The sequence below is a fragment of the Mya arenaria genome, chromosome 6 (assembly GCF_026914265.1).
Source record: "Mya arenaria isolate MELC-2E11 chromosome 6, ASM2691426v1".
NCBI classification, from domain to species: Eukaryota; Metazoa; Mollusca; class Bivalvia; order Myida; family Myidae; genus Mya; species Mya arenaria.
The window spans coordinates 60,471,773-60,615,951 of record NC_069127.1 but is presented as its reverse complement, the minus strand read 5'-3'; the positions used below and the strand labels follow the sequence as shown (position 1 = coordinate 60,615,951).

The 144,179-nt window shown below is 34.7% G+C and overlaps 5 protein-coding genes across 6 annotated transcripts; 2 read left to right on the top strand and 3 right to left on the bottom strand.

Annotated features, from left to right (window-relative positions):
- Positions 1 to 24,571: 24,571 nt before the first annotated feature.
- LOC128237957 (nucleolar pre-ribosomal-associated protein 1-like) lies at positions 24,572 to 34,565 on the bottom strand. Its single transcript, XM_052953532.1, has 11 exons — positions 34,562 to 34,565; positions 33,684 to 33,794; positions 32,842 to 32,905; positions 32,318 to 32,477; positions 29,376 to 29,472; positions 28,565 to 28,837; positions 27,659 to 27,765; positions 27,195 to 27,338; positions 26,928 to 27,037; positions 26,510 to 26,668; positions 24,572 to 25,930 (listed from the first exon to the last, which is right to left on the bottom strand). The coding sequence occupies exons 1-11, from the start codon at positions 34,563 to 34,565 to the stop codon at positions 25,015 to 25,017; spliced, it is 2,145 nt and encodes a 714-aa protein (XP_052809492.1). The 3' UTR covers positions 24,572 to 25,014.
- An 838-nt stretch (positions 34,566 to 35,403) lies between these two features.
- On the top strand, positions 35,404 to 38,267 carry LOC128237956 (uncharacterized). Its single transcript, XM_052953531.1, has 2 exons — positions 35,404 to 36,295; positions 37,225 to 38,267. Exons 1-2 carry the CDS (start codon positions 35,404 to 35,406, stop codon positions 38,265 to 38,267), a joined length of 1,935 nt encoding a protein of 644 aa, XP_052809491.1.
- Positions 38,268 to 43,618: 5,351 nt separating this feature from the next.
- LOC128238357 (nucleolar pre-ribosomal-associated protein 1-like) lies at positions 43,619 to 87,232 on the bottom strand. The gene is made up of 35 exons (XM_052954204.1): positions 87,068 to 87,232; positions 82,132 to 82,271; positions 80,392 to 80,540; positions 79,383 to 79,618; positions 78,268 to 78,350; positions 71,678 to 71,824; positions 71,273 to 71,409; positions 70,245 to 70,440; positions 69,504 to 69,641; positions 68,820 to 68,975; positions 68,328 to 68,424; positions 67,145 to 67,252; positions 66,365 to 66,507; positions 65,975 to 66,076; positions 65,331 to 65,583; positions 64,965 to 65,034; positions 64,621 to 64,688; positions 63,567 to 63,712; positions 62,894 to 63,049; positions 61,880 to 62,774; positions 61,455 to 61,592; positions 60,833 to 60,952; positions 59,667 to 59,788; positions 59,320 to 59,396; positions 58,700 to 58,869; positions 52,821 to 52,931; positions 51,992 to 52,055; positions 51,467 to 51,626; positions 48,328 to 48,424; positions 47,517 to 47,789; positions 46,689 to 46,795; positions 46,232 to 46,375; positions 45,966 to 46,075; positions 45,551 to 45,709; positions 43,619 to 44,977 (listed from the first exon to the last, which is right to left on the bottom strand). Exons 1-35 carry the CDS (start codon positions 87,228 to 87,230, stop codon positions 44,062 to 44,064), a joined length of 6,351 nt encoding a protein of 2,116 aa, XP_052810164.1. The 5' UTR covers positions 87,231 to 87,232; the 3' UTR covers positions 43,619 to 44,061.
- Positions 87,233 to 87,275: 43 nt separating this feature from the next.
- LOC128236474 (kynurenine formamidase-like) lies at positions 87,276 to 100,856 on the top strand. Its single transcript, XM_052951350.1, has 12 exons — positions 87,276 to 87,314; positions 89,525 to 89,583; positions 93,324 to 93,414; positions 94,152 to 94,259; positions 94,509 to 94,557; positions 94,806 to 94,891; positions 95,539 to 95,617; positions 96,022 to 96,125; positions 96,626 to 96,704; positions 97,696 to 97,831; positions 98,435 to 98,539; positions 100,720 to 100,856. Exons 2-12 carry the CDS (start codon positions 89,566 to 89,568, stop codon positions 100,792 to 100,794), a joined length of 930 nt encoding a protein of 309 aa, XP_052807310.1. The 5' UTR covers positions 87,276 to 87,314; positions 89,525 to 89,565; the 3' UTR covers positions 100,795 to 100,856.
- LOC128236473 (uncharacterized) lies at positions 98,708 to 111,350 on the bottom strand. Of its 2 annotated transcripts, XM_052951348.1 has the most exons (9): positions 111,254 to 111,341; positions 110,207 to 110,379; positions 108,769 to 109,575; positions 108,510 to 108,548; positions 108,122 to 108,319; positions 107,538 to 107,756; positions 106,215 to 106,371; positions 104,432 to 104,956; positions 98,708 to 102,847 (listed from the first exon to the last, which is right to left on the bottom strand). In XM_052951348.1, exons 3-8 carry the CDS (start codon positions 109,559 to 109,561, stop codon positions 104,653 to 104,655), a joined length of 1,710 nt encoding a protein of 569 aa, XP_052807308.1. In that variant the 5' UTR covers positions 109,562 to 109,575; positions 110,207 to 110,379; positions 111,254 to 111,341; the 3' UTR covers positions 98,708 to 102,847; positions 104,432 to 104,652. The 2 variants fall into 2 exon arrangements, with proteins under 2 accessions (XP_052807308.1, XP_052807309.1); XM_052951349.1 differs by lacking the exon at positions 110,207 to 110,379 and having other exon boundaries at positions 111,254 to 111,350.
- Between the last annotated feature and the right edge of the window lie 32,829 nt (positions 111,351 to 144,179).

Below are 144,179 nucleotides of genomic sequence, written 5' to 3'. Positions count from 1 at the left end.
GGACCAGGCAGATAAGGCGTATTTAACAGAAGGTCGAACGTACATGTACGTCTTGAACGGATTAGATTTGGCGCTTGGAGGGCTCTAGATCGTATGTTTCGCCTGATGAAGGAAATGGTGGAATTGTTTTTTGGTGACGTTATCAATGTGTTTTTTTCCAAGAGTGGTCTGAAGAAATGGTAACTCAAAGATATTACGGGCATGATCTGCGGTTTTAAGTACTTTGCTGTGGATATTGTAGGTGTGGGGGATAGGTTTCCTTTTACAGTGTGTGTATACCACGTGATAAATTGCGTCATAAATGCTACGTCGGAAGGCAATATTTTGCTTCGAACGGAGACTTAAAACAAAGATAACCTCATTATTTCTTCACCATTTAAGATGAAACATAGCGCAGTCTACGTCTCTTACTGAGCCCCGCATTCGTTCTTTTACCAGGGTTTGATTGAGAGTTTAGTTTCTCTAAACACTTCGAAAAACCTTTTCACAATACGGCCGTCTGACGGAGCACTGTCAAAACATTATTATGGAAACATGTTTGTTGAAGTGTTTTAGGAAACTAATCACCTAATCAAACTTCGGTAATAAAACGAAGGCCGGGCTCTTTAAGTGGCATAGACTGCCCTTTGTTTTATTTAAAATGGTGTAGTAAAAGAAAAGTTATCTTTGATTTAAGTCTTTATTTTAAGCAAAAAGTTGCCTTCCGACGTAGCATATATGACGTCATTTATCACGTGGTATACACACACTGTTTTATGGAGATGTGGATCACTTCGCAATTTTCAGGATTAAAAGTCATCTGCAAATCATTTTCCCAGGATTGGCGACTGTTGAGGTCATTTTGAAACTGGCGTGATTCGTCAGGGCTACATGTACGGATGATTCGGTACAGGAGGCAATCACCGGCGAAGAGATAAGCCGTAGATTGGACTTTGGAGCGTAGATCTTTGATGTAGGCCAGGAAGAGAAGAGGGCCAAGGACGTTGCCCTGAGTCCCGCTAGTGGTGACAGGCGAGGTAGCCGAGAATGAACCCTCAAGAATAACCTGTTGTGTACGAGACGAGAGAAAGTCTTCAATTCAAAAGTGTGTTGTGCCCCTTATTTCATAACGGTCCAGTTTCTGAAGTTGACGAAAGTGTTGAACTTTATCGAATACTTTGGAGAAGACGAGCAGAGCAGCGTCAATTTGATGGTTAATTGTTATCTATTCCCACGGCTAAGTCATTTATGGTGGTTTTCAGGTGTTGAGTGTCGCAGGACCGTTTTTTTCTGAACGCATGTTATAGTCAGAGAGGATGTTGTGCAAGTCAAAGTGAGACATGGTGTTACGGAAGATCTATGATGCGTTACAACACTCTGCAGGAGACTGATGTTAGAAAAAAGGTATGTATTAAGATGGCGAGGAACGATTTCCCTTTTTGAAGACAGGTGAGACGGTTTTCCAGTCAAGTGGGATTTGACCTTGGTCCAAAAACAGTTGAAAACGTTTTGCCAGGCATTGAGACAACTCTGCTGAGGCAAGTTTAAGTAGTCTAGTGAGTATCTTGTCTCGGCCCGGAGCCTTGTGTGGTTTGAGGTTCGACAGAAGGTTCTGGACGCCATTGTGTGTGACATATATTGGGTTTAGAGCTGGTGGGCGGCTTCGTGGAAGAGTAGGACGTTGAGCCATGTCATCTTTGGTAAAGACATAGTCAAACTGGTCATTCAGAAATTTAGCTTTCTGTTTACCGTCGATGTATTCCAGCCCGTCCTTCTTAAGTGAAGACACACAAAAGCAGTCTTTCTCCCTGGATTTGATAAAGTTCCAGAAGACTTTTGGGTTCTGGTTGTCTTGCTGGAGCATGTCTGATATGTAGGCATCGTGGACGGACCTGCATAGGAGCTGGGCTTTCATTTTAATGTATTCATATTTGGACCATCAAGTGGGGAATGAGGGTTCTTGGCACGCCGGAACCATCGTCGTTTCAGCCTGGTAAGTCGCCTTATATTTCGGTTAACGCATGGCTGGTTAAATCTTTGGGTGCTTTGGCGACGTGGGACTTCGTCTTCAATGATCTTTTGGCAGCCGTCCTTGAAAATAGACCAGAGGTAATTAATGTGAGGAGGGGTTGATTTTTACTAGTAAGATCCATGATAGGGCTATGTTTTTTTCTTTAATGATATTTATGTTGGCCTTCCCCAATATTTACAGGGTACGCTTTAACGGCTTAATACGCGGGACACACAATCACAACATTTTGGTGTCAACAAATATGGCATGGTGGTCTTTTATCCATGGGGTTGCTGTGCAGCGGGTGGCAAGTTGTGGTCGATTTGTGAGGAAAGGGTCAAGTATGTTGTCGATTAGTTCAAGTACTTACAAGTAATTCAAGTAACTACCAGCACAATATAAATTCAGAAAGGATGTTTTTTCCATGTATTTGTGTTTATTTTGAAAAACAATACTGTTCATGAGAATATTTTATGACATCATATAAGGTTGTTCATAGCAAAATGGTCTCGATAAAGGCATCTCTGTAAAACCAATTATACATACATGTAATAAAATAAATTGAATTTAAATGATGGGTCCAAATTAAATGATTAGTCAAAATAAAAAAGAGCAGCATAATTATATTGAATAATACTATTTTTGCTAAGACTTCATGTTACTATACAACTTGAAACGCTTTTGATTTAAACGGCGTATTCTATTATTGAAAGAAACATACAAAGTATACGAAGTTATATATACAATATTAAAATATAGGATTGGGCGGGAAGATGGTAAACAACTTATAAAAGCCATTTTCCAAACTCGTCAACATGCTGCCACAGGTAAATCGTTAAACAAATGTTTTCATCTGAGAAATTTAAATTCTGATTAAACAATACACGGTGAATATTAAGATTAATGTTAAAATTTATTTAAATTAGTAAATTAACTAAACTTATTTTAAACTTCTTCATATTCATTTATGAAGTATGGAATGCTTAAAAATACTAAGTAGCTCCTAGAAGTTATTTCATAAGTCACTCCGTAAAAGAGAATTAGAATACAACTTATATTCACAGCCAATAAAACTGCAGATAGGCAATCATTAAGTACTAGACTTAATCATTAAGAATTTCAACTGTCGCAGGTTTTCAACTTTCTTGTTGTCCGCCAACTGCCACTCATCCAATACACACTCCCTGCGTCAGATTTTGAGAAGAACGGTATAACAAACCAAATACAACAAACCAAATACAAGTACAAAAAACAAGCTGCTGTCTAGGGATTAATATTTACACATATATTATAACGGTCGACTTGATTACAATATCTAATTGCAATCGGTGCACATCGGCCTTTTCCTCGAAAAAAAACAACCTCGGATGTATGCGGATGGTCTACAATGTCAGATTTTTTTTACATTTAACTCCGCTTTAAGTAGAGCGCGTAGAAATTTCAATTTAGCAGGACTTTACTCTGAGAAATCCTAATGATTTATATAATAATACACTTCACTGGAAATCAATTTGAACTCAGTAATAACAATTACACGTTAAAACACTACAATTAATTAATAGTATTACTATTCTTTTCCGAACTACTTTTACTAATGCAACGGCATACATCCGAGGCCCGTCGTATGGCGGAGATGGCCAAGGATTTCCTAATAAGGGAATCAACCTTGGAATTGGCGAACAGTTTCCGGAAGCGAAAATGCGTCTATCCACTTTTGCGTCATTTTCACAGGCTTATGCTCGTCGTGAACGGGAACCAGTCGTCCCACGCCGTGACGTGGATGGCGAAGAGATAATGCGTACTCAGTTTCATTCTCTTTTGTTTGTAGGATAAAGTTGCACTCTCACAGAGTAATCCCTTTCTTTTTGTCTTGGAATGAGCCAAGTTTTGCGTGAATATGACAACCAGTGAAATAAGAAGGCTGACTAAAGATTAGATCAAAGTTTTTTATATTTAAGGTCGAAAATTGATGTTTTATGACTAAAAGCGTTACTTACGCTATACGAAACTTAATTTTTCGAACAAATGAGATCTGTCCTATTTGAGTTATCTAATATTACTGAATTGAGGGCATTGATGCCAAAATCAGCTGATTCTGAGACAAGAAAATAAAAAATTGTCAAAACTGTCAAATTGTGAGAGTGCACCTTTAAGGTCGAAATAAGACTGTCCAGAGGTTTGTGATTACATTTCAACAAACGATATCATAGGATGTGCCGAATCTAAACCTGATATGTTTGCTAGAATGTGTAACATATCAGACGTTAACGATGTGGATGGGTTTCTGAACGATGAAGTTAACATTGACCCGGATGATGTTTTGATAACCCTATCAGCCAAGCGCTCATATCGAATAATATGTCAGCTGCAAGGAAGTTTGAAACACTGTTGATTTTTGCAAGGATCACGAGCTTGTGATAACAAATGAAAAAACGTTTGAAAAAGGTGTAGATAAATTTTTCATTCGGAACTCCTCGGCCTTTTTTATCGAAAACAACCTCGGATGTTTATTGACGGTTTACATACTCAGAAATAGATATGTTTAAGTCCGCTGCAAGTAGATCGCGTAGTAATTTAATTTAGCAGAATCTTTATTAAGTTTGCAATAATACGCTTCATTGGCAATCAATTTAAACTTAGATCAATAAATACATGCTAAAACACTACAGTTAATAATTTATTAATAATAAATGATTTAATTAAAAAAAATACGAACTACTTCAACTGATGTACCGGAATATATCCGAGGTCGTTTCGATAAAAATGGCCAAGGAGTTTCGGATGTAAATTTAAATGTAAAATCATTAAGTTGTAGACTATATTATGATACCTAAAAGTGTCATATGTATATTTCTGAGTTTGAAGTGCTAGATTAATGTCCATTATTCTGTGATGTACAGTGTTCTTGGAGGTTTAAAGTGATTTAAAGTATTTTAAATCAATATCTGCACATGTATCACAAACATAAATTTTGAGTGATTAACCTTTAACTACTTACTAAATTAATGCATTAACGAAAAACATATTACTTTCTAATAACAAGATTGTAACCGTGTAATTAATGGAAAACGCACAAATATTAAATGACTAGTGGTTTCTTAAAATTTATAGTGATCAACTATCATCTCATAAGGTAGAAATACCGTGTTTTCTGCATCTTTCTTTCAAATGAAACACGGAACCGTTGTTTTCGATAATTATTTATCCTCTTCAGTAAATTAAAACAATTGTATTAATTGTGGCATTGCTGATTTGGGAGTAAGAGTACATCTTTAACATTAGCGGTTTATTACCTAATATCGCTTACGTAAAGGGATGCTTGTGGTGTACTTGACACCCCAAATGCAATCAAAACGTACATCTTCACATAAGCTTTAAGAAAACAAAGTTTCACTACTATACACCATTTCTAACTGAACAATAAGGTGGAAAACAATTTTCTATTTTTAGTAGCATCGACCTTAACCTTGATCACACCAATCACAAATACAATTCAAAGGTTCACATTAGCTTGCTACAAATCAAGTGTCATCAATAAACGTCGCTCCAACATTATGTTATTCTATTTTTAGTAACAATGACCTTGACCTTGACCCAACATACCCATTGTTATTTCATAGTTTTTCCACGTGCTCTTGCTACACGCCATGTTTCTTTGCAATTCGTAAGTCAAATCATGTTAGAGAGCAGACGTAAATGCTAATGAGCGGAAACCATTTTTAGATATTAAGTAACGATGACAATGGACTTGTGACAACTTTTTTCATTTATATTGCAAATAATTTTGCCGCTTTCAAACAAACAGTAAACTATAACATGTAAATACAAATGATCGTTTCTTTTTATTTTACGAGTTCTTTTAAAAGTCAGTGAGTTGAATATCGGTTTGTACATGTGCAATATTCAAATATCGTAGACAACTACTTGAATGTCTAGTTTTGAAGAGCCCTATCTTTAATTACGTGTGTTTTTTTCAGATCTGAGGTTTATATGTATGCTGATATAGTTACTGCAACTGTGGACAATGGTGGAAAATGGTGGCAAATTACACACACCCTGTGTTTGCTGAATGATTAAGGAGATATCAGACCATTGGAAAAAAGATACAGCTAAGCATATAGATATTATAAGTGTATAATATATAAAAAATTGTTGATCTAACAACCATTTAATAAGATTATTCGTCATTAATTAAAACACAATGTATTGTATAAGGCTCTCTAATCTATGAAACTATTTTGTGACGTTAATTCATTATTTTGATTTGCGATATGATAACGATATGTTTGTAAAGATATTTTGATATAATAACTAAACATGTATTATAATGTTTCTCGTGTTGTGAAAATGAACATCAAAACAATTGGTCATCTAGTAAAACACAAAAATGTAGTTGTCGGAAACTTCAGTTTATGTGAAGGTTGTACAGTGGTTGTGCTAGCTATGTGTGAGTAACGTTGTCGCAACGTTAGGAAAATCCTACATTTTAACATTGTTATTACATTGACCACAACGTCGTGGGAGTGTTGACACAACGTTGTGGCCATTCTGATAACATTAGTGATATGGATGTGACAACGTCGTAAGAATGTTATTGCACTAACTAAGAAGTGCACAACAGCCAATGATGTCCAACATAATTATATTGTTTCATATTTCACGTTGCAATACTTTTAGAGCTACCTTTGGCACGGTCATATTTTCAACCATTTTTACTAAGTGAAGGGCCATGACTATTCTTCTTACCCGAGTGAGAGTCGACACAAACAATTCGACGCGACGCAAGAATGAAACTCATGGGCATACTAAAATAAGCAATCAGTTTTTTCAGTTATCTACAAGAAACCGCGAAACCCTTTGGTAATATCGTGATTTATATGGTATATTGCAATATTTGTTGGCAATCAAGTGTAGAAAGAGCAGTTAACGTGCATGACAACTGGTAGAGTTAATAATATGATCTGGATGCTGATCGAAGATAAATATTGCAACCAAGTTTGGTAAAGATTCTATAAGAAATGATCATGTCAGAGCGCAGACAAGTAAATTTGGTCCTTATTTGAAAGTTCAAGGGCCAACACTCTGAAGTTAATAATACCATCAGACTGCTGTTGATACATCGTTACATTATGCGAGTAAACATTGTGATTTGTTTGGTAAGGATTAGCTATTTATTGCTAAAATTAAAGAGTGGACGCGAAACAACGCACGATAATGAGTATTTCATTATAATATGATAGATGTAAAAGTAGCAATATCAATCAAACGTCGTATTTCCGACTTTCCTATTTTGCTCAATGTAAACAGAGAACAGATTTATAGGCGCATTATATAACATTATAATGTTTAACTGGTTGGATTTTTATGATATAAAAAAAACAACAAAACCCCCCCCCCCCCCACACCCCCACAAAAAAACTACAAAAAGAACACAAATAATTTGTGTAAAGTTAACAAAAATCCTTTATAAGTATATGTTCATCTATTAAAAGCTACTAGGCCCCAAATAGTCCGTTTAAACGCACCAAAATATCACTAATAGTTTTTGATCTGTAAACAAATCGTATGCGTTTTTATCATCAAGTTAAAAGAGTTAAGCAGACTATTGTTTTCATCATCCTATATTGTGCGGCTTTAAAATATGTCGCACATTGTTTGCGCACATGCATATCACCAAAGTAAAGCCAATAATAATTATCTTCCTTTCATCTCATAATACATAAGATACGAGCATATCGCATTTTAATCAAATTTTAGTAAGTGTATCACCTTGTATCTTCCGTAACAATAATTCAACCGGAGACTTGAATAAATTAAATATGGCAGAAAGGTATGTTTTACGAATATTAATATAGTTCTTTTCCATTTTTAAGCCTAATGACGCAATATAATTTCATATCTCCTGGATGATGATTGATTATTATAAAGCCTTATGATATATAACGGAAATTGTTTACTCATATCGAGATAAAAGAAATTAACCATAACCTATCATACAAGGGGAAAATATCGTTAGTCCTTTTATGCTTTTTCTGTAAAATGTCATATTTGATATTTTCACTGCTCCTACGGAATGTACAACGCGAAATCATGTCAACAAAGTGACGTCACGACGTTGTGTTTATCTCGAGACTTTTCAATTATCCTCAATTAAATTAAAGGTTTTCTTTAAACGTAACGTTTTGAAGTCTTTTATAGACGATTTTATCTTATTAAATTTTGGTAAAGACCAGAATTGATTTTACTCGTGAGCACTTTTCTTTCTGTGATCACCGGTGAAATAAATACCGATCTCATATCGAAATTCAACAAATTCTCTCAAAAATATTTCTACATAAGTTTACACTCTTCTATATTATCTGACATAAGTAGGATGGATGAAGTACCTGGAAGGACGAACCGATTGTCGGCGGCCATGCACCATGGACAGGAAAACCCACTCAGCCGAGGCCTGTTGTATTGTGACATACACGCTGGAAAATTAATCGAATACTTCTGTCCGACCCACCAGACTCTTAGCTGCGGACATTGTACTGCTCTTGGTCTAGAATCATGCGAACAGCAGCTAATTTCTGAAATTGCTGAAACCTTCCAAGTGGGTCAGAGGTTTCAAGACATCAAACAAGGACTTGCCCAGTTCCTGACAGACATCGATGCCTGTGCTTCTAATGTTAATGAAAGTATTGAAATTGTAGAAAGTCTTAGTGAAAAGGAGATTTCTAAGCTAAGAGAATTTCGGGACCAGGTTAACAAATACTTTGATGAATCCGAAAAGGCTCTTCTTAAAACAATTGCCGAAATGAAAAACATGGATGAAACACTATTGGGCTCCGTCATACCAAAATGTAACAACCTTACGATCGAGGTCAGTGAAATCAGAACGAATCTAGAAGCCCTGGAAAACAACGCCAGCCAGTTGTTCATTGGGGTCCAGAACGCATGCAGAATTCTCGAGCGATTAAAATCAACTCTGGCGAAGATTAACGATGAAAAGATCATTCACCTGTATACATTTATGGAGGACCCTAAAATTAAGGGCTGGCTGGCTTCCTCAACTGGCATTGGTACTATTGAAGATATGGGTACTACGAAAGCTTTAGGTATTTATTTCATTTGTATGGATACTCTTTTGGAAGGTCTTTTACTTATTTTGTACATTTTCATTTCTCCAGACCGAAAGGAAACAAGTTCGACCCCTGCTGCCGTTAAACTTTTGTCTTTTTTTAATTATCTGACTTTACTAGTACTTTATATAATTAATTTCAGTTTATAACCTACTACCTTGATGTCTTTTAAGAAAGGTTTGGTATTTTGTAATACCAGTAACCACAACAACAGCTGATCTGCGTTTAAACTGTTATTCTCGATTCATAAAATAAAATAGCTATTACAAAAAGAAACATTTTCTAATGATTTGACCAATATTATTTTGCTGGCAAGAAATCCTTAAAATAAATCAATTCATTAACTTGTAATGGAAAACAAAAACAACAAGATAACTATATTTAACATGAGGCAAAATTATATCTGAGAGAGAGAGAGAGAGAGAGAGAGAGAGAGAGAGAGAGAGGGTGGGGGTGGAGGGGGATGCCCGGAGGGAACCATTATAAGCTCTGCTTTCGTTTTAACAGATTCAATATATCATGTTTATAATAGCATACAATATTGCAATTTATGACATTTATTTTGAATGAAATTTGATAAAACTTATTTAACGTATATTTTACAGAGGTTATCTTGATGTGGTTTATGGTAAAATTGTAACATGGTTGCTACATTTCTAGATAAGCACATCTTAGACAAAATGTTGAAATAACCTTTGTTAAGTTTGCTTACTAAAGTTGCAGATCCTCCAACCCCTGATAACCTTCCATTCGACAATGATGAATTCATGGCGACCAACATGCGCCTCCTGTTCAATGATGACTTGACCAACCTAAGGTTCACTCCAGCTCCTTCAATCCCCGTCAATCCTCCATCAGACACTGTTGACTGCTTGCTGACCAGCATGCTTCTCCTGTCTGAGGACAGACTGCTACTGGCTGATCGTACGAACAACACAGTGAAGCTTGTGGATCCGAATTCTAACAGCCTGGTGTCCCAGGTCAACGTGCCAGATCCATGGGACATGTGCCTCCTCCCTGGAGGCAGGGTAGCTGTAACATCCGTTATTGGTAGAATATATTTCCTCGAGACCCATGGACACTTATCCCTGGGGAACAGCATCAAGGTGGATGAAAACTGTCGTGGCATTGGTTACCATAATGATAGCTTAATTGTCTCATACAGTACCGGGAAGCTGAAGAAGTTGGACATGGACGGGAACGTGCTGAGGCAAGTTTCAAACAGATGGCTTAGCAACCAATTTCAATATCCATGGTGCCTGGCTGTGGTAAATGAAGCAATCATTTATGTTTCAGACTACGAAAAACACATAATTACGGGGCTTGATATAGACCTAAACATCCTCGAGACATTCAGAAGCCCTGCGCTGAATGCACCAGCAGGCATCACAGCGATTGGAAACCAGCTTCTCGTCTGTGGTTTATATAGTAACAACATTATATGCCTGGACCTGCCAAGTGGCAAGATGACCCAACTACTAGGGAAGAGGGAAGGAATATTGAAGCCACTGAGTGTCTGCTACAGTCAGCACCAGGAAAAAATGTATGTCACCTTCCACAAAACAAGCAATGCTAACAATGTTGTTAAGGTGTATAACACGATGAACGTTTGACGAGATATATACTTTTTTGAAAGCCGCAAAATGAGTAACATGGTCTTGATTACCATTTGCATAAACATGTTACTAGGAATACATACTTTTTGTGCAAAATTCACCCTGTTATCTTCATGTATGTTTATGTACTCTGTGTCTGATGATATCATGTGTATCTAGTGTCTGATGATATCTTGTGTATCTAGTGTCTGATGATATCATGTGTATCTAGTGTCTGATGATATCATGTGTATCTAGTGTCTGATGATATCATGTGTATCTAGTGTCTGATATCCAGTAACAGTGGATTCATATCCAACTGATAATCGTTAAAGACAGATTTGTCTTTTTCATAATAATACGTATATTCAGCTTATAGTCTGCAAAGTAACTTCGACATTGTTTATTCAACTGTTTCATTTCTATATTATGGTAGCATAACTCATAATCTACTTAATTAAACATACTTGACACATTTATCATCCGCTTCAGTGTTCATACTTTGCTTCTATTGTTTATCTGTATTATCTAATTTCTTTAAAGATGCACGCTCACAGATTTTTTGTCTCTGAATCAGCTTATTTTGTACACAATGCCTTCAATTCAATGATATAAGGTGATTCACAATAGAAAAGATCTCAATTTTTGTGAAAACTGCCGAAAACTCATTTTTCTTATAGCGTTAATAACACGTTTAGCCATAAATATCAATTTTCGAACGTAAATATGAAACACTGCGATCTGATCTTTGTCAGCAGTCTTGTATCACTGGCTTTCAGACATTTACGCAAAAATTGGCTCATTCCAAGACAAAAAAGTCAAAACGGTCAATCTGTGAGAGTGCAGCTTTAAAAGAAGTAGATAGTGTAATTATATAATAACAAACAATAGTTGTGTTGTTACATACTGAAGAACAGGCTTTTATTTTCAAAATATTTTATACATTAAAATTATGTTTTAGTATGACAATGGACTAGATTTTGAACCAAACGAATATATATATATATATATATATATATATATATATATATATATATATATATATATATATATATATACCATGATCATGCATACTGCAATTTTTTTTATTGTAAAACTCTTAAATTTGTTTGTTTGAATGTTTGTGATATAATCTCAAATTTTCGTTTCCCCGTTTTGATAATGTTATGTCGACATATGTTATTAATTGTTTGATTAAAACAAAATTAGATGATTTCGATGAAGTGAATGTTAGTTATTTTAAACTCAAAGGTGTTCACAGAATTGGGGCCTTAGATAAGTCTGGTGGTATTGGTTTTTGGTCAACGATTAGTCATTGAAATATGTTAATTTTGTCGATTTAAACTTTGAAAATTGTTTGTGGTTTGAATTTAATAGTAAGCCAGCAAAGGAAAAATATGCGCATGTTTGGTGGAATTTATTTTCCAGCTGAAAAGTCTAGATATTCCTCGGTTGATATTATTAGTTAGTGAGAGATAGTATTGATGTTAAAGCTGAGGGTCACTCGAAAGATACTAGTAGTGTTTGCAATAATAATGGGTATCGTTCCATTGACCTAAGTAAAACCCTCGATGTTCCCATTGTAAATGGTAGATTAGGCAGTGGTGTATCCATTAACAAAACCACATGTTAGAATGTTAGTGTTATTGAATTATATTGTCACCTTGGTTGTTTCCAAAAATTGAAGTGTTTGACTGTTTATTGTCAGATCTTCATACTCCTGATAATTTTTATTTCATGTGTTGTAATCAAGTGCAATTAGGACAAAGTATCTAATTAAACATGTATGTTAAAACGGATTGATATAATGGATTGCTATAGAGCTCCTATTTATTTGTGGTCAACTGATAAAAGGTTAGATTTTTTGGCAAGTATTAATCGTTACGAGTTCATTCGAATATGTACTGAGATTGATAATGCTAATGATAACATTAATGTGTTTACACACAAATTTGTCAATGATGTAACTTGATCATTTTAACAGACACTTCTTGTAACTGCAATCTTACGAGTAAAAAGGTTTAGTCTGGTAATAAAAAGAAGCATCAACCATGGTTTGATAATTATTGTAAATTAAACAAAAAAGTTACCATGAATGTAAAAGTAAATACCGAAGGGTGAATTCGACTTATAACTTAGATAAGTTAAAGGCTGTAAATAATTAATGCGACCTTCACCTTTGTACTGGTCCAGCTGAACCTCTTACAAATAGATTATTCATTACTGTAATTCAATATAGTAAATTGTTCTACAGACCGTTCTTTAGAGGTGTTGACTATGATTTTACCTTTGGCCTGCTGAATAAAATCAATTGGAACATCTATTGAACAATAGAGGCTGAAGTTTCACGATCATGTATAACACCATTCTGAAAGATTATGACAGATTATGAAAGTTGTTTATCATAATGGGACTATTTAACGTATGACCCAAATATTAAAGTGCACTAGTCAAGGACAAATTGACGAAATAACTTACTTTTTCAAAATATCCAGAAACAGCTGTAATTGTCATGTGTCTCAAAAATTCAGCATTGAGACCACAATCAACTCAAGGGCTGGAGCTCCAGGCTCTGTTGTTATAAAGGGTATGTACATACGTTAATAAAAGCTTCCATTTAAAATAAGGCTGACGATGTTCTTTCCGCTTGAAAAATGGCGAATGACTTGACAAATATAAAGGCCTTTGCTGTTGGCCTACCTGTATATGTTTGTATCGACTCGAGAAATATGTGTATTTTTAAGTTTCATTAAAATACTTGGGACATTTTCTGAGTGTTTGTCGAAGTGTTTGATAAAACTAATCACCTTATCAAACTTCGGTTATAAAACGAAGGCGGGCTCTTTCAGTGGCATAGACTGCCGTTTGTTTTATTTTAATTGGTGTAGTAAAAGAAAAGTTATCTTTGATTTAAGTCATTATTTTAAGCAAAATGTTGCCTTCCGACGTAGCATGCATGACGTAATTTATCACGTGGTATACACACATTGTAATCCAAGGACTGAGAATCCTAACATCGAGCAAAGTCGTAGTTCTAAGGAAAGAAAGATAGTAAAATACAAAATGGAAGTTTTCGAAATAAGATCCTGTTCATGCTAAAACTATCTAACATGCGTGACTGGTGGTGATGGAAAGAAAAATCCGACTCGAGGGCATGTGCGTTCGCCAGTTACAAGGGTACTGCGAAACAACATAGACCATGATGAGAGGATTAACTGTTAACTACTTTGATTGATTTTAAGATAGCAGTTCGTTCATAAAGCTCTGAAAGCAACAGAAATATTCAGAATTGGTGCGTAAATGTAAATTATTATAATTTTGATAAACTTTGTTTCAAAAAACGTTTTCAACAGAAAAAATGTTTAACATGGAAAGTACAACTTTGTTGAAATTCCCGCATTTGACGATCTTGCACCTGTCAGTAATCATACACTTCATATTTGGGTATCGCGGGGTGTCTTATTAATATCCATAAACGCTATATACAAGACCAATGACATCGCATCTAACTCAGTTTATTTGAAATAAAGGAAATCACGTGACAAGATACTTGCATATATGTAAATGTTGGAGTAATATTTATTTTGAGGCCTTTTATCAAAACGTAGGGTTATTTAAGTGGCTAATTTTACGTTTGACCTGTCTCTTCATGGAATAGAGCACATTTAATGGCGCTTAAAAGAGTTATTGGTTGTGCGAAAATATGCAACTGGGATTTTCACAAATCATTGACAAACGTTCGTGATGCAGACTAAAAAAACTTATTGAATGGCGTTTAAACGTGTTATTGGCTGTGCGATAAATTGCAACTGGGATTTCCTTAAATCATCGACAAGCGTTAATAATGCAGTTGAAAAAAGCGAATTCAATGGCGTTTATACGAGATATTAGCTGTGCGAAATATTGCAACTGGGATAGCAACAAATCATTGACAAGCGTTTATAATGCTGTTGAAAAAAGCGTATTTAATGGAGTTTAAAATTGTTTTTGGCTGTGCGATATATTGCAACTGATATTTCAACAAATCTTTGACAAACGTTGTAGTAATGCAATTACAAAATAAAAAGCGTCATCTGCTGGCCAATGTCAAATTGTCTTAAAACATTAAACATTCATAATTCTTTGCATCTAATGTAATGCGTAAAAGTGTTTTTACAATTTTTAACTCAGTCTAGAGGACTCTAAAAATGAAAGTGTTTTGCTACTCTACTTATGTAATTTACAATGTAAATTTAGTAAAGGGTTAAACTACCTAACATATGTAGCACTTGCATGTATATGACCACATAACTATCAAAAATATCAACCCTTTATCTTGTTATTCATAAAATCTAAGGACATCACATTTTTATCAAGTTTTAGTGTGTGTATCGTAGTGTGAGTCATCTGTTTGTTCACCAGGAGAAGAAAATAACATGGATGACACAGAAGGTAAGTCAATATAAATTTATTTTACCAATATTTTGATTGATTTTGTTGTATAGTAAAGCCTCGTACCACGATAGAATTATCTTCGGCATGCCATTATTATTGATCGTTGTTTAGCCCGATTTTAAAGGGAATAAATATTAGCTAAAATCGAGATTGGGTAAGTGAGTAACCAAAACCCCTCACACCGGGATCAATTTCGTTCATTCTGTTATGCTTTTCGGTGAAATATACTGCAGTTAAAATATTAATTTGAGTTTGGTCCCCTGTTGCTTTAAAAAATCCTTCTCTACACCGGCTTAAAAATGATTGAAATGACGTCACCGAGTTGCCGTCTCTTACTCTCCTAATAAATTGTTAGTACCAATTAACTGTTTTCTATATAATCTGATTATAGTAAAATAACATAGTAAGTATTCGTATGTTTGGGTTTTCAGCTACAAAGAATAAAGTCGATGGAAGGATACTCGAGGCAGATGCCTCTGCCCTGGATTCGACATATTGCCAGCCCTGCTCCCAGGATGGGGAGACCCTCCCAGCCAAGGCCTACTGCACTTCCTGCAAGGAGTTCATGTGCTCCAACTGCACAAATGTACACAGGAAACAACGTGTATCAAAGTCCCATACACTTCTTGACGGAACCAGTATGCCCACTACCATGATGGGCTTTGCCACCAAAGAAGAGAGCACAGAATCCTGTGACAAACACCCTGGAGAAATCATTAAATATTTCTGCCCGACCCACCAGTCTCTTAACTGCGGCCATTGTTTAGTTCTTGGTAAAATATCCTGCAAACAGGAGATAATTTCTGAAATTGCTCAGGACTTCAAAGACAGTCAGGAGTTTAAAGACATTAAACAGGGTCTTACCAAGTTACTAGAAGACATTGATGCATGTGCTTCTGATGTTGAAGAATTAATCAAGTTTGTAGAAAATTTAAATATAAGTGAGATTTCTAAGCTACGGGAATATCGAGAGCAGGTCGTCAAATATTTTGATGAACGCGAACAAGCTCTCAATAAAACCATTGACGAGATTAAAAAGAAGGATAAAACACTCCTGGACTCCCTGAAACCAAGATGTGACAACCTTGAGACCAAGGTTCACGAAATCAAATCAAAACTAGAAGCACAAGAACACAACACCAGCAAGTTATTTATAGAGGCACAGAGAGTCAAGCACTCGCTGAAGAAATTGCAATCAACGCTGGCCGAGATTAACAATGCGAAGATTCATCACCAGTATAATTTGAAGAAGGACCCTGTAACTGACGGGTTGTTGGCATCGAAGACTGGCCTGGGTACTATCGAAGAGACAATATATTGCAGAGGTAATGCAACAGCTTTAAGTATTTGTTTTAGTTGTTTTAACATCATTAAGAATGAAGATATAAACAACAGGTTAAAATCTTCTTATTACACTGTTTGCTGATAAATAGTAGTCTTGTCCTAAACAACCCTTATAAAGATTCAAATGTAGAAAACTTGCATTGAAATGTTCCCAAATTCTGTGATAATTGTAACGCTTGTTTTCATTTTACATAAAAAACACAACAGAATGACCATATATCACTCACCCAAATACCCTATAATTTTGGCTGAATTAGTGGCAATGAAATATTATAAGATAATTCAAAAACCTTTAACAAACATTTTGACCAAGTTTCGTGAGGATCCAGGGAAAAATGCATAAATAATCTCTTCTTATATTGAACGTTGTGACCTTTTTTGTATCAGCTTGATCCATATTCGACATTAATCCTGGATAATCTTAACACAATCAGTTTTACCAGGTTTTATGTAAATACCTAGTTTTTGACCTATTATGACATGTATTCGTTCCAGACCGAGACGTTATCAAGACAACCATTATGACTAAGATTAGATAAAAACCAACTTCATTTTGCGTAAACATGGTTTATGTAAGATTTGATTTAGTCACCTAGCTTTTTATCCGAAATGACTCATATTCAAAATTTATTGAAACTTCATTATCACAATCATTCTCATTATGTTTCATCAAAAACAAATGACAAAAGCATTAATTAAAACAATTTTTAATTAAACAACGATTTTCTAAGATTTTACCAAATGACCTATTTTTTACCCGAGATGACACCAGTTCGAACTTGAATAAAACATTATCGAATTAATCATCCTGTTCAAGTTTGACAAAGATCGGATGTAAAAAAGTCCTTTATTACGTAAACAGGGGTTTTCTTAGATTTGACGAAGCAACCGAGTTCTGACGTGAAAAGAACCAAATTCAAACTTATCCGAAATTTCATTAAGACATTTTCAGCAGCACTGGTCTACATTTGCGACCTCTAGAGTGTTAACTAATTATTGACGACGGACGTCGGCAACCTACATACCACACACAATGTGTACAAAATGTTCAAAAAATAATTATATTAATTATATTGGTTACATCAAAGCTGTAGCTAATGGGTCTTTAAACTGTTATTATCTATTCATATGATAAAATACTGATACAAAACTCCATCCATCATATAGTCAGCTTTAAAATGATAAATCAGTAAATAACATTATATATTGGTAACATACTATAACTAAATTGAACATGAAAACTAAAGTATTCTTACATCTAAAAGAGCTCACGGGCCTTCCACGGTACAAAAGTGGGTGGGGAAGGCCAAATATTAAAAGGTTTCAACAGTTCATGTTTAATTTAGGGTTGAGGAAAGAAAATTTGATCAGATTTTAGACATAAAGCATTTGTATTTATTCGGAAAAGTCAACAATATAATTATGTTTTTGTGGCAAAATGCCCCAGACAATTATCAATGTCTTGATGAAATATGTTCAAATAAGAATGATATTCAATAACATTATTAATAAAAAAAGAAGAAAACAAGTGGATTTAATTAACTTCCTCATTACAAAAATGCAAATATCATCCTTTATACAGCTGCATTCATCATGATTTGGTATTACTGATCTTTTATTTATTTTGTAAAAAGACATTTCCAAAAAATTGTAAATGTTGTTTTGATAAAAATTTTCCTTTGTAAAATTTGCTCAACTCCTTATTACTACATATGTCGTAACGGATATATATATATCACGCTTGCTCAATCTTGATCGTCAAAACTAAATAAAACTAAATACAACTAAATAAATTAAAAAAAGTGTTTTGGTCTTTCAAACGACTTGTACTGTGGAAGGCACATTACTTGATGTGATTCATGGTTACATTCTTGTTTTATTTTCAGAAATGCAGATTTTAAACACTGATCAAATGCCCATTGTCAACATGACCGACCCAATTCCAGCCCCAGACATTCCTGAAAGTTCTTCATTAAACTGCGATGGTTGCGATTGTTGCAGCGAGATCCGCATACTCCCTCTGTCCGATGATGACATGACCGGTCGAAAGTTCACTCCATCCCAAGACATCCCTGTCAGGTCACCATATGACACTGATGACTGCTTGGTGACCAGCATGCTTCTCCTGTCTGAAGACAGACTGCTACTGACTGACCGTAAGAACAACACAGTAAAGCTTGTGGACACGAATACTAGCAGTCTGGTGTCCCAGGTCCAGGTACCAGCTCCATGGGGCATGTGCCTCCTCCCTGGAGGCAGGGTAGCTGTTACTTCTGTTTTTGGAATAATACAGTTGCTGGAGACACAGGGGGAATTTACCCTTGGGAACAGCATCAACGTGGATCAAGACTGTCGAGGTATTGGTTACCATAACGATAGCTTAATTGTCTCATTCAGTACCGGAATGGTGAAGAAGATGAACATGGACGGGAAAGCGTTGAAGAAGGTGTCAAACAAATGGTTTAGCAACCAATTTCAATATCCTTGGTGCCTGACAAAGGTAAATGAAGGCCAGGCAGCAGTCTTCTATGTTTCCGACTATGAGAAACACACAATTACCAGTCTAGATATTGACCTGAACATCCTCCAGACATTCAAGAACTCTGCGCTGAATGCACCAACAGGCATTACTGCGGTTGGAAACCAGCTACTCGTCTGTGGTTTATATAGTAACAACATTATGTGCCTGCACCTGCCTAGTGGCCAGATGACCAAACTACTGGGGAAGGGGGATGGAATATGGAAGCCATACAGTGTCTGCTACAGTCAACAGCAGAAAAAGTTGTATGTTACCCACCACAACAAGGGAATCAATGCTAGCACTGTTGTAAAGGTGTATACAACGAGATAAACGTTTCAACAGATATATATTCTTTGAAAGCAGCTGATGATAATGATAATGAGTAACAGGGCTTTGAATACCATTGTCATAAACATGCTACTAGGAATAAAGACTATTTTGTGTCAAAATACACCTTGTTATTTCCTAGGTATGTTTATGAATAAATACCATGATAGTCAACCGATAAATTTAAAAAAAGAAAGGTCTATTTTCATGATATTATATATATTCATTTTATCGTCCGCAACTTAGTCATTGTAATTCAACTGTTTCATTGTTATCGTATGATAACTCACTATCTTCTTTTTGAAGAACATATTAGACACACTTCATGCACTTCAGTGTTCATATCTTGCTTCTATTTGATAATTGCATTATCTAATTGTTTTAAATTTAATCGAGTATTTCAATGTAATTGCAAGCAATAGTTGTGTTGTCACTACTGAAGAACAATGGCTTTTATTTTTAAAATAGTTTATACATTGTAATTGTGTATAAGAATGATACTGATCTAGATTTTGGACCAATCAAATGTAGCGTAAGGTGAATGTTGAACAGAAGCTTTCTTCTCTATTCTGTATATTTTTTTGTGTGCATATATCATATGTCTTCTATTCATGTAATGTTACCTTGTATGCAAAAAACTAATGTTTATGCTCAAACTGTATACACAATGTACCTGTAATATTTAAATAAATAATGTTTAAACCAACATAAGTCCTGATTTTAAATGCATGTGACAATGAATTGTTATGACTGACTTGTTTTATTTTAAATAAAGAGGCAGCAAATGATTGGCACTTGTAAAACGTAATTTCCCTTTTGCTAAGTCATGGGCCATAACTCTTGAAAGAGAAAGTAATATGTCACACAAATTAAAGGTGCATAATTTACCATGCAGACCAACATTCATATACAATTTCATGAATGTAAATGCAATACCTTTGGATCTTGTGACAAGTTTATCAAACCATGTTTTTCTAAGTAAAGTGCCATAACTCTTGTAAGACGAGGTGAAATGTCACAAGAATATCAGAAGCACAATTTACCTCTAGTTCAAGTGTGCTGCGTAATTAAGGACAACAATTACTATTGTTTCGAATAGGTTTTAATAGTGTAACGTTAGTACGACGTTTTAACCTGAATAGAAGCGAGACATAGTATAAGTCAGAAGCAAGACATAGTATTAGCCTCAATGCTTTCTTCTCAATTCTGTTTACACTAGGGTTTTGTTTTGATTATGCTCAAAATTTGTTGAACTTAACTAATTGTAAATATTATATCGAAATAAATATTGTTTAAACCAACCTGAATAGACAGTTGTTCCACTCTACAAACAGCAAGTAGTAATATACTTGCACTAAATTCGTTCCCAACAAACAGAACGGAATATCATTGTCGCACTGAAGTCGTTCCCAACAAACAGAACGCAATATCATTGTCGCACTGAAGTCGTTTCCAGCAAACAAAACGGAATATCATTGTCGCACTAAATTCGTTCCCAACAAAATGAACGCAATATCATTGTTGCACTTAAGTCGTTCCTAACAAACAGAACGCAATATCATTGTCGCACTGAAGTCGTGTCCAACAAACAGAACGGAATATCATTGTCGCACTGAAGTCGTTTCCAGCAAACAAAACGGAATATCATCGTCGCACTAAATTCGTTCCCAATAAACAGAACGCAATATCATTTTCGCACTGAAGTCGTTCCCAACAAACAGAACGGAATATCATTGTCGCACTGAAGTCGTTCCTAACAAACAGCAAGTAATATTACAAGAGCTGTCGTAAGACAGCGCGCTCGACTATGCCGCTTTGACTTGGAAGTGAATACAATAACGATGTAATATGTGCCTGTCAAAACCAATAAAACAATCAACTTAAAGTGAACAAGAAGCACGAGTGACAAAATCCGGTTTTTAATGATTGGCAGCAGAGATTCAGTTTCAACTGCTTTCTTCTATTTTTAGGTACAGTGACCTTGATTCCATACGCCCCAAACACAATCCTATGGAAGTCCCTTTGAAGGCCGAAAGGCAATCCATGAAAGCTCTGCATAAACTTGTCCTATATACCAAATTTTGTCACACTATGTCAACCCTTACTTGAGTTATTTAGTACTAAGCATATTTCTATTTTTAGCAACAGTGTCCTTGACCTAGACCATAACTCTAGGGGCCCAAAACACAATCTCAGGAAAGGTCTCTATAAGCTCTTCCTATATACCAAGTTTGGTCACAATATGTAGACCCTTACTTAAGTTATTTAATACCAACCCTTTTTTATTAATACTTACCTTGACCTTGATCCTAGGGGCCTCAAACGCATTCCCATAAAAGGTCTCCATAAACTCCTCGTATATACCAAGTTTGGTCTATTTATGTCAAACCTAGCTAAAATTATTCGATACATAAGGTGACTTTGACGCTGCCATCCCACCAGCCCACCCGAACAATGACGCAAGTCATTCAAATACCTTGTTTTCCCTTTATGAAAATGTGGTTAAGAATATAAAAGTGTGCCTTTCAAAAGATATTAAAAGAAAAATTAGTATTAAGTGCATTGCATGAAGGGTATACAAGTTTTTTTATTAATATCCAAACTTGCCCTAAAACTTTAACCTGCCCTAAACCTTTAACCTAAGTCAATCAAGGGCCATAACTTGTATTAAGGCTAATATGGAATTATGTAACCTTATTATGTGATGGTCCTGAACAACTGTGCGAAGTATTAGGTCAATGGAACTAAGGGTATAGAAGTTATTAATAAATATCCCAACCTGCCCTTAAACTTTAACCTAAGTTCCATAGTCAATCAGGGGTCATAATTTGTAAAAAGGGTAATATGGAGTTATCTAACCTCATGATGTAATGGACATGAACAACTGTGTGAAGTATTAAGTCAATTGAATGAAGGGTATTGGACTTATAAGTGAAAATCCCAACTTGCCCTAAAACTTTAACCGGACGCCGACGCTGGGGCGAGTAGTATAGCCCTCCTTATTCTTCGAATAGTCGATCTAAAAATCGCACTGCGGTCATCCACAACAAACAGCAAGTAATACATGGCAGTCCAGAGGACGGCATTATCCCCCAGCGTTGATTTCTTTGGAACATTTTGTTTTTCTCTGAACCTGACCTGTTACGTTGAATCTAATAAACTTGTACACTACCACTGGTCAAGAGTTCGGAAATAGGAAATACAAGATGTTTGGTCGGTAACCTGAATATTCTTGGAAATATAAACATGTTATAAAAGGATATTTGTTAAACTTATTCAGATTGTGTGTAGTGTAGAAGGGTTATTTTGGCTAAACATTTAAAGATGCACTTATTTCCTAATAAGATTTAACACTATTGATAACATTGTTTTGATATTCAAAAAGATGAACAAATATCGAAAACAATGGTTCTTATGTAGTTTTCCGAGTTTAAAACACGGATTTCTACATTATGAGACTATGGTAGACCACAGTAAATCTTTTAGCATTCACCAATCATTTAATATTTTTGCATTTTCTGCTATTAAATACACAGTTATAATCTTGTTATTAGTTATTAATATTTTCAATAAATGCATTATTTAGTAAGTAGTTCAAGGTTTATCAGTCAAAATGTATGTTTGTTATACATGTGTATGTATTGATTTTAAATGAGAGCCACTTTAAGGTAAAAAATTCTGCTGACACATGAATATGTATTTTCATGTATTCTTTGAACAAGTAAGCAAGTTTTTAAAAACAATTAAAAGTTATTATGATTATAAAATCATTTTTTTTTAAAACAAGAACACTTTTGTGAATTGGTGAGTAAGTATGTTTATGTATTCTTAAAACAAATACAAATCCGATTGAAACTGATGAATCATAGAGATTCAAATCGGTTTAATTGCACCAATTAAAATAGTTACCAAAGCCACATATATGTATGTTAGGATATTGAAGAGAACGATGTAAGGTTTTTTGCTCTTATCAATTTAAGTCCTACAGTAGTGCAAGTGTATGTTTGATATTATTTAAACCACACTGGTAAAATTGGTCCTATCAATTAAAAATTATTTTAAATGGTGAGCTTGTATCACAATTTAACAACAACCAATTGTGCACTATTCTACATACTGATGAGAAAATATCCAACATACCAAAATTAACTATTAAGGTATGGACCCGGGTCAAAGTCACTGCACATCGTCTCAAAGAGGACAACATTTGTACCAAGTTATAAGATAATCCACCAATGCATAAGCAAGTTATAGCACGGACAAAAGAATGTGTACTGTGAACTTTAAATGTCTCGTGCGACCTTGACCTTTGAGGTATGGACCCGGGTCAAGGTCACTGCACATTGTCTCAATGAGGACAACATTTGTACCAAGTCCACTGTGATAACATTGGAGGGATTGTGTGAAAGTATTTTACGTTACTAAATAGAGTAAAAGTATATTTCAATATAACATTTATATGAAGCCACAAGATATCTGAAATAATGTCCAACCTATGACGGACCAATGACGGACAGATGACTTCAGTTACATAGGACCGATATTGACCCGGTAGGTTGCAGACAAGATATCGGTCAAACTTGTAAAAGGCAAAGCGATATCAAATAAATATGTGGAATATATCGGTCTGATATTTATGCGATATGGGATTGCTAGCTGGGCAGTATCCAAACAAATTAAAGCTCCTGAAGCACTGACACCTTTACTATAATAAGATGTGCTAAATTCATCAAAATTATTCTGTATAAATCTATTTGAGCTCCAACTTCACCCATTTTCATGTTTTAGTTTTGTATGTTAGGAGTATCAGATGTTCGTCATATCATTTTATAACTGCATATTGTTTAACTCTGAATGCATATCCAGAAAAACATTGCTATATTATTTCATATATATATTGTGTTTAGGAGCAATATTTTGTGGAGCTACACGCGACAATTGTATTTGTGGCAGTACGTGGTGTATAACACGCATCTCCAATTAATCCCCAGATGTCGATTGTTTAATTAATAAATGATATTTTGTAAAGTTATTGTACTAAAAAACTGAAATAATTTCTTTCAATACCCTGGTTTTCAGTAATGTCAGTCGAAATGCCTTTTCTCGCAGCATTATGTTCCCGAATGTCGTCTAAATATGACTTAATAACTAAACACAAAGACACCAGCAAAAGCAATATTAACTAAAACTTCAACAATAGTATGGTTTGTCATGCTTCGATTGCGACCCGAAAATATGACCTTTTAGTACTTTTATTTTGTAATTAAGAAGCAAAAATGTACAAGTACATGTGTAATAGTAAAATTATATATTATCACATCTTCTTCGCCATAAAATTATCTTTGAGGTATTCACCCTCAAATCAATAAGGGTTATCTTATGGTTAGGGCATATATGAAGATTCAAAATCCTAGATCAAACTTGTTGCATGTTTTTGTCCATTCAAGACCTCGTCGTTCAAATGAACGGCCGACAATCTCACAGGCGGGTGGGTGGACATTTTTTTTATAGCCATTAACATGTACTTACAAAATATATACACGTTTTAATCTATTTAAATGAACAACATAATGTGATAAGAGTGGTGTTTTAATTGATCAAATATATGCATAATGATGTACATGTAATTGTGTCTCCCATAACATATTTGAAAATTACATTTAGTTAATTTCAAAGGTCTCAGTTAGAACACAAGAATGCTTTTCTGATTGCAACACTTCTAATTTCAGCGTTGAAGTTGACGGGTATTTTACTCCCATATCTCATTTCAACGACAAAAGCAAGAACTCGGTTCAATGCACTGGTCAATTTACTGCTGTGATCAGCGTTTCCGTCTTCCTTCTTTCCAGACGCCGTTCTTTCCGTTGACTTTGCTACAGCATCATGCAAGCATATAAGAGCTTCAATGACTTCTTTCGATTCTAGGCTATAGGTACCCACAAACTTAGCAAGCAGACCCTTACCAGTGTCTGATAGCATTTTCTCATCAATGACACTCACAACTTCATCAATTATGCCACCATCTAACTCCTTCACACTGTTAGCAACATTGAGCATCCATCTTAAAACAATGACATCAACCAACAGACTAGCTTTACCGGTTGCAATATCCGACGTTTTCTTCCACAACAGAACTATTTTCATCAATGTCTCAACTACTATCTTTTCTTCATCATTTAGAGTGGAGTCTGAGCCGCTAGCAGTATCATCGACATCACCATCCACTTCCATATAGGTTCTATCATTCTTTTCATCAACATCTACAGTGTCTTTCATTTCAGATTTCTTCTGAGAAGATATCAAAACCACATCTGGATTTAAGTGAACTTTTCCCTTCCCTTTCCACGAAACATGTTTGCCAGTTTGCTTTTTCTTCGTACTATTGCCGACTATTTCCAAAGCTCTACGTGCAAGGCTCCCTGATAGATTTGATTTGATCCATTTTTGTTGACATTGGAACAAGATCATCAAAATATCCCCATGGCTAGCTAACTGGGTCACGTGACCTCTGGCATCGTGTGATAGTTTTGCCAACTGCATACAAACACATAATAGTGTTTCCAAGTACTGTTGGTGGATGTTTCTGGAAACATTCCTGAAAGCAGATAATTAATTACTGTAGATAGTTTATATATTCTTGCTGGTTTGATTGAGATAGATCAGGACGCAAATTGAATACCTTGCGAAATATGTACTTAGTGACGTTTTCCGATTACTAAATATGAAACATGGCTATTACTTTTACTTTCAATTATCCGCAAAGCAAAAGAAAAAAATGTCTAAGAAATGTGGTAAATGTGGCCTTGATTGAGATTGTCAGATGGATAATCATTTTAACATATTATCTTGGACTACTTAGTGTAACTAGTGATCGTTTAGCTGAGCGCATGACTGTAATGCATGAGAAACACCCAACGCTGTTCTTCCAAGTCAGAGAAGTTTCATGGTTTTGTGATTCAATGTATCAAAGTTACACATATATACTTTTTGTTAACTAATGGACTGATTGATCTTCGAATAGACAGATTTGTGGATGGAAAGATGAAAAAAAAACAACAGTACTTCACGTAAGCCCCATAAAAATAACATATTTGTATTGTGATTATAATGTTGTCCAAAAAATAGTGCAACAATTTTAACCTGTCAAAAATGTGTGGCAAAAAGGTGATCTTACGTGAGAGACTGCAGCAATGTGTGTAGGATAGCAGCCATCTGTGAACAAACCGCCAATGACACAGGATTCTCCGACTTTTCTGATGGGCGCTCAAGGGAATCCCAAAGACTATGTACTAGTCCTGTCACTGCACTTACTAGTTGTACTTTCTCAGTGATCCTGAAGTAAACCAGAACGGTTTGTCAAAGATGATGTTTGGTGTGCCACAAAAGCACGACTTAGTCAGGAACATGTGGAAATATTGAATAATGGTGAGTAACTAAAGATTAGTCCACTAGCGTTTAGGTGTTTTTTTTTCCATTTAAATGGCCGGCCGATAGAATGTCATATAGCGAATAAGTATTATAGAGGCTCTGTGAAAATGACAAGAAAAGGACCCCATTCGTTTAAATACGAACAAATACAGTTTATCACTCACAGATTGTTTGCTGTGTTTGCCAGCCAAACCAGGAATCCGTGGTTGTTACACAAATCCTTTGCAACAGAACGTTCCGCGCAGGCTCGGGTTAGAAGATTCACAATTTGCAGCTGTAATGAGATAGAGTGGAATAGTTGACAGACACGTGACAAATGACCAAGATTTTGCCTTGTCGGAGTGACTTTGAAATAAAGCTGCCAAAGCATATGTTTTTTTACCTCACAACGACTGATTCAAAACTCGATGCATTGCAGAAACTTTGCTCACCTGCATACTGTAGTCTGACAGACAGGAATCAAACACACCAAGGAGCATCTTGAAGGCAAAGCGCTTCTCGAAGATGCGATAATCTGCCGTCTCCCGAAGACCGTCAACCATAAGGGATAAAATCCATTGCCTCTCCTCACGATGCTAAATGATAGAGATGGATGTAATAGGAAGCGCTTAGCGATAATATAATCGCAATATTAATTCATCTTATGCATTTTTATAGGTAGTATTTAGTCTTTAACATGTAATTTCTTTGTTTTATTATGAATAGCCTACTCTATCCCCACTGCCACTCCTATTAGCGGTGCTATATTATAAATAATTTAAATAAAATGGAAATACATATATATCTATAACATTTCTTGAAGTATGAATGACATTGAGTCCATAGCATGCAATCGTATAAACTGATTGTATACTACACTCAAAAATACAAAATGGAAATGAAAGCATGTCAATACCTGCAGAGCTGAGCTATTAAATAGTTTGAAAAACTCAGGAATATTCTGCGTGTCCAATCTTGGTTTCAAGAGCAGGAAAGAGTTCATTATCATGTACATGTGCTCGTCTGAAATTATCATACAGGTATAATTATGTGCTCGTCAGAAAGTTTCATCATAAAAAAATGTTTGTCTCAAAATATAACCTATGAACATTGTGGGTAAGGGTAAGTTTATCAAATACCCAGAGAAAAAGACATACATTTATTTGTTGGACAGTTTAAAAATTAGATCTAGTTTTCTTAAGATCACTTTAACATACATAATAAATTATTATGTATGTTAAAGTAATAATCTATTTCTTTTTTTTGAAGTGTTATTTAAAATAAAACGAAAGCTAAAGAAGCTTTGTGAACATGCAGATTCTATTTGATACTGATATTATAACACTGTTGAGGCGGTATTACACACAAACTGTTTAAGCGCATGAGACCGTATACACAATTTTAGGAGTCTTGAGTCAAAAAGAAGACAAGTGCATGGTGAACATTTCATTGCCAAAGAGCACATTTAATGCGAATTAGTTTCAACAATATAACTAGTCAGCATGTTATGCAATTTTTCAGAAACTCGTACTACTGGATCCAAAAGAACATTCATTGTTACTTTCTCCTTATGCCTGAGTCTGACGGACTTCCAAGCTCTAAAAGTGGAAGTCTGGCAAGAAAAGAGTAGTCGCGGCCACTCTGACTCATGTCAACCCTGCTAGTGGTTTACAACAGCTAAGAGAAATATCGTGTATTTTTCATGTTTTTGCATTACGCAATGGCAAGGCTTGCCGATTCCAAGGCTTTAACAATACCTCATTTGCTTTCTTCTAATTAAAAATAAAAATTGTTTTGAAGTATCAAAAGCGCATAAACTAACCTGGTTTAAGCATAAGTGTCACAGCTCTTGCCAAAAACTGTGTAATGATGGAGGCCAGTTTTGTATTTCCTGCGGGAAGACTGTTTTGGACGATTTCTATAACGTACATCAATTGCTCTTTTTCAGGTGTCTTAGCAACCGTAAGATGCCCCTGGAATTTGTCTAGCACATGTAGCGCAGCACTGCGCATGTCTGTGTCATGACTGGATAATGCAGCTATTACGTAACCAAGGCATTCACTTTCTACAAACTTTCGGCAGTCTATTATATTGGCTGAAATTGAAAAGTTTAGATTCCTTTTCTTATCAATAGTAATAAAAGAACACGTATCCAAGGAAATAACTTAACTTTGTTGGAGTAGACTTGAAATTAAGCACAATAAGTTAATTCCGAGAACAATAAGTTCATTTCGATTGACATCACCTATTATACTACTTAAAAAAGTTCTTTTAAATGTATGTATTTCGATGAAATATATATATTATAAACTTCTATCAAAAATAGTTCCTAATTCTCAAAACATTCTTTAGTCCCTTAATAAAACTGATGAGATTAAGTATTTTGAATAAGATGAGAATTGAGCTCTGTCAAAGCTATCTAAAGGGAGACGGGCTAGGGGGCCATCTTGTTACCAAGCATACATCAGAGATAAGGTTGTTAAGTTAAATATGGAACAGGTATAACAATTTAAATTGAACAATTTTCATGCCTATCAAATAAACTTTGCCAACTATTCCGAAATATCAACTCGAAAAAGCGATCAAACGATTTGTGCATTAATAATATTGTATTACGTTCTTTAATGTCATACCTGGTTCTAGAAGATGACTGAACAGTGGAAGCAGGAAACCTGGGTCGTAACAGTCCTCACGTGACTTCAAGTCTGCAGCATCACATACAAGGCTTCCCTGAAATACAAAAGCAAACTAACCTTGATAGAGGTTCTTGGAACATTTGCAAGCGTGTCCTCCGTCATTCTTATATATATCACGAACACTACAAAAATACGATCAATCCTTATATTTACATTGTAATTAATAATTTATCACGATTACAAACTAGTAAATTGTTTTGCACTTGAATATGTATTCTTATAAAAATGTTATCAACTATAAACGTTTGTATGTAAAAAATCGATGTTTGTAACGTGGTATATCATTTGCTAAATGACGCAGCCCTTATCCATTCCGAGCGAAATATTGAAACAAACAATGATTTAATATATTATACTTAATAAATATAATCTTTTATCTCTTTTAAATGGAGCATGGTTGTACATATCAGGGAGTTGACCCATTGTAATATATTTTTAATTAGCTAGTGTACATATAACCTATATTGAATAAGAAGCAGATGAGCAACTGGCTCTATACCTATTGATATGAACTTTCAAGAGAATAACAACTAAAACTCATATAACTGTAAATGTGTCCACACTCATAGTCGATATTCAAAATAAATCGGACAACATCATTGCGATAAATGATGAACATTGTAATATAAATAAAAACAAGAGCTGTCACAGTATGTGACGAATGCCCCCGAATGTGACATTGACCTACAAACAAGGTCAGTACATGAAAAGTTGATCTTGCCTTTAAGTGTCAAATACATATGGCAAGTTTATTAAATTGCCTCTGAACATTAAAAATACCACCCATACTTTACAACCTACACTGTTATTTCCTTATATTCAGAATTCCCTTGTGAATAAACACTTAGTGTATCTTTCATCTTAGAGGTAGGGACATGGGTCTTGCACACGACACATCGTCTTCGTATGTGGAACACATGTAGCAAGTTATTTCAAAATCTGTCCATACAAGATAAAGTTACAGCCCGGACACGACAACCTATACTCTATGTCCTTGTATGCAGCACTCCATTGTGAATAAACACAAAGTGTGACCTTGACCTTTGAGGTAGGGACACGGGTCTTGCACGCGACACGTCGTCTTGGTATGTGGAACACATGTGGCAAATTATTTTAAAATCTGTCCATACAAGGGAAAGTTACAGCCCGGACACGACAACCTATACTCTATGTCCATATATGCAGCACTCCATTGTGAATAAACACTATGTGTGACCTTGACCTTTGAGGTAGGGACACGGGTCTTGCACGCGATACGTCGTCTTGGTATGTGGAACACATGTGGCAAGTTATTTTAAAATCTATCCATACAAGAGAAAGTTACAGCCCGGACATGACAACCTATACGCTATGTCCTTATATGCAGCACTCCATTGTGAATAAACACTAAGTGTGACCTTGACCTTTGAGGTAGGGACACGAGTCTTGCGCGCCACACGTCGTCTTGGTATGTGGAACACATGTGGCAAGTTATTTTAAAATCTGTCCATACAAGGGAAAGTTACAGCCCGGACACGACAACCTATACTCTATGTCCATATATGCAGCACTCCATTGTAAATAAACACTAAGTGTGACCTTGACCTTTGAGGTAGGGACACGGGTCTTGCACGCCACACGTCGTCTTGGTATGTGGAACACATGTGGCAAGTTATTTTAAATATGTCAATACAAGGGAAAGTTACAGCCCGGACACGACAACCTATACTCTATGTCCTTATATGCAGCACTCCATTGTGAATAAACACTAAGTGTGACCTTGACCTTTGAGGTAGGGACACGGGTCTTGCACGCCACACGTCGTCTTGGTATGTGGAACACATGTGGCAAGTTATTCTAAAATATGTCAATACAAGGGAAAGATACAGCCCGGACACGACAACCTATACTCTATATCCTTATATGCAGCACTCCATTGTGAATAAACACTAAGTGTGACCTTGACCTTTGAGGTAGGGACACGGGTCTTGCACGCGACACATCGTCTTGGTATGTGGAACACATGTGGCAAGTTATTTTAAAATCTGTCCATACAAGAGAAAATTACAGCCCGGACATGACAACCTATACTCTGTGTCCTTATATGCAGCACTCCATTGTGAATAAACACTAAGTGTGACCTTGACCTTTGAGGTAGGGACACGAGTCTTGCGCGCCACACGTCGTCTTGGTATGTGGAACACATGTGGCAAGTTATTTTAAAATCTGTCCATACAAGGGAAAGTTACAGCCCGGACACGACAACCTATACTCTATGTCCATATATGCAGCACTCCATTGTGAATAAACACTATGTGTGACCTTGACCTTTGAGGCAGGGACACGGGTCTTGCACGCGACACGTCGTCTTGGTATTTGGAACACATGTGGCAAGTTATTTTAAAATCTGTCAATACAAGGGAAAGTTACAGCCCGGACACAACAACCTATACTCTATATCCTTATATGCAGCACTCCATTGTGAATAAACACTAATTGTGACTTTGACCTTTGAGGTAGGGACACGGGTCTTGCACGCCACACGTCGTCTTGGTATGTGGAACACATGTGGCAAGTTATTTTAAAATCTGTCCATACAAGAGAAAGTTACAGCCTGGACATGACAACCTATACTCTATGTCCTTATATGCAGCACTCCATTGTGAATACACACTAAGTGTGACCTTGACCTTTGAGGTAAGAACACGAGTCTTACACGCCACACGTCGTCTTGGTATGTGGAACACATTTGGCAAGTTATTTTAAAATCTGTCCATACAAGGGAAAGTTACAGAGCCGGACGGACGGACGATTTTAATATGCCCACCTTCGGGGGCATAAAAACTACCGAAGTAAATAGAGCTATGTAGTAAGAAAGGAATGTTTTGCCAGAGACGTACCTGGAGTTTTCTCCTCAGAGGGAAACAAAGCGTGGATGAGTGAAGTTTATTTTTGTCTACAAGGGAAAGAACTTCTGCCAACCCCGGCTGTTTCAGGGATGGTCCAAGGGAGCGTCTCAAACTGTACAATTCAATACCCTTTTCACCCCATATAAACGGCCTGAAATTATGAAATGTTATATTTTTTATATTAACAACTATAAGGAAATATTTTATACCCCACGATATTTTTAATACTAGTACATAACCAATTTTTTAAAAGCCAGGCATTCTTTTATTTGATATCATTCCTATTAAGAACAATTTCAATTGTAATGTATTATAATCGATACAATACAAATGTTACTTAATACAAATACATGCCAAAGCATTATTTCAATTCTATAGTTTACAGACCTACGTGTGGAACAGTAATAGGTTAACAACTAATGATGCTATTGACTAAAGGTCAAAGATATATGCGCAGCAATTTTTTTAAGGAAGGCTATCTTTTTAACAAATTACAAGTCTTCATATAAACATACTTAAAATTTGAGAAAGGAATTTCATTCTTCTCGTAAAACTGCATCAGCTTCAAGATATTCTGGTCTGAAATGCAAAAAACATTTACATAGTAATCAGTTGCTCTAGGTCAAAGAGTGGCATAAAGATGCATGTAACTGGTTAAGCAATTACATTTGCATGCCAGGGGCACGTTTCAACAAAGATATTACAATAGTCATGAAGCGAAATGATCTTAGTTTTATGTTTGTGTTATTTGCCTATGTGTTTTTGAACATTTGCCTTAGTGGAAAACAAAAGTATCACAACATATAAAGAGCTTTTTATTTATTGCATACTTTGATAAGATTTACCTTTTTCTTTATTCAGGATTGTTGGGATAAGAGTGAGGGTTGTGCACGTAAACTGGTTTAAACCCCCAGTAAATATACATTTTACTGACCGTTCCAAGACGGTACCTAACAATCCTTGATAAACATAACTAGTTTTTTTATATAGTATATATATACACTGTGCTGTTTGTGGAGTTTTGTGCTATCGTTCCATGTTTCTTGTTTGTGTTTTTTTTGTTTATGTTTTCTGTCTTTGGCGTTTACCCTGTGCCATTAAAAGGGGTTTATGTTTGACTGAGCTTGTTTCTGTAGTTTTTCACATAAGAATGTTTTTAACAATTGCTATGAACATAACTAATTTACCATTTATGACTGATTTAACGAATAGTAAGCATAAACAAAGCTATTGAAAAGGTATGGAACAACGGGCGGTCCTCTGATTTTGAGTCTGACACGTAAACCACTTAAGATTCCGCCACCAAGAGATTCGATCGTATTACCAAGTCTGTTAGACGAATTTACAAAATTCATACCTGTCAATGACAGCGAAGCCCCGTAAGCCCCTAGTAGAACACCGACATGATCTGTTTGGCATGACGACGGGTTCAAATCTATCAGGGTCGTCAACAAATCTACCAGACACCCTGAAAAAATAAGAGGCTTATTAGTTATATTAAACACTCGTTCAAGACCAATAGGCTGAGCTATCATTTTTTTGTTCAAGCGCAGCTTCAACAAAATGCTTATTTCAATGATAAACCATCATAACAATTATAAACTAGAGCTTATTTATTTATTTATTATTTATATGTTGTTTTTTTTCGAACAAGAGCTGTGTTAACACAGCGCACTCGACTATTCCCAGCTTTGTCTTTAAAATGAATACAATTATGATGTAATATCTGCCTGTCGAATGAAAAAAAAAGACAAATTTAAAAGTAAACAAGAAACGCCGCAAATGCGAAGCAACAAGGTTTTCAATGATTGACAGCTTTTAAATATGTTACATATTTAACAGTCAAATACATATGACCAACTACAAATCAAAACAACTATTTGCGTTTTATCTTGTTATACAATAGATACAAGAACATTACATAACACTTTTTAATCAAATGTGAGTGGGTGTACCATCACTTATTTCCTGTTTGAATAGTTCATATGGAGACGTAAATAACTCGAGTTTGATAAAAGGTTTGAGAATTTTACTTTATTTTACCAATATTTTTATTGTTTTTGTAAAGTACTTAAGCCTCATAGCATTATGGAACTTCATATTTTTTTTATATATATTCATATGCTTAATTGTACAGACTGATGTTTAGTGAAATAAATCTCATCTAAAACTCGAAATTGTAAGTAAGTAACAATAAGCATTATGCAGGGAACAATGTCGTTTAGTATGCTGTACTCATCGACGCAATATCATGTTAATTTCACTTTTACTTTCACTGATGTAGAAATATAAATTTGATATTTTCACTGCTCTTTTAAGAGTTTGGTTCCCGTGTTACAAAATAGAAGGAATAAAGCGTTCACTATATACGCTTAAAGATGCACTCTTACTCCCCAAAAAGATTTAGCACAATTAATAACATTGTTTTAATATTCCAAAAAGGATGAATACATGTCGAAAACAATGGTTCTTATGAAGGATACCGAGTTTATTTTTGAAAGAAATGCACATAAAAACGCGGTATTCCTACCTTATGAGACTAAAGAAGACCACAGTAAATCTTTAAGTATTCATCACAGACTCATTTAATACTTTTGCGCTTTCTGCTATTAAATACACGGCTACAATCTTGCTATCAGTAATTAATATTTTCCATAAATGCATTATTTAGTAAGTAGTTAAAGGTCTATCAGTCACAATTTATGCTTGATTAAATTAAATTTAAATTTGGATAAGAGTGTCACTTTAAAAGTGTATGAAATGACGTCACCAATAGGATGTCATGCCGTTAAGTTTATCTCAAGACATTCCAACTAACGCCAGTTTACTTTTTTCCCATTATTTAAGCATAACAGTAACGAACATTAATTGAATTTCAGCGAAAATCAAAATTGCGACACTCGTGAAAATATTGCTTTCCATGATTACTCTGTGAAATAAATTTTGATCTCACAAAGAAATCCAACAAATATACTCTCTAAATAAATTATTTCTACGAAAAAAATACACTCTTCTATATAATTTGACAACAGTAGGCACAGTAAATATGTTCACTTGTTTGGTATCTTAAGCACACAATGGATGCAGTCCCTGGAAGAACACTCGAGGCAGATGGCTCCGTCCTGGATGCGACATACTGCCAACCCTGCTACCAGGCGGACAGGGAAACTCTCACAGCCGAGGCCTACTGTAGTGCCTGCAAGGAGTTCATGTGCTCTACCTGCACAAATGTACACCGGAAACAAATGGTATCCAAGTCCCATATACTTCTTGACAGGACCAGCATGCCTACTACCATAATAGGCTTTTCGACCAAAGAAGAGAGCACAGAACCCTGTGACAAGCACCCTGGAGAGCTCATCAAATATTACTGCCCGACCCACCAAACTCTTAACTGCGGACATTGTTTAGTTCTTGGTAAAATATCCTGCAAACAGGAGATTATTTCTGAAATTTCTCAAACCTTTATAGATGGTCAGGGGTTGAAAGAAATAAAACAGGGTCTTGCAAAGTTACTAGACGACATCGCTGCCTGTTCTTCTGATGTTAAAGAATTCATCACGTTTGTAGAAAATCTAAGTATAAGTGAGATTTCTAAGCTACAGGAATATCGAGAGCAGGTCAACAAATATTTTGATGAACGCGAACAAACTATCCTTAAAACCATCGACGAGATTAAAAACAAGGACAAAACACTCCTGGACTCCCTGAAACCAAGATGTGCCAACCTTGAAACCAAGGTTCAAGAAATCAAATCAAAACTAGAAGCACAAGAACACAACACCAGCAATTTATTTATAGAGGCACAGAGAGTCAAAAAGACGCTGATGGAATTGCAGTCAAATATGACCGAGATTAACAATGCAAAGACCATTCACCAATATTCGTTGAGGAAGGACCCTGTTACTGAGAGGTTGTTGGCCTCGAAGACTGGCCTGGGTACTATCGAAGAGACAATATGTTGCCGAGGTAATGCAACAGCTTTAGGTATTTGTTTTAGTTGCTTTAACATCATTTTCGGCTTTCACTTGTTTATACTTTGGAATAAAAAAGAAAATAACAGGTTGAAAGCTTATTATTACACTGCTTGCTGACCGAGACTATATCAAGACAATCATTCTGACCAATCCTGGATAAAAAACAGCCTTATTTTGCGTCAACAAGTTTAATAAAATATTTTATCTAGTCACCTAGTTTTTTTTTATCTGAAATGATCCATATTCGAAAATGATAGAACCTTCACATGAACAACTATTCTCATAATGTTTCACCATGATCAAATGACATAGGCAGCCTCTATTAAGTGAACAACTTTTTTCTAAAATCTAACCAATTACCTTGTTTTGACCCGAAATGACCCAGGTTCGAACTTGATCAGTATAATTATTTTGCTTTAGTTTGGCAACAATCAGAAGAAAAAAGCAGACTTGATTAGGTAGACTAGTTTTTTTTTCTAAGATTTGACATGATCAAACCGAAAAGAACCAAATTCACTCCTATCCGAAATTTCATCGAAACATTTCCGAAACCACTGGTCTTCAATTGCGAAATCCACAGTATAAACCAATTGTCGACGCCGGACGCCCGAAAAACCACCTACCACAATGTTTTACAAAACTGTTCAGAAAAGTTTTACACTTTTACATCGAAACAGCAGCAAATGTGCCTTTAAACTGTTATTTTCTATTCATACAATAAAAATAATGTTCCAAACATTTGCCCAGACACACAAAATCCCATGATTTATTATATAGTTCGCTTAAAAATAAATAAATAAATAACATGCACTGTGGAAACAAAAACAATTTAACTATATTGCACGTGAACACAAAATTATTCTTATTTCCATTTTTTTTACATTTATCTGGTTTATGGTACCATGAGTGTTATAATTCCAGGAAAGCAGACATTGGACAATGATAACATGACCGGTCTTACGTTCATCCAAGCCCATTCAATCTCTGTCAAGTCTCCACCAGACACAGATGAATGCAGGGTGACTAGCATACTTCTTTCGTCCAATGATAACATGACGGGCAAAACTCCAGACATCCAAGTCAAGTCTCAATCAGACACCGATGACTGCAGTGCGAGCAGCATACTCCCTCTGTCCAATGATGAGATGACCGGTCTTAAGTTCACTCCAGCCCCAGACATCCCTATCAAGTCTCCATCAGACACTGGTGACTGCTTGCTGACCAGCATGCTCCTCCTATCTGGGAACAGACTGCTACTCGCAGACCGTACGAACAACACAGTGAAGATTGTGGACCTGAATACTAGCAGCCTGGTCTCCGAGGTCAAGGTGGCAGTTAAGCCGTGGGACATGTGCCTCCTCCCTGGAGACAGGGTAGCTATAACTTCTACTGTTGGAAGCATTCAGTTCCTGGAGAAACAGGGACAATTCTACCTGGGGAACAGCATCAAACTGGATGAAAATTGTCGAGGTATTGGTTACCATAACGATAGCTTAATTGTCTCATTCAGTACCGGAAAGGTGAAGAAGATGAACATGGACGGGAAAGCGTTGAAGAATGTTTCAAAGAAATGGTTTAGCAACCAATTTCAATACCCTTGGTGTCTGACAGTGGTAAATGAAGGCCAGGCAGCAGTCTTCTATGTTTCAGACTATGCAAAACACACGATTACCAGTCTAGATATTGACCTGAATATCCTCCAGACATTGGAGAACCCTGCGCTGCATGGACCAACAGGCATCACTGCGGTTGGAAACCAGCTACTCGTCTGTGGTTTATATAGTAACAACATTATGTGCCTGCACCTGCCTAGTGGCCAGATGACCAAACTACTGGGGAAGGGGGATGGAATATGGAAGCCATACAGTGTCTGCTACAGTCAACAGCAGAAAAAGTTGTATGTTACCCACCACAACAAGGGAATCAATGCTAACAATGTTGTAAAGGTGTATACAACGAGATAAACGTTTCAACAGATATATATTCTTTGAAAGCAGCACAATGATAATGAGTAACAGGGCTTTGAATACCATTTTCATAAACATGTTACTAGGAATACAGATTTTTTTGTGTCAAAATGCACCTTGTTATTTCCTAGGTATGTTTATGAATAAATACCATGATAGTCAACAGATAAATTTAAAAAAAGAAAGGTCTATTTTCATGATATTATATATATTCATTTTATCGTCCGCAACTTAGTCATTGTTATTCAACTATTTCATTGGTATCGTATGATAACTCACTATCTTCTTTTTGAAGAACATACTAGACACACTTCATGCACTTCAGTGTTCATATCTTGCTTCTATTTGATAATTGCATTATCTAATTGTTTTAAATTAAATCGATTATTTCAATGTAATTACAAGCAATAGTTGTGTTATCACTACTGAAGAACAATGGCTTTTATTTTTAAAATAGTTTATACATTGTAATTGTGTATAAGAATGATACTAGATTTTGGACCAATCGAATGTAGCGTAAGGTGAATGTTGAACAGAAGCTTTCTTCTCTATTCTGTATATTTTTTGTTTTGTGCATATATCATATGTCTTCTATTCATGTAATGTTACCTAGTATGCAAATAACTAATGTTTATGCTCAAACTGTATACACAATGTACCTGTAATATTTGAATAAATAATGTTTAAACCAACATAAGTCCCGATTTTAAATGCATGTGACAATGAATTGTTATGACTGACTTGTTTTATTTTAAATAAAGAGGCAGCAAATGATTGGCTCTTGTAAAACGTAATTTCCCTTTTGCTAAGTCATGGGCCATAACTCTTGAAAGAGAAAGTAGTATGTCACACAAATTAAAGGTGCATAATTTACCATTCATATGCAATTTCATGAATGTAAGTGCAATACCTTTATCTTGTGACAAGTTTATCAAACCATGTTCTTCTAAGTAAAGTGCCATAACTCTTGTAAGACGAGGTGAAATGTCACAAGAATATCAGAAGCACAATTTACCTCTAGTTCAAGTGTGCTGCGTAATTAAGGACAACAATTTCTATTGTTTCGGATAGGTTTTAATAGTTTAACGTTAGTACGGCGTTTTAACCTGAATAGAAGCGAGACATAGTAAAAGTCAGAAGCAAGACATAGTATTAGCCTCAATGCTTTCTTCCCAATTCTGTTTATCACTAGGGTTTTGTTTTGATTATGCTCAAAATTTGTTGAACTAAACTAATTGTAAATATCGAAATAAATATTGTTTAAATCAACCTGAATAGACAGTTATTCCACTCTACAAACAGCAAGTAGTAATATACTTGCACTAAATTCGTTCCCAACAAACAGAACGGAATACCATTGTCGCACTGAAGTCGTTTGGAGCAAACAAAACGGAATATCATTGTCGCACTAAATTCGTTGTCAACAAACAGAACGCAATATCATTGTCACACTGAAGTCGTTCCCAACAAACAGAACGCAATATCATTGTCGCACTGAAGTCGTTCCCAACAAACAGAACGGAATATCATTGTCGCACTGAAGTCGTTCCAATCAAACAGAACGGAATATCATTGTCGCACTAAATTCGTTCCCATCAAACAGAACGGAATATAATTGTCACACTAAATTCGTTCCCATCAAACAGAACGCAATATCATTGTCGCACTGAAGTCGTTTCCAACAAACAGAACGCAATATCATTGTCGCACTGAAGTCGTTCCCAACAAACAGAACGCAATATCATTGTCGCACTGAAGTCGTTCCCATCAAACAGAACGGAATATTATTGTCGCACTAGAGTCGTTCCCATCATACAGAACGGAATATCATTGTCGCACTAAATTCGTTCCCATCAAACAGAACGGAATATCATTGTCGCACTAAAGTTGTTTCCAACAAACAGAACGCAATATCATTGTCGCACTGAAGTCGTTCCCAACAAACAGAACGCAATATCATTGTCGCACTGAAGTTGTTCCCAACAAACAGAACGCAATATCATTGTCGCACTTAAGTCGTTCCCAACAAACAGAAAGCAATATCATTGTCGCACTGAAGTCGTTCCCATCAAACAGAACGGAATATTATTGTCGCACTAGAGTCGTTCCCATCATACAGAACGGAATATCATTGTCGCACTAAATTCGTTCCCATCAAACAGAACGGAATATCATTGTCGCACTGAAGTTGTTTCCAACAAACAGAACGCAATATCATTGTCGCACTGAAGTTGTTTCCAACAAACAGAACGCAATATCATTGTCGCACTGAAGTTGTTCCTAACAAACAGCAAGTAATATTACAAGAGCTGTCGTAAAACAGCGCGCTCGACTATGCCGCTTTGACTTAGAAGTGAATACAATAACGATGTAATATGTGCCTGTCAAAACCAATAAAACAATCAACTTAAAAAGTGAACAAGAAGCGCGAGTGACAAAAGCCGGTTTTTAATGATTGGCAGCAGAGATTCAGTTTCAACTGCTTTCAACTATTTTTAGTAACAGTGACTTTGATTCCATAGGCCCCAAACACAATCCCATGGAAGTCCTCCATAAACTCTTCCTACATATCAAGTTTGGACACAGTAGTTCAACCATAACTGAAACAGTAATCTATTTTTAGTAATAGTGACTTTGACCCTTTGGGGGCCGAAAGGCAATCCATGAAAGCTCTGCATAAACTTGTCCTATATACCAAATTTTGTCACACTATGTCAACCCTTACTTGAGTTATTCAGTACTAAGCATATTTCTATTTTTAGCATCAGTGACCTTGACCTAGACCATAACTCTAGGGGCCCAAAACACAATCTCAGGAAAGGTCTCTATAAACTCTTCCTATATACCAAGTTTGGTCACAATATGTAGACCCTTACTTAAGTTATTTAATACCAACCCTTTTTCTATTAATACTTACCTTGACCTTGATCCTAGGGGCCTCAAACGCATTCCCATAAAAGGTCTCCATAAACTCCTCGTATATACCAAGTTTGGTCTATTTATGTCAAACCTAACTAAAATTATTCGATACATAAGGTGACTTTGACGCTGCCGTCCCACCAGCCCACCCGAACAATGACGCAAGTCATTCCAATAACTTGTTTTCCCTTTATGAAAATGTGGTTAAGAATATAAAAGTGTGCCTTTCAAAAGATATTAAAAGAAAAATAAAATAAAAAAAAAAAAAATCTGCGAAGTATTAAGTGCATTGCATGAAGGGTTTAAAAGTTTTTTTTTATTAAAATCCCAACTTGCCCTAAAACTTTAACCTAAGTCAATCAGGGGCCATAGTATATACTATATATCCTTATATTAAGGATAATATGGAGTTATGTAACCTCATTGGAAATCCCAACTTGCCCTAAAACTTTAACCTTAGTCAATCAAGGGCCATAACGTGTATTAAGGCTAATATGGAATTATGTAACCTCATTATGTGATGGCCCTGAACAACTGTGTGAAGTATTAGGTCAATGGAACAAAGAATATAGAAGTTATTAATAAATATCCCAACCTGCCCTAAAACTTTAACCTAAGTTCCAGAGTCAATCAGGGGCCATAATTTGTAAAAAGGATAATATGGAGTTATCTTACCTCATGATGTAATGGCCCTGAACAACTGTGTGAAGTATTAAGTCAATTGAATGAAGGGTATTGGACTTATAAGTGAAAATCCCAACTTGCCCTAAAACTTTCACCGGACGCCGACGCTGGGGCGAGTAGTATAGCCCTCCTTATTCTTCGAATAGTCGAGCTAAAAATCGCACTGCGGTCATCCACAACAAACAGCAAGTAATACAAGGCAGTCCAGAGGACGGCATTATCCCCCAGCGTTGATTTCTTTGGAACATATGGTTTTTCTCTGAACCTGACCTGGTACGTTGAATCATAAAATTGTACACTACCACTGGTCAAGAGTTCGAAAATAGGAAATACAAGATGTTTGGTCGGTAACCTGAATATTCTTGGAAATATGAACATGTTATAAAAGGATATTTGTTAAACTTATAATCAGATTGTATGTAGTGTAGGGAGGTTATTTTGGCTAAACATTTAAAGATGCACTCTCATTTCCTAATAAGATTTAACACTATTGATAACATTGTTTTAATATTAAAAAAAGATGAACAAATATCGAAAATAATGGTTCTTATGTAGTTTTCCGAGTTTAAAACATGGATTTCAACATTATGAGACTATGGTAGACCACAGTAAATCTTTTAGCATTCACCAATCATTTAATATTTTTGCATTTTCGGCTATTAAATACACAGTTATAATCTTGTTATTAGTTATTAATATTTTCAATAAATGCATTATTTAATAAGTAGTTCAAGGTTTATCAGTCAAAATGTATGTTTGTTATAAATGTGTATGTGTTGATTTAAAATTAGAGAGCCACTTTAAGGTAATAAAGCACATGCTGGCACATGAATATGTATTTTCATGTATTCTTTGAACAAGTAAGCAAGTTTTAAAAACAATTAAAAGTTATTATGATTATAAAATCATATTTTTTTAAAACAAGAACACTTTTATGAATTGGTGAGTAAGTATGCTTATGTATTTTTAAAACAAATACAAATCCGATTGAAACTGATGAATCATAGAGATTCAAATCGGTTTAATTGCACCAATTAAAATAGTTACCAAAGCCACATATATGTATGATAGGTTATTGAAGAAAACGATGTAAGGTTTTTATCAAATAAATATGTGAAATATATCGGTCTGATATTTGTGTTATATTGGATTGCTAGCTGGGCAGTATCCAAACAAGTTAAAGCTCCTGAAGCACTGACACCTTTACTAAGATGTGCTAAATTCATCAAAATTATTCTGTATAAATCTATTTGAGCTCCAACTTCACCCATTTTCATGTTTTAGTTTTGTATGTTTTGTATGTTAGGAGTATCAGATGTTCGTCATAGCATTTTATAACTGCATATTGTTTGTTAACTCTGAATGCCTATCCAGAAAAACATTGCTTTATTATTTTATATATATATTGTGTTTAGGAGCAATATTTTGTGGAGCTACACGCGACAATTGTATTTGTGACAGTACGTGGTGTATAACACGCATCTCCAATTAATCCCTAGATGTCGATTGTTTAATTAATAAATGATATTTAGTAAAGTTATTGTACTAAAAAACTGAAATAATTTCTTTCAATACCCTGGTTTTCAGTAATGTCAGTCGAAATGCTTTTTCTCGCAACATTATGTTCCCGAATGTCGTCTACATATATATGACTTAATAACTAAACACAGACACCAGCAAAAACAATATTAACTAATACTTCAACAATAGTATGGTTTGTCATGCTTCGATTGCGACACGAAATATGACCTTTTAGTACTTTTATTTTGTAATTAAGAAGCATAAATGTACAAGTACATGTGTAATAGTAAAATTATATATTATCACATCTTCTTCGCCATAAAATTATCTTTGAGGTATTCACCCTCAAATCAATAAGGGTTATCTTATGATTAGGGCATATATGAAGATTCAAAATCCTAGATCAAACTTGTTGCATGTTTTTGTCCATTCAAGACCTCGTCTTTCAAATGAACGGCCGACAATCTCACAGGCGGGTGGGTGGACATTTTTTTTATAGCCATTAACATGTACTTACAAAATATATACACGTTTTAATCTATTTAAATGAACAACATAATGTGATAAGAGTGGTGTTTTAATTGATCAAATATATGCATAACGATGTACATGTAATAGTGTCTCCCATAACATATTTGAAAATGACATTTAGTTAATTTCAAAGGTCTCAGTTAGAACACAAGAATGCTTTTCTGATTGCAACACTTCTAATTTCAGCGTTGAAGTTGACGGGTATTTTACTCCCATATCTCATTTCAACGACAAAAGCAAGAACTCTGTTCAATGCACTGGTCAATATACTGTTGTGATCAGCGTTTCCGTCTTCCTTCTTTCCAGACGCCGTCCTTTCCGTTAACTTTGCTACAGCATCATACAAGCATATAAGAGCTTCAATGACTTCTTCCGATTCTAGGCTATAGGTACCCATAAACTTGGCAAGCAGACCCTTACCAGTGTCTGACAGCATTTTCTCATCAATGACACTCACAACTTCATCAATTATGCCACCATCTAACTCCTTCACACTGTTAGCAACATTGAGCATCCATCTTAAAACAATGACATCAACCAACAGACTAGCTTTACCGGTTGCAATATCCGACGTTTTCTTCCACAAAAGAACTATTTTCATCAATGTCTCAACTACTATCCTTTCTTCATCATTTAGAGTGGAGTCTGAGCCGCTAGCAGTATCATCGACATCACCATCCACTTCCATATAGGTTCTATCATTCTTTTCATCAACATCTACAGTGTCTTTCATTTCAGATTTCTTCTGAGAAGATATCAAAACCACATCTGGATTTAAATGAACTTTTCCCTTCCCTTTCCACGAAACATGTTTGCCAGTTTGCTTTTTCTTCGTACTGTTGCCGACTATTTTCAAAGCTCTACGTGCAAGGTTTCCTGATAGATTTGACTTCATCCATATTTGTTGACATTGGAACAAGATCATCAAAATATCCCCATGGCTAGCTAACTGGGTCACGTGACCTCTGGCATCGTGGGATAGTTTGGCCAACTGCACACAAACACAAAATAGTGTTTCCAAGTACTGTTGGTGGATGTTTCTGGAAACATTCCTGAAAGCAGATATTTAATTACTGTAGATATTTTATATATTCTTGCTGGTTTGTTTGAGATAGATCAGGACGCAAATTGAGTACCTTGCAAAATATTTACTTAGTGACTTTTTCCGATTACTAAATATGAAACCTGGCAATTACTTTTACTTTCAATTATCAGCTAAGCAAAAAAATGTCCAAAAATAAGGTAAAAGTGGCTTTGATTGAGATTGTCAGATGGATAATCATTTTAACATATTATCTTTGACTTCTTAGTGTAACTAGCGATCGCTTAGCTGAGCGCATGACTGTAATGCATGAGAGACACCCAACGCTGTTCTTTAAGTCAAAGAAGTTTCATGGTTTTGTGATTCAATGTATCAAAGTTACACATATAGACTTTTTGTTAACTAATGGACTGCTTGATCGTGGGATAGACAGATTTGTGGATGGACGGATGAAAAAACAACAACAGTACTTCACGTAAGCCCCATAAAAATAACATATTTGTATTGTGATTATATTGTTGTCCAAAACATAGTGCAACAATTTTTAATTTGTCAAACAATTGTGGCAAAAATGTGATCTTACGTGAGAGACTGCAGCAATGTGTGTAGGATAGCAGCCATCTGTGAACAAACCGCCAATGACACAGGATTCTCCGGCTTTTCTGATGGGCGCTCAAGGGAATCCCAAAGACTATGTACTAGTCCTGTCACTGCACTTACAAGTTGTACTTTCTCACTGATCCTGAAGTAAACCAGAACGATTTGTCAAAGATGATGTTTGGTGTGCCACCAAAGCACGACTTTGTCAGGAACATGTGGAAATATTGAATAATGGTGTGTAACTAAAGATTAGTCCACTAGCGTTTAGGTGTTTTTTTCATTTAAATGGCCGGCCGATAGAATGTCATATAGCGAATAAGTATTATAGAGGCTCTGTGAAAATGACAAGGAAAGGACCCCATTCGTTTAAATACGGACAAATACAGTATATCGCTCACAGATTGTTTGCTGTGTTTGCCAGCCAAACCAGGAATCCGTGGTTGTTACACAAATCCTTTGCAACAGAACGTTCCGCGCAGGCTCGGGTTAGAAGATTCACAATCTGCAGCTGTAATGAGATACAGTGGAATAGTTGACAGACACGTGACAAATGACCAAGATTTTGCCTTGTCGGAGTGACTTTGAAATAAAGCTGCCAAAGCATATGTTTTTTACCTCACAACGATTGATTCAAAACTCGATGCATTGCAGAAACTTTGCTCACCTGCATACTGTAGTCTGACAGACAGGAATCAAACACACCAAGGATCATCTTGAAGGCAAAGCGCTTCTCGAAGATGCGATAATCTGCCGTCTCCCGAAGACCGTCAACCATAAGGGATAAAATCCATTGCCTCTCCTCACGATGCTAAATGATAGAGATGGGTGTAACAGGAAGCGATAATATAATCGCAATATTAATTCATCTTATGCATTTCTATATGTAGTATTTAGTCTTTAACATGTAATTTCTTTGTTTTATTATGAATAGCCTACTCCATCCCCACTGCCTCTCCTATTAGCGGTGCTTTGTTATAAATAATTTAAATAAAGTCGAAATACATATATATCTATAACATTTCTTGAAGTATGAATGACATTGAGTCCATAGCATGCAATCGTATAAACTGATTGTATACTACACTCAAAAATACAAAATGGAAATGAAAGCATGTCAATACCTGCAGAGCTGAGCTATTAAATAGTTTGAAGAACTCAGGAATATTCTGCGTGTCCAATCTTGGTTTCAAGAGCAGGAAAGAGTTCATTATCATGTACATGTGCTCGTCTGAAATTATCATACACGTATAATTATGTGCTTGTCTGAAAGTTTTATCATAAAAAATTGTTTGTCTCAAAATATAACCTATGTACATTGTGGGTAAGGGTAAGCTTATCAAATACCCAGAGAAAAAGATATACATTTATATTTTGGACAGTTTAAAAATTAGATCTAGTTTTCTTAAGATCACTTTAACATACATAATAAATTATTATGTATGTTAAAGTAATAATCTATTTCTTTTTTTGAAGTGTTATTTAAAATAAAACGAAAGCTAAAGAAGCTTTGTGAACATGCAGATTCTATTTGATACTGATATTATAACACTGCTGAGGCGGTATTACACACAAACTGTTTATGCGCATGAGACCGTTAGACTACTCATATACAAAATTTTAGGAGTCTTCAGTCAAAAAGAAGACAAGTTCATGGTGAAAATTGCATTGCCAAAGAGCACATTTAATGCGAATAAGTTTCAACAATATAACTAGTCAGCAAGTTATGCAATTTTCAGAAACTCATACTACTGGAACCAAAAGAACATTCATTGTTACTTTCTCCTTATGCCTGAGTATGACGGACTTCCAAGCTCTAAATGTTCGGTTATTGAGTTGTTGCTAAGGTATGTTTTTGCACTACGCAATGGCAAGGCTTGCCGATTTCAAGGCTTTAACAATACCTCATTTGCTTTCTTCTAAATAAAAGTATCAAAAGCGCATAAACTAACCTGGTTTAAGCATAAGTGTCACAGCTCTTGCCAAAAACTGTGTAATGATGGAGGCCAGTTTTGTATTTCCTGCGGGAAGACTGTTTTGGACGATTTCTAGAACGTACATCAATTGCTCTTTTTCAGGTGTCTTAGCAACCGTAAGATGCCCCTGGAATATGTCCAGCACATGTAGCGCAGCACTGCGCATGTCTGTGTCATGACTGGATAATGCAGCTATTACGTAACCAAGGCATTCACTTTCTACAAACTTTCGGCAGTCTATTATATTGGCTGAAATTGAAAAGTTTAGATTCCTTTTCTTATCAATAGTAATAAAAGAACACGTATCCAAGGAAATAACTTAACTTTGTTGAAGTAGACTTGAAATTAAGCACAATAAGTTAATTCCGAGCACAATAAGTTCATTTCGATTGACATCACCTATTATACTACTTAAAAAAGTTCTTTTAAATGTATGTATTTCGATGAAATATATATATTATAAACTTCTATCAAAAATAGTTCCTAATTCTCAAAACATTCTTTAGTCCCTTAATAAAACTGATGAGATTAAGTATTTTGATTAAGATAAGAATTGAGCTCTGTCAAAGCTATCTAAAGGTAGAAGGGCTAGGGGGCCATCTTGTTACCAAGCATACATCAGAGATAAGGTTGTTAAGTTAAATATGGAACAGGTATAACAATTTAAATTGAACAATTTTCATGCCTATCAAATAAACTTTGCCAACTATTCCGAAATATCAACTCGAAAAAGCGATCAAACGATTTGTGAATTAATAATATGGTATCACGTTCTTTAATGTCATACCTGGTTCTAGGAGATGACTGAACAGTGGAAGCAGGAAACCTGGGTCGTAACAGTCCTCACGTGACTTCAAGTCTGCAGCATCACATACAAGGCTTCCCTGAAATACAAAAGCAAACTAACCTTGATAGAGGTTCTTGGAACATTTGCAAGCGTGTCCTCCATCATTCTTATATATATATCATGAACACTAGAAAAATACGATCAATCCTTATATTTACATTGTAATTAATAATTTATCACGATTACAAACTAGTAAATTGTTTTGCACTTGAATATGTATTCTTATAAAAATGTTATCAACTATAAACGTTTGTATGTAAAAAATCGATGTTTGTAACGTGGTATATCATTTGCTAAATGACGCAGCCCTTATCCATTCCGAGCGAAATATTGAAACAAACAATGATTTAATATATTATACTTAATAAATATAATCTTTTATCTCTTTTTAATGGAGCATGGTTGTACATATCAGGGAGTTGACCCATTGTAATATATTTTTTAATTAGCTAGTGTACATATAACCTATATTGAATAAGAAGCAGATGAGCAACTGGCTCTATACCTATTGATATGAACTTTCAAGAGAATAACAACTAAAACTCATATAACTGTAAATGTGTCCACACTCATAGTCGATATTCAAAATAAATCGGACAACATCATTGCGATAAATGATGAACATTGTAATATAAATAAAAACAAGAGCTGTCACAGTATGTGACGAATGCCCCCGAATGTGACATTGACCGACGAACAAGGTCAGTACATGAAAAGTTGATCTTGCCTTTACGTGTCAAATACATATGGCAAGTTTATTAAATTGCCTCTGAACATAAAAAATACCACCCATACTTGACAACCTACACTGTTATTTCCTTATATTCAGAATTCCCTTGTGAATAAATACTTAGTGTATCTTTCACCTTAGAGGTAGGGACATGGGTCTTGCACACGACACATCGTCTTCGTATGTGGAACACATGTAGCAAGTTATTTTAAAATCTGTCCATACAAGAGAAAGTTACAGCCCGGACACGACAACCTATACTCTATGTCCTTGTATGCAGCACTCCATTGTGAATAAACACTAAGTGTGACCTTGACCTTTGAGGTAGGGACACGGGTCTTGCACGCGACACGTTGTCTTGGTATGTGGACACATTTGGCAAGTTATTTTAAAATCTGTCCATACAAGGGAAAGTTACAGCCCGGACACGACAACCTATACTCTATGTCCTTATATGCAGCACTCCATTGTGAATAAACACTAAGTGTGACCTTGACCTTTGAGGTAGGGACACGGGTCTTGCAGGCGACACGTCGTCTTGGTATGTGGAACACATGTGGCAAGTTATTTTAAAATATGTCCATACAAGGGAAAGTTACAGCCCGGACACGACAACCTATACTCTATGTCCATATATGCAGCACTCCATTGTGAATAAACACTATGTGTGACCTTGACCTTTGAGGCATGGACACGGGTCTTGCACGCGACACGTCGTCTTGGTATGTGGAACACATGTGGCAAGTTATTTTAAAATCTGTCCATACAAGAGAAAGTTACAGCACGGACACGATAACCTATACTCTATGTCCTTATATGCAGCACTCCATTGTGAATAAACACTAAGTGTGACCTTGACCTTTGAGGTAGGGACACGGGTCTTGTACGCCACACGTCGTCTTGGTATGTGGAACACATGTGGCAAGTTATTTTAAAATCTGTCCATACAAGGGAAAGATACAGCCCGGACACGACAACCTATACTCTATATCCTTATATGCAGCACTCCATTGTGAATAAACACTAAGTGTGACCTTGACCTTTGAGGTAGGGACACGGGTCTTGCACGCGACACGTCGTCTTGGTATGTGGAACACATGTGGCAAGTTATTTTAAAATCTGTCCATACAAGAGAAAGTTACAGCCCGGACATGACAACCTATACTCTATCTCCTTATATGCAGCACTCCATTGTGAATAAACACTAAGTGTGACCTTGACCTTTGAGGCAGGGACACTTGTCTTGCACGCGACACGTCGTCTTGGTATGTGGAACACATGTGGCAAGTTATTTTAAAATCTGTCCATACAAGGGAAAGTTACAGCCCGGACACGACAACCTATACTCTATATCCTTATATGCAGCACTCCATTGTGAATAAGCACTAAGTGTGACCTTGACCTTTGAGGTAGGGACACGGGTCTTGCAGGCGACACGTCGTCTTGGTATGTGGAACACATGTGGCAAGTTATTTTAAAATCTGTCCATACAAGAGAAAGTTACAGCCCGGACATGACAACCTATACTCTATGTCCTTATATGCAGCACTCCATTGTGAATACACACTAAGTGTGACCTTGACCTTTGAGGTAAGGACACGGGTCTTGTACGCCACACGTCGTCTTGGTATGTGGAACACATTTGGCAAGTTATTTTAAAATCTGTCCATACAAGGGAAAGTTACAGCCCTGACACGACAACCTATACTCTATGTCCTTATATGCAGCACTCCATTGTGAATAAACACTAAGTGTGACCTTGACCTTTGAGGTAGGGACACGGGTCTTGCACGCGACACGTTGTCTTGGTATGTGGAACACATGTGGCAAGTTATTTTAAAATCTGTCCATACAAGGGAAAGTTACAGCCCGGACACGACAACCTATACTCTATGTCCTTATATGCAGCACTCCATTGTGAATAAACACTAAGTGTGACCTTGACCTTTGAGGTAGACCTTTGAGGTAGGGACACGGGTCTTGCACGCCACACGTCGTCTTGGTATGTGGTACACATGTGGCAAGTTATTTTAAAATCTGTCCATACAAGAGAAAGTTACAGCCCGGACACGACAACCTATACTCGATGTCCTTATATGCAGCACTGCACTGTGAATAAACACTAAGTGTGACCTTGACCTTTGAGGTAGGGACACGAGTCTTGCACGCCACACGTCGTCTTGGTATGTGGAACACATGTGGCAAGTTATTTTAAAATCTGTCCATACAAGGGAAAGTTACAGAGCCGGACGGACGGACGATTTTAATATGCCCACCTTCGGGGGCATAAAAACTACCGAAGTAAATAGAGCTATGTAGTAAGAAAGGAATGTTTTGCCAGAGACGTACCTGGAGTTTTCTCCTCAGAGGGAAACAAAGCGTGGATGAGTGAAGTTTATTTTTGTCAACAAGGGAAAGAACTTCTGCCAACCCCGGCTGTTTCAGGGATGGTCCAAGGGAGCGTCTCAAACTGTACAATTCAATACCCTTTTCACCCCATATAAACGGCCTGAAATTATGAAATGTAATATTTTTTTATATTAACAACTATACGGAAATATTTTACACCCCACGATATTTTTAATACTAGTACATAACCAATTTTTTAAAAGCCAGGCATTCTTTTATTTGATATCATTCCTATTAAGAACAATTTCAATTGTAATGTATTATAATCGATACAATACAAATGTTACTTAATACAAATACATGCCAAAGCATTATTTCAATTCTATAGTTTACAGACCTACGTGTGGAACAGTAATAGGTAAACAACTAATGATGCTATTGACTAAAGGTCAAAAATATATGCGCAGCATTTTTTTTAAGGAAGGCTATCTCTTTAACAAATTACAAGTCCTCATATAAACATACTTAAAATTTGAGAAAGGAATTTCATTCTTCTCGTAAAACTGCATCAGCTTCAAGATCTTCTGGTCTGAAATGCCAAAAACATTTACATAGTTATAGTGTATCAGTTGCTCTAGGTCATAGAGTGGCGTAAAGATGCATACAACTGGTTAAGCAATTACATTTGCATGCCAGGGGCACGTTTCAACAAAGATATTACAATAGTCATGAAGCGAAATGATCTTAGTTTTATGTTTGTGTTATTTGCCTATGTGTTTTTGAACATTTGCCTTAGTGGAAAACAAAAGTATCACAACATATAAAGCGCTTTTTATTTATTGCATACTTTGATAAGATTTACCTTTTTCTTTATTCAGGATTGTTGGGATCAGAGTGAGGGTTGTGCACGTAAACTGGTTTAAACCCCCAGTAAATATACATTTTACTGACCGTTCCAAGACGGTACCTAACAATCCTTGATAAACATAGTATATATACACTGTGCTGTTTGTGGAGTTTTGTGCTATTGTTCCATGTTTCTTGTTTGTGATTTTTTGTTTATGTGTTCTGTCTTTGGCGTTTACCCTGTGCCATTAAACGGGGTTTATGTTTGACTGAGCTTGTTTCTGTAGTTTTTCACATAAGAATGTTTTTAACAATTGCTATGAACACAACTAATTTACCATTTATGACTGATTTAACGAATAGTAAGCATAAACAAAGCTATTGAAAAGGTATGGAACAACGGGCGGTCCTCTGATTTTGAGTCTGACACGTAAACCACTTAAGATTCTACCACCAAGAGATTCGATCGTATTACCAAGTCTGTTAGACGAATTTACAAAATTCATACCTGTCAATGACAGCGAAGCCCCGTAAGCCCCTAGTAGAACACCGACATGATCTGTTTGGCATGACGACGGGTTCAAATCTATCAGGGTCGTCAACAAATCTACCAGACACCCTGAAAAAATAAGAGGCTTATTAGATATATTAAACACTCGTTCAAGACCAATAGGCTGAGCTATCATTTTTTTGTTCTAGTGCAGCTTCAACAAAATGCTTATTTCAATGATAAACCATCATAACAATTATAAACTAGAGCTTATTTATTTATTATTTATTATTATTTATTATTAGTATTCCTACCTTATGAGACTAAAGAAGACCACAGTAAATCTTTGAGTATTCACCAATCATTTAATATTTTTGCGCTTTCTGCTATTAAATACACGGTTACAATCTTGCTATCAGTAATTAATATTTTCCATAAACGCATTATTAAGTAAGTAGTTAAAGGTCTATCAGTCACAATTTATGTTTGATATACATGTGTGTGCATTCAATTTTAAAAGTGTATGAAATGATGTCACCAAAAGGATGTCATGCCGTTAAGTTTATCTCAAGACATTCCAACTAACGCCAGTTTACTTTCTTATTCCATTATTTAAGCATAACAGTAACGAACATTAATTGAATTTCAGCGAAAATCAAAATTGTGACACTCGTGAAAATATTGCTTTCCATGATCACTCTGTGAAATAAATTTTGATCTCACAAAGAAATCCAACAAATATACTCTCTGAATGAATTATTTCTACGAAAAAAATATACTCTTCTATATAAATTGATAACAGTAAGCACAGAAAATATGTTCACTTGTTTGGTATCTTAGGCAGCCAATGGATGCAGTCCCTGGAAGAACACTCGAGGCAGATGGCTCCGCCCTGGATGCAACATACTGCCAACCCTGCTACCAGGCGGACAGGGAAACTCTCCCAGCCGAGGCCTACTGTAGTGCCTGCAAGGAGTTCATGTGCTCTACCTGCACAAATGTACACCGGAAACAAATGGTATCCAAGTCCCATATACTTCTTGACAGGACCAGCATGCCTACTACCATGATAGGCTTGTCGACCAAAGAAGAGAGCACAGAACCCTGTGACAAGCACCCTGGAGAGCTCATCAAATATTACTGCCCGACCCACCAGACTCTTAACTGCGGACATTGTTTAGTTCTTGGTAAAATATCCTGCAAACAGGAGATTATTTCTGAAATTTCTCAAACCTTTAAAGATGGTCAGGGGTTGAAAGAAATAAAACAGGGTCTTGCCAAGTTACTAGACGACATTGATGCCTGTGCTTCTGATGTTAAAAAATTCATTACGTTTGTAGAAAATCTAAATATAAGTGAGATTTCTAAGCTACAGGAATATCGAAAGCAGGTCAACAAATATTTTGATGAACGCGAACAAACTATCCTTAAAACCATCGACGAGATTAAAAACAAGGACAAAACACTCCTGGACTCTCTGAAACCAAGATGTGCCAACCTTGAGACTAAGGTTCAAGAAATCAAATCAAAACTAGAAGCACAAGAACACAACACCAGCAAGCTATTTATAGAGGCACAGAGAGTCAAGGAGTCGCTGAAGGAATTGCAATCAACTATGGCCGAGATTAACAATGCGAAGACCATTCACCAATATTTGTTGAGGAAGGACCCTGTTACTGAGAGGTTGTTGGCATCGAAGACTGGCCTGGGTACTATCGAAGAGACAATATATTGCAGAGGTAATGCAACAGCTTAAGGTATTTGTTTTAGTTGCTTTAACATCATTGTCGGCTTTGGAGTGTTCACTTGTTTATACTTAGGAATACAAAAGAAAATAACAGGTTAAAAGCTAATTATTACAGTGCTTGCTGACCTAGACTATATCAAGACAATCATTCTGACCAAGCCTGGATAAAAAACAGCCTCATTTTGCGTCAACAAGTTTAATAAAATATTTTATCTAGTCACCTAGTTTTTTTATCTGAAATGACCTATATGGGAAATTGATAGAACCTTCACATTAACAATTATTCTCATAATAAACGTTTTTCTAAAATTTAACCAATTACCTAGTTTTGACCCGAAATGACCTATGTTCGAACTTGATCAATACAATTATTTTGCTTTAGTTTGACAATGATCAGGAGAAAAAAGCAGCTTTTATTACGTAGACTAGTTTTTTTCTTAGATTTGACGTAGTCAAACCGAAACGAACCAAATTCACTCTTATCCGAAATTTCATCGAAACATTTCCAGAACCACTGGTCTACATTTGCGAACTCTACAGGATAAACGAATTGTTATTTTCTTTTCATATAATAAAAAAAACTGTTACCAAAATTTGGCCAAACACACAAAATCCCATGATTCATTATATAATTCGCTTTAAAATAAATTAATTAATAAGATGCACAGTGGAAACAAAAACAATTTAACTATATTGCACATGAACACAAAATTATTTTTATTTCCAAAACTATTTACCTTTATCTGGTTTATGGTAACAGGATTTTTATAATTCCAGGAAAGCAGATATTAGAAAATGATAACATGACCGGCCTTACATTCATCCAAGCCCATTCAATCCCTGTCAAGTCTCAATCAGACACCGATGATTGCAGTGCGAGCAGCATACTCCCTCTGTCCAATGATGACATGACCGTTCTGAAGTTCACTCCAGCCCCAGACATCCATATCAAGTCTCCATCAGACACTGGTGACTGCTTGCTGACCAGCATGCTCCTCCTATCTGGGAACAGAATGCTACTCGCAGACTGTACGCACAACACAGTGAAGATTGTGGATCTGAATACTAGCAGCCTGGTCTCAGAGGTCAAGGTGGCAGCTAAGCCGTGGGGCATGTGCCTCCTCCCTGGAGACAGGGTAGCTATAACTTCTACTGTTGGTAGCATTCAGTTCCTGGAGACACAGGGACAATTCTACCTGGGGAACAGCATCAAAGTGGATGAAAACTGTCGAGGTATTGGTTACCATAACGAGAGCTTAATTGTCTCATACAGTACAGGAAAGGTGAAGAAGATAAATATGGTAGGGAAAGTGTTGAAGCAAATGTCAAGCACATGGTTTTGCAACCATTTTAAAAACCCATTGTGCCTGACAGTGGTAAATGAAGGCCCGAGAGCAGTCATTTATGTTTCAGACTATGAGAAACACACGATTACCAGTCTGGATATTGACCTGAACATCCTCCAGACACTCAAGAACTCTGCGCTGGATTCACCAACAAGCATCACTGCAGTTGGAAACCAGCTACTCATATGTGGTTTATATAGTGACAACATAATGTGCCTGGACCTGCCCAGTGGCCAGATGACTCAGCTAATGGGAAAGAAGGAGGGGATATGGAAGCCATTCGGTGTATGCTACAGTCAGTCGCAGAAAACAGTGTATGTCACCCTCCACAATACCAGCAATGCTATCAATGTTGTTAAGGTGTACAAAACAAGATAAACGATTGATAAGATATATATTCGTTGTAAGTAGCAAAACGATTAACAGTGTCTAGATTGCTATTTGTGTAAAATATCATTTTGAATATTATTTTTTGTGCCAAAATACACTTTCTTATTTCCGGTCTGTTCATATCCCAAGAGTGATTTTGAAGAACACCAAATATCCTGTAACTGTGATTCAATACTTAACTGACAATCGATAATAACAGATCTATTTTCATAACAATAAATATATCCAGTTTGCCTTCTGCAACATAAATCATCGTTTATTCAATTCTTTCATTGCAATGCTATGATCAGTCATTATTTACTTATTTTAAACATACTATGCACACTTATCATCTACTTTGCTTCGTTTGTATGCTTGTTTTACGTTATTGTAATAAACAAATATTTGAATACAGATTGGCTTTAATTATGATCTATTAATATTACTTTAATGTATTTAAAGACACCTGGTATGATGATTACAAGAAATAATTGTTTTGTCAGATACCATGGTCTTTCAGAAATTGAATACTTATTTATCGATGATATTCCGTAGGAGAACGGTATTGACCTAAATTTTGCAAAAACATCATATATATATATATCTGTATATCTTATACATATCAAATCTGTGTTGTGACTGGTAGAAGCTTTGTTATAAAATATCAAGTCTTTTTCTTTTAAAGTAATTCATATAGATTTGAAGTTTTTTACCTATATTGATATCCATGTTAGATTTATTTGCATCTGATGACATTGCATCTGATGACATTTTAGACTGTGTGAATTGACGTTTATTGGACTAGGCCATTATCAATGAGTGTGCAATACTCTATAGTAAGATCGAGACTTTCAGTTGATATGAAAGCAAATGTCACTTGAACTAATATTCAAATAAATATCAGAAATCGCACGTAAGATACACTTGTTGATAAAATGGCCCTGATATCTTATCATTTATTTACTTATTTTTAACCTGCATATATGATGAACAGTTATTATGGATGATACAAAGGGTATTTATCTTTTTTAAACTGAAACATATTGTTTACAAATTAAAAAGGTCATTCATCAGTAATTGATTGGAAACAGATTTTCTAAATCTCATTTATACAAACTGGACGTTTTGACAACTTTTTTTTGTCTTGGAACGAGCCAATTTTTGAGAATAATTTATGGAAACCAGTTATTTAAGACTGTTGACAAAATATTAGATCGCAGATTTTTATATTTAATATCGGTTTAATCCATAAAACATAAATGTTCAAACAGAAATATGAAAATCTGCGATCTAATCTTTTGTCAGCAATCTTTTATCATAATTTTGAAGATATTTACGAAAACATTTGCTCTTTCCAAGACAAACTAGAAGCGCCGCAATGCGACGAAACCAGGTTTTTGTTATGGACAATCAGAAATTATAGCCAATTAATTTGTTGTATGAGCAAGTTCAATCTGCAGCTTCATATAAGCTATATTCACACTTAGATTCATCACTATCCATCAATTCTAACTAAGTTGTTGGGCAGTAAAACATTTTTCTATTTTTAGGAACAGTGGCCTTGACCCCACCTCCCAAGCTAGCTCTTCACATAAGCTACCTTCGCTCTAAGTTTCATCAATATCTATCAATGCTAACTAAAGTTATTGGGCAGAAACCATTTTTCTATTTTAAGTAACAGTGACCTTGACCCCACCCCCTCAAAAAGAAATTCCAAGCTTGCACTTCACATAAGCTACTAGTACCTACACACGAAATTTCGTCAATATCTATCAATCCTAACTAAAGTTATTGGGCAGAAACCATTTTTCTATTTTAAGTAATAGTGACCTTGACCTTAGCTCCACCCCCCTCAAAAGCAATCCCAAGCTAGCTCTTTACATAAGCTACCTACACACCAAGTTTCGTCAATATCTATCAATGCTAACTAAAGTTATTGGGCAGAAACCATTTTTCTGTTTTTAGTAACAGTGACCTTGACCTTAGCCCCACCACCCCTAAAAAGCAATCCCAAGCTAGCTCTTCCCATAAGCTACCTACACACCAAGTTTCATCAATATCTATCAATGCTAACTAAAGTTATTGAACAGAAACCAATGTTTGACGCCCGCCCGCCCGTCCGCCCGCACAACGACAACCTCATTCTAATAACCCGGTTTTCGTTGAAAACCTGGTTAAAAATTAAAAAGTTGTAAACATGTTATATCTGTGAGAGTGCAGCTTTAAAGAAAGATTTATTGGCTTTGCTGTATGCAATATGTGAACCATTGATTTTGGAATATCTTCAACGGTTATTGAATAATGGCCAAAAGTTACAGTTTCTGCACACCAATGAAGCCAAGGCTACCTATACCTCGACTTTAAAACTCCCATATAGACGAGCTTAAAACTGACCAGCTAAAGTTTGATAACCTAATAATGAAAGTTTTAAGTACATTTGCACTTTTGCCCATGATCTCCAAACATTGTTTGGAGGAATCCAGAATGGCTCGTAACCATGTCAACAACAGTTGCTACGGTGATGGAGAATGACTTGTCAGAGCGATAAATGACGGGAACCAGTCCAGCCAGTAGAGTGAGAGCTTTTACATTTGTAAATAGATACCTGAAAGAAAGTTCATAAAAGGTTAATAAATATAATATTAAAACATTATTTATAAGAGCAACACAAAGCAAACACCACCCTCGCAAGTTTTATTTCAGTAAAACAGAGGGGATAACTCAAAAATCATTACAGCAAAAGGTTATGGGACTTGTTGTAAATGTGCAGATTATCACCCTTTCTTTGATATCTTGCAAGGTTTTTCAGTAAAACACCAAGGTAAAAGTTTTTTACACGACGACGCCATCATCAATGGTAATTACCACAAAAAGGCTACCACAATACCCCATTTTCGTCTAAGAAAAACAGACAAGCTAAAATTCTGTAAATGTAATCAGAACATCGAAAATAGAGCACAATATGATAACATATTATGTCTGTTGTTTTACAATAACAAACAATTGTGGCAATGATAAAGGCCTTGGTGAATCGATTAAACGAGTAGGTACTTGCTTTAGTAAGGACTTGAGGAAGGAGCTCCAGACATGGTCCACATCTGCGATATTTAAAATAACACTTCCAAGTTCCTCCTGAAAAGAAACATAATGTTTTAAACGACCGCCAAAATGCAAATATTTTACCTTAAATCAAGCTTTCATTATAACAAGTGCTTATTGTTTGTGTTGAAAGAGTTTTGTGGAAAAAGAATGTCTAAACTACAGCAAATAAAAGTTTATTTTGAGAAAATTAAAAACAATAACAACAACTTACCAACATTATTCTTGAATATCCAAACAACAAATAAGTTCTATTAATTTTAGAATTAACAAAAGAGGTAATGTATGCAAAACCAAACCTACCATCTCTGCAGCTGACATAATGTCCAGAAACTTGTGGATAACATCTGTAAGTTTCCTGTGTCTCGAAAATTCGGCACTGAGACCACGAACACAAACTGCTATCAACTCAGGGGTAGGTGATCCTATTGTTAAGAGTATGTAAATTTGTGAGTAAGGAAGTAGTGCTCCAGCCAGGATTTGAAAAGCACAGGGTGCTAGGTCAGAAAGGGCACTTGAATGAGCCTTAATGGGGCACTTGTCAGGTCAATGTTCAATTCATATTGTGTATGTGTTGTAACTACTTTCAAAACTAATAGTTTATTATAAATACCTTAGCTGTTATATAAACTCATTTGTCGAAATTATGACTATTTTATTTTTATACTTCTTTCTGAAAATTGACTTGACAATATGTCCTATGAATATCAAATATAGTTCATAAACATCAAAGAGGGCTCTGTCCAACAAAAGGGCACAGCAGGGTATAGTAAAAAGGCATAAGGGGGCTGAAAAGTCAGCGCACCTATTGCTATTCATGTCAACCGGGAGCATTGACTGATTTATGTAATAGGTCCATGGAGCAAATACCAAGGCTCATATTTTTGTCAAACAAGAGGCAATACCCTTATTAACCCTTGACATATTGCTCTTGCTTTTTGTCTCTTCCAAATTGTGTAAGCTTTCCTGCTGCGACTTCTCAAAAATTAGGGCTAATCTTAACTAATTTTGAGGCTAAAATAGGATTAATATGCATTGACTCTAATAAGTAAGGGGTGTTCCAGGAACCATTTAACTCTGTAAAGTTGAGAAATATATCATATTACAAGTATTTGAGGTCAAAGTATGTCTATTAGCGCTAAAAAGTCTCCAGCTTGAAGGAAGTAATTGAGATGGTCAAATTTTTCGCACTACAACGACTTACCAAGGCTATCACAAATAAATGCATCCGGATTTTTTTCCCTTTAGAAACACATGGCCTTATCCGCAAATGTCAACAGGTAACATACTTGTAAATACAAGGTACAGGTCATAATATACATTCCTGTGTCATTTTAAAAATATATATTATATTTCTTTAATGAAATCTTTTAAGGAACATATGTCCAAGGCAATAAAGCAACTAATCGTCATAATCGGTACATGTATTGGCAGCAAAACAGGATTGTACATCATAACTCCAGTATTACCTTTCAGTTCACTGTCTCCTAGCAACAGTTTCACAAGATCGACATGGCGTGGGAGGATTTCAGATTCCCCTTCGAACAATGCTTGAATCTTTTTCTTCAAACTTGTAAGCATTTTTGAACCTGCCAAAGATAAAATAATTGTAATAAATAGCAAATAATATTGTTCTGCATAAATGCTAATCAAACAGCATTATGTATTACAGGATATAGAAGTTCAGAATCATTACAAACACTTGCCAACTCAACTCAATATTCTTTTATTATATCACAGTTTACATTTAAGTAAAAGCATGTGAAAACGCAATATGTATATGTCAACACAGGTATAACTGTGGGTTAATGGCGGCACGTGCCCGCCATTAACCAAAGGCGATAACTATATCTCTTTTCAGTATAAAAAGGGACATAACTCGACTATTATTTAGGCCTGCGCGATGTTCATTCCTGTACATATGTGTTTCTTCTCGAGGAAAATGTATATGTATATAAGTTTCATTTAAATAGTTTGAAAGTTTTTAGTTATGGCCAAGATTTAGCTATGACAATACATCGACTTGGTTTCTTAAAACAATACATATCAGCTAAAAACAACATACACACAGATCATATGACCATTACATACTTATTTGTCCGGAGTGATATACTGTCTGAAGAGTATTCAAAAGTAGATCACTCTGTTCCATTGCTTGAGCGGAACATAGCTTCAACCAATCAGATTTTAATGCCTTCATAACATTGGAACATGTCTTGTCATACGCATCTGTGATAGAAAACATATTTTCATATATGTATTTCATTATATATCATTTCATTATATATGTTATATATTATTAAACCTTAATATAGATAAGAAGTATTTATACCATAGATTTGATGTTTGAATTTTCTTAACAATGTGCCCATACTGAGCAAACGTGCATGTCTATATTTATATCACTGAATTTAAATAATTGACCAATTATTCCTATAAAGCATGCATAAACCATTTAAACAAATGTTTACTATTATTAATTAATTACTCACAAAATTCACATTTTTTCTACAAACCTTTCAGATCCGCTTTTCCTTTCAACTGCTGTAGGCAGAGGTCAATAAGACCTAGATTTTCCCCCACATCCAAATGACCTTGATTAACAAGGTCACACACTTTCATAGTCAATGCCATATTGTTCCGCATCAGCATTTTCAAGAGATCGATACCATCTTCAGATGAAACAAGCGACTCAACTTTGTCTTCCATACATAACACAGCCAACGAAGGAAATCTTGCTACAAAACTGCAGAGTGCCAGCAACTTGCTCTGGTCGTCCTCAAGGAAAAGATTTAACAAATTGTTAAAACTCTCTTCTGTAAGCTTAACAATTTTAAGAGAGGATCCCCTAATTCTACCTAAAAGAGTATCAACAAGGCACATCATTGAGCTTGATGAATCGCCACTGCTCATTTTCGATTTTCCTCTTAAAGAAAAGCAAATGACCAGGTTCAAAAACTGAACACATTTCTCCGTTGGCAAAGCCTTCCCAAGAATGTGTGCAATTTTCACAATCAATTCAAGATTTTTTACATCTTCACCAGATGACAGAATCTGCTCACATTTTTCTGAATAAAACCCAAATATTTCTTGCATATCTTTTCCAAACACGTCAGTCATACTGAAAAGCGTTGAAACAAAACTCGAAACGCATTTGGATATCTTCGCTTTCGGTGATTTTGTTTCATTCAAATCTGCAAGGAAGTACTCTTTTATAACATGATGATCAAGCACCATTTTTACACAACGAATGTGTTGCTTTCCTGTGGTTTCTTTTGAAACATTTTCCAGACCCGAAGATGTGGTTGTTACACAATTCACTGAGTCAAGTTGTTCAGTAGTCTTTTTAGTTTCTGCCAGGAGAGCATCCATCACTTTCTCCATTTCCTCCAGAACGACCTTTTCATTTTTCTGTAAAATGAGTTTTACAAACTGTAGCCATGAAGTGCACAACATAAGGCAATACAATGACAGTAAATAAAAGTTAAATATTACAAATTGTATAAAAAACATACAATCTTTGTACAAACCTTGTTTATGCATCCAACCAAAATAGACAATTTCAACAGGGCTTGTGACACCTCTGTTTTTGCAGTTGTATGTAGATGAACTAGAAGGCCATCAGATATGAGCTTATCCGGAACTTCCCACAGGGTTTGTAAGGTCTTGGCAGATACATCTTTAGACTGGAATATAACACATGGTATGTTATAGAAAACTATTTCAAGTATGCATGTTTCTGTGATATCAAGAGAATAAAAAAAAACATCTTTTCTTACCACAATATTGGCAACTTTTGAAATAAATAATAATGAGATGTTATGTTTCTGATATCAATTTTATAACACCTATTCTTTAAATAAAGACATTCCAAGTCAGAATTTTAATTTAAGGTTTAGTCTGAAAACATATATATATATATCTATACATTATCAACATTGAAAGCATTGCAAAACAATACACACATACCCCTGGGACAGTTTCAAGAATCCTAAATGTAGGAGCAGTTTTTTACTACAAACTTGAGATATTTCAAACAGTAGAATTGCACTCGTGAAAATCTGTTCTACATCCGAAATCATTACTAATTCTTAATGAAACATGCCTAAAGGGAAAACTTTTTATATAGGCTTGATCACATGTCCACATAGTAACCAATCTTTTGCACATCACCGATTAATCTACACTTGACAACTAATTCACCTTTTTCATCCACAATTCCACATAGCCCATAAGAGTTACTGGGACTACTTTCTTTCCATGTACCTCCAACATTTCACACAAGGCACGTGGCTCAGCCTGCATGTGAAATGTGTGTAAGACAATCGTAGACAGCAGCCGGGACACATCTGTAAAACCATGAAATATTTCAATGAATTACTGAGGCTAATGCCCTACATTAAGGCTATTCCATTTAAAAGTATAAACCCAGGGGGGAAGGCACTTTTAAATTATGCCAACCCCCTACAGAAGCAAATTTACACTTTTGGGGTGCAAATTAGCAAAAAAAGCGACCCACCCATATACTATAAATAATTGCCTCCCCCCCACCCCGGGGGATTGTATGTTTTATTGTTTTTATAACAAAAGCTGTCACAGAGACAGAGCGCTCGACTATTCCGCTGCTTTTCAGTGTTAGGATTGAAAAGTTTTGGCCAAACATGCATGGATCACTGTTTCAATGCAATATATGATGTGCTGAGATATTAACATAAATGTGGTCACATGCAAAAGTTTAACCAGAATTTTTAAGTCTAATAATAAAGGGCCATTATTTGCAAAATACAGTTATCTAACTTGGTTATTCAATTAGGTTGGGTGGTTGAACACCATTGTATAAAGTCTCAATGCAATACATCAAGTAGTTGCTGAGATATTATCCTATGTGTGCTAACATGCAAAACCTTAACCAAGGAGTGACGCCGACGCTTGAGTGAGTAATATAGCTCTCCTTATTCTTCGAATAGTCAAGCTAAAAAAATACAATTTATTACACTTTTAGACGTCATCACCTTAAAAAGTTTATTAAATCATCATATTAACTTTGAACACTAAAATGTAATGATTGTATAATAACTTAAATTCTGTTATTTTTATTGTTTCTCTATTGTCTCATATACATACAAACAATTTGTGTTGTTTGATGTTTGTTAAATTGCAATGCTGGGATAATTTTAAACAACTTCATGTATACAATTATAACTTAGAGACAAAGACTGTATTACATTAAAGTTACATGACATTGACATGTACCAACCATTGTCCAGGTTTTCTTCCTTTTGGGCAGTTTCCATGGCAACCAATAGCATAGGACAAAAATTGAATCTGTCAGAAAAAGCAGAAATAAATAAAGCATTTATCTTAAAATCTATGAAGTTTTTTTCTTCCATGTTATGCTATGTAAGTATTCATACTCATATGAAATCATATCAACATAACATTCACAAAAATGCTTTCTGTAACAAAAGGGAGCATGAATCAAACTGAAATCCTTATTCTGAAACTTGGATTTTCGGAAGGTTGCCCTTTATCAAGAGAAATTCACAATGCAACTGAATTCTTTTACAAGCAAAATGTATTCTTAATTGGATGACTTCTTACCTTTTGGTAGGTTCAGGAGAATCTTCGAAATCATCTGACTCTAAGGGGATGTCATCCATTTTCTCTATATCTGTGAAATTCATAAAAGAAAAACAAAATAAATTTGGTTTCTAAAATGAAATATGACATTTTGTGTGCATTGTTAAAAAAACAATGAAACAAAAGAATGACATCATTACATGTACCATTATGTATGAACTTATTTGTTTTTTAACTACTGGCCCCTCTTACCTTCAGTCCCTTTGAACAGGATCAAACAAATGTGTGTATTATTTTAAGAAACATAAGTATAACGCAGATGAGAATGACAACGACATCTTATCAATTAATTCTAAGCATTGCAGGGATTGGAACACAATAAATTACCTTCAATATCAACTGACTGCCCATTGGCTGATTCTGTTTCCATGGCAACACTACTCTGAATGTCACACACTGTATCCATATAAGGGTATGGGTTGTGGATATAGGTCATCATCACCCTGGATACAAACTCTAGTACCCCTTGACCACACTTGGATACCGACTCTTGTACCCCCTGACCAAACTGTCTGATGGTGCGTAACCATAGCAATAACTCATCGTGATGACCGTCAAATTGACCCGTGGTTTCTAATAACTGTGAAAAAAACAGTAATTGGGTTAAATTGAAAATATAATTGGGTTTAAAATAATCTCGAGATATTCAAATACAATAATTTACTGCAAAGAATTTTAAAAATATATAAATGCGACAAAAAAAATAGAAAGGTGAATATGTCATATTTATAAATAAGTTCTTGAAACCTATTCACAGAATGTCTAAATATTTATATTTGATTTACGATATATATATATATATATATATATATATATATATATATAAGTATTTCTTGTCTCTTAATACATGCGTTGAGAAAACTATATTTTTATCAGCCTTCGAGCGAATAAGAACATTTAAATATCTTTTATCTGACATTCATTTTAACATCATCGACTCATATTTTTCAAAATCAACTCAAATCACATACCTTGCAAACAAGTTCAAGCACCGATTCCGATAGATCAGACGTATCAATCAGAGATGTACTTATTTCCAGTAACTGGTACAGCAGAGTGTGTCCAGCAACATTCTGTATGGAAGATTCAAAGAAAAAGGTCTAGTATGGTAGTGTTTGAAATTTGACAAATATTTTTTTGGGAAAACAGATCAATGATTAAAAATATATATAGTATTTTCCTACATGAACATGATCGTTTTAACTTACGACTTAGATATTAAATGAAACAGGCAGTTGATACAAGTGCCTTTTACTTATCATCTGTATCTATCATCTTTGCACTTAGAGTGATTGAAATCAAAATGTTTTCTTATATCTTGAAAATCTTCCAAGAAGTCAATTCTGAAAATACTCTCTAACCTTCTTTGCCCATGGTAACCTCCTGGCATCAGTAGCAGACAACAGTTTCAGCAGGTGCACTTGAGTCAAATGTTCGGCTGAATTTTCCCCATCCACTGACTTGGTTCTCGCTGGTTCAGACATTACACCTTCTAACAGCTTACCTACAAGATTTTCGGAAATGGTACATTTGAGACTAACAAGAAATGAACTATACAAAGAGTTATCCAATAATTACTAAAACAATTTTTGCAACATTCACGAAATTGGCAACAATAAAACTGTTAACAACATTTGCAACATTCACGAAATTTGTGACAATATGATTCACAACAGTCTAAAATATAATTTGAAACCTTTGCTCCATTCACGACAGTTTGCAACAATTTCAACATTCACAACATCCTAGATATTCACAACAGTCAAATGTCATAAATCTTGTAAACCTCATGACATTTTTAATGCTTTGAATATCGTGAATGTCACGAATGTTGTTAATAGCATAAAATAACGAATGTCGCAAATGTTGCTCACAGCATAAAATAACGAATGTCGTGAAATGTTGTTTTTTACTTTTATTATAATGTCATATCACAGCTATGTGATGCTGCTGTTCAGCTTATGTCACAGCTATATAATCTGCTATTTTATTTGCGTCTTCACGTTGAAAGATTAAAATCAAAGAAGCTTGTAATCACATATAATGATATTTCTCCAGTTTTAATTTTGCATTAAAAGTATCCATCGAAACTCTCTATTTTATAATGAAATCATGGTATTTTCCCCAAACAAATCACTTACCAAGAATAACAGGATGTTCCACAAGCATGTTGGGGCTGACCTCTTGGTAGAGACATAATGTCTGCACAACCACCTGACGAAACCCAGCCACATCTACACTCGACAGATCTGAAATATAATATAGTCGCTTGTAAGTTATTTGTCTAAAAAGTAGTCCCATTAAAAACTAACATAGAATCTCCATCATGGGATTTGGTTGCTTAATTTTTTTATATTAGGTATTTCAATTGAATTACAACTCAGGTACCACTGAAAATTTCATGATGATATGTTTAATAGAGTGAGATATATGTTAACAAGCAATACATTGCTTTGTGTAATTTGAATTTTGCACTTGACCTTACACTTATGATATTATAATGATAGTACATTTATGAAATGAAATGCATAGTAAAATATCCAACTACATGTAGCTCATAATTTTAGTTTGTATTCCAACATGGAATCATTATAGATCACAAACAAATCTTGATGATGCATTTTAGTAGTTAAAAACAATCAGGTAGTTTGAAACAGACACTATAAAGACAGTAAAGTTAAGGCGGGAAAAAGCCATAGTGTGACAATGACAATCTTCTTAAAGATGCACTCTTACTCCCAAATAAGATTTAACACAATTAATTCAATTGTTTTAATTTAACAAAACAGATGAATAAATATAAAAAACAATGGTTCTTATGAAGTATAACAATTTATTTGAAAGAAAGGTGCAGAAAACAGGTATCTCAACCTTATGAGACGATAGTTAATCACAGTAAATCTTTTGGCACTCACCAATCATTTAATATTTTTGCATATGCAGCTATTAAATACACCGTTACAATCTTGTTATCAGTAACTAATATTTCCCATAAATGCTTTATTTATAAAGTAGTTAAAGGTTTATCACTAAAAATTATGTTTCTTATACATGAGTATGTATTGATTTTGAAAAAGAGTGTCACTTTAAAGAAGAAGAACTTGGGAAGAAATAAAAACACGTAAAAAAATCATTATTATAGGCATTATTTTAATAACGATTAATTTTATGATTATTGCATTTGTAACACGAATGTCTGGAGGCCAAAATCACAAGACTTGGCCCTTATAAAAGTCAAAACATGCACACCACTGTTTGTCTGAATAAACTCTTTTATGACACAAATGATAATCTAAAATAAAATAAACAAGCGTAATAGCTTACCATAAAGTTTCTGGAGTTCAGTCGCCTTGCTTTCAGTTGATGTTGCTGATGTTATTTTATCCCAGCATCCAAACACTGACATCACATCCGGTAGAGTCTTTAAAACCAAACACTCGTTTAAGGTTCAACACTCACAATGTTACATCTTGTATGGTTTTGATATAATAGTTCATGAAACCATGCAGTAATATTATATAACTTTCATTGTGGCATATGACTGTTCAGCTAAGTTGCCATAAAATTAACATGATGCGAATGTGAGCTAAGCTTCACCTGGTCAAAGTCAGAGGCAGTTTGTTAGAGACAGTTTAAGTATTCCATTGGAGTTATTGACCTTTATACACATTTTTCATGAGTATAATTATCTTGACACAACATTTTTGTAATAACCAAGGTCAAATTTACTGTACAACAACACCAGTGACAACATCAAGCTATCCCAATGTTTAAAGATCTTCAGAACAGACGAATGAACAGTGTAACAAATCACACCTTTAAAACCTGTGCAGTGTACAATATCTGGGCCTGGCTGGTGACCTCTGGTGAATAAAGTGTTGTCTGCTGCAGAGCCTTCAATACTATAGTGGCGGTTTCCAGCATTTCTCTCACGAGTACCATCACCTGGTAGTTAATGGCAAGGCTTTTGTTCTGGAAATATGAATAAAAAATAAGACTAACAGATAAATGAAGCCTCCCCATTTGTAGCAAATGAAAACAAAGACGATACTTTGAAAACATATGGAGTAATGGAGAAAAATAGCTTTGTACCGATGTTCCAGGATGGCAGATGGCCAGACGAACAAGGTAATTCCTACATTATATAGCCCACACCAGTATGTGGTGGGGGTATAATAAAGCCTTCACATTTGTAGTAAATGAAATAGGCATTTGAGACTGTAAAGATTAATAACAATACTGATGATTAAATTTTGAAGGAATTTAGTATTTGTGACTTTGGCCTTATTGATCAGGTTGTGAATTTAAAACCTAAAGCTTGTATTTTTTTACACCTATACTTTATTATGTTCTTATGGCTATATTGATTTTAAAACTTGGGAAATAGGCCAAAATAAAATAATGACCTGGCAAAAATTCAACTGTCTACAGTATAATCAGTTGTATGTCCATAATTGTGTTCCTGAGTACAAAAGAGAAAGATATCCTGTATTTTCTCACCCTGATTCCAGGAAACACCGTGGTCAAAACGTGTTGTGGAGGGAACGTGTAAACAAGCAGGATGTTCACGAGCTGTTCTGCCGTTTTAACGTCTTTAATCTTTAACACTCGAACACTGTCTTGAAGGCTTCGATACACCTAAATTGCCATGAAAGGTTTATTTTATAGATAATAACAGCACATTTCCATAAAATATCCAGCTCAGACACAAAATATGAATCTATGGATGAAAACTGTTTGTTTCAATGTAAGATCGTAATATATTTCACAGAGGTTCAATTTTGGTGCTCAAGAGGCAAAATGTATAACAATCTTACACTGACACAATTTCTTTTTATTACAATGTATATGGCTAATAGTATTAAAAGACATTTAACTGCATTTTATAAGAAAAACACGCCAAACTGTATGTGCATGTAACATCATTTGGAAATGATGACATTGAAATTGAGCCCCAGTACTGTGGGTGCTGATGTTTGATTGAAATAGTAAAAAACAGGCTAAATTTTCTAATATTTTTACTGTTTCAAGCAGTGAAATATCATTTTTATTTCATTTAAAAATCTCTATAAAATGGCTTTGAAGTATTCAAATTGATGACCGGATACCTTTTTGGTATTTTTAATAATTCAATCTTTACAGGGGAAATATTTAAACATGCTGATACCAAAATCAAGGCATAAGCGTCTTTGAAACAAAATTACCAAAAGTCAAACAACATGAAAAGAAATCTGTTTATACCTTTACAAGAAAATTTAGACTGGTGACCCACTTGCTGGCTTCTCTAGGGGAAAGTGTGGGAGCCAGACTCTGCATGAAACGATGAAGCTGGTCAGGGCAAGCTGTGAGAATGTCGGTTACCAGACTACACACAACAGACTGGTTACAGTGTGGAAGTAGACTGGACAAAACTGCTGTCATCAAATGGTTTTGGTTTCTGTAAAATAAGAACCAGTATAAATAGTTCTTAAAGTGATGCCAGTAACCAAACTTCACTTTATAGACGGGTAACAATGTTGAAGTAGACTGGACCACACTGTTGTCTGCAAAGCTTATGATTCTGGTTTCTGTAAAATGGGAACCAGTCTTCACATTATAGACTGGTTACAGTGTAGGAATTGACTGCATAACACTTCTGTCATCAAATGGTTCTGGTTTCAGTAAAATGAGACACATAAATAATTCACATACATAAGCTGGGAACAAAAACTACCGGTACATAAAATAGACTGATTGCAGCGTGGAGAAGCTAGCTTGATAATAAACTTTTATTGAGTTATTTTGGTTTCTGTAGAACTTGCATGGTGCAAAGAGACATGACATAAATTACCATAGGCAATGACAATATCTTGACCTTTTACCAATACAACAATGAAAACTACAGGGACAAGCCAAGTAGCAGACAGAGAAGTACTAGATTAAACTCAAATAACAAGGCCAAACAAACACCAGTTTTGTCTGACAAGCGCAGTAGCTAGCGAAATTGCTTGTCACCAAGGTGACCCAGGTTTGATTCGTGGTCCGGGAGCATGTGAGTTCGGTGGTGGTCAAGCAGGACAAGTTGTATTTTTTCCGGGTTCTTCGGTTTTCCCCATAGCACAAGACCATACTCCCGACCAACATCATGCCAACAAGAGTGACCTAGTATAAGGTAATCTAACTCTTGTAAAATAAATATGTTTAAACTCGACAAAAAAATGTTTTTAAAATCACATTTTTTCTTATATGTTACAAGAGAGACAAATATTTATATATAACAAATTCTCCACCTTCCTGACAGTCCATATGTCTTGTCATGGAAGATAATGCCATTTTTGTAAGAAGAGCAAAGTTCCGTAAGAAACTGGGTCACTGTTTCCATGGCAACCATTCCATCTTCATCCCTCATCACAGTTTCAGTCTGGGGCTAAAATGGTAGATAAAAAGTTAATTGGGAATTTTGTTTGAACTTGTTCAATAAATCAATCTTACCGTAATATCAATTGAATTAATTTTTCTTTATGTTTATTTTACATGAAGTAGTGTGTTTTAAAACAAAAGGTACGAAAAGCATCACATCATTTCCGGCAAAACTAGCAGTGCTGGTTGTATTTGCAATTTAAATCATCTGGTTTGCTACTTAAGAAATTCTGTGTTCAATTTCTTTTTAAACTTTGACAATTAAAATGAATTACCTCCTGACTGTCTGACTGTTTTGCTCCTAAACTCTGTTTCCACTTTGCCGGGCCTTGCCAGGAATACAGGTGGCACAATTCCTTCAATGTTTTCTCTGTAAACACCTGCACTTTTGCTGTTTTACTGATGGCTGGATTCATTACTACCTGCAGTAAATATTTGCCTTTACTACATATACATGTATATATAAAAAATATATAAAACATAAATATTGACAAATGGTACAATTCATTCAAACTGCAAGCATCTACACCATGGTTATTTTACTGATAGCTGGATTTATAGCCACCTGCAATAAACATCTGTAATATATTTAAAGAAATATTGCGAACTAGCAGATCATCTTTTTAATGATTTCTCTCAAAACATCTACCTAGCTCGGCTACATTGATGTACTGATGTAATGTAGTTTTTGTAGAATTTTAGAACATAAATGTTAAAACTACATTTAGAATTGTGTCGTCCGACAGAAGCACAAAGGTCATCATGACCTTGACCTTTAAACTTACTGATCCAAAAATCAAACAGTGCATTCTACCGACTATGACCAATGTGCAAATCAAATATTACTGATCAGAAACAAAAATGACCCCGAGGAAAACAACAGATTGGGTTTGCCATGCTTTGCAGGTGACACCAAAATATAAATACACAATCTGTTATCCATATACAATTTATGCACAATCCATGCATAATCCATACACAATCCATGCACAATCCATGCACAATCCATACCCAATCCATGCATAATCCATACACAATCCATGCACAATCCATACACAATCCATGCATAATCCATACATTATCCATGCACAATCCATGCACAATCCATACATTATCCATGCACAGACCATACACAACCCATGCACAAACCATACACAATCCATGCACAATCCATACACAATCCATGCATAATCCATACATTATCCATGCACAATCCATGCACAATCCATGCACAATCCATACATTATCCATGCACAATCCATACACAATCCATGCATAATCCATACATTATCCATGCACAATCCATGCACAATCCATACATTATCCATGCACAGACCATACACAACCCATGCACAAACCATACCCAATCCATACCCAATCCATGCACAATCCATACATGCACAATCCATACCCAATCCATGCATAATCCATACCCAATCCATGCACAATCCATACCCAATCCATGCACAATCCATACCCAATCCATGCACAATCCATACCCAATCCATGCATAATCCATACCCAATCCATGCACAATCCATACCCAATCCATGCATAATCCATACCCAATCCATGCATAATCCATACCCAATCCATGCATAATCCATACCCAATCCATGCATTTTCCATACAAAATCCATGCACAAACTATGCCCGCAATCAAAGCACAATCCTTACACAATCCAGGTGTACATATATTTATTTTCTGTTCGGAATAAATCGTATTTATGATAATTACCATATATGGGGGGATTTCCGACTATTGCCATATATGGTAATGGTCAGTGGGTTTATATAACCAAACGGCTGGTATAAAAGCCGTTTGTCCACGTGTTTTCGTCATTCGAGGTTGTACCGGGCCAGTTAAACCATCAGAAAACTGGTGTATTGTATTATGGCAAGCGACGAAAAAGGCGGCGGAGTCGCACGTGGAAACGGTAAGTCCTCGGGGGACTCAGCAATTGAAGCTTTTTTCGTTGTTTAAAACATATCTTGACAGTCAATTGAAGGACTTTAAATAAGATTTGTGTAGTATTAAAACTAGCAAAGACAAGACTTAAAAGTGAATAAAATAAACATCAGTTTGAATTTAATTCAGAAATTCAGGAAGGCTTGGAAAGGGCTTTGTGTAAGAACTTACCTGAAGGAGCTCAGGAAATTTTACAAGATTTACTTTCTAAAGTTAAGCACAGGAATAAATTAATTCAAGTGGCAGATTGTTCCCCCGGGGGCTGGTTGACAGTGAATGAGTATGAAAGGCCGCTATTTGGTTCAGATAGCGACGATGAAAAAAGGCTTAGACAAGCTGAAACCAGGGCTATCAAAAGAGCAAACTTCCAAGCCTTCTACAGATAACAAATTTAATCCTTATAAGCATTCTTCTACCATTGCGAGCACCACCACCGGAATTCAGCGGCAGCCACGTCAACAAGAGGGATAGGGTCATTCGACAAAGCAGTCTTTTCGTGCCCAGCGTATCAGCACCGGCAACGACATCTGCTTCTCGTGCGGTCAGCGAGGGCACTTCCGGAGGGATTGCCGCGCAAACGAAGGCGCTCCACGTAGAGTCAACTATTACTACGCCGACAGGTCCAGAGCCGCAGCGGCAACCACACAGCCCAAGACAGAATATAAATGATGAGTATTCTTTTGACTGTTTGTTTGATAGAGATTTCTTTGAGTATGAAGAAATAGTTTTATAACAGATTGTTCAAGTGGAACCAAAAATGTTAAGGGTAGATTAAAATCCCACATAGATTTTTGGAAACAAATCGGCGCAAATCAAGATATTGTCGATGTTATAGATAATGGTTACAAATTACCATTTTTTGAGGTGCCGGAACCTTCTTTTGCGAGAAATAATAAGTCCGCTTTGGATAATATAGATTTTGTAAACTCTGCTGTAAACGAATTGTTACAAAAGCATTGTATTGTCGAGACACCTTTTGTTCCGCATACAGTGAATCCCTTGAGTGTTGCTATAATCAAACAAGGCAAAAAAAAATAAAAAAAATCGATTGATCTTGGATCTCAGAAAAATAAATAAATTTTTGTGGAAAGAAAGTTTTTCTTTTGAAGATTGGAAAACGGGTTTAGAGTATTTTGAAAAAGATTCCTACAGTTTTAAGTTTGATTTAAGTCAAGGGTATCATCACATAGATATTTTTGCGGCTCATCAGATATTTTTAGGTTTTTCTATAAAGGGGAAATATTATTGTTTCACGGTGTTGGCTTTTGGATGCAGTACTGCCCCTTTTATTTTTAGTAAAGTGTTGAGAGAAATGGTCAAATATTGGCGAATAAACGGCATTAAGATTGTAATGTTTCTAGATGATGGATGGGGCACAAATAAATTGTTAGAAAGGACGCTGACAGATGCTTCATTTGTACATGATAGTCTCATTAAGGCTGGTTTCATCATAAACAACGAAAAGTCAGTTTGGAATCCAGTTCAAAGCATTGAATGGATAGGTATATTTTGGAATAGTATAGCATTATGTATAAGTATTCCGGAAACGAGAGTACTAGATTGTTTATCAAACATTGAACACGTTCTTAGAAATTACAGTTCAGTCACAGCGAGATGTTTAGCAAAATGCGTTGGCAAAATTATTTCTATGAAACCAGTTTTAGGCAACATTGTGAGGTTAATGACTAGGTTTTTATATATTTTGATAGAAGGCCGTAGTTCTTGGGATGTTTGTATGAAAATTCCTGAAGGACACCCGTTTCTTAAGGAACTGGAATTTTGGCAGTTGAATTTACAGAAATCTAACGTTAGTTTTCTAGCTCCGTATTCGCCAGTTGAAGTGTTAGTGTATTCCGACGCTTCCCATTCGGGTGCGGGCGCTTATGTAGTGAATTGTAGAAACAGCGTTTTTCGCTCTATATGGTCGGAAGAGGAAGTAGTCAAAAGTTCTACTTTTAGAGAATTAAGGGCTGTCAAACTTGCATTAGATGTTTATGGCAATATGTTAAATGGTAAAACGGTAAAATGGTTTTCTGATTCCCAGTCGTGCGTTCATATCGTTCAGTGTGGAAGTACCAAAGTAGAGTTACAACAAGAATCTTTACGCATATTTGACATTTGCTTGAAGTTTAAGATAGATCTGCGTATTCAGTGGATTCCGAGAGAGTTAAATGAAGTTGCGGATAATATAAGCAAACTATCCAACACTGATGAGTGGGAAGTCACCGACGAGTTTTTTAGCTATGTAGATAGTAATTGGGGAGAGCATGATGTAGATCGCTTTGCTACATACAAAAACAGGAAAATCAAGAGATACAATTCCTTGTTTATGGACTATGAGTTGGAAGCAGTAGACTGTTTTACTCAAGATTGGGGTAATGACAATAATTGGATGGTGCCACCCATATGTCTAGTTTCTAAGGCCATTTTGCATGTTTTGCATTGTAATGCATCTGCTACGCTTATTGTTCATAAGTGGCCTAGTTCGGCCTTTTGGCCTATGTGGTTCAATGCTAATTATGTCCAGAAAGATTACGTTTGTGGAATTATGGAATTTGGCAAAGGGCAAAACACTTTTACACACAATGGTAACAAGAAATGCGTTTTTAATCCTAGAAGGTTTTCTAGTAAGGTATTGGCAATTAGAATTGTTGCAAATGTTTAAGGTATTCTTAGTATAAGCGTTCGTTAATATACTAGGTCAACGTACGTGTTCGCTGTTTGTGCGCGTTATTACGCTTGATGTATGTTGTAATCATATTTAAATGCACCGTATTTTGTTTTGGTATATATAGCGACATTCAGTAAAGTTTTCAGTTTGTTTAGTTATAAAGTTGTTTTGACGTTGTTGTAAGATGATGTGTTGCTCACAAGAGTAATTAGTATGAAATTAATGCGAATGTTTTGGTTCATGACGAGATACGTTTCTGAAGGCGATTATTTGCCCATGACGAGCGATGATTATGCATGCGATCGTTTGCTCACGAGGAGTGACTAATGTGAATGTGATTAATTGACATGACAAGTGAGGGTTTGCCTATGATGAGAGGTGTCTATGAATTGAATCGTTTGCTCATGACGTGATTCTATGCTTATGATGACAGGTTTGCTCATGGCGAGCGTTGTCTCGGAATGAGACGGATTTTGCTTACGTCGAGCGTTGTCTCGGAATGAGACGGATTTTGCTCATGGCGATCGTTGTCTCGGAATGAGACGGATTTTGCTCATGTCGAGCGTTGTCTCGGTATGAGACGGATTTTTGCTCATGGCGACCGTTGTCTCGGAATGAGACGGATTTTGTTCATGGCGACCGTTGTCTCGGAATGAGACCGATTTTGCTCATGTCGAGCGTTGTCTCGGAATGAGACGGATTTTGCTCATGTCGAGCGTTGTCTCGGAATGAGACGGATTTTGCTCATGGCGATCGTTGTGTCGGAATGAGACGGATTTTACTCATGGCGATCGTTGTCTCGGAATGAGACGGATTTTGCTCATGGCGATCGTTGTCTCGGAATGAGACGGATTTTGCTCATGGCGATCGTTGTGTCGGAATGAGACGGATTTTACTCATGGCGATCGTTGTCTCGGAATGAGACGGATTTTGTTCATGTCGAGCGTTGTCTCGGTATGAGACGGTTTTTTGCTCATGGCGAGCGTTGTCTCGGAATGAGACGGATTTTGTTCATGGCGACCGTTGTCTCGGAATAAGACGGATTTTGTTAGTTATGGTGGTACTAGTTTAAAACGATATTTGTCCAGTGAATTGTTTACGAATGTACATGGATTCAGCTCAGCTTTCAGAAGATTCAGATGATTTTTTGTTTAGAAACGTTCATTTTTCCAAGAAAGATAATAGACATAGATTAAGAAAGGGGAAGCATATTTCATATACAACAGCAAGAGAAATATTTGTTAAAAATCTTACAATTTTAGGATTAGATAATTCTAAATACGGATTGCATTCGTTTAGGTCGGGAGGTGCGACAACAGCTTCTGAAAGGGGCGTACCAGATAGATTAATTAAAAAACATGGTCGATGGAGATCAGAGATTTCTAAAGATATTTACATCAGGGAAAGTGAAAAATGCAAGAAGTCAGTTACTTTAAAGTTGAGTAACTAAAATATGTTTATACAAATCGGGTTTTTCCCGTTCTTTTTCATTCGATAAATGTATTGGCCCGGTATAGACCACTCCTATACAGTCGTTGTTTTATACTTTATGAGGTTAATAAATAAATAATTTATGTTTGGCTGAAAGTATTGAAAGAAAACATAAATATATTTATTTTCTGTTCGGAATAAATCGGATTTACGATAATTACCATATATGGGGGGATTTCCGACTATTGCCATATATGGTAATGGTCAGTGGGTTTATATAACCAAACGGCTGGTATAAAAGCCGTTTGTCCTCGTGTTTTCGTCATTCGAGGTTGTACCGGGCCAGTTAAACCATCAGAAAACTGGTCGCCCTCCCGCCCACCCTCGATGTTCTTTATGTTTATGTGTTTCATTAGAAATACCATGTTTATCAAGAATATGTTAATAACTTTTGTATCTTTTCAGATAAACGATTTTGTTTCGTTTCGGATGAAAGTTGGGTGTGCATGACATACTTCTTAAGTCTGAGAGAAGAGGTTTCATGGACATTTAAAAAGTTACATGTGAAATGTGTTTTTCTTTTTCTTTTCATTTTACTATGTATAAGTGCATGGACACAATATGCCACATTCAGTGGTCATTTTTTCCTCATGAAACCATTGCGTGTATGATCATTGAATAAATGTATTGGCCCGGTATAGACCACTCCTATACAGTCGTTGTTTTATACTTTATGAGGTTAATAAATAAATAATTTATGTTTGGCTGAAAGTATTGAAAGAAAACATAAGTACCTTTTCCAACACTGAAGAGAGTAGTAGCTGAATGGATGATATTCTGTCAAACTGTATTCCTTGAAACATGTTCTCCATAAGCCCTGTAAGACAAAGCAAGAGCAATAATACAAAGAAGAATATATCACGCCTCCAGTACCCCATATTTTTCCAGTTTTGGTCACTATTTGGAGTCTATTTTCCATTTTGATGGATAAATGAATTATTTCTCAGATAGTGTTGGTGTTTTGACCAATGTTAACAGGTTTTTGACATGATATATACATAACAGGGTAAGTCGGTGACCCGATGCTTTGCTCTCACCCGATATGGTTTCCTTTCCCCCTGTATATCCAAAATTGGGTTACCCTGTAACTAATTTATCCCACTTCATTCATGGATTTTTTCTTACCCCTTATAAACCTAGATTTGAAAAAGAATGCATCAATGTTGCACACAGAATGAATCAAACTACCAAATCATACTGTGTATAGGACCAGGGCTTTTTCCGCCAATTTTGGGAAAAAGACACTAGACATTTTTGGAAAATTTGCGTCACGAAATATGCCCAAATTGGGAAATTTTTAAGTTAAAAGAACAAGCGTTTCAGTCTCCTGCAAGTGAGGAAATTATTAAATATTAGTTTCTTTCCCTTTCAAAAGACCTGAAAGGACTGAAATATCAATCTTTGTGCTGTAAATATCTATTGCAATAAATCATGACAGATTATATTTCATACTGATCTCTCAATGTGATGAAAATAAGCGATTTCTGTATTCAATTATCCCCAAAAATGTGGAACATTTTTTTTTTTTTTTTTTTTACTTTTGATTGGATTTTTTTTCTGAAGATTGGGAAAAATATCAAATATTTTGCTTTGGGAAGGGGTACGATAGTCGGACACATGGGTACTAACGAAAAAAAACTGAGGACGCACTAAAAACTAAATAAGCAAGAAATCAAATTTTGGCCCCAAATCCTTTGTTGTACAACATAAACTTTTGTAAAATCCAAATCTGCAATAACTTTCTCAAACCAAATTTTAACCCTCCTGATAAAAAAAGCAATTTAACATAATTAAAAGCCTTCATTTAAATTAGAATGAACAACTCTTACACAGTTTATTAGTAATTTACCTTTAATCTGAATAAGCCTTCTTATAACATCACCGTCACCTGCCAACAAATACGCGATTACAAGGAGAGAAAAACACGTTCGCACATCCTCCTCATCCTTCGTGTCACGCCGTTTCCATAGCGACACCATTGTGGCATGTCCAAAGTCAACATGGTCTAAAACGAGCTTGGCTGACTGAGGTCCTAGCATCACCATGGAGACGAGCAGTTTAAGTCCACTTTTGATTGGTCCTGACCTGCAAAATAAGGTTAGTTTGCATTAAGGCCTAAAAAAAAAAATTGTTTGGTTAGGGTTACATCCTTTTCAAAAATAGGTAGGGTAGGTAGGCTTTTTATTTTATTTTTTTATTAGGCTTTATATAAGAATGTCATTTTCATCATTGGAGAATGGTGTTAAAGTTATCTTCTATATAAGCAATTAAGGTTTTAAACTACATATTGAAAAGCAATAGTTTTTCATTTTTTTTTTCAAACTGACTATAAAAACGTTAGGGTCGGCGCCTATTCCGTAGGTAGGGTCGGGTAACCCGAACCAAATGTATTTTTTTTTTAGGCCTAAATCCTAGCTGTTCATGAAAAGAAATGCAACAATACATATAAAGTTTCAATAAAGCTTGTAGCAGTTTCTTATGAAACATTGGTATCTTCTATGTAGTGTTCTTTCACCTTCTGTGAATGGGGTGAGGACCTTTAGCCTTTGGGAATACAGCAAAAAAATGCGTAAAAAGTTCCCATAGTAATGTCCCCTTTAAGATGAAGTCCGCATTTAAGTTGACCTGTTAAAAAGGTTTTTTAGGACTGTTAATTTTGGTTCCAATTTTTATGAGAAAGCATTTTTTTTTGTAAGGAAAGCGAATGAAAATCAGCCTTACTTTCCGAAAAGGTTTTACGCCCCCCACCCCCCTCTACTGCTTTAACCCCGATACACATCTTTTACAAAATGAGTTTCACGGATATTAAAGATTATAAAACCTTCAATAGTTCAGTTTTCTACATGATCTACACTCACTTGTTTTTGTTATTAAGAACATTGTGTAGGATGTTTGCATGTGCAGTTAACAGCTTGCGGACTATCGTCTGCCCAGTGTTGTAATACTTTCCAAGATCATCGGCAATCCTCAGCAATATTTTCTCCAAGGCCAGGAAAACAAGCTGTAACTGAAATCAAAGAGATGAATAGTTAATAGGGATAAAAAGATGATTATATGGGATAAAATATCCATAGGTTACAATTGAGGTGGCAACAAATTGAATCAATGCTAGACAGATTTTGTTCAAGGAAATGGGGGAGGGGGGGGGGGGGGGGGGGGGGGGTAAGAAGGCGCAAATAAAATAAATACTGTATTATACTGTGTATAGGATGCACTTAATGCAACTTCTTCATTTCGTTCCAAAACAGGAGCAAAAGACAGCACTGCCATTTTTTCCTATGCAATTAATATATTATAAAAAAAGTCTGGAACAACTATCACTTTTTTCTCTCTTCTACATGTACATTTATGTCTCGTACATGGAATTTGAAGGCCAGTACAATATACCTAATCTTTATAACTGTGTGAACTCTCCTAATAATATCGCCGACAACCATTATGTATTATAAGAGCATCATCGTTTCACAAGAATGTGTCTTGAAATTTAAGTACATGTCAAAATATGGCTATGGGTATGTGTAAACTACTAATTATTTACCATTTTTATGATGAAAAAGTAATAGCTTTTTTCTTCTTCATTTTTAGCAATTTCTGAAAAATATGTGTGCACTATATATGTGAAATGAAACATTAGTTGGCTGTGGCATTATATCAAAAGAATGTGATCAAGCGCAACCCCAATACAGGCTTTCAAGTGACCAATAACAAAAAAGTAGGGATAAAAGTAGGAAGATTTTTTTGAAAAAAGTAGGATAAAATAGAAATATTCAGAGCAAAAAGTAGGGATAGAAGTGCTCTTTATTTACCTTTTTAGATGGAAATAAATGACTATTCAACCTGTTCAACCTATTCATCAATTGTGATATACATGTATTTATCTTTGCATAGAAACCAGTGCTTCAGAGGGATTCAGCCACAGGATGAGATGAACCTGAAATGGGAGTCTCTCATTTGTCAACATGCACCACTTATTCTCATCCTAGAACCCCTCTTTCAGCACTGGAGACCTACTGCATCAAACTATTCCTACAAACATACTAGAAATGGCTTCTTATTTCAATCAAGATTTAGTTATGGCTTATTTAAATATTCAAGATTTAGTTATGGCTTCTTATTTAAATATCCAAGATTTAGTTATGGCTTCTTATTTAAATATTCAAGATTTAGTTATGGCTTCTTATTTAAATATCCAAGATTTAGTTATGGCTTCTTATTTAAATATTCAAGATTTAGTTATGGCTTCTTATTTAAATATTCAAGATTTAGTTATGGCTTCTTATTTAAATATTCAAGATTTAGTTATGGCTTCTTATTTAAATATTCAAGATTTAGTTATGGCTTCCTATTTAAATATTCAAGATTTAGTTATGGCTTCTTATTTGAATATTCAAGATTTAGTTAATTTCAAATAATGCATTTTCAAACAATGCATTTATATTCATAAACCTTTTCTATTATTTCTCAAACTATTTTTACAAAAAAGGAGGGATAGTGGGGCTTTTTCAAGGAAAAGTTGGGAAAAGTAGGAGCCTAACAAAAAAGTAGGGAAAAGTAGGAAAAGAAGGGCCTGCTTGAAAGCCTGCCAATAAAATACCAACCTCATTTGGTTTTCTGCCTGTTGTTTGGAAGACTTGCATGATTTCCTCACATTCAGGGGAGGACTTGCAGAAGCCTGCCACAATATCTTCTCCATCATTGTCTTTCCCTGGCTGTGCAGCCTCAATAAACTTCTCAAAACCTGGAAAAGTAAAATATACATCAAACTGTAATTAGTGGTCAACATAATATTTTGTCCAATGAGAAAGCAGTATACTTCAAATTAGCCAATATATTTTTTTCCTTCAGTAAATCAGAGGTCGCCTGTTATTGATTTTAATCAGGTGAAGGGGTAGTGGTTCGCACCTTTTCATGTAGACAACTAAAATGATAAAGATTGTAAGTAAAAATATATTAACTTATACAGGATAAATGGTTATGCAACTGTGCCACATCAACCTTTTTTGTATGTACATGCACATACAAACAACTTTTAACCATTACTCATACATTGAGTTTAAAAAAGATTTTTTAGGTTTTAAAAAATCTGAATTTAGCTGAATTTCCAGTGGATACATATTGTCTACAAATTTAGACAAGTTTAGTTAACTTGACCCAGTCAGAAACAGCAAAAGAAGTTATTTATCTATATATATCACTGGTTAACAAGAGCACTGTAGAGAGGAACACCAACACACATCTGTTATTGTCTTATCGAGTCAAACAAAGAAGGGGTATAAATGAATATCCAAAATTAATGTTAAAAAAAGTTCCTTAAACGTGCATTATGCACCAGATTATGCACCAGTCAATTGTAACCACGTCCCCCCAGGTCCGGGGGTTAAAATGGGCCGTGTATTTACCTTTCAGGTGGCCCCACAGTGCTGAGTGAATGTCGTGGTTTTCTTTTTGCCCCGAAAGTAGTGGGGAATGGGTCTTACCTTGGGGTGCAGGGGAATTTAGCAGGGATTTGACCAGTAGTTTGTCTCCGCAGGGCGGGGTTTTACCAAGGATTGGCTGGACTGAAAGTCAAAATGCCCGCTTTCTCCAGACATGGGTGGGGGGCTGGTTACTGTTATTGACCGGCAAAGTGATTCCATCATTCATGATCTTTACACGGATACTGGACTTACCGAAATAAGATTATTTACCGAAAGACGGATAAAATTACCGAATGTTACCGAAAGACGCCTTCTAATGCATTTATTTTATTGTTTTTATATTAAAATTATACAAATACATTACCAAACCAAATTTTAGAGAAAAATATTAAAATATAATGATGTAATAGGCAGTTGAAATTTCAGTTTTCGAGATGGAATTGCGCGTGTCAACTCGCCAACCGAAAGACAGATAAAAGCTTCCAAAATAAACAAATATTCCAATTAATGATGATCTCATAATATTCATATAACTAAAACACACTCATAAAATGAAAAAGTTAATGAAAATATTTACTTTTTGATCAATTAAAGACAATATGTCAGTGAAATAGTTGTCTCCCTTTGCCAACCGAAAGACGATTTAATGCAGGTAAAATTAACTTATAAGTTGTTGTATTATGAAAATGATTATGAATTTTGATTCAAATAATAGCAATGTAAATTCTTATGGAAATGTTAGATCAATAAACAGCATTAAAAAGTATTTTGGAATATATTTGAAACATTGCCTTTGAAATAGGTCGAAAATGTCGCTAAAATCATTTTCTTTTAAACTAACTTAGATCTACAGTACTGCTATAGTTCAGAGCTTTCAAATTATAATATTGTTTTATATGAAAATTGAAAAAAAAAGTTTTTAAACAGTTCTCATCTTCAGATAAATAAGCTTACTTATGGACAATATTAACCAGACCACACCAAATATACAAAATCAGGCGATGTTTAAAACAACATAATTATCACCCGGTATATGACACCCCACAAAGTAGCGGCACGTTTTTTGGGGGACAGTTTGGGTATAATCGGAAGTGTGTTTATTTGGGTAAACCCTTTTTGGCTCTGTGACACGTGTTGAGTAAATACCATAATTATTACGCATTAAAGGACCGCAGTTCGTGTACATTTATAATTGCCGGTGATTTTAGAAGAAAATACATTAGGAAATTTGAAATTTGCAGCATGTACTAGTTGATTATCATATGATGTTAATTGTAATTGTAGAACTATGTTATCGGTATTGATAGTATGTTTCACCGTGAACCGTATGTGGTTTGGTGAAACAAGAGGTTTTGACATTTAAAGCGTATGCTGCTCGATACTTACGATGTAGCGATAAAACTTGATGCCATTATAAGTCACACAACGGCAATCATTGATAATAGTTCTTGTACGTGACATACTCACACATCTCAATCCAGTTATTTTGACCAAATACAAGCCCATAAAAACTGTTGGCGATGGCAACTGCCTGTATAGAGCTGCATCTATAGCATTGACTGGGTCCGATATAAAAAATAAAGAATTTTAATTTTAACTGTTTCATTTCAACAATGAAGATATCTACATAGTTAGCAATAATTATTGCACATAATAATGAAACATAATTCGATTCGGGCAACATTTTTGCCATGCACATATGAACTAGTAGTAACAACCTATGTATATGTCTTTGTCAATGATTTAAATACATATTGTAAGTTAATCATTTTATTTTGTATTTGCAGCGTTCAATATTTCATGTAATTTTTTTATACATTCCATATTCGATGTTTTTCAAATGTAGATGTCATGCATGTAAAGAAATATATAATGAAAAATAAAATAAAAATTTAGTATTAAGTTAACTGTATATATTTGTCATGTTTTTACTTCACCTTAAACATATCCATAAATCGTATTTTGGTTGAGAGAACACTCTTATTGCCTAAATAAAGGAAATCATCAAATATATATGAATAATAAAAAATAAATACAATAGCAGGCGTCTTTCGGTAACTTTCTATCATTTTTACTCCATATCCATAAATTGTATTTTGGTTGACGACGGGAGGTAACTCTATTTGACTAAAAAAGGAAATTCTTTTGTCAATAAAGTCATTATTTCTAAATATTTCTTCATATTTTTTTATTACAATTAGCGATGCCAAGTCGATTGGAGTAGTCTCCCTTTATGAATCTCATGAATATTAATTTTTCACGGAAGGCGACCCAATATTGGTACCGATTTTATACACCCTTAAAAACACATATATCAACATTTGCGGAGAACCATGTGGCTATTTATAGTTAATTAGATGATGAAATATTCTGGAAATCAGTCAAAGTTCACTGAAAACGTGGTTTTTCTTAAAGAAAAACGAAAGTGAAAATTTGATTAAACGTTTTTTTCATGTTTTAAGGCAAGTACAAAGGATTATTTGGTTTGTTTTTAAGCATGGGAGGGGTCTCTCATAGTTTTTTATCACTTTTGATACGAAAACACATGGACTATGAACGTTCTTAGACCATTTATAGACTTTGCCAAAATGTAAACAAAATTCCAAAATGGCTGCCGCGAAATGAAACTACAGTTTTCACCTAGTCAGATGTTTTATGATTAATGCATGAAACAGTTGCTGACAGCTTCAAACTGCAAGTACACCTTGTGTAAATAGGTGTAAACATTAAGAATGAATACATTTTATGTCTATTCTTTAAATAATTGTAAAATAAACAATGTTTTTTTCACAAAGTTTGTGTTCGTCCCCAGTTTCGTACCGTTTCGTTCTCAAATATGTTTACAGTGTGTAATCAAGACGTGTTTATATAAAATAAAGCCCGAGAAATATGCCAGATTTAGGTTACATCAGTAGTTTTCTAACTGAAACGTTGTTTTTGTGTAATAAGAAAAGATAAGATAAATTTTATTCCAATCATGGGTCATGTTATATGACATATAAATTACATATTACATAATGTAGAAAATAAATTGAAACAGTAAGGCATATTAATTGAATGCAAATAAGGCTTCATTTTGAATTTTTTAAAACACAAATAACATAAGCTTATATGGAAAATTAATAAGCATGTTTCCCATTTCTTTTTTTATGCCTTAAAGTAATGTAAATGTACTATTTAAATACAGAGTTGATGTTTATATGTGATTATAACTTACAAATGGGAATCATGTTTAAAATCAATCACAAATTAGTATTTATAAACCATTTAACAGGAGACAACAGCAAAAAGAAGGAATTCACTCATAAATTGACCATCATTATTAAATATAATATAATATTAATATAATAATTGGTTTCATCAATATCACATTATTAAATAGCAGTGTAATAAATAAAAACTGTACCGGTAATTGCAATTAATGTACAACTCGTTTCAGTTTGTAACGAAACTGTTTACTTATTTTAGTTTGTTTATTTGCTGTGTTTTATTCAGTTATTATGTTTGCATGTAGTAAAAAAGCCTTTTGAGCAGTTCTACATGCCTTACAATGAAAATAAAAACTTGGGTCAGGATTTCGTGACTTTTCAGTTAGTGCATTTTAATGGCGGTGAAGGGTGGGTGCATACAAATGGCTATATCTTCACTTATTAATGAGATATTTCAATAATTCTTACATTTTTATACTCACAAAATATGTATATTAACAGAAATGTAAGGTTTTTGCACGTCAAATTATTTGAAAAAAGTCATGTTGCAATGCTATTACAATGCGTATAATTATAAACAAGATTATGTAAAAATAAATGCATTAGAAGGTTTTATTTCGGTAACTTTCAAGCGTATTTCGGTAATTTTATCCGTTTTTCGGTAAATAATTGTATTTCGGTAAGTCCAGTATCCCATCTTTACACGGACATGTAATTTTTAGTATAATTTTGTTAAGATTTTTGCTTGCAAGTAGCGATTTAAAAACAACAACAAGAGTTGAACATATATTCAATCACAATGTTGAAAACATAATGGTTTCCACGAATATTGGTGCATTTCTGATTGCTGGGTTAGTGTAAAGAAGAAGTGCCAGAAACTTAACTTTCGCAAAACATTTTACACGTACCTAAAAAAATTGTACTTGGATCGCTGAGATAAAATTTAAACTCTATCACAGAGAAAGATGTCTTCTTTTTCTTGCTCTCGTCGTTTGTTTTAACTTCTGGCACATCTGATGGCCGTTTTCTTGATTTCTTTTGAGATGTTTTTGTATCGTCCATGCTGCCCATGGAGGCCGCCATTTTGAAGGTCACGTGACTTAAATTACTCTTCGATAGGAGGTTTAGGACGAAAGAAAAACTCCACGAAAGAAAGTAAGTGTTCATTTCTTTCTAATCTAAACGTATTTCTAATAATTTCTGCTTCATAACACCATAAGTTTAATTGCTTCAATGCAAATAATGTGTTCGTATTATAAAAATAACCCGTTTAACATTAATTAGGTTACGCACCCCTGATCTTATCAACAGGTTACATCCAACTAAGTTTTAAATCGGAACAACTTTATTTGATTAAGGCGACTATAAATTAATTGGTTGATTTTCATCCCAGTCCGTCTTCTTTTTTCGCCGGTCCTAATTTTCGTTTTGACTGAAATAAAAAATTTGAACTAGGGTATGGTCCCATTTACAATGAAAAAGAGGATGAACACATTCAATGGTCAAATGTTGTGAAGATACAGCTGTACTGCTTAACATAGACGTCCTCAGCTGAGTGCCCATCTGTCACTGGGTGTTTCTCCCCTTATCTCGGTACACCCTCTAGATGGTGGGGCAGGTAGTGGTGATCAGTCACTACCTCGTCTATGTTGGCTTCCAAGTCAGTTTACTGCATCATAGCCAGAGCCAACTGGACGCCCTCTCTTCAGCTCTCCCAAGGTCTTTCTGACTCGACCCTTGATGCCCACAGCTCCCAGCATTTTCCACACCGACTGTGATGGAAATCCTCTACATCCAATTTCCACTGAGAAGATCCATGTCTTCCAACCCCTCTCCCTACATGAGTCTACCAAGTCATATAAGAAAAAAAATGGATGAATATCTAGCAATTAAGTTTTTTATTGGCCTAATGTTTTCACTGAACTTAAAAATATATAAACGCAAACATGACCCAGGGATACAGGGTAGGGCACCTCATGAATCCTCTATCCATGATTGAAGCCAAATTTAATTTTGTTTCCAAAGGGGTGTTGTGGCCTTTATTCATTCATAAAATGCACATCTCAATTATCATGTTGAATAAGGTAATTCTAAGTCAATATGAAATCTACATGTACACTTTGTAATGCATGCACAAAAGTGCATTTTGCAGTTTTGTATTTTCAGTATAAAGTATGTGTAATTTGTTTTGCTTATAACGGAAATATTATTATAACTAGCATAAAAGCATAAGAGTAAAAATGGAGCTTGATTAGCAGTTTAAAAATTAGAGCAATATCATCATTATAATATATATTTGGATTATGTGCTTTTGAGATGTTGATTTAAGGGGACTTCAAACATTTTTGCCTTGTATTTTTGTATTAAAATTAATGTTAAACGACCAAATGAAACAGAAATAAAGAACATAGCAATAAACTTTAAATTAAAATGTATTAACTTATAGTTCAACAAAAGTAATTTCAAATAAGTAATGTGCAATATTTTGAATAAAGAATAATGTCCAAATTATCTTCACTGATCCTGGTATTTTTTAATTTCGAATCCTCATGAAATATTGAACACACTATAATAATTAAATCAAACATCAAAATGTAATATTTCAGAACAATTCCCTAAAAATATTGGAATCATATAATCCTCACAGAAAGTTTTAATTAATTCCAAGATATAAGATGTGTTCTAGTACTGCTGAAAGTTTTGTTAAGACTTATAAGCTTTCTGAAGAAGGTTTAACTTCTCCAAAATACCACAAAACAGAAGCTTGCCCATTACAAAATGAAAAATATGTTCAAAAACATACTACAAAAGTCTTCTAGAACTTTACCTGAAATTCTAATAAAATAATGTTCATTCAACTTAAATATATGAAATGAGAAGAAAGTTTAGAACATTCTCAACAAATCTTGACAAATACAGGCTGAAATATCATAGGGGAAAACATAGTTTATTTTAAGGAATCGTAAGATTAGCATTTAGAGGAAAGTAGATTATTAAATAATAAAATACTGAATTTAAAACGCATATACATGATGAAACATTGTATACTAGTACAATACTTTTATACCTAATAAAACTGAAGGATATTTATTTTCATTATCTCAAAATTAAAAATTAGGCCTGAAGGATCTTAATTTACTTCCCAATCAATATAACAGACACCTAGATCTGTTCATTCCCACAATATGAAATCTTGGATCTGCCCACCTCTGATAAAAATCTAAAACTAGTATAATATAGAAGATGGCAGATAAATGTAAATTTCGATACACCATTTTTGTGTTTATTTTAGGATAATTTTATACCTCACTAAATTATTATCATGAGATTTTATATCTCACTAAAATCTTATCATTATGTTTCAGATAAGGCCATTGTTCCATCACTGAATGATAACAGCACTGACATGGCATCACAACCTAAGGTAATATCTATGAATGATTGATGTTTGTAACTTCATGATTGTTAATGTTTGTTAATGCTTTAAATGTGTTTGACAACAAATTGTAACTTGTAAACATTTTATTATAATGCAGAGATATAACCATGCATCTATCTTTTCAAAGACAAAATAGTAATTAACACTATTGTGTATTTATAAAATGTAATGTTTATAAATTTACAATACTTTTATTGTTAGATATTCAATTGCCATTTTATCTTAACAAAACAAGAAATATGTTTTTGTTTCAAAGATATCAGGCTCTTAAACGGACACAATGTAGCTTAAGGCAATTTTAATGCATTTTTAAGTATAACTCATTTGAATTTAATGATCAAAACAAAAAAGCATATGATTTGTGTACAGATAAAAAATGAAAGCAATATGTTTTTTTTTTTAAATTGGGAATCTGTTGATTAAAAATTCCTATTGATTAAAGGGACTATACACCAGATTGGCACCAAAAAATTTTGTTTTTTGTAACGAATGTCAGGACAATTATTTAATAAAATGTTTTGCTCTTTGATATCATAATTGTAAAAAAAAATATATCAAAATGTAAAAAAAAAATCGAGTCGGAGACCGGGTTCAAACTGGTGTCGCCAAAATTGCAGTCCAGTGTTGTATCCACTGTGCTACGAAGGCTTAACCGAAATCATTGGAATATTTAAGCTATATACCTAACTTGGTAATATCACGTGATAACATCGACTAGCCAATCACGCATAAGAATGAATTCTACTAGGTTTACATACCTAGTAATCTTTTTTAATGGAAAAATGCAAAAAAAAATGTGAAAAATTAATTACCTGTAAACTATGTGGAACTTAGTTAGTTAGTTTCAATGCATTGTACTCATCGATACCAAGTTTATGTCAGTTTTCGACAATTTTCTTTTTTTTCCGCTATTTTATCATACGGTGTATAACCCCTTTAAGGCTTATAAGTAATATATTATTTATTTTTTTGCATCAACCTATATTGTGCCCCTTTAAAATAATAAATTACTTATATTGAGTAGCTTTATATAAGGATTCGACACATGAATACAAAGGCCAGTCATGTACAATTTTCCCAATTATGCTCGTTTTATAATTGATATAGTTAATTGGTATACAATGAAGTTAGGATATTGTAACAGAAAAAATATCTTAGAAAATCACAGAAGTTTTATGGATTACTTGGAAAAATAATGGTAGGATGCAGAACTAAAAGTGTTCGTTTTTCCATTAATTTGCATTCTAAATATAATTTTAATTCAATAGTTACATGGCAATTATATAATAATATATGCTTATTGTTTTGCTGTTTTGTTGTAAATTGAAAATTAAAGCAAACATGTTAGTCATAGTCACAGGGGTTTCTCTTGATTTTTTCCCCAATATAATATATTGTATATAAACAATATATGGGGTATATATTTTTGGAGGGAAACCTCTGTTTGTCTATAAATTAAATATATAGCGCATCTTTTTTCGAGTGATACCTCTGTCTATATTTAAATTACATATGGGTATTTATTGTTTGAGTGAAACCTCTGTGTGTCTATAAATTATGTATACTAGTAGGGTATTTTATTTTTCAAGAGAAGCCCCTGTGGTCATAGTAGTGTTTTAGCCAGTTTATCAAATAAACAGGATGCTGCAAAAGAGGGACAGGGTGATATTAGGGAAAAGTGCACACTGTATTGGCCTGTGTTTAGAAATTGAACATTATGATTTTGATGGAAAATAATGGGAAGTGCGCTAATTGTAATAAGTAAAACTTGCTTTCAATTGTAAAATATGTTAAGTTTGTATGAATTTAGAATCTTATTTTAAGTTTCAATCAAAACAAATGATTTTTTTTTATTATCTTAAGAATTTAATTGTATGAAGGAAGGAGGGTGCCCATTCTGGTCTCCATGAGGGGAGAAGGGGGCTAACATAAAGGCCAGGGTGCTGCACCCTTTCAGTCCACTTTGGCAAAAAAGGATAAAAAGTTGTCAGAGTGATAACTTGACAATGCCTGCACCCATGGCCCTCAAACTTGACTTGGAGGTTGGGCCTGACCAGTAGCTGACGCCTATTGTTTTGGGGGCTCATCAGGTCAAAGGTCAAGGACACAGTGACCTTGAATGGTAAAAGGTTGTCAGAGTAAAACTCAACAATACTTGCACCCATATCCCTCATAATTAAATTGGAAGTTGGGCCTGACCAGTAGATGACCCCTAATGTATTTGGGGGGTCATCAGGCCAAAGGTCAAGGTCACATTGACCTTGAATGGTAAAAGATTGTCCATGTGATAACTCGACAATGCCTGCACCCATGGCCCTCAAACTTGACTTGGAGGTTGGGCTTGACCAGTAGCTGACCCCTATTGTTTTTGGGGCTCATCGGTTCAAAGGTCAAGGTCACATGTACCTTGAATGGTAAAAGGTTGTTCGAGTGATAACTTGACAATGCCGGCACTCTTGGCCCTCATAGTTGATTTGGAGGTTCGGACTGACCAGAAGATGACCCCTATTGTATTTGGATGTCATCGGGCCAAAGGTCAAGGTCACAGTGACCTTGAATGGTAAAAAGTGGTCCATGTGATAACTCGACAATGCCTGCACCCATGGCCCTCAAACTTGACTTGGAGATTGGGCCTGACCAGTAGCTGACCCCTTCTGTTTTTTGGGCTCATCGGGTGAAAGGTCAAGGTCACAGTGACCTTGAATGATAAAAGGTTGTTCCGAGTGATAACTCAACAATGCCTGCACCCCTGGCCCTCAAACTGGACTTGGATGTTGGGTATGATCAGTAGATGACCCCTATTGTTTTTAGGGGTCATTGGGCCAAAGGTCAAGGTCACAGTGACCTTGAATGGTAAAAGGTTGTCCATGTGATAACTCGACAGTGCCTGCACCCATGGCCCTCAAACTTGACTTGGAGGTTGGCCTGACCAGTAGATGACCCCTTTTGTTTTGGGGGCTCATCGGGTGAAAGGTCAAGGTCACAGTGACCTTGAATGGTAAAAGGTTGTTCGAGTGATAACTCAACAATGCCTGCACCCATGGCCCTCAAACTGGACTTGGATGTTGGGCCTGACCAGTAAATGACCCCTATTGATTTTAGGGGTCATCGGTTCAAAGGTCAAGGTTACAGTGACCTTGAACGAAAAAAGCTTGTCTGTGTGATAACTTGTCAATGCCTGCACTCATGGCCCTCAAACTTGACATTTAGATTTTTGGTGACCAGCTGATGACTCCTATGGATTTTGAGGTCAAAGGTCATGGTCATAACACACTCTATCCTCAAACTTTGAATGGTCATAATCTTAAAACTGCCTCAACGGCATCCAATGTCAGTGACAAATCAGCTGTCATTTCGGTTCATGCATATTTCATTCAATTATCCATATAATCCTGACAACATGGCGCTCAGGGGAGTCATAATGTTTGACAAACATCTCTTGTTGAAGCTGAATTGAATTGAATTGAAATTATGTCATAGCTTAATATTATGATACATTCCTTTTTATATGTAATGAGTCATTCTTCAATTGTCCACGTATTCAGACAGTACACAAAAGGCGAAATAGCTGTGCCCAACTTTGATTACGTCTCATACATTTAATCATTATTTAACTGGCATAATGTTCTTGTATATTAACATGTGTTGCTAAATAGTAAAATTATTGATAAAACAGAAAATTATACTGTTCAATATGCATAATCAATTGTTTGAAATTTTGTCAGGATTTGGACCACCATTACTCTCCATCGCGCTGGTCGCACAGGATGGGTGCAGATGAAGTAATAAAGGCACACATAAAGTCGCTTAAAGATGGTATGTAATTTGATGTTTTACTTATGCTCATTTCTGACCCAACAATATTGGGCATGATGAGGTCACGCATTGTCACATAAAGACGCTTACATCATGTAGGTACTTTGATGTTTTACTTCTGCTTACTACTGCACCCCCATGATATCTCCCATAACCCTCTTGGTTGAATAAGCTGTACTACTGATAGACAATGATTTTACACAGTTTATTTCACAGTGTGTGTATACCAGGGAGCTATGTTAGTCTAAAATAATAGACGTGTTAAACGGGATTCTTCCAATCCCTAACGTCAGGAAGGTTTTGCCATATCAAAAATCGTAAAAAAAAAATCCGTCAACGTATAATTATTTGGACTAGGGGCTATGTTAGGGGTGTAGACTGCGCTATGTTTCAATTAAAATGATGAAGAACTAGTCAAGTTATCTTTGTTTTAAGTCCTCATTCAAAGCCAAATATTGCCTTCCGACGTAGCATTTATGACGCAATTATCACGTGGTACATTTCAGGCTTAAAGTGCCGCTGTGCACTTATGCTGATTGTAGATAAGTGATAGGATGATGTTTTACTTATGCATGCTTCAGATTATAGCCTTGGAAGTGTTTCGGTTAAGTTTATTAGTGTTTCGATAATAATAAATGCTATTGATTTTATAATGCTTTTATATTTAACCTTTTGTGATGATGTTCATTATTTTTTATTAAATGTACACAATGACAAAGCTATTTTGGTGGTGCTAGGAAGCGAGGCAGCCAAGCAAGGTAATCTTGACTGTGAAATCGGGTTTCCATATGGAGAATCAGAGAATGAACGCTTGGACATATTTGGGGCACAGACGCTCCCAGGAGGTATGTATACTAATAGTATAGTTTATAATATTTTTTGTATTTCTAATGTACACTTAGGTCTGATATTTAACTGAAGATTTTGTCTTGAATAATGTTTTTATCCTTTGTGTAGTTGTAGATGTAGTTAAATGTTATTGTTTTTCTTAATTTTCAACAGTTCAGGAAAGCACTTTTATCTTGGAAAAAACAGCATCATAATTAGTTTTTATTACATTGGAAACATCTATTCTCTCACACCCTCTTTTGCAGGTGCCCCCATATTTGTTTACATTCATGGTGGATATTGGCAAGATTTATCGTTAAGTTTTATTTTACATGTATTTTTACATTTCATTAGAGAAAGAAATATGACTTACTTAAATCTTAATTATGTATTCTATAGAAGAAATTTAGATATATTCAAATCTTGTTTTGTGCAGAAATTGTATTCAGTAAAGAAATATGTTATTTTTTAAGGAGAAAACTCGTGTTAATAACATATCAGAAAAAATACTTTCAATGCTTAACCGAAATAATTTTAAAATGATTTCATCAAACTCCTTTTAGACGAGAAATGTCCAGTTTCATGGCAACAACTTTCTGTCGAGCAGGAGCTGTTGTGGCTGCAATTGGATATGAATTAGCACCAAAAGGTATAAAACGAACATGATTAGCTCTAAATAAGGTCATTGTTTTTTCATCTTTGGGGCTTGTCCATTGTATGATGTATGAAAGATCTATAATGTATATTTTGACCTAAATTTAATAATTGACTGAACCAAAATGTTTCAATGTGAAAAGCATTGAGGAAATTGTTCACAAAATTTGATTGAAAGAGAAACGTCTTTGGTTTTATTCTTTACAGGCAAAAATTAAAATGAAATATAGGCGAATATAAAAAAAAATATTATTATAATATCATACTGGTAAGCCGGCTATGGAATATTCAGACTTAAACCAGATCAGTTAATCAGTATGCTTAAATTGAACAGGAGTCAATATTATTTCATAACGACTTTTAAATGATGAATATGATTCGATAATTATTTTCGTCATATTTTTTAGATGATTAATATGATTCGACAATGATTTCCGTCACAAACCTTAAAAGGTTAATATGATTCAATAATGAATTTTGTCATAAATTAAAAAAAAATCCATATTATTAGATAACGATTTTCCTCATCACTTTTAAATATTCAATAATACCGGATAACAATCATAACATTCAAATGATGAATACTATTGGGTAACGATTTTCATCATAACGTTTAAATGATGGTGTATTTGGATTTTCCAGTCAACATGGCGGAGATCATTCGACAAGTGACTAAGGCTGTCAGCTTTGTCCTCACCATGGCAACCAGGAGAGGATCAAGGTTGGTATTTGAATAAGACAGAAACAAAAGTTATTGTTATACGTTGCTCGATGTTGTTTGTACCTGATTCTTTTACAGGGTCAAATGGGATCATTATGCTTCTTTTGTTGTAAGGTTCAATAACTATTTTCTCCTTTTGTTTTACCATTAGAATATTTTATTTTTTTAATTGGGCCAGTGAGTTAACAAATAATACGATTTGGTATCTATATTGACATTATTATGGTCTCGATGTGCTAAAACAAGACCAATATTTGAGTATAAACTTGTCCTGTTTGTTTTAATGCTTGGAAGCAAGCTACATATTTCAAATTTCAATAATCAGATATCAAATAAAATAGCACATACATGTTCATTTTATTTTTTCGTAAGAATGCATCTTCTTAAAGCTATACTTTTTTCAGTGGTGTCTACCTGTGTGGCCATTCTGCTGGAGGTCATTTGGCCGCTATGATGCTGGCGCACAATTGGATGGACACATGTATGGTCAGCCCAAGTCTCATTCGAGGTATTAACAAATTAAACAGCGGGTTGAACAAGTGGTATCATGGGTATCCGCCTATCATTTGTTGCTAGTCCCAGAAGGCTTCATTACTTCCAGAATACAAGTCTGATCTAAGTTAAATAGTTTTGTATAATTAGTATTGAGGTGGTTATTTATGAAATATAAGAGATTGGAGTTCAGGTGCGTTGGTTTTCAAGCACTCTATGATAATAATATAATACAACAAGCGTAAAATCCAACAACACCATGTTTTAATTGGATGTACATTAAAAGCACACAAATTTCTAGGTAAAGGTAACATTAAGGAAAGGACATTGATGGTATGTCGTTTTACCTGTGCTCATATGATACAAAAATTATTGCTAATGTAGGAATTGATCCAAATTTAATGACATAGATGTTCTTTTTGATAAATATGTTTATTGACATGCAGGATGTTTATTGACATGCAGGATTTTTTCAATTATTACAACAAGTACTTTATTCTGTATATTGTTCTACAGGTGCTGTTCTAGTGAGTGGAGTTTACGATCTTACACCAATTGTAAGCACGTATGTGAACAAGCCTTTAAAAATGTCAAAGTAAGCTTACCAAAGTTTTTTCCAACTTTTCAAGTTCTAGATCGTCTGCATGTTCAAAGCAAAATAATCTTTTCAATAAAAAGTTATGTTCGAACTTTGAAAACTTCTTTCTTGTATTTGCTTGTTTTTGCAATAGTTGTGAAATATTGTTTATACTGTTTACCGCTATATAATAAGGTTTTCGATTAGCATGCCCCTTATAATGTTGTGGCGTCAATGTTGTGATGCACTTTTAACTAGACTTGGATAAGAGGTTTGCTACATGATCATTCATGTAGTTCCATTTGAAGATCCATACGAACTTACAGCGAAAGAAATACATTATTCTTCATTCTCATCCTACATAACCTTTCAATTAAAACAGATGAAACGGAAAACAAACAAATATGACGATTCAAAGTTTATTTCAGAAAGCAATCGATCACATATGAAAACATTAATATTCACATTTACAATTATAGGATAAACACATATTTCGTTCATTATTATTCAAATTATTATAATATTTTATTAAAAATACATTGATGTTTAACATTGGAATTTCCTGGGATTTTTCAGTTACATTAAAGATAATTTTCATACTTAGCACTAATATTCAAGTATTTATTAACAAATTTAAGACCAATGAGTGAATAAATTAAAAAAAACCAAATGTTTAAAAACATTATAAATGATGGTCCGTAAGTTTCAGAAGATGGTCCGTAATGTCCCTAAATCTGGTCCGTAGTGTCCCTAAATCTGGTCCGTAATGTCTGGTCCGTAATGTCCATGGTCTGTAGTGTCCGTGACCCCCTTGTACGAATGAAATCGCAATGTTTTTTGTCAATATGTAAATATTACCTACGATAAATGGACAAAACTTTGGTGCAGGAATTTGAAAGTTTCCCATGCATTTTATTTCAACAACATATACAAAAAGTATACACCCATTTTCTTTTAAATTTCGGATGAAAATCTAAAATGCATTTTATTACCTCCCTTCCACCCTCAGGTCTGATGCAGTCCAACACAGCCCCATAACCCACATCGACAACATAACCCAGTACAGTCAGAATAGGCGAATACTAGTGGCATTTGGGGACCATGATCCTCCAGAATTCCAGCGACAAAGCACGGAGTTCAATACTGTATGTTCCAGTACAGTTATTGTTTAATGTTTGTAAGGCTTTTGCATTTGATAACATTCAATAAGTTTGCAAGTGTTTTGTTAATGGACTTGTTTATGTACTTTTCTATGCATTAGTACTTAAGTACTTGTGCACTGCAATACATGTCACGTGACTTCTGAAATTATGTGAAACGAAGATTGAAATACAAACTGAACAAAGTTTTATACATTTTGTAATCGATGCATTTCATACTCTAATTATACATCTAGGTTACCGCGTGGAATAAAGAATTTAGTTTTGACTGTTATTATCTGGTGTTAATTCAAAATATGATTACATTTTGTTACACACTGATAAGCATAAGTGTACTATCCCTAACGACGGTACTATCCCTAATGACGGTACTATCCCTAACGAGGGTACTATCCCTAACGAGGGTACTATCCCTAACGATGGTACTATCCCTAACGACAGTATAAAATAATTAACTTTGAATAACATGAAAAGAATGAAACACATGCGAATTGAGTTATTATCATACTTATTTATACTCAGTCTTTGTGAGACTTTAAATACACGTTCAATAACAAGTTAACTTTCTTATTTTTGTTTTTACTTCAGAGCATGATACAAGGTGGTAATCACTCAGCAATGATGATTGTTCCCGACTGTGACCACTTTAATGTCATCGAGAATCTCCAGAAAGAAGACTATATTCTCACACAGGTAATTGAATGTACATGTTTGTAGTTTTATTAATTAATATTATGATGTTTTTGTTACCTTTAAATAAACATATTTTGGGACATCCATACATGTAAATCATATTTTCATTTGTAAAAAGCCACATGATCTGATGATAAAAGAAGCATTCTTAATACTAAATAACAATGATAGTTTTTAAGGTTTTATTGATTCGATAAAAAAGTTTAAGATAAAACAATTATGCATGATTTCATTTCCGTGTTACATTCATTGTACATCAACTATTAGTTATCAAATCATTCAAAATGAATGTCACATAGCGCAATATTAGTGATCCAATCATTCAAACTGAATGCCACATAGCAAAACAAGTAACCAAATCATTCAAACTTGATGTAACATAGCAATATTAGTGATAAAATCATTCAATCTGAATGTAACATAACAATAATAGTGATCAGATGATTCAAACTGAATGTTACATAGCAATATTAGTAACCATATCATTCTATCTGAATGTAACATAGCAATATTAGTGATCAAATCATTGAAACTGAATGTAACATTACAATATTAGTGATCAAATCATTCAAACTTAATGTAACATAGCAATATAAGTGATCAAATCATTCAATCTGAATGTAACATAGCAATATTAGTGATCAAATCATTGAAACTGAATGTAACATAGCAATATTAGTGATCAAATCATTCAAACTTAATGTAACATAACAATATAAGTGATCAAATCATTCAGTCTGAATGTAACATAGCAATATTAGTGATCAAATCATTGAAACTGAATGTAACATTACAATATTAGTGATCAAATCATTCAAACTTAATGTAACATAGCAATATTAGTGATCAAATCATTCAACAATATTAGTGATCAAATCATTCAAACTTGATGTAACACAGCAATATAAGTGATCAAATCATACAAACTTAATGTCACATAGCAATATTAGTGATCAAATCATTCCAACTTAATGTCACATAGCAATATTAGTGATCAAATCATTCAAACTTAATGTCACATAGCAATATTAGTGATCAAATCATTCCAGCTTAATGTCACATAGCAATATTAGTGATCAAATCATTCCAACTTAATGTCACATAGCAATATTAGTGATCAAATCATTCCAACTTAATGTCACATAGCAATATTAATTATCAAATCATTCCAACTTAATGTCACATAGCAATATTAGTGATCAAATCATTCCAGCTTAAGGTCACATAGCAATATTAGTGATCAAATCATTCCAACTTAATGTCACATAGCAATATTAGTGATCAAATCATTCCAACTTAATGTCACATAGCAATATTAGTGATCAAATCATACAAACTTAATGTCACATAGCAATATTAGTGATCAAATCATTCAATCTGAATGTAACATAGCAATATTAGTTATCAAATCATTCAATCTGAATGTAACATAGCAATATTAGTGCTCAAATCATTCAAACTTTATTTAACATAGCAATATTAGTGCTCAAATCATTCAATCTGAATGTCACATAGCAATATTAATGTATAAATCATTCAATCTAATGTAACATAGCAATATTGGTGCTCAAATCATTCCAACTTAATGTAACATAACAATATTAGTGCTCAAAACATTCAAACTTAATGTAACATAGCAATATTGGTGATCAAATCATCCAAACTGAATTCAGAATATTACATCATTCTCGGATTTTATCATCAAAAATAAAACAACAACAACATTCATCAAACAAATATCAAACAAAATGTAAAGGCAGGAATCAAATTTAATACAAGTAGCATAATTACACTTATGTTCGGGAAGAACTTCGAACTTGACACTTAAATAAATTGTTCATGAATTCTTCTGGCATGTTGTATGACCGAATCATTCAAACCAAATGTAACACAGACATTGGAATACTTTTGTATTTTGTACTTATGTTTGCAAAGCAAGCATATTTACACTTCTGATGTCAAGAGTGAGTTCAGGTCAGTTATCATGGACTGACTGTTATTCAATATTAAGCAACATCAAGACAAATACTTCTGATTAAAACACACAAGGATTTACCTTTTTGTCGCTATCCTTTTATTAATACTTGATAACATCGCTAGGTTCAAATGTTGAAATCTTTATGTAAAAAAAAATATTTTCGAAAGCAGTTTTCATTATTTTAGAACTTGATTTCTTGCAGGAGATGCTAAGGATTATGGGTTTGAACGTTGGAAATATATTGGAGACGATGGACAAAGCCAGCATTTCAAACTGATTTTGAGAGTATTCTGATTAAAGAGTATTTTTTATGTAAAATTTCGTCAAAATACAAGGAAACATGTAGAAAGACTGCAACATTCTGGTCATTGTTTGTGTACATCATTTCAAACCACACGTTAAGCATCCTTGTACTACTCATTTACGCTCTCACCTCAACAGTATTTACAATGTTAAGAACATAATTATAGTAATACGAAATACCAATCATTATTGTGTCAGTGATTTGTGTGCGATTCAGGTTTTGTCTGTTTAATAAAGATTATTATTTAGAGACCATCAAAGAAAATTAACGTGAAGAAGCATCGTGTGACATATACTCGACACTGTTAATTAAGGGTCGTCTTTGACTTTGTTAAATATTGATATAGACCGACTGATATCTGACAAAAGCCTAAAGAAAAGGTTGCTAACTGGCATGCCGAGAAAAAACATTAGTTCAATAGAATTCAATATTTTACTTAGGTTTAATTGCTATAGGAATGTGAAAAAACCTGTGGTTTTTGTAAGTGACCCTTAACTTGTTTTGTTGGGTGTATGTTTTCCGTCTTTTTACCACTTTTAACACAACTATTTTAACACTAATGAAAATGTACATATATATACAACCACAGATGGTTGATGGAAATAAATATTTGTTAAAAGTTTTTATTTTTTATTTTTAATACTTGTGAATGCATGATAAATATCGACATTATTATATCTGTGATACACTCGCAGGCAACATGCATTATATTCTGATATAACTTATAAAACCCTTCTCCTCTTCCACCTGTTGGTCATGTGACCACTGAGTAAGTTAAGGCGCCTGCACAAGGCAAAATGTTACGTGTTTATATCCTGAAATAATTTCCTTAAACACTTGATCATTCTCGTTTTGACTGTAAGCTGCTGGCAGTTAGAAACACTCTGTAGCTCATGTAGTCACTACTTATATTCTCCAGTAGTTTGGTCATGTTTGCCGATGAGCATGTCCAGGCACAACAGTGTGTAAATAAACACACTAAATGCAGTGATGCGTCTTAGTGATCTCAATGCAGGATTCTTTTATGTATGGGGGATGTTGAGTTTCATGTTGGTTGCGTTTCCAATAGTTTGACCCATATATGACCGCATTCTGACCTTCACTGACCACTTTCAGATACACAGGGTGTTTATATAATAGTGGTTAGCTGTGTTTGGTATTTTTCCTCACTCTCCCTTCCCTATCTAAATAGTAATTGATGACATATACACACTAACAACATTGTCATGTTCACCGGTGACATAAAGCCTTTTCTGCTGCTGACTGTAGCAAACACTCTTTGGGTTCTGTTCCGCATTTTTCTTCAGCAGCTGGGTCATCTGGCTACTCGTCAAGTCTAGGCACATTATGTTGTTACTACCTCTATCACATATAAGCAGCTGGTTTCCCACTGCTGTGATGCCTGCTGGTTCTCTCAGTGCAGGGTCTTCGAATGTCTGGAGGATGTTCAAGTCCATGTCGAGCTTTGTAATGGTGTTTTTATAATTGTCGGATACATATAGTACTGCTTCCTGCCCTTCACCGACCACTGTCAATTGCCATGGATAGCCGAACACTGGCTTCCCACTGTCATCACTGTCTATCTTCTCAATAACTTTTCCACTCATGTCCATTTTCTCCACCTTTCCACTCCTGTAAGACACTATTAACCTGTCATTATGGTAACCAATAGCTAGACAGCCCCCATCCAACTTGATACTCTCCCCAAGGCATAGTTGTCCATTTATTTCCACGAACTGAATACTTCCTATCATTCCTGTAATTCGTAAAGTTACAGCCACTCTGTTCTCGGATATGAGACACATGCCCATTGGATGACCTGGCACACTCACCTGGGACAGAAGGTTGTTTGTTCGCAGGTCAACCAACTTCACTTTCCTGTCGTTCCAATCACCAAGTAGCAGCTTGTCTCTAGGCAGGAGGAATAAGTCAGACAAGAAGCCGCCTCGGTGGTGAGAAGGATACTCCACGGTGATGGTTGCGGCTGGTTTGAACTTCGTGTTGATGAGATCATCAGCTTGTTGCACTTTAAAAGAAAAGCGAAACTATTTCAAAACCGTATTATATCAAAGGGTCAGAGAGAAGTAAATTGTCAAAATTTAAATTAAGGTAAAATTGATATGCATCACAATTCGTTGATATCTCTTTCTTCTGATGTTTTTCAGCTTTATCAACATTTCTCGTTTTTGTAAAAATCTCGAGCTACAAAGATATTGTCAATTGTGATCACAGTAAGCAATAATTTGCACATGATACTTTTTGGGTAAAATAAATGTTTCAACAAGTCTTCTTTTTCTAATCTAAAAAATGTACGACAAATGCTAATTTAATAATATTGACGTTAAATATCGTAATCGCACAAAAAGATAGTCTTGATGTAATTTGGGCGTTGCAATTTCAAAAATGTTCAACCCAGCAAAGTGAATGTTACGTATCATATATTAAGCACTATGGGCACCAAAATGCACTGAATATAGCAGCAGTGAAAGTTACAAAGATATCAAATAAAGCATGAAAGAATTGGTATTGAGTGCAGATGTTTCCCAATCAGTGATGATGATATTAATTAATAGGAGTGTTACCTTAATTGAAAAAGATCAACGGTACTCATAAAACAACTCAGTTTTATCAAATTAACTGAGTCAGAGTTTTAATGTAAATGTTATACATCATGCACTTTACACTAGCGGATCCAGGGGTCGTCTAAAATCGTCCAAGTTGACTTTTTATTTCAATATAGGAAAAAAATAGCATACGCCAAATTGCATTATTTTGGACTAGAATTTTTATAATTGTCTTGGGGTAGTACCCCCCCCCCCCCGCCAACACTTCCAACCAAATATATTGGGTCCGACGGAGGGGCGCAAGTCAAAAGGTGACGCCCCTATGTTACGCCCCACTTAAGTCCAATCCTGGATCCGCCCCTGCTTTATGCTTATTTTTTTTAAGATTTAAAGACCGGTTAATCGTGTGTTCTTTCAAATTAATAAAAAATGCTGTGCTGCTTTGTACCGTTCTGTACGCTAAATGCCATAATAGACAGTAACAGACAACTGTCCGTACTGTTTCGGTTGTCAGGTTAGCGCACTAGCTGCTTTTCAATTTTTCCAAGGTTAGATTCCCGTCCTAAGGTGCATTGTTTCTGGTCACCATGCTGGACAACAAAGTGCCCTCTGTGAAATTGGGGTTTCCCCAAAACACAAGACCATAATGTCGCGTAACATTTTTCAATGAGAGTGCTTAACATGATATTGGAATAACTTGTTAGACATTCACAAAACAGATTTTAAGTAACTGACATCTCCGTATTAATGCTCAACTTAATCACTTGTTTCACAATAACAAACTATGTTTTTACTAACTAACGTCTTCTTCCGAATGCTAAACTACATCACAGGCCGGAATGGATCAGATCGATTCTAACATACACATTTATGCTATCTGAAACAAACCTAAGCGGTGTCCTAGGCAATTACCTTCAGACATTTTGTTGGTACTGTGGGGACTTTTATGCGGTAGGCATGCTAGACTATAACATTTATGTGCTTGAACTCTTTGAAAGGGTATATAACTCTAGTTAAATCAAAATATGGTGTATGATATATCTTACCTATGATAATGTGATCTCTTGACAAATCCGAATTTCTGTGAACTCGGGCACAATCAGAGCAAAGTATCTTGTCGCAGTCCTTGCATTTGACCATGTATTGAACTCTTATTATATCTTCGAAACAAGCCCCACATGTATAACTGACTAATTCTTTCATCGGTTCATACACATTGGTCGGCAATATCGTCATCGGCTTTTCGGATATTTCAATAGGTAACTCCTTAATCCGATTTTTTTGGCATCGGAGTCTTAACCTTTTGCCCAGACTCGTCAACAGTCAATTCTTCAACGAGCTTTACAGGTTCTTTCGATATCGTTGTCATAACCTTTTCCCCGGTGTTTTCAATAGTATATCCTTTAATAGGAGTTTCTGTATCTTCCGAAGTCAAAGGCATTATCGTTTGTCCAGATTCATCCAAATGTAATTCCACCAAAGGCGTTTTAGATTCTTCTACAACTAATCGCTCTTTTATTTCAACGAAAGTCTCTTCGGGTCCCTCAGATTCCATTTCCCCGGTTTGGACACTGAAAGCAAACACATGACCAATGCTAAGTTATATGACGTTTTAGTCTTTAGCAAAAGAGGTTTTTGTTCAAGAATATGTCACTTTGAAAGTAAAGCAACAACATAGACAGTGCATATGAAAATGTAAATGTGCATGTTTCCAGTATACTCATTATAAAGATAATAAAGGATCATAACTTTGGAAAAATAGGCGCGACACACAACCGTTCCCTTCCGATAATCTCCCCGAAAAGGGGACTTACCTCTGCAGTTTGCTTTAAAACCCACGGGCAGTTTAGCCAGATACATAAAATAGTTCAATGTTCATTAAAATTTCATGTTTTCAAATAATTTTTATTTTAAATGTTTTGATGAAATTTTGAAAAGTAACGACTCAGACCGTTAAAGGTGATAGAAACATTTTTAACAAACATATGGCATCCTTGCTGATGTAGTAGCACATGCGACATTGTACACACACGTTGTTTTTTTAATTACAGTATTGAATTTTGATTCAGTTAATAACTCATATTTCGGAAACTTTTTTTGAAAAGAATCAACAAAGTAGTTAAGTTTTGGTTGTATATGTCCTGAGTTTAATTTCATTACTAAATTAACGCTGTATTATATTTAGCAACGTATTGCTTGATGTGGATTCGTGTTTTGGATTACGAGACAGTGTAATATTTATAAGAAATGTGAACAAAGTCTGATCCCAAAGTAGTTTATATTCATAAAATCAATTATACCAACAGACGTGGGAAATGAGGTCCGAAGTCTGTTTTGAAAGGTTATCAAATATATATAAGTTAACATTGAACGAGGTTTTGAAAACACAGTTTATTGATATGCGTGCGGATATGTTTACTTTGTATTTTGCATTTTTTGCGTAATACGTATGCGGCTTACAGACGCAGAATGCGTGCACATCAATAGCTTAAAACGGAAACTGTATTGTGTCCGTCATCTGGTAATAAACATGTCATTCACCGCATTTGAGATGTCTATTTTTTTGACGCTGTTTCTTTATGTTTTATCAAGCCAAACGCTGTCCGCCTTTGGTCCGGGCAGCCAAACATCGCAAACATCCGTGCGGGTACGAAATCAAATGTGGACACATACTTTATTAAACCGGCCTAGTGTGTATTATGTGTTTTTTAACGTTATTTGGAAAAGAGTACATACCAAATACACATTGAAAACATTTAAGACACCTACAAATTTTTCCCCTTCATAACATATATCAAACATTTGCAGAGCACAACAAGTTGGACTAACCCGGCATTGGTTATGTACTGCTGACTACTCGTCCTCTTCATTTCAAGACTTTTGCGAACCGTGTCATCTTGTTGGTTTTGTTCTAAAGGAACCAACCTTTGATTCAACAACTCCAATACGCACATCATAGAGTTAGAATCAATCTCTTTAGAATCACCTGAAAATATACACTTATCGGTAATACAGGTGTTATTAGATAAATAAGATCGCATCTTGACATTTTTGTCCCGACTTTCAACATTAATTTATTACTAGGAGTGACTTTGGAAACAAGACAATGAATTTTATACAAAATATCTTAGCTCTAGACATTGCGCTTGACCAGATGAAGATTTATTATTCATAAATAAATATACAATTTTTTATTGAACAGGCGACCTCTCTAGGGTAAGGGCAAATGCTGACACCAGAGTCTCAATTCGACCAGAATTGGTAAAGGACCACAAAACAATGACATACATACATTGATATAAACAAGGCATCTTAGCCATTGTGATTCATTGGAATATGTTTTGTTTTTCTTTGTTAAGCTCTGTGGCCCCGGCCCCTAAGTTGCAATGAAAGCGGAACAATTTGAACTGTCGTGGCATAGCCAAAGGGACAATCACCAGGATGTTTTTTGTAAAGTTTGAGCACTATCAGAAAAGTTGTTTCTTATATAAGTCTTATATATGTTGAAGACGGGCATAGGCGAAGAGCAATAATTCACCTTAAACACATCGTGCTCTCTTTCCTTTTTGCATTTGGAATGGAATAATATTTATTTTTCCTCAAGATTTCAGGATAGATCAAGTTCGTTTTAGCACTTGTGATAATAATCATTTCTGTCCATTCAAGTTCATTTTTTTATTCAAAGAAGTGTTCTATATCTTCAGAAACAAACACGCAAAGCAGACCATGTCCGTTTCGGGGGGCTCGGGTTCATTTTAGCATTGATGAAAAATGGTAACCTTAATGGTAAATGTTTAAATTATAACTATTAGTTTTTGAGGAGATTATTTTTCAAGTACAAATCATTTCTGTTACCATGGCAGTCAGCAGCCATTTTTCTAAACCTTAAATAATTTATCCACATGTGTTTTGTTTGCACATTCACACTAATTGGTTTATATTTTTTATAAATATAGAACAATCAATAAACATGTGGGAAGATTTTGACTAAACATTTTACCACTTTTTGATTAAAGGATGACCAAAAAGGACTATTCATGTGTAATGTCATCGAAAGTGACCTGAAATCGTATAAAGCAGTTGTGAACGGACTGGCTACGGACAAACATTACATCACAGTAGCTCACCTTAGCTACAAAACACGACACAAACCTGATTGATTCAAAGCAGCAAACACATCCGGTAGAACCACTGTCATTTCCAAGTTCTCAAATCCTTCTTTTGTTCTTAGAAATGTTTGGATTGGTTCAATTAAAGAGTCAAGCGTCCCCGATATATATATTTTGATGAACTTCCACATCCGAACGGCATCGTCGAAGTGGAGTTTGATCTTCAGACACTCTCGCTTGGCACCTACAACCCGCCTTCCTTCTACAAAATCAAATGGAAAGTAAACATATACATGAGGTGTTATCTGTTTTATTCTGTTGACTTTCAATTTTCATCCATTCGTTTTTTGAAACATTTGGCAAATTTGTTTTAAGAAAATTAAAGTTCAAGGGGATGTGATTTTTGAATAATGTCCCCACGTGAGCATATTTGCCTTGGAAACATTTCATATTTCAACTAGTAATGTCCCAATGATACCCCCACTTAAGATTGAAGAGTCGAAGGTTCAAACAGCCAAATCTCCAACGTAAGCGAAACTGCATTAAGTACTGTATTTTGATATAAGAACAACAGCTTATTGACTTGATGCAAATCTATTAGATATAATTCCTCGCCAACATACCTACCAAAAGGATTGTTAAAAATCTTCCAGGTCTGAAAGACAGAATGGGTAAAAAAATCTTTCAATTCTGGATTTATTTCTCCAACAATTTCTGGTGCATTCTCTTCTACAAGCTGTGTAAAAGTTTCCACAAACGAAGAATAGAGGAGATTTTTGTGGTCGTCTGTCAGTTTTGCAAAAAACAACATCAGTGTCAGTTGGACTGAAATAAATTATTGATTTATGATTAAGATTCATTCATTTTTATCGACTATTTAGACACGCAGAACATTCGTTAAGTCTTATATTTTCATAAGTCTGAATATATCCTCAAAATGGTTTCCTGAAATTATATTATAAAACGAAATAGTATAATATAGATGCAATATAGGTTAATTGAATATATAAATAACCTGGATCCTTCTGTAACTGACATGAGAGTTTTCGTAATTCTGAAACATAAAATGAAAGTTCCACGAATACGAAAAACTTACTACCCTTTCTTAATATGAGCATCACAAATCGATGTTTTCTTTAAATAAATATATATGTGTTCACCTGAGTTCAATATATTACATACTGACACCAATACGTCTTGATTAGAATTCAAATGCAAATCTAATATGTGTTAGACATTACTAATTATTTGCAACAATACGAACGAGTTTTTACCTTTCTCAATACCGTCTAACCTTTGACTGGTATCTCTATCATTAGCATAAGACTCTTGAAGATGCTTATGATCTGCCACAATATAACGTCTCATTTTGCCATTTTCAATGTCATCCATATCTTTCTTTATTTCAGTTTCAAAGGCAACATCCCCTATATATGTCAGCCCTGAGTTAACGAAATCTTTCAGAACAGTTATGTGTTCTTCGTAAACTAAAGGTTCCATCTCTGGACTTTCTGTGTGACAAAGACTGTTTCTCATTTCTCTCAGACTATTCAATGACTCTGCTATTTTGACATGTAAAGTGTTTGGTTTTGGGCACACCACCGAGAAAATACAAGCACATACGGACATATTCCACTTGTTTAAATTTGTTGGCTTTCCTGACTGAGGGTAAAGTTTTTCTTCATGTTCTTGTCCCACTGTTGTTGCAAGCACTTGGGCTTTATATAGGTTAATAAATGGATCTGTCGGATTTCCGATTTCTTTGGTTATGAGCTTCCTTTGAATGTGAGTAAAAACACAAGTAAGCAAGGACATGTCCCATTGCTCGATATTCGTTAATATTCGTGTCGGTGGATATAAAATGTCCTGGTTCTTTTGCAAAGAAGCAAGTGGCATTTTTAATACATGTGGTTTTTCTGTCGAAAGAAATTGATCCACACTTGTATAGCCAAGGGAAGTCACAATTATTGGCAGAATCTTTTTCATGACCTTTACACAACAACGCATAAGCATCTGTAAGATGTTGTTGAAACGGTCAGCATCGTCAAAAGTGTACGCGTCCGACATCGTTCAATGTGCAACTGGAACAAATAGAGGCCAACCGTAAGCATAACAGTTCAACATAGAACATAGAATCGTAATCATGAAAAAACACCATCTAAACTGGTAATTGATGATAAGTTAGTGTAAACGTTGTTTTGTGAAAAGTTTCCAATGTTTTACCCATATTTCTTTTGTTTATATATGAATACAAAAAGAAGAATTAAAGACCAACTCATTATGCAAATGAACTTAATAGAAAATACCTCGGCATACCAAAAATGATTTGAAACATTATAAAAATCAAAATTCAAAAGCAAATTTTTATGTACGTACACCATCTCGAATGAAGCTTTTCTATACATAAACATCAAATGATATGTGACAACAAAGGAAGAATTATCATACGAATGTTCATGGTTAATGATTGGACAAGTGTGAGGTCATTGCAATACAAACTAGTTCAAGCATCCAGACTCGTGTTCTTTTAAACTTGTATTTGTCAGAATCGAGACAGATGCAATAATGGCCGATGCAAATGCAGTTAGAACAAGCGCAGTCACAGGACTCGGTGGACAGATAACCATCAGCATAATGGGCCTATACAGACGGATAGCCTTTAGTATGTAACATGACGACTACCCTACCTTCCTATGCAATTTTTCTACTTACCAAGTTTGACGTCCCTGGGCCCAAGCGTTATTAGGTTATCGATCAAAAACTGATTCACAGCTCAAGTTTACAACGAAATTGACCGTTGACCTACCGACTCTCATATACGTAAGGCTTTCATCGCCAAGCTGACTACCAAGTCTTGGGTCCATGGGCCCGAACGTTCCTCAGAACTTAATCAGAAACAGTATTCAGTTTTTAGTGTGGACTACGGACGGACAGACGGTCCGGTTACTTTATGATGCCTTTTGGAATCATGTTAGGAATGTGGAGACAGACATGCAGCTCGAAAAAGAACATGAAGAGAGACATATGCAATAAAGAAAGCAGTTTTAGTAAAAATTGAAAAATAAAACACAAATTTATAAATCAGTCTGAACCAAATTTATTGTCAAAAATTGGATGTTTCGAAACACTTTAGGATAATTCCACCATTTGAAGAAAAGAAACTGACAACAGATGCAGAAAATCTGAAATGGCATAAAGGGCACTAGACCATATAGAGAGGGTTTTAATTGGCAAAGCTCGTGAAATGTATACTCAATGTCGATTAAATATCTTATCATGACACAATTAAAGAGCTGATTCTTTAAATATCAAAACATTCAAAACTGTCAATCTATAGGAGTGCAGCTTTAAGTGAGGCTAAACACTGTTTATACCGGTGGAAATCAATACATGTGGTATCAGCCTATTAAGGTAGATCATAAATGGTACATCTGTACTTTATACTGTGATTTTGTGTTTTTGTTTAACCTTTAACACTTAAATGATATAAACATTTCACTTACTGAAGATCTGTGTAAACTAATATATAGTATAATTAAACCTATGTTTATTTATAAAAGACTTAATACAAATGAGGTCAATTATTTAAAACTATATTCCTTGGCAGATTAATGATGAAATTAAAAACAAACAAGGAAGTCAATTGTACGCGTGAAGCACCGTACGTTTTTGTGGATAAAAGTCACTTAGGTTTAAAACAGTAAGTATTGGCATTTGCTTCTGTTCAATATAGAATAAGGTTGAATAAGATATATTTACCAATTGCCAATCCACAGTTGTTATCTTAATTTTTTTCCATAGAAATTCAGTCAAGTTAGCTCACGATTTTATCGAATTTAAAGAAAAGGGAAACAACTATTACCCTGGTTTACTCAAACACCGGTTACATGTATAAATGAACTCATTAACGTACGGATATTATATATATTTTGAGTTTATTTCAAATGCATTAGGCAATATGCCCATGCGTACTTAAGCAGTGAAACATATTACTGATAGTTTAAAGTTTTCGTAATCCACACTTGAATGCCCATTGATCAATTGACAAAAGAAAAGCACACAACTGCGTTGCTACTGGTGTAATTAAAGGGACTAGATACCAGATGATATAATTGAAACGAAAAGAAGAAAATTGTCAAAAACTTACATAAAATTGATATCGTTGAATACAGGGGCTGTAACAGGACTTGACGTTAGATGGGTGCAACTTAGGGTCAGAAAAATTTGATATGCGTCCCTCCCTCAGAACTAAAATCAAATTGGTTCAAATTGTTGGTAGGGGGGTCTAGGAAATTGTTACCAATACAAGTCCAAATGGTGCATTTTATGCATATTTTATTACTTATCTTATTAATTTTATATCCAATTATAGGGAGGTGGGCAGCTAGTGTTACTAATGTATCACACTGCTTACGACACACGTATCTTTCGCAGTTTTTTGCGAATTTTTCCATTTTCGAAATTTACTGAATTTTTCTTCCACGTAAATCCCAGTTGATTAAAAAAACAAAACCGTCGGTATAAGTATCTGTACTAATCACGTGACTTTCACATTCTAAATATACTCACTTTGAACTTAGAAACAATTATACGTTTTTTAAACGGGTAAACTCAGCTGAGACAGTGACAAACCATTCGTTTAATTATGTGAAATGATGTATTGTCGTCCTCATACTAGCTCGTATTGACAATTCTTGGCTTCTTTTGTTGAAATAACGTATTTGCCGATTTTGGGACTATCTGGGGTTTAGCCTCTTCAAACTATTTTGCTGCGGCATCCATACTTAGCGACTTAGCGAGCGGTTTAGATTTAAAGACAGCATAGTTCCAGTCACAAAGTGCTCCCCTGAAAGTTGTCTTAAGCATAAAGCTTCACTGAACTTCAAAGCAGTTGATGCACAAGAAAATTGCATTACTTGACCTTTAATTCGAAAAATACCAAAAACGCAACAAAAACGGACAAGCGTCATAGAAAAATAAGCCCGGCATTTTCCCATAGGGATTATTTCCCGCATTGGTACCCTTTGAACACGTTTTTAGAACCATTGATAATGACTATTTTTAAAAAAATTGCCAATTGTTTTCGTTGAAAAGTACTTAAATATGATGCAATTGTTATTACTCACATATGATAGAAATGTCTGAGACTAAGCGACGTTCAGTTGTAATAACTTTGGGAACATAATTCAAAATTTGTGTGTACTCCGTATGTAACCTGTCGTGAAACTCTTAAACAAACAGAAATAACCGAGTTAGTGTTTAACATTTATAACTTCAAATCTAATTTCCTTCCCATAATTTAGCAGTATTAGTCAAGAATTTACTATAAAGCCCTGCAAAATTTGAAATAACAATTAGTTGATGCGACATAAAATAACTACGTGGGCAAGTTTACCCAAACACAAGTAGGTGGTCAATTTACATTATGGATATGTGCGTGTATATGTACATGTTTGCCCCCGCGGTTAAATAACGTCATATAAACTTGACATTTGATTCCATAAATGTTACTGTTTGAAACCGCTGTGGTGTGTATATATTTATATTAATTAACAAGTGAAACCCACTTTATTATCTGTGCGGTTAAAATTATATACATATTTAGTTAATTTACATTGATATGCGTGTTTATTGTTTGTTTGGCAGTTATCCGTTTGCCTGTTAAGCACGACTTTGGTTAATATTTATCATACTGTGCTTGTTTATGTAGCTTCAATTCTTTTATTTTTATATCGCATTCATCAGATACAATTATATGTATGTATCCCCTGCCATTGTACCGTTAGATAATAATGGTGTTGTAGCCTTAAAGGTATCAAATTTTGATGAGACTTATGTGTTTAATTTTGTAATTATTGATAATTGATGGCACAAGTTTGATGCTACGACCCCAAAAAAGTTAATAAACTAGTTTTAGCCCACAGTAGACTCATGTTGCAATCAACTCGTGTTTCACAAAACTTATTTGATGCATGTGTGGTCTGTTTTTGGTATTTATACGTATGTGTCTGTATCTCGTTCAACGTCTTATGGGCCATCGGCTTTTGCTTCTTAACAGGGCTTACGTTTGCCGTTTGACAACCGGGGTGGTCCCTGTAGTTTTCGTTGTATGATTGTTCAGAAGCTGTTTTTTTCTCTTTAAGTTAACAATAGTATTGACTGGCCTAATGTCTTCAGTTCTCGCTATTGTGTGTGTCTGTTTCAGCACTTTGGTAATTAAGAAATGGCACAGTTAGTTGTTGGGTTTGGAACCTTGGGCTACATTGAAATGTTTCAAAATATCTTGTAAACATGTCGTATGACTTCTAACAGTATGTGAACGATGCTGTTTTCAACTAGAAAAAAAAGAAAAGGAACAAAGTATCTCAATTGTATTAAACATCCATTCATACGTCAAGTTGCTTGATACATCAAGTTTTGAATGTGTTTTAACAAGTAAATACCGGGGTTTTAGTTCCTACTGTTGTTTATAAAAACATGGTAAGAAACGCATCTAGCCAGACAACATCGCAGAAATTCAAACCTAGTGCAATAAAATCGTATAAATATACAGTCACGCTAACTATATCTGAACAATTTATTAACGGTTTAGTGCATTTCAGTAATAACGTCAAATAGGTATCAAAGGATTTTTTTTACATGCGTTCACGCAACTCATCGGATGTCACCAAAACTTCTTAATAATACTACATACTTCTCATATCATCTGTACAAACATTTTGACCGACTTCCAACGCCTATTGTTAAAATTTTCTTGGGGAGTACCCCCCCCCCCCACAGCACTATAAACCAACATAATTCGGTTCTGAGTGAGGGGAGCAAGTCAAAAGATTACGCCTTTAAGTTCACCACCCTCCTAACGTCGAATCCTGGCCCGACCCTGGTTCGCCCCTGTTAATATGACAGGTGTTTAATACATTACTGATTTAATCCATAGGTAAATATATAGTAAATAACGAATATTCGAGTTATTATAAGAGAGTGAACGTTTTGAATGTACCTTTGTCCAGTGCAACGCTAAATGATAATAATCAGTACACACTCCTAACAGTCCAAAATTCAACTTTAAGTATAGATGTTACTTCAGTGATTAACAGGTGTTCTTTTTTAATTAAAATAATCAGCACTGGAAAAGCAGTACTTTGGTTACCTTTATAAGTGTTACATGTATGGAACTGATCAAACATACTTGGGAAAGGTAGAAAATCTACATCAAGCCTGACATTTTATTTAGTAGTTCAATGGATACAATGGATATCAAAGTGAATACAATACAAATAATTTCCCCCTGCTCCGTAATGATGGTTGACACAGAAAAGATAATGATATACACCGATGAATATTCAAGAAAAGAAACAAAATATAACATATACTAGCACATTTATTAATTTAATTAATTTATTAATATACTCTACTGTTAATGTTTTATCCCTTAAATAAATAAGAAACAAACAGCATCCATAATTTTAAAATATCCGCAGGTAACCTTTGGAATCTATTCTGGTATAGCTTTGTCGATATCCCTTCTCCCTTTAAAGCAGTGAGATATGTAACCACTTTGTAGGTCAAGGCGCATGATAAACTGTTATTTTTTTAATTCCCATTAAATACTTTAATGGGACTATTCCACTCACTCAGCCCGTATGCATCAGAAATGTAGAGCTTTTTCTGCTGTTGACTGTAGCAAACACTTATTGGCCTGTGTATATCTTCCTTCTGTCCAAGTAGTTACGTCACCTGATAACTGGACAGGTCTAAGCGTATTATATTGTCACTTTTCCACCCACAGATAAGCAGCTGGTTTCCCACTGCAGTGATGCGTTGTGGTCCTCTGAGTGCTGGATCGTTGAATGTCTGGAGGATGTTCAGGTCCACGTCCAGCTTAGTGATGGTGTTTTTGACACAATCCTAAACATAGATGGCTGCTTTCTGGTATTCATGGAACACTATGAGGTAGAGAGGATGTGAAAATACTGGTTTCCCACTGCCATCCCTGTAAATCATTGTTATCACTTCCCCTGCCATGTCCATCATCTTTACCTTTCCGCTCGAAAAGGAAGCTATTAACCGGTCATTATAGAAACCAATACATCGACAGTCACCGTCAACCTTGATGCCATCACCAAGGGAGAGAAGTCCCCGTGTCTTCAGGAACCTTATACTTCGTCTAAACTAACAGCCACCCTATCCCCAGGGAGGAGACACATGTCTAATGGCGCACCTGGCAAAACACTGACCTGCGATACTAGGACGTGGGTCTGCAGGTCAAGCAGCTTCACTTTACTGTTACCCAAATCGCAAATGGGGCAGTCAGTTCTTAGGCAGAAGAAGCATACTGGTCATGATGCAGTCCCTTTGGTCGTAGGGAGAATTGACTGAGATGGCTGGGGCTTGGGTGAACGTCAGGCTGGACAGGTCTGTCACTGGTGCTGGGGTGAACGACAGGCTTTTCAGGTCTGGGCTTGGGGCTTGGATGTAGGACAGGCTGCTGAGATCATCAGTTTGTTTAACTGTAAAGAAAATTTCAGGCTGCTGAGAAATCTATTTGTTTGCAAAACGTAACTCGTCATATGCCAGAGAAAAAGTATCTTTCATGGAAAACGATCAGTTTTACCATAATAACGCGTCATTTAACACAGTCCTGGGTTACCCACGTATTGTCGGATATAACATATAGAGGGTATTAATTGAGCTGTGTTATACGTTTGAAATGTATTTTGTCACTCGCATAAAAACAGACATAAAAACAGAGTACCTCATAGACTTTGCTTCAAAATGTCAGTTGGTGGATATATTTTTTTTAACTTAGTTGGTCTCGTGACCATTTCAACTTTAGAAATAGATGTATGTCCTTTAAACATATCTCAATTCAAACAACGGTACCTAGCAATTAGATTCAATAGTTTTTACCCTAATTCTATTCTTCTTATTAACATTGAGTTAATAGACCTTTGGCGTCATTTTGATAACGCAATCATTTACAAAATGTCAGCGCTTATGGAGAAACAGTTTGATTAATGCGTTGAATAGACACGCGATATCATTCCTGTAGGTATGTGTGTTTCATCATAGCAATACTCTTATCTAAATAATATCATTGTGTTTAAAAATGTCAGCTGGTTGAATCATGGCACTTGGCAGTGCCATAGCGGCGAAGCCAAAAGCGGAGACATGCAATTTCGAAATGCACGTAACTGTAAATGGATTATATTCGGCAGAACTAGAACTTTCACGAACAATTATTTCAGTGCATGAAAGGTTAGAACATCATTTCTGTTATTATCATTTTAGTATAAATCTATTATTCTATATTTGATCGAGTAATTACAGCAAGCAGTTTTTTCGTCTGGTGAGTTCCCGAGTGAAATATCTTTTCTGTTTCTTTAATATTAAAATGTAAACAGAATTGTAGTAGCTTGGGAAATCGCATGAGATCAATAGAGGTGTGATATCATTGGGTGATGTATTTTTTTTAAGAAAATGTAAAAGCAATATGCACGGGAACCAAAATAATGCGCACATATCAGCATTGTCAAACACGATATCACCGAGCAGCATAAAAAGGTACTAGCTGAGCATGCAGACTGTAACTGATCAATGATTGTCGCGATCAATGGTAATAAAGTTTAGTGTTGATGAATAGCTGATGTATAAACAATATCATAAACATGATACCTTGACAGATGATATATTTCTGAATAATGAGATGTCATGATGGAGTTCCATTCTGTATCAGAATTGCATTGACAGCGTTAATAAGATCTTAATAATAAGAGAAAAAAACGTGATATTTTGCCTTAATTTCATTACAAACAACAACACATTTTTAAAGATGTTCGGTTCTTTACATACAAATTTGAACAGGCAACAACGTCATAAATTTTTCGAAAGCTGAGATCTTTACCTTAACCTTTAGACCTTTCGGTGATTTCGTGATTTCGGTTATAATTGACCATAACATATCAGTGCTGAAAAAGCTTTCATTATATTTATAGAAAACATATGGTCCATGCAAAATCATACCTATTAAAATGTGATTTCTGGTCATCTTCATGTTCCCATGTACCCGGGCACAATCAGAGCAAAGGAATTCGTCGCATTCTTTGCATTTGACAACGCATTGAATTTCAAATTTATCTTGTAAACATGGCTCACAATAGCGACTGACAAACTCGTTGTTTATTTCAGACGTATCAGTCGAAACTATCGACATCGGGTTTTCATGTTCACTCGCTGTCAAGCCCGATTCATCTATCATGAGCTCTTCTATCGACTTATCACATCCTTCCAACTGCAAAAGCTTCACCTTCGGCTCAGATCCTTCAACATGAAATGTCTCAAACGACTTTTCATATTCTTCAGATGTGAAAGTCATAACATTTTGTCCAGATTTGTCAAAAGAGAATTCCGCAAACTGCATTTTAGATTCAGCAACAACTAATCGGTCAGTTTCTTCATCTAAAGTCTCTTCTGGTCCATCAGGCTTGATTGACACCGTCTGAGTACTGGAACAACTAATAAGATCGATGATAAAACAAATGATATATTGGGTTTGAGAACAGTTTAGCTTGTCACAAGTATGACACTTTTAAAATAAATAATGGTGATTATTAATGTTTAAGAAAATCTTTCAAATTTTCTACCAACAAAAAGCATACCTGATTTCGATCTGCAGTTCTTAAGTTTATAGGCCTACAGCCTAAAAATGGCTAAAAACTCCTATTTGTTGGTGTAGACATCCATTTTTTCAAGAGATAAAATACAAGACTCATTATTCTTGCATACCAGACATGTTTTTTCCCGCTAATGTGATCAGTGCATGGAAGATGAGCAACGCGCAACAACGCTCCAATTGCAGATACAAACAATACCTGAAATTTTGGACATCTTGTTGTGAAGTTTGAGTGCCCTGATTTAAAACGCTGGTAGAGTTTTCTTCAAAACGTACCGGACGAGACTTTTGAGACAACAACTCCAGCATATACATAACGGTGTCAATGTCCATCTCTACTGCTTGACCTGTAATATCAAAAATAATAGTTAAATATTGAGTTTGTATTATGACACAAAATCTCAAAATGGTAAAATGTATGGATTGGTAATATAACAATAAAATAAACTGGTTTTGTATTGGACTGATTGATGGATGACAGTCGTATTTTCATCGTGCTATATTCATCAAATATTTTAGGTCAAGCAGGTTACAGTTGATTGTATCTGTAAGGCACATGGCATGGTTTTTTAAGCCGAAAAGTTTGTGGTTGTAATTTCAGGATAAACACAAAGCTTAACGCTCGCTCTATTTTTTTTACATAAACTTGTAGCAAACAAATCATTCAAATCTGTTGTTTTTTATCATTATAAACGTGTAAAAAGAACAAAGTTGAAAAGAACAATTGTACAAAGTAAAGAATTACAACTTGTCAATACATCAACGTTTAAGGGATGTTTTTGATTGTTTCCCGTATGTTGGAATGCTGTTGTTAACTGAAAAAAGCACACCCTAAACAAAATACATATACAAAAGTCTGGAAGTGTGTGATATATGTACCTATTTGTAATAACGCTGAATAAATGTCCGGAACGGTGACGGTTACTTCTAGGTTTTCAAATCCTTCTTGCTTCCTAAGCAATGTTTGCATTGGCTCAAATGCCGATTCCAGGCTTCCATTCAAAAAGTCCTTGATGAAACTCCACATTCATTGGACATTCTCAAAGCCAATTTGAACCTCTATGCACTTCCGCCGTACACCAAGCACACGCCGACCTTCTACAAAGCATTAACAAAACAATTCATTTTGCATGACCCGTAGCAAAACTGGGCCTTATTATTTTACATCTACGATTGTGCATGAATGTGACTAACATAGTAATACAAGGATTACGCACGTTTGCGAGGGCGTGAATAACTGCACACATCATATACAAGTAAGAAGCTTAAGGTCATTAACGCATTTAAAGGACGCCCGCAGATACTGATGCTCGACAATAGATATTATTTACGCTATTATCCCATCAAACAAGAGCGCCCCTCTCGTCTTTCTTTTTTTAGTCGAACAAGGGGCATAACTCGAACTTTATTAAAGCCAGAATGCTATTCCTATCTATAATGAATGTAATATCTCTTACAACATTTTTACCACATGTCCATATGTTGTTTACGCTATAATTGCATAATACATGAGCTCCCGCTCGTCTGTTTCGTTTCAGTTAAACAACGGGCATTACCCCACCTTTATTTAAGCAAGAGTGTTATGCATCGCTCTTAATGTACGTATTATCTCGTGCAACATATCTACCAAGTGTATAGATGTTTTCCACGTTATAATTGCATACAACAAGAGCGGCCCGCTTGCATGTTCCGTTTCAGTAGTACAAGGGACATACGCTCAACTTTATTGAAGCCATAGTGTTAGGCTATAGATATATGCAATATCCATTGTAACATGTGTACCGAGTAATTTTCAGTCTCTTTTAATAATGAACAAGGTTTACATTAAAGCTGCGCTCTCACAGATTGAACGTTTTGACAACTTATTTTTGTCTTGGAACGAGCCAATTTATGTGAAAATGCATGTAAACCAGTCATATAAGACTGCTGACAAAACATTAGATTGCAGATTTTTAAATTTAATTTAAAAAAAAAAATGGTGTTTTATGCATTTTTTCTTAAACCGTTAGTAAAGGTTTTAGCCATAAAACATTAAATTTGGAACGGAAATATGAAAATCTGCGATCTGATCTTTTGTCAGCAGTCTTTAATAACTAACTGGTTTGCAGATATTTACGCAAAAAAAATTCATTCTAAGACAAAAAAAAGTTGGAAAAACGGTAAATCTGTGAGAGTGCAGCTTTAAAGTTTTTGTCAAATGCCGATTTTTCTTAATACTCACATGGCCTCTAAGGTGGATAGCAATGGAGTGGAAACAAATATTAAAAGCATATATAGAAAACAAATCAACCAAAGGACAACAAAGTGTACTCCTTTAATTAACTTTATATTTTAGGGCGGAACAATACAACAAGTGAAATTAAATTTAGTATATGCTATTAAAAGTAATGTAGTTGCCGTATGGATTTTCGAGGATTTTCCAAGCCATACAACTAGCAAGAGTGATATGCAGCCTTAATTCATCATTTTCTTCTGCTTCAGGTACACTGCTTTCCAAACATTCATTAAATGTTTCAATATAAGTCGCATAGAGAAGTTCCTTTTGTTCTCTAGGTAATTGTCCAAAGAACACCATCAAATTCAGTTCACCTATGAGAAACAATTTATTAAATGAGCATGTGAGTAAAAAACTACAGAAGTACTTTTAAAGAACTGTATTGTATCATATTTCGAGTGTGCATTTTTTATTCACTGAACGTTGTAAAAACCCGTTTGGTTAATCAGACTTTGTTGAAATAAGACGGTTAGGAATGAACTGCATTTTATCAACATAAATCTAGCAAAGACTATAAATCAGAAAGAATGTTAATGGAAGCATGTTTGAACTCGGTACCTCTGTGTCTGCAATCAGCGACCTTATCAACAGCGGAACATACTAATTTGGGTCGTTTATCGAATTAAAAAAATCTCGTTTTGCTGTAAAATTAACACCTTTGTATTTATTTTGTTGTTTTTGTTTCTGGATAATTGATCATACATATTTTAGAACAATTTATCATTTTACCGACATTTAAGCCCAATTGGGTAAAAATGTCTTTAGCAAAATTCAACCTTGCCATGGCTTTTATGCTCCTGTATATACATATATGTACTCACAAGCGCCGATAATGACTCTTTTATTATGGTATTCAAAAACAGCAATTTCTTGAAGGCGCCCGATAGACTGATATTCGTGAAACAATTTTCATTGATTCAGACTGATTTTGCTATTTTGTTTAGTAATGTATAATTAAAATACGTTCAAAGCAAGCTACGAGTGCATGTTTTTGCGAGTACATGTTTCCCAAAATGTAAACAGTAAGGTTAGTATTGATATTTTTTTTCAAAACAGCTATAATAGTATAACATTATTTGAAAAGGCCCCAATGTGATAGCAATTTGAATGCATATTGTAAGTCAAATTTGATTTCAAATATGGGAAGTGCAGTAAAATAAGGTGTTTTTTTTCTCTGAGATATTGAAATTTGTATTGAATTATATTTAAAGTGCTTAGGCCCATTCTTCCGAAAATATTTAAGTTGAAGCTATACAACCTATCATAAACGCATACTGATATATTGAGCCGAGTTGGAAGTGACAACCCTTTGAAAAAAATATGTTAACATGTTGATGTACAGATGGACAAAAAGCAGACAGGGTAATTACTATTTTTCCGAAGCCTTATAAATCAGATTACTAACAGAACTCGATTTTGATTTAAATTGATTTTAGATTTAGAGTTAATTTTAAAATTCTTATCTTTGAAATACGTATTCAAAAATGATTACCTTGATTTGACAGTTTTTGGACAGCTATAATAATAAAAGAAATCAAGTGAAATAATATTCATCATTAGCGACTTTCAAGAAAACTCAACGAAACATAACTAGTTGTAGATACATTACATACTCGAACATTGTTATTAATATACGTACTTCACAAGCTGTGTTTTATTTTAAGAAAATATAGAAATTTTATGCAAAATCACAATAGAAGACATAAAAGAATTTTTTTCTTAAAATTCAAATACTTTGACGGTGTTTTTCATCATTAAAAGTTTAATGTTTAACTGTTTTAAGACACTTAAAGTATAGTAGAAATACCTTTTTCAATATTGTCTAATCGTTGAATGATGTCCCTGTCATTGTTGTACGATTGTTGAAGATATCTATGATCAATTGAAATATAGTGTTTCAGCTTGCCATTTTCAATGTCATCCATGTCCGTCTTTGTCTCAGCTTCAAAAACATTATCTGCAAGGTATGCCAGTCCAGCGTCAATAAATGTTTTCAAAACAGGCATGTGTCTTTCGTAATCTGATGAGGTCATTGCAGGGTCTTCAGGATGGCAAAGCATGGCAAAGCCCGTTTCTTAATTCCCTTATATCGTCTAATGATTCCATTATTGTTACAAGTAATGTATGTGGCTTTGGCGACAACACTGATAGAAGACAAGAGCAAACAGGCATGGACAATTTGTTTATATCTGTTGGTCTTCCAGACGCTGGGTATAGTTTGTCTTCGTATGCTGTACCGACTTTTGTTGCTATTACTTGGGCTCTGTTGTTAATAAGCACCGGATCTATTGGGTTTCCGAATTCCTTGAGGATAGTCTTCCTTTGTATTTGCGTAAAAACACAAGTGAGGAGTGACAAATCCCACAGCTCAATATCGGTTGGGGTAGCAGGATATAAAATCGCCTGACTCTTTGGCGAAGAAGCATATGACATGTTTTGTATGTGGTCCTTTTCTCTTAAAAGAAAATTGTCAACATCTGAAAAGCCAAGCCATTGAACCAACTCTGACAAAAGTTTTCTTATAACTTTTACGCAGCAGCGCATAAGCATTTGTAAGAAAATGTTGAAACGATCTTCGTCGTTAATAGGTCCAAGTTTTCCTGCCATCTTGTTCAAAGTTTGTTTTATAATGTTAACCTGCAAAAAAATGAAGGGTATACGATGTTTTGCTACATTTGAATAGTGTTGTTTTTTGTATAAGAAATCGCCGCAGTGCTCCCAATTGGTAAAATGTTGACCTTAGAACTGGAATGACCTGTAAGGTTGTTATTGAAAAGGACGTGGTTAATAGATATGAGGGAAAGAAACCCCACCATTATTATGACGAAAAAATCAGAGATTTAGTTTATTTACAAAAACGTGTGTGTGTGTGTGTGCGTGCGTGCGTGCGTGCGTGCGTGTGTGCGTGCGTGCGTCTGTGTGTGTGTGTGTGTGTGTGTGTGTGTGTGTGTGTGTGTGTGCTGGTGTGTGTGGGGGTGGGGGCTGTTCTTTTTTCCTAGCCATCGTGTTACTCCCATTTCGTGAGGATTTTCAGTTATTTAGTACCCTAGCATGATTTTGTACCCTCCAGGTTTCGGTCACTTCATACCCTTCAGACAGTCAATTGGTCATCGACCTGCGAACAGGAGTTATTTCGTAACCATCGTTATATTATGTCATTTTTTATTTTTCAGACAAAATTTTATATCAAGATTTTGGTTGTTTGTGATGGTTTGGAACAGAACAGTGTTATTTAGAGCATTTAACTAAATAAGTCAAAACGTACGGCAACCAGACGGTTGTTTTTGGTCATTATCGCATTGTACATTGAATATAGTCATATGACCTTAGACCTCTTAGTGTGACGTCATCTCAATATGGTGAACATTTGTGACCAGTTTTCTTTTTCAAAATCGTTCAAGCTGTTCAATAGAAATGGTGCGGAGACAAAAGATATATGACCATTGACCTATAAATGTGACATTGACCTTGAACCAAGCTGGTTGTAATATTCCCTATGCACATCGTTTCTATATGTTAAACATTTGGGGTAAGTTATTTTAAAATCCTTCAAGCAGTTCAAGAAGTTTGTAGTGGACACGAAATGAAATCATTTGAACTTTAATCTCTACATGTGACATTGTCCCGAGCTGGTTGTAGCGAGCGATATACACGTCGTCTTAATTTGGTGAACATTTGTAACGAGTTATTTCATTTGTTTTTTCATGCGGATCAAGAGATATAGCGATATTTATGTTTGTGCATTGGAATTATACTTAATATAAAGGATAGATTAACAACATTGAAAACGCTACGTTGCAAAAACGTGTTGATTCGCCTAAACTTGACTTGCATAACATACGTTGTTAACAAAAATATCAATAGCATTTTAGGCATAAAGAGATTATAAAAGTCTGTGCACACCTCACTCGCGGGAGCCTGAATAAAACGCACCTGGAGAAAACTTCCATGCCATTTTTGTACAATTGACTGCCGGACAAACCTTGATCACCACATCAAGCTACACCATAAACGTTTGTTGTTTTATTTGAGAAAACATGTTATATCTTGAAGAAATTTTCATTTTACAATAATCAGTGAAAAGGAAATCCAAAAATTGAGTTCGATAAATATTTAATTATTATTATGTCTATTATGGGGTGCTTTGTCCATCGTGTCAAAATGATGGGGGATGTTTTGTTCACCCTGTAAAAATAATATGGGATTTTTTGTCAATCTCTAATAAAATGGCATGTGATGTTTTGTCCATGGGGTGTATTGTCCTACATTCCTCACTAGCTGCATTAAATTTCTTGGCCCCTCGCCTCCTCCGTGCTGTTTATATGCCCTTGCTCTGACACATTCCAGAAATGTTTTATATCTTTGTACTTTTAGCGAATAAAAAAATCTGATGTGTTCAGTAAAAAATGGGATTCTGGGTAAGTTCATAGCACTAATCAATCATCAGACTCAAAACAAATAAAAAAGCACGATTATTGTACGTATACGCCGTGTACCTGTTGTTGAGGCCCTTTTCAAATGATTAGTAAGACAATGACTTCTTTAACATCCCGAGACTGGCACTATCTTTGTATACGCCGAGAACCTATTGTTGGGGCCTTTTTCAAAAGGGTGGTAATACAATGACTATGTTAACATGAAGAGGAAGTAGAAAACAGTATTTCCTAATAATGAACTGTTTCTTTCCAAAGCTACTCACAAGTTCATTTAAATTTTATTGTATTTAGATGAAGTAATAATAAATAAAACAAATATTTTTATAATTAGATTTTATCATATATCTTGGAAAATAACACTCGTTTGTACTTCCCAGCAGCTTTGTGATAGAAGCCACAGCGTAACATACATAAACAAGGTCTAATACCATACAAAATGCGATTTTCTGTAAGAAATAAGGTTTGGGTATCTTCGCAACTCTAACCAAACCACAAATCCAAAACAAACTTAAAAAACATGATCATTCATTTCGCCGAGAACCTTTTGTTGAGGCCCCTGACGACTAGAGACAGCGATGGCAATTATTTTTCCCATACATGATTTACATTATTATATAAATACTGGACGAGACGTTCTGTTCTGTTCTCAAAACACTTTCCTGGCACTGAACTGACCGCGAATCTTGCTCATCCTTAAAGTATATCAATCTTTTTCAAGTAAATGATTTTTAAATTTAAGATACATGTTGCATCAAATGTCGAGATTACATTCGGTTAGACTATAGAAATGAAATCATATCCAATATTCAGAGCTGCGGGATTACCCTAGAAATCATTCATAGCAGGTCACGCTTCATTTTTAGTACAAAATTACTCCATTGGCTAATATCCCATTAACAGGTGGGGGTAAAATCCCCTATTTGGCTTCAAAATTGTGTTAGAGTCCACTTGGAGATGTGAAGTGAACAACAACAACAACAACAACAACAAAGTTGAAAAATCGTATTGAGTTATAATGATTAGCACATAAAACATGAATTGATAAATGTGATGTTCGTGTTTGCAATAAAGAACTTGTTTGATATTAGGATAAATTCAAGCTTGCTATTTCATTTATAACCAACGTTTTATGTAATATCGCTTCTTTTCTATCATATTGTGTATTAAACTTCCTCAAAGTCAGGGAAATAGAAATCTGAATAACTGTAAATGTAACAAATGTTTTTTATACAATGACTTTGTTTGTTACTTTTGTCTCTGTCTGTCTGCCCGGACCGTCCGTTCATCCGTCCATTGTTTTTTTCGAAAATATAACAGTCACCTTATTTAATAAATGAAAGTTACATAATGTCAATTGTTTTAAGCTATATAATGTAATGCGTCGTCTGTCAAACCTACGTGATATTACGTAAGTGTCAATTTCATGACATTTCTTAAAGGAACAGAATGCAAGTACTTGTATAGATAGATCGTTGAGATGCCGCGCATTATTTCAAGAAAAAAGTTCATAGGGAAATATTTATATGAAAAACTACAGAAACAATTAAGCACAGTAGTCAAAAGTTTAAACAAAGACCCCGTTAAATGCAACAGGGTCAATGCCAAAGACATAGAACACAAACAATCACAAACAGATTAAAACTCTTGAAAAATGATACGTAAGCCTTGTCTCTACAAAATATTTAGATCAATATCTGAAAGAAAATTGCTCAATAAAAAAGTTATTTAAATTTTTTGGGGGTAGTAAACATATGCCATAAGGAGACGCATTTCAAAACAAAACAAAACAAGATATATATCGTCATTTAGACGCGGCATTTTTTATTCATGTAACGAAATGGTGTTTAAATATAAATATATAAATATTAACTTATAAGTGAAATCAACCTTCTTAATTTTCGAACATATTTATGTATCAAAATAGAATAAAGTCATATTTACCGATTTCAATATCCACAAGTGCACATTCAAGCAATGAGGTATTGTGCAAATGTCAAAATATCATAATATCTTAACAAAAGATTGAGAGTCAGTATTTAAATGCCAAATGTGCAATTGCCTTATGGATAGACAATCAATTTTCATAGGAGTTAATGTATTTTAAAACAAAACATTGAAGCGTTTATGCTTATTCAATTGGAAGCTCAATAATCCTTTGTTGATTCTTGATTTGATGTAATTTATTGCATAATTAATTTATGATAGTTTATGATATATTATTATATATTAATTTAGTGTAGTTACAACTAATATTTATCAGAAAGTATCTGTTTATTTTTTCTTTATGTTGCCGTCTGTGTATATTTATATTATATGAGTTGTGTCGTGCGAGTTTGGGCCTTCGGACATTTTTTGTATATTTTAAGGTTAGTTTTGAAAATGTTATTTCTAAAAACAAATCTTTTGCCGCTTTTAAAAATACCCCAAATTTAACGCTTTTCAACACTCAATGACCATTAAGGCTTGGATTTACAATAAAATTATTTTATTTATTATAGTTTGTGCATCGTTTGGGTAGAGCTTTTTCAAATAAAGATTACTTTATGATGTTGTGAAGATAACCCTCTCTGATTGGTCATATTTCATAACTGTTATAGAGACCCAAAATTTACATAAATTGTGGATGACCCAAGGTTGATATCACTGATTTAAACATGTACGCTGTGCATGCAATTATAAAAACAAATTGCTTTAATTAATTTACTAAATTTTAATACAAGTGTTTTATTCATTATGCAAATGGTAAAAGAAATCCGTCTTTTTCAGAGTAATTGATATAATGATCACGATCAGTGCAATTTCTTCAATTACAATGATTTATTCGATAGACTTCTTTGCTCCATTGTCAACGATATTTTCCGCCTAAGGAAACATGAGAACGCGAGACATAAATGATCCGTCGTTAACAGATAAAGCAGATATAGATTTTCTTTTTAAATAAGTTAAGTAGTCTTCTATGAAAATTCGATAATGGTAAATTTGTAAATAGTAATGGAAGTATATATTAATTTGTCTGTATCGATGTCAAGTCATTTCTATGTATGGTCATTTATGTAATCGAAATTAAAAACACAATGTTATGTAGTTAATAGCACCTCTACAGGTAATTAAACTTAGAGCACTTTAATGAAGGCCACTTGTATTTAATTCCGTGCTCATCAGACGTTGTCTGATTAAATTGGAGCTGAGTGGGCTAACAAATAAAATCATAAAGACAAAATGAATTGTTTCATATTTAAAATGATAATCCTTAACAATTTTGAATTCTTTAAAGGAATTAATGGAAAAGAAAATACACCACACGGTACTCGTTTCAATAACTGTTTCATATTTTTAAGAAGCATTTTATAACGTTTAATATGATAAAAAAAACAGCAGTTCATTGTTCGTAATAGCGTACATTCGCAGACTGAGAACAATAATGCCGAATATTTTTTGATTAAATAATTTTACGCTTTTATCGTCAATGAGCTGAAATATTGTTTTAAAAATACAGACACTTTTATATAAATGTATTCAGAATTTTCCTCTTGTAAATTATAAACTGAAAAAACGTACATCCAAATAATACATATAATCTACCAAAAATGGTGTTTTCCGAATATTCATTTACAAATTGCACTTGCATTATAATTATTACCTATCGTTCAGCCAGTGGAATCGACTTACCTTAAATAAGTTTCATGCTTATTTGTTTAGATCTATAGTTAACGACTTAACATACATTACTCCATAGTGTGGTTTAACGCCTGCTGGAAACAGAATACAATCTAAGATATTTACAACATGTTAAGTCAAATCTAAATGACTCGCTCACTTTGCTTGCCACGCCACATTTTGTGTCGTTTCATGAATTGTGTTTATAGATACCAAACATGTCCTCCAAGGTTAGTCAATGAAATGTTTGTATAAAGTCCCCCCATGGCATCCATGAATAGGAATGAAATGTTTTTATAGAGACAGAGTTATGTTCTCCATGGCTACAAAATTACTGTTGTATAGAGAACAATGCATGTCCTCCATGGTTGGTCAATGAACTGTTTTATCGAGTCCAAGACTTGCCCTATATTGTTTGTACAGAGCCCTAGACATATTTCGATCAAATGTTTGTGTCAGGTCTAAGGTTTCTTGGTTATTTAAATGAAATGTTTATCTAGAGGCCAATGCATGTCCAATAGATCATTTGGATATAATCCAGTTTATAATTGTACAGTCGGTAATTGTACCGAACTGCATATATTAGCTATAGAATCGATTGCATGTCTTACGGCTCGTTTGTAAAAAGACTCCAATTCATAACTATAAAAAGTCTTATATATGTCATATTGGTCGTGTGCAAAAGGTGCTATTTATAAAAGTATAGAGTATAATGTCTGCCCTATGGGACATCTGCAAAGTTTCTAATTCTAAACTGCTTAGGGTCCAATTTATGTCCTACGGGCCGTTGGTAAATTGTCCAAAACATAGCTGTATAGAGTCCAATGTCTGTCCTATGGGTCGTTTTGTAATTATTCTATTTCGAAACTGTATATATTCCAATGTCTGTCCAATTAGTGCACTTGATAATTGTATGTAGACAGATGTATGTCCTATTGGACGCCTTCTAAGTGTCCAATTCACAGCAGATGCATGGAATCTAATGTCTGTCATATTGTTTTAGCATAGTCATAATACCTCGAAATCAAGTGGAAAATTATGCTGAAATGATTAAAGCCTAATTCTCATAATTGTATGGAGACCGAGGTCCGTGAATTTTACTTGGATATAAATTAAATTCTACCTTCTTTGGGAAGGATTTGACAGGAAAAGTAGCACGTTTCAAATGTGAGTGTTTCTAAACTTCTGTTCAAGCTTTTTGTGCGAAAATATAAAATATAAAATATCCATAAATATTTACATATGTGGCGGATCAGTGGTCTATCGGTAACACACATGACTATCAATCCAGGGGTCGAAGGTTCGATTTCCTGTCACTACACTAAAAGACAATACTAGTAGTCTTCTGGGAGGGACGTCAAATGACGGTCCCGTCCGACAGTGTTATTCACCGTTGCAGGTTAAAGAACCAGGGTAGCTCTAACCAGGGCTACATTCTGTTTGTGCACGATGCTCCGAAAACCTAAAATGATTAACAATCTTAACGGAGCACTCGCCGAATGTGCAAGCCCCGAGTGCGAGTATAATGATGATATATGCTGCATATCTTTATCCTTGTTTATTTACGAACATAACTTTATTGTACGTGGTTGTCTTGAGTCAGCCATGTTCAAAATTCGTTAAAAGACCAATGCCGTGGACTAGGTTTTGCATCATATAGGTAGGTGCCTGTGTTCTAAATTGAAACCGACTCCTATTTTTTTAAGAAAAAATGGGCATCTAATATGATTTGTGTTAGACTTCAGGCGGAAATCATTAGTACAATAACATCCATGGAAACAGTTTAATGCCTGCCCTTAGATTAAGGAAATCATAGTTACTGTATATAACCAATCATAGTCAAACGCAATGACTCATGCAATCGAGTATTGTATTTAACGATGATTGGTCGTATACTATGGTTTCCTAGATCATAGGGCAGAAACTAAGAAATTAATCTGTTCCATATGCACCATGTCCAATCACTACCATGTTTAGTGGTTGAATTTAAGTTAGTTTGTGGTAAAATAACTCCGGTTTGCGGTGTTTACACAACCAGAGATAATTAAAGTAATCAAGAAATTGAGTTATTTTTTCACGAGGATGGGTGAAAAATGAGCTCCTGTTAATATTGATTCAATGTATATTTTCGGTTTTCTCCACAGTGTCACCGTTTCCCAATTAGTTCGGGAAAACACGACATTCCATATGGAAAGTATTATATGTGGTCGTTCATATTTAAAAAGCAAAGAACACGACCGTGGAATGATAAGCCATCTTTCTCTTATCTGTGATGTATTTTGATGCTGCCTGCTAAAGTAAACAGGGTAAATTTGTCACTGAGGTTGTATTGTGTAAACAAATTATTGTAACGCTGTATGGTGTAGTGGATTTGTCAGAAATAGTAGTTTTAAGCTGTGTTTAAATTTGCAGGATTTCTTTTTCTACTTTCACTTTAACAAACAAACAGCTAACAGCAAACAGCAACAGGAAACTACACATTTTAACAAAATATTGTAAATCCAAGCCCTTAGTCATTCATTGTTGGAACGCGTTAAATTAATACGTAAGTGTTAAAAACGGGAGAAAATATTTGTTTACAGAATTTATTACTCTTTCAAAATAATGTTTAACTTCAAAACTTACAATACAATCCGAAGGCCCTATCGTTATCTGATATGTATAAGTTGTAGCTACGTTACATATGTCTCAAATGAATTAATTCTAGAATCGTCGACTGCAAAAGATAAACACGTTTTACATTACTTTAAAAACAAATTGATAGCCCGCCTGTTATAATAATATATCGATATAAATTTGGTGATAGTATTCAAAGATCAGTTTAGGTTATACTTTGTTCTCAGAGAAGCACACAGTGACAAAAGAGGGTTCCCGGGGAACCAAAATTGAGTTTAAATCTATATATGTTATGTGTAATCCAAAACCTTCTTAAAATTCATCTTCAGTTTTATTATTTCAGAAAAAAAAAGATCGGAAACGGCTCTAACCAGTAAAAAACTGAAATGTTTACTTGATATATCCTTCTTTACAGGAATAGATGACCTTGATATGAATATCCAAAATTGACAAGAGGCAATGTATTCACTCGACTATGGCATTCCACAACCAACTCTTCTGAAGCTATGCAAAAATGACGCATGACACTTAACGAAAACATTTTAATCTCTTTGACCGACAGATACTTGTTATGAGACCAACCTTTGACCAAAAAAGCATCATTGGAAACACAAATCAAACACCCGTTTAAGTTGGGAAATGTCAAATGTTTTATGTAAAACCATGTTTTATCAGTGAAGTCTCGCTTTGTTCATAAGTAAACATTATATATGTCAAAATATGGTATCATGTTAACTGATTTATTCTGCCTTTATAATAAATATGTTTATAGTAAATGTCACTTTTGGTTACCTACGTAAGAAAGAGACAAACAACATTTGGATAGCTTTGTTTATTTCAACTTCAAATATAGTTTAATAAACATATGACTTAGATAAATATATTGCAAAATCATGAGACTTGATATTAACATCCCGTATGACACCAACGTAATAAAAGAGAGCACAAAGAATAAATAATTAGAAAAAAGTAACAAACACACATATCAAAAGAAATATTTGACAAATTTAATGAAATGTCATAAGCACATTGAAGTATTATATAAATTCATGTGTTTTTTTCATGAAAATCGATATAATTGAAATGAAAAAAAAACAAAAAAACAATAAATGCGGTGTCAATAGATCTTAACTATTTTTTGCAATTAAAATGACATGAAAGCTGATTTGTCTAAAAGGCAAATGCAACAATTTCTTTGGGGTAAGCCCTTTATTAAAATTTACTTCGCAGCACTGGAGATGAAGATTGGAAGACAATAGAATAATAAAATATAAATGAGAATTAATAAGCAAACAACAAAAAGCTGAACATTACTTTAAAGGTACTCGCTTATGTTTTGGACCAAAAAATAGTTTTCTCGGTAATTTCCCGGTTTTAGTGGGATGCGAACCAACGCATGTAATGTACAATTGATTTGTAGAAAAAAACAACGCCTAAACCGTTTTTCATATATAGTGGTTGATATTACGACCTCTTGACAATACAAAGATAACAACACGTGATAATGTCAATCAACCAATTAACATACAACTAAGATGTTATTAAGTGATTATTAGTTTTGCTAACGCTAATGAAAATTGTGGTATTCAAATACGATATTTGGGCAAATAAGAGTACAGCTTTTGGTATCTTAGTTTCAACATTCACAATAATTCGCCAGAATTAATTCCGTCATACAGTAAAAGGCATTTTACAAACAAAACATGAGCGAGTCCCTATCAGAACGACGCAATCCTTGTCTTTTTGTAAAAGCACTATTTTTTAAATTCATGTTCATACAAACGTATAACTGTTAAAAATTATATATACACAGCTATGTGAATAAAACTAAATTGACATAATAGAACTGTTGGTCCGTGTTGACATGCAACAAAAAAGATAGTAAATTGAAAAAATAAATTTGCCCGAATATGCGTCCAAATAAAGTACACTCAAAATATACGCAACCATACAATTACATGTTTGTCTGTCCGCACACGTTCACTTTGAATTCTTGAAATACAATGCAGCGGCATGTTTGTCATGTCTGATTGCATTTAAATCTTGTATAATAATAATTTTATTGTAGAAGCTTCTTTCGGAACTTGGGGCGTCGTGAAATTGTAAGTTACGTTTGCAAGCAACATCCGGCTTATCAGCGACAGCAGAACTTTATAATATAGAATGCAACCGTTATGATGGCCAGGCTCCCAAATATTACGATGTACCAATACCAGGCTAAATTTCCGTCGACCTCTGGGCCACCCCCAGCGCCGCCCCCACCTCTGCTTCTGCTTCTGCCACCACGCCCGCCGCGACACTCGACCTCGCTTGCTGTAGGAAGTATTAAAAATGGTTAATAAAAAGGCATAAGTATGTTCTTTCTTCATGGAATTTTGATTGTTTACTATCCGTCTTCCGGTCCTTAGTCCAGGAAGCCGTTGGCAAGACAAACACTCCAGAGGTGATCCAAAATTTCATGGACATCCCTGACAGTTGCGACGACCTTTTAGAAAGTACCTGACGGTTTTATTTTTAACTAGATCGAAAATGGGGAATGCGTAGAGATAAAGTGCAACGGTTGTGGCAATCGTAACAACTCGGTCATCTCCGTCAAGCTTAGGGAAATACTTCGTTAATATCTTATCAATCGGTTATGAGAGAAAAAGTGTTCCTTCGATGAGTATCTTTGAAAAGATACGAACAACAATGACACCCCGTTATTATTAAGATGTACGAATTAAAGCAATCAAAATGCTCCGTCTTAAACGTACAATAAAGTCAAAACGTTATTTGAAGGAAATCGGACTACATTAATAAAAGTAGTTCGCCTTCAAGGGAAGTATCTGTCTGTACTTCAGGTTTAGTTTCAGACAGGCGCCTTTTAATTCAATTTTATGTAGCGAAGAAAGTAAACAACTGTCAAACTCAGCCCTTTTGAAATAACTATGAGATATACTTCAGGTTTAGTTTCAGACAGGCGCCTTTTAATTCAATTTTATGTAGCGAAGAATGTAAACAACTGTCAAACTCAGCCCTTTTGAAATAACTATGACATATACGTGCAAAGAATTCTGACATTGTAAACCATCCTTACACATCCGAGGTTATTTTGATGGAAAATTGCCGATTGATTTAGAGAAAGAAAATACAGTACCGCTAATTATTTGTTTTCAGGAATCGTCATATTATTTGCAATAAAAAGGGCATGACGAATGAACAAATCCATTTATAGAATACATCATGAACACTCAAGACTCCCGTTAAAGATGCACTCTCACTCCCAAATAAGATTTACCACAATTTTGAATATTGTTTCCAATATTCCAAAATATAATAATTAATGTCGAAAACATTGGTTCTATTGAAGGATACCGAGTTTAATTTGAAAGAAATGAGCATAAAACACGGAATTTCTACATTATGAGACTATAGTAGACCACAGAAAATCTTTTATCATTCACCAATCATTTAATATTTTTGCGCTTTCTGCCTATAAATACACGGTTACAATCTTGTTATCAGTAATTGATAGTTTCCATATATGCATAATTTAGTAAGTAGTTGAAGGTTTATTAGTCAAAATTGATGTTTGTTATACATGTATGTGTGTAATGATTTTGAATAAGAGTGTCACTTTAAAAGAACACGTTTATTTTGTGAACTATAACACACTTTCTGGTAATTCTTGTTGTGATAATGTATATGTGCTCAGTGTTTATCTCATTTGTTTTGAAGTCAAAGTTCTACATTTTCGTCAGTAATGTGCTGTAATTAATTGTTGTAAGATTACACGTTCCAGGTTACTATGATATATGGCTAAAGTCTTGTGTATTTATCGAGTTGCCAGTACACTTGGAGTTTTGAAGTGTTGTAACTTATTTATGTTGTCACATGATAATGTTTTCAGGGACTAATAAACTGTCAGTTTAGATCAAGGCGTTGTAGCTTCTTTCTGGGATTTATTATTCTCGTTAAAAATAGATGCGAATACATTAAAACAATATTGTTTGAAAACTATAAAATGTTTGATTTGTTTAATATGTATGTAAATGTCAACCAATCATGTAACAAAAAGAACAAGAACAATTAAGAAATAAATTAATACAAGGAAATTATTACGGCGTTACAAAAAAGGTGTGTTCCCAGTTTCCAGATCTACTCGATTGTTTTGCCGACCGTAGTACATATATTACCAGCAGACGCAAACATTTTTATACTGTTACTTTTTCCATTTTGGCTGAAATTTCAGAAGTTCCCGGAAACGGAAACGATTCGTAAATTTACCCATACAAAATGTTGACGGCTTTCAATGTGAATATGATAATAAGACACAACATAAGCTAAAAAGTGACCCTGAGCGATCGTCTGAGTTAATGTCCGACAATTGGATTACAATTAAAACAGCATATGCCCACTTAGAGACTGTCTTTAAATTTTCAATATTTAAAACAGTTTTAAAACTACGAGCTCTCAAATTATACCACCGACGTCAATATTGAGATGTATGTCATTTTACGTTAGAGCTACAAAAGCTGATATTTCATCAGTTCTTTATTTATCGCAATGAGATTTCACTCTCAAATGCGTCTTTTAAATATGTTTATATTTTTTTTTCATGCGTTTATTTTAAATGCGTCGATAATGTCAATTGTGCGGTGAAAATGACGTCGTGTCTCGCTTTAAAAAGTGCGTCTTTATTTAAATTCAAGAAAAAAGTCTTAGATTTGTTTTAAATATATTTATTCCAAAGTTAATTACACATCGCCTGAAATCATGAGAAGTGATTTTGCGCAATATCAATAAATCTAACCCCTATACGTAATGCTTATTCAATACGTATTATATTAAAACGAATATTGTTTATGTTAAGGAAATGGTGAGTTTAGAAACTTAAAGTGACACTCATATTTAAAATCAATACATACACATGTATAAAAACCCAAACATTTTGAGTGATAAACCTTTAAAAAAACTAAATAATGCATTTATGGAACATATAAATAACTGATAACAAGATTGAAATCGTGTATTAAATAGCTGGAAACGTGCAAACATTAAATGACTGCTGAGAGCTAAAAGATTTACAGTGAACAACTATCGTCGCAAAGGTAGATATACCGTGATTCTGTACCTTTCTTTCAAAGTAAACATCCTTCACAAGAACCAATGTTTTCGATAAATATTCATCCTTGACGATAAATTAGATCAATTGTATTAATTGTAGTTTACCTTATTTTGGAGTAAGTGTGTATCTTTGAGAAACTCTTGTTTTGTATTAAACTCTGATATGCTATATGCTTGGGTTATTGTCTAGTTTTGTTGCACTCACCTAATTCCACATTAGAAGCGCGATAAAAAAACTACTTATAAACTCCAACCAAATCGACCAAAAAACAAACGTTTATACTTTGTTTGGCCTCAGTTTGTAAGTATTGTTATCAGTTATTAATTAAATCACGGAAATTTAGTGGCATTAAGATCAAAGTTTATGTCCGGTTACTGAGCTTAAAGTCTTGAACTTTTTTTTGCATTGTTACCAGTACTTAGTGGTTTTCCTGCCCGTTTTCTTTATTATGTTTGAAGTTACACTTTCTATTTTCACTTGTTTCTGTTTCCTTGTGTGTAACTGTGTAACGGAAGTAACTTTCCGCTTTCTGCGCATGCCCACTTAAAGAGCATTCAGGGACAGATAATCGAGTTATCGGAAAGGACAATAGACGCACAATGTATACAGAAGAACAGGGGATTGTTAAGATAAAAGACCTTAGCCTCACTATAATAGTTTATACAAAATGCATTATGTTTAACTCGTTTGACGTTAATGATCAAAACAAAACGAAAAGCATAATTAAGGTACAGATAAAAAATATAAGCCTTTGTAAATACTTTCTTTAAATAATAGTATCGTGGCCACAAATTATCAAGTAACCACGCGCCAACATATCGCTATAGTTTTATTTGTAATTATATGCAGTTTTATCATTAATGTCAACTGAGATAAACATGACAATGCCTTAAAATCTAAAAAGGAAAAGCATCAACCTTTTCAATTAGCTAAAATTTGTATAAACATCACAAATGACAACAATTTGATTAGTTTTACTTCCTCATTTTGTGTTCATTTTTAAATCTGGTTAAAGTTCAATTCACTCAACCATGTAGCATGGCTTTGGATGGACGACTGTTTGAATGTGAAGACATTAATCAAGAATATTGAAACAAACTGAGTATTCATTTTATGAAGAAGTATTCTGTCATACTCAACAGATCATTTACACAATAATCCAGCAATTTAGAGAATATATACAAATGTTATTAAGTGTTTTCTGCATTATATATTTCCATTGATGTAACACAATATGATAAATGCTTTTATTATATTTTTACAACTTCCTCAATGCATTTTTTACGTGAAATATTAGCAATATGTATACATAAGATATGTGATAAGAAAACTGATTTATAATCACAATACTAATAATAAAAAGATAATTACCTTCAAATAAAAGACTCAATGTAACGAATAAAAGTATATAAACTCCTCTCCTAAGCGCCATATTTGTTATTGTCCTGTCACTTGCATAGAAATCGATCCAATAACAAAGTGTCGTTTATAAGGACAATAGACCACGTGATATTTATCTACAGTCAGGTGGTCATGTGACCGCGAAAACGAACTTCTTTTCTATTCCGAAATGTCAGAGTAAAAAAAAGCACAAATACTGTTTCAGAATCTTATCAATCGTTTAAGAACACCCGACCTCAACAACTCACCAAGAAAATTTCATCACTATGCAGGATAAAGACACTGTCAAAGAAATTCGGCCAGAAAATCTAAATCATGTACAAAAGTCATGTTCACATACCCCACTCGCAAATGCTAAAAATGTGCAACATTCAACGAAAGTCCATTCCATTTCTGTATTAATTAACACAATCTCTCATTCAACAGAAATAAATTCACTCTTTGCTTGTGCAGTTTTGAACATCCAACTATTTTTTCTTTAATATGAAAATGAATAAAATCCATTGAACATGTGTCCATTGTTTGAAGACACTCGTAATATCGAACCATGACCTGTTGTCTATGACTTGCGGTATAATTGTTACATGATAAGATAATGTTTGGTGCTTGATCCAAGTTTATGCACTTTTTGATGTTTTTAATTGATATTAAAATGCAATTACTTTGACTAAAGGTATTGAAAAACATGAACAGTTTTGAGAATTATTTTAGGGGCGTATTTAAACATTGATACCGAATGTGCCGACGCCTTCGGCTCACCCGATAAATTCTTCCGCCTTGCCAGATAAACTTCCTCCATCCACAACACTCACATAGTATTCTCTATATAAACTATGAACACAGAGTACAACTTGGCTTAATTATATATCAACATATTTGAAAATGGCTGAGTTTCTTTTGTAATACGAGAAATCCAGGTATTATTAAAGTTTCCAATCGTGGGTTTAGAAATAGCGTTGCCCATATTTAGTGAATAGTTTATATTAACTAAAGATAAGCTGTATTCACCAAAAGAGAGCTAATGCAAAGTTTATATTTTATGCAATATATTATCTTAAGCTAAAACACTTGCTATTCAGTAACAGGTACTTGCCTACGGGTACTTAGGCGTAGAAAATGTTTCAGGTTTCTCAACCTTATTTTTTTGGCCCCGATCCTAGACCTTTATAGTTTCTGAGAGATCTTTTTACATACGTTTGTTTGTTTTTCTATAAAAAGTTAGCATTGAAATTTTTTGGCTTTTAACAACACCGTCAAGTGATGCTAAAACTGATTGCATATGTGTTTTTAAGCATACAGATAACAGTTTTTTGGTATCAGAAAAAAACTCAAGAAACAATGTGTCTAATAAAATAAATCCAACCAGTTTTTTGTTTGTTTGTTTATTAAACAAATATTTGCTAAAAACTATGCCGATGTAGGTATTTTCACTCTAAACCTTTCCGAAAATTAACCAAGTTTACCTTGTATGTCAATATCGGAGAAAAGTAAAAATAAAATACATCAAAATGAACCATTTCCGCCTTTTCTAATTGATTCAAGACCTATACATCACCACAGCAACGTACCGTTTTTATGTTTTGCTTCGGAATTAGTAGTTTTATTAGTTAGTTATGAACAATTCAAGCAAGAATGGAGAATGATAAAACACAGTGAGCGAATAGGATTTGGTGCCAAAACTGAACACGAGTTTGACATTCTTTAGCAAATGATTTACGGCTAGCATATTTTGCGACCAACAAACGCAATAAGTGTAAAATCACGACGTCCAACGAGAGGAACCTGATCATGGCAATATTCTGAAGAGTACATGGCTTATTGAAGAGAATGGACTCGAGAATTAGTCTGCCCAAAACAACAAAATCGGTTCTAGGGGAGAGGGCACGCCCAATTTTCCGTCAACTCTAACACCAAAACGCGGAGCCGCCCTTGTATACTATTGTAAATGTTATCAATATTAGTCAGACATTTTAGAATAAACGAAAATTTCGTAACAGTTTATAAGACTCGTATGTGAAAATATATATACGTATATAAACTGTTTTCCGTCTTATGTGGTGCATTTTGGTGCTTTGTGTTAGTTCTTATTAAATTGTTTTTGTTTTTTTTAAATTCAGCCATAACCCTTGTATACCCACTATGGAAAAAAACGGTTAACTTCTTAGAATAACGCTAAAATCTATTTTGTTAAATCTTTTCAAAAAGTCATACTTACCTAATGGCCCATGGATGTTTGGAATGATACACATACTATTTGTAATGTTTCTCTTATTCTATAGTAAAATCACATCATTCTTCATACATGTATTATTCATGTAGTTATGCAGCCAATATCGTTACAAATAAACACATAAATCTCGTACATTTCAAGTCCATCCTTTCTAGTTTATGAACCTTATTACTTCAGTGTAACTCTTGATCAAGCATACAGTTTTAATCATCTGTTTGTTTCGGACATTGAACATTCAAGCTCACACTTATCTAAACGTTTATAGAATATTTTGAGGCCAAAATATTCCCATAAAGAACACCATAAAACTAAGACATATTCTGTTCATCGGGTCTTGTAATCCATATACTTGGTATACTTATTAAACTTCTACTCGGACAAGGTCCATTTGGCGAGTTCCCTGATAAGATTGTTAGTCATATTAGGTTTTAGAGCATTGCACACAGACATAATGTATCGCTGGTTAGAGATTCTCTGGTTCTTAAACGTGCACAAGTGTATAGCAAAGTCACATGGGACTCATATAACGTCCCTCTCGGAAGGCATATAATATTTTAATTGGTGCGGCGGGGAATCGAACAAGCGGCCCTTGCATTAGGTCAGATGTGTTATCAACAGAACACGGATCAGCTACATCCATTATATAGTAAGGTTCAGAAATACTACTTGTACGGGTACGTGTACGCGTGGACTACTTTTTTTGTGAACTACGTCATCCAGGTATGTTAAAAGTTAACCTGTTTAGAAATACATCAGCACGAGGAACTATTTTTAAGATAGTATCACCGAACATACAGGTACAAATTTAAAGTCATTTCAAACTCAAAAACCGGTTTAAATGTATAACGCCGTTAATTCACCAACTTCATTACGCAGCGGTTACTTCCATTACCTTACAGTAATTACTGTTTAGGAGATTGGTTGATTCACTCGTCACGGTGTTGATTTTAGATTGTATAAGGTCTGCCGTAAGCCAATGTGTTTTTTTATGGCTTGACCCAATGCATCGTCCAAAGAGGTTCAACTACAAAAAGCAGATGTTGAATTTACTCTCACCACCGTATGAGGCTTGAGGCCGAAGATAATTTAGAACATCAATGTGCACCATATAAGAAAATGTTTGCTTTGTTTAAGTTTATATAATATTTAAGCAAACCAGTCAATAAGTAGCGAGCGGAAATTTTTTATAAAACGCTTACCAAACGTGAAAAGAGAAGAACGAACTCTGATTGGTCATTTTTCACAGACTCTTGAATGCCACTCTGTATTCATAATGAATATGTTGTATGTACGAGAATTATACATCTAGTGTTGTGTGTTGTTATTGTTGTGTGTTAATAGATCGAGGCTGACAGATATGCAGTTTTTTTGTAATAGCATTTTTTTTAAACTCATATTAATGGAAACAAATCATTTATTGATTTCCTTTACGAAAGTCCACAAAAAGACGTTTGTTTTAATCAAATGACAAAACTCAATGGATTTTTGCTGTTTTTCATCCTTTCTTATTTAACATTTTCCTGTTTTATACAAGTTTAATGATTTATTTTTCTCCCAATGTTTAAATATCAGTTTCAATTTCAGTTTATTGGCAATGTCAAGAAATACATGCTTTTGTCCATCATTGTTTCATTTAATACCGATATGAATTCATTGAGAGAAACATTACGGTAGTTATATCAATAATAGTTATACACTAAACTTGTATAAAATGTGATTTTTAATGAAGAAAGGAAGAAAAACAGCAAAATCCATTTGATCTAAACAAACGTCGTGTATTGTTGACTTCCGTAAAGGAGATTAATACATGTTTTGTTTCCCTAAATTTGAGTTTTACAATGATAACAAAATTCAGATGTTATTTAGAAATTAATTATTGTAATTTATCTAAAGTTTAGAAAAATTGAATTATTTCTACCTGAATAATTTTTTTTGTCTGATTGTCAAGTATAAACACTGTATAATTATCGTCTGCTACTGTGTTCATGTCGGAGAAGGGCTACTAAAGGGTCACGTGACTCTGTAGTCGTAGCTTTTTCGTAATCGGCGTAGTGTCAATTAATATTAAATTTCACAAATATCCATATTTAATGAAATACAAAACTGTTCTAACAAGCAAAAAAGAAATTAGAAATGATCAAAGTCATTAAAACAAGTTTATACTCTGATTTGCGTCTATTGCAAAGATGATTTTGGTTGATCTATACGTGACCTTAGTGAGTTATATGATATCACGGACCTATAAACCAATTGATAGGTCCGTGATGATATTAGATATTTTATTTAAATTAAAAAAAAAACACACAAATATGTAACTCAAATCAACTGAAGTGTATTTTCCTCTGAAAGTTTGTCCAAACAAATTTAAGAACAAATGTATATTTTTCGGATTTAAAAATTAACGCAAACAATGAAAGAGACAAATTTCTAAATAAAAATAAATCGCATTATATCTTTATATCTTTAATATTATACACTTACACTGATTACTCTTTATGATATTTCCAATTTAAAGCTGCACTCTCACAGATTTACCATTTTAACAACTTTTTATTTTTTTGTCTTGGAAAGAGCAAATTTCTGTGTAAATATCTGCAAACCAATGTTATAAGATTGCTGACAAAAAATCAGATTGTAGATTTTCATATTTCGAAAATTAATGTTTTATGGCTTAAATCGTTACTAACGGTTTAAGAAAAATGCATAAAACATCCGTTTTTGAATTGAAATATAAACATCTGCGAACAAGTTTTTGTCAGCAGTCTTATTTAACTAGTTTCCATAGATTTTCGCAAATATTGGCTTATTCCAAGACAAAAAAATAAAAAAAGTTGTCAAAACGGTCAAGCTGTGAGAGGGCAGCTTTAAAGGCTAACGGATACTAATACGTTTATAACGTACGGTTACATTCAACGATTTATAAATTCTTCGAATCAATAGGTTAACCACGGAGACAGTCTGTCGAAGTCGGGTCGGATAGCAACAGGCAAATGATAAGCCCCGCCTTATCTAAACTCTGATTGGTCAGTCGGGTATCGACCGGCTAGTTTTGACAGGCCTCGTCATGTTAATTGACCTCATATCAAACAATCACCTAACCTCATATCAAACCGTCACCTAACCTCATACCAAACCATAAGGTAACCACAAACCAAACCATAAGGTAACCTCATATCAAACCATAAGGTAACCACATACCAAACCATAAGGTAACCTCATATCAAACCATCACCTAACCTCATATCAAACCGTCACCTTACCTCATACCAAACCATAAGGTAATCACATACCAAACCATAAGGTAATCACATACCAAACCATAAGGTAATCACATACCAAACCATAAGGTAACCAGATACCAAACCATACGTTAAACATATAACAAATCATAAGGTAACCACATACCAAACCATAAGGTAATCACAAACCAAACCATAAGGTTACCACATAACAAACCATAAGGTAACCACATACCAAACCATAAGGTAACTACATACCAAACCATAAGGTAACCACCTACCAAACCATAAGGTAATCACATACTAAACCATAAGGTAATCACATACCAAACCATAATGTAATCACAGACCAAACCATAACTTAACCTCATATCTAACCAGGAAGGTAGACACATATCAGACCATAAGGTAACCACATACCAAATCATAAGGTAATCACAGACCAAACCATAACTTAACCTCATATCGAACCAGGAAGGTAGACGCATATCAGACCATAAGGTAACCACATATCAAATCATTGTATTGTCAGCGGTAATTAGAAAAATACATGAGCATAAATGAAGTTAAAATTTTATGAAAGACATATTATATATTCATTTGATGTTAAATTGTTGTTTTTTACCAGGAAAACTAGCAGTTTTTGATATTTCGAGATCAAAGATATCTCTTGTCGAAATACCCGCCACAGTTCGTAGCTGTTCGTTGTTCAGAATTGCTTATTAGCATAATACATGCATAAAGCGCCCGTAAGTAAACAACCGATAGCATTCATTGAACTACCGATTTGATCAAAGAAATGTTTTTACCAGTGACGCTGTGGTTTAAGCCTTATTTGATTTTCCTACTAACCAACTATAAATTAATGTTATCGAGGAACTTGCTTTTTATGTCGATATTTCCGTAATTGTACTATAAATCAAAAAGGCAGGTGTGACTGAAGTGGGGTTGGTGGAATTACCCCAAACACGAAAACACCGGAAATCCCGTAAAATGTCATTGTATATAGTAAGACTAGTTATGAAATTTAAAGGGGTTTCCGGATTTGAGCC

Coding starts and splice junctions, on each gene's coding strand:
- LOC128238357 (XM_052954204.1), bottom strand. CDS start 87,230: ATGGGCAGCATGGACGATACAAAAACATCTCAAAAGAAATCAAGAAAA. Junction 61,593..61,879: donor AGGAAAAGCGGATCTGAAAG/GTTTGTAGAAAA, acceptor TTTCTATCACAG/ATGCGTATGACAAGACATGT. Junction 44,978..45,550: donor ACATTGCTGCAGTCTCTCAC/GTAAGATCACAT, acceptor ATCTGCTTTCAG/GAATGTTTCCAGAAACATCC.
- LOC128237956 (XM_052953531.1), top strand. CDS start 35,404: ATGGATGCAGTCCCTGGAAGAACACTCGAGGCAGATGGCTCCGTCCTG. Junction 36,296..37,224: donor AGAGACAATATGTTGCCGAG/GTAATGCAACAG, acceptor TTATAATTCCAG/GAAAGCAGACATTGGACAAT.
- LOC128237957 (XM_052953532.1), bottom strand. Junction 32,478..32,841: donor ATTCCTTTCTCAAATTTTAA/GTATGTTTATAT, acceptor TCATAATTTCAG/GCCGTTTATATGGGGTGAAA. Junction 27,038..27,194: donor TGTCAGACTACAGTATGCAG/GTGAGCAAAGTT, acceptor ATCTCATTACAG/CTGCAAATTGTGAATCTTCT.
- LOC128236473 (XM_052951349.1), bottom strand. CDS start 109,561: ATGTCGGACGCGTACACTTTTGACGATGCTGACCGTTTCAACAACATC. Junction 108,320..108,509: donor TCAGTTACAGAAGGATCCAG/GTTATTTATATA, acceptor AATTTATTTCAG/TCCAACTGACACTGATGTTG. Junction 107,757..108,121: donor GATTTTTAACAATCCTTTTG/GTAGGTATGTTG, acceptor TTGATTTTGTAG/AAGGAAGGCGGGTTGTAGGT.
- LOC128236474 (XM_052951350.1), top strand. Junction 96,126..96,625: donor CAGCCCAAGTCTCATTCGAG/GTATTAACAAAT, acceptor ATTGTTCTACAG/GTGCTGTTCTAGTGAGTGGA. Junction 97,832..98,434: donor AAAGCACGGAGTTCAATACT/GTATGTTCCAGT, acceptor TTTTTACTTCAG/AGCATGATACAAGGTGGTAA.